We start from the raw sequence: 131167 nt of genomic DNA, 5'->3' as shown, positions 1-131167 counted from the left end.
AATGGGCCGCATATGGCCTGCGGACCGTAGTTTGCCCATGCCTGGGTTAACCAATCCACTATCCATGCCAATACACTTCTTCTGACTCCATGCATCCGTATCTAATTTATAAGTCTCTTGTGCAGCACCTTATTGAATGTCTTCTGGAAATTCAAGTATATGACATCCACCTGTTCCCCTCTATCCATTGCACTCATTATGTCCTCAAAGAACTCCAGTAAGTTTGTCAAAAAGGACCTGCCCTTTCTGAATCCATGCTGTGTCTAATAGAGCCACTCCTTTATAAATATTTCGCTGTTTTTCCTTAATGATAGCTTCAAGCATTTTCAAGAATTTTGTGTGCGTCACTGAAGGATACTAGTCTCGGATTCATTGAGGCCACTCCATATAATGGTAGAGATGGGCATAAGAGGTGGCAGTTCTTTTGAGCATGTTAGTAAACCAGTTGTAATTTTCTGGCAGCTTTCTTGTTAACTATTTTCCAGTGGCAGCTGACAAGTTGCTAGGTTTATTGAATTCTATTAACAATGAGATGTGCTTACATTGTCAGTTGGTGGTTCTGAACCATTAATCACTCAGCTACCTCTTTGGCATCATCATTTTTTCGTGCACTTTACTGTATGAGGTAAAATTATTGATGAAACAGCATATTAGACGTAGGTGGTGTGGAAAAGAGTTCTTACTAATCACTATCAAACTATTAGATGATCAAACTATCAACACCTGAGTTGAGAATTGATGAGTGAGGGAAATGTGTAATTTGTTTTTTAAAAAAATCCCATTCAAAAATATCACTGCTCAAGAAATCGATATTCAGCTACTGCATTGAATTACCAGAAAGCCATATGAGGCAATTAATTTGTGTTCAATTTCAATGATTTGGAGGTTGGATGTTGTTTTCTTTCTGTGAGCAAGCAGCACTTTTGGGTGATGGGAAAGAAAAATCTAGAAAATACATGCAGGATGCTAAAAGGAAATTGTACTTCCCATTTCCTACATTACAACTAGGACTTCAGAGACATTTTGTTGCCTATAGAATACTTTGGGACATGTGGAAATCCACAGCTTTATTAATATTTTGCCTACAAACTCAACTCCAGTTCAAACTTCAGCACACTTGCTTGGGAGTAGTACTCTGAAATAAAATGCTAGAACACATGCTCCAAATATTCCAGTGTCAGCTATTCCTTGCTCCTTCAGAGTGCATTTATAGATTGAGTGTTCCAGCTGTTTCTGGTGTGGCTGCTGGTGAAGTATTTGTGTGGTTAAGCTTCTGGCTGGCTAGCATAACTACGATAAACTTGCTTAAGTCCTGTGCTGCAGCAAGTAGGCAATATTGAAGCAATTAAAGTTCAGTGTAGTTTTTAATGATGGAGTATTTTAGAGATAATTGAATTAATATCCATACTGTTTGTCACCAAGTAAACCAGGATTCAATGATTTAGTTATAGAAAAGTGGAGTACAAAAACAGGCCCTTTGGCCCATCCACTCAATGCCTAACTATTTAAACTGCCTAGTCCCATTGACCTGCAACCAGACCATAGTCCTCCATGTGCCTGACCAAACTTTTCTTAAGCATTGAAATCGAGATCTCATGAAGCACTTGTGCTGTCAGCTCATTCCACACTCTCATGACTCCCGTCATGAAGATGTCTCCTGTCATGTTCCCCTTAAATATTTCATTCTTCACCCTTAACCCATGACCACTAGTTGTAATCCTACTCAACCTCAGTGGGGGAAAAAGCGTGCTTGCATTTACCTGATTCATACTGCTCATAATTTTGTATACCTCTATCAAATCATCCACCCCCACCCCCCGCAAATCTTCTATGTTCCAAGGAATAAAGTCCTAACCTATTCAATCTTTCCTTACAACACAGATCCTCCAGTCCTGACAACATCCTTGAAAATTTTCTCTTTCAACCTTAATTACATCTTTCCTGTAGTTAGGTGACCAAGACTGCACACAATACTCCAAATTAAGCCTTACCAATGCCTTGTATAACTTCAACATAACATCTTTTCTCTTGAGCTCAGTACTTTGATTTATGAAGGCCAATGTGCAAAAAGCTTTCTTTACGACCCTATCTACCTGTGCCCCCACTTTCAATGAATTATGAGCTTGTATTCCAGATCCCTTTGTTCTAGCACACTCCTTGGTGCCCTGCCGTTCACTGTGCAAGACATACCCTGGTTGGTCCTCCCAAAGAGTAACACCTCACACTTGTCTGCATTAAATTCCATCTGCCATTTTTCCAGCTGGTCCGGATCTCACTGCAAGTTCTGATAGTCTACCTCACTATACCCCCAATCTTGATGTCATCCACAAATTTGCTGATCCAGTTAACCACATTATCAACCAGACCATTGATGACAAATAACAACGGACCCAGTACTGATCCCTGCAGCACTCCACTAGTCACAGGCCTTCAGTCAGAGAGGCAACCATCTACTACCACACCCTGGCTTCTCCCACAAAGCCAATGTCTAATCCAATTTACTACCTCATCTTAAATGACTGAATCTTTTTGACCAACCTCCCATGTGGGGCCTTAGCAATGCCTTGCTAAAGTTCATGTAGACAACATCCACTGCCTTGCCTTCATAAACTGTCCTGGTAACTTCCTCAAAAAACTCTTTAAGGTTAGAAATGGCCTATCATGCAAAAGCCATAATCCCTAATAAGTCCCTGTCTCTCCAAATACTCATATCTGGTCCCTTTGAATACCTTCTAATAATTTTACTACTACTGATGTCAGGCTCATTGGCCTATAATTTCCTGATTTATTTTTAGATCCTTTCTTAAACAGAACACCATTAGCTATCCTGCAATCCTCTGGTACCTCACCTGCCACTAGGGATAATTTAAATATCTCTGCTAGGGCCCCGGCAACTTTTGCACTAGCCTCCCACAGGGTCCAAGGGAACACCTTTTTAGACCCTGTGGATTTATCCACCGTAACCTGTCTCAAGACAGCAAACACCATCTTCTCTATAATCTGTACGGGGTCCATGATTTTACTGTTGATTTACCTCACTTCTATAGATTCTGTGTCTATCTCCCAAGTAAATGCAGATGCAAAATAAAATCCACTTAAGATCTCCACACATAGAATCCCATTCTGATCTTCCAGAGGATCAATTGCTCTTTTTGCTCTTAATATACCTGTAGTATCCCTTAGGACCTTCCTTCACTTTGTTTGCTAGAGCAACCTTATGCCTTTTAGCCCTCCTGATTTCTTTCTCAAATGTTCTCCTGCCTTTCTTGTACTCCATTAGTACCTAATTTTGTTCTTACTAGCCTATATCTGCTATGCACCTCCTCCCCCTCTTTAACCAGGGCCTCGATATCTCTTGAAAACCAAGGTTCCCTAAACTTGTCATCTTTACCTTTCATTCTGACAGCCACATACAAGCTTTTGTCCTCTCAAAATTTCACTTTTGAAGGCCTCCCACTTAACAAATACACCTTTGCCAGAAAATAGCCAGTCCCAGTCCACACTTGCCAGATCCTTTCAGGTACCATCAAAATTGGCCTTTCTCCAGTTTAGAATCACAACCCTTGGACCAGACCTATCCTTTCCCATATTTACTTAAAACTAATAGCATTATGATCACTAGGTGCAGTGTTTCCCCACACAAACTTCTGTCACCTGCCCTGTCTCTTTCCCTAATAGGAGATGAAGTATCTCACGCTCCCTCATTGGGACTACTATGTACTGACTAAGGAAACTTCCCTGAACACATTTGACAAACTCTATCCCATCTAGTCCTTTTACAGTATGGGAGTCCCAGTCAATGTGTGAAAAGTTAAAATCATCCCAACTGTCTGCGACCTCGCCTCAAAAGTGTTCCTCTAAATTTCTCAGACGGTTGGGTGGTATATAATATAGTCCCTTTAATGTGTTCATACTTTTCTTATTCCTCAGTTCCACCCATAAAGCCTCGCTAGTCAAGATCTCCAGTTTGTCCTGATTGAGCACTGCTGTGACATTTTCCCTGAATGGTAATGTCTGCCCTCCCCCTTTAATCCCTCACTCTCAGTCATGTCTAAAGCAATGGAACCCCAGAATTTTGAGCCACCAGTCCTGCCTCTCCTGCAACCAAGTCTCACTAATAGTTATGTTACAGTACGTTTCTGGTAACAATAAATATAGAATTTAGTTGGGTTTTTATAAACAAAGTAACAATTTATTAAACTCTGCTGAATAAAAATGAAAAGTAAAACAAACAACTAACTTAACCGAAAGTTAACTGCTATACGGCAACAATGGAACAGTTCTTAAAGTGGTAAATGCGAAAGTCCAAGTGATTTATACAGTCAATTAGGAGAGACTTTCATGAAGTAACAAATTCCTCGACGATGTGATGTTACTGCTGATCTCAGCCGTAATATGCCTTGCCCAAAGGATTCATGACGAAGGAAATAAAAACCGCTTAAAGGAGCTGACCATTTTCTTGGCGAATAACACTGCACAACCCTTTCTACTCTTACAGGTAGGGGTTATCTCAAATGCAGGTTGCTATTTCCTGAATGAAGCTTTAATAAGGTCGATCCTGTAGTAAACTGCTGACGACACCAACTTTACTGGATCCTTTGGGTTCCCGTACTTTGGTAAAGTCTTCACTCGCCAATACTTAGACTTTAAAATTAAATCAAAGATACATCAAACTGGCAGCGATCAGCAAAACTGCTGGCACGACGATTCTGTATCTTACAGTAGAAAGTAAAATTCCACTTTAAAACGAAACTGCGTTATAAGACAAATACGCAGCATAACGGAGTAACTGATGAATTAAACGACGACTCAACTCAGAAACTCCTGTGTCACAGCAGGCTTTCCCGTTTTATACCCGTTGGAACATGTCACCATGTGACCTCACACTGGCGGGAAAATTACATCATGTGACCTCACACTGGCGGGAAATTACATCACCCCACCACAAAAGACCATTACATTATGCTCACCAGATACTAAATTACATCATAAGACAGTCACAAGATACCCACGGGGTATGTAACAGTTACAATAGCATAATTCCATGTGTTGATCCATGCCCTGAACTCATCTGCCTTTCCTACAGTACTGCTTACATTGAAATATATGCAGCTCAGTGCATCAGTCCCACCATGCCTAACCTTTCGATTCCTGACTTTGTCTGAGGTCTTAACAACATCTGTCTCCACAACCTCTCCACTAACTGTTCTGGTGCTGTGGTTCCCAACACCCTGCTACTCTAGTTTAAACCCCTCTATTCAGCTCTAGCAAACCTTCCCACTAGGTTATTAGTCCCTGTTCAGTTTAGGTGCAAACAGTCTCTTCTGTACAGGTCTCACCTTCCCTGGAAGAGAGCCCAGTGATCCAAAAATCTGACACCCTCCCTCCTACACCAACTCCTTAGCCACATGCTAAATTGTATGATCTTCCTATTTCTGGCCCTATTTGCACATGGCATGGGTAGCAGTCTTGATACCAGAACTCTGGAGGTGCTGTCTTTTAACTTGGCACCTAATTCCCTGAACTCACTTTGTAGAACCTCGTCACTCTTCCTGCCTATGTTATTAGTAATTACATGACCACGACGTCTGTCTGCTTAACATCCCACTACGTGGTGAAGACTCAATCTGAGACATTTTGGACCCTGGCTCCTGGGTAGCAACATACCATCCAGGAATCCTGTTCGCATCCACAGAACCTCCTTTCTGTTGCCCTAACTAACAAATCCCCTATCACCACAGCTCACCTCTTCTCCCCTTCCCTTCTGAGTCATAGAGCCAGACTCAGTGCCAGAGACCTGACCACTATGACTTTCGTCTGCTGGATCACACCACCTCCCCAACAGTATTCAAAGTGGTATGCCTGTTGTTGAGAGGATGGCCACAGGGATACTCTGCAATGGCTGTTTACCTTCTTGCAGGTGAAATCATCAGGGATACAGGAGGTCTCCCTACCATCCCATGATAGGAGCATTGAACTATGCTGCCTGGCATCCCTACTGCTATAACTGTGTATATGTAAAGAAGGAAACAATAAATAAACTGGAGAAAAAATTACCTACGGCTTTTTTGCATTCTCTCACTCAAGCCTCTCTTTGCTGAAGCATCAAAGATTTAAAGCTTCAAATCACCACTCTAACACTGTCCACTCCAACAATGGTCACTCTGCTTGCCCCTGCCTTATCTTCTGATAAATGTAAAAACAATATTCATGGTCTTCTGGGGTATGAGCTTTCCTTTAATAAAAAGTGATTATCCTTTAGCTTAAAAGTCACTATCTATTTTAATTGTGGATGTTGGGACGGAGAGTGCACAGTAAACACACTCCTTACACGCGCATCTATGCACCACACCCATCATTCTGCTGTTGTTGTGCTGAATGTACGCAATTCAATGTCTTTTCTCAGCATGTTGTACGAATGGGTCCTAAAGGGTTGGCTTTATGGTGCTTTTCCTGCCACACACAGTGGAATATTCCATTTCTTTAGTAATGGGGATGTGTATATGTTGTTTGTATATTGTACTTAATGTAGATACCTCTATTTATTTTGTAATGTGATTCTAACTATATTGTGGGGTACTTCATATTCTAATTCATGTGTAGTCCTAAGTTAACTTAGTGGATAATTAGGGATGGTATGTCCTGTGCTTAATAAACAGGGCTCATCACTTGGAATAGGAGGGGGAGAGAAAGATTGGGCTGCCAGGAGTTCACATTGGAAAAAAATAGCATGGAGCTATTTTAGTGTTTTCTGGTAGATAATGTTTTGTAAATATTGTAAATAAGCTTTCTTTTCACTGTTTCCGCTAATTTTTGTAAGTTTGATTTTTGACACACCTAATAAACACTCTTGCAAAGAAGTGCTAAGCAACTCCAGCCATTTTTTTCCTTCGGTCAAAACATATATATTTTGAGTTATAATCTTCCTTTTAATGGAACAAAAACTGAAAAGGTCAGAAATACAGCAGGTCAGGCAGCATTTTTGGAAGGAAAAATGTTTAATATTCTTCATCCAGATTACTGTCAGAACTGAGAAAGAGATTAAAAATAAACAAGGTAGTTTTCAGCAGGAGAGAAAGCAGGATAGGGATGAATAGAAGAAATATCACTGACAGGGTGAGTCCACCTGAGGGTAGTTACCTTTACACAAATTAGATATTAATTTTGTTCTGAGTATCCAAATAGTTCCTTCTTGATCTACATGGTCTTGACCCAGACGTTGATAGTGTTGACAAAGAAACAAGTGAGGTTGTTCTGTGGTCTGCATGCTTATTTAGAATATAAAACATAGAGCAATACAACACAGGAACAGGCCATTCGGCCCACAATGTTGTAGTGAACCAGCTAAAAAGCAAATCAAAAACATCCAAACACTAATCCCTCCTACCAACACCATGTCCAAAACCCTGCATTTTCCTCACATCTATATGCCTATCTATGTGCCTCTTAAAAGTCTCTAACGGATTTGCCTCTCTACTACCATACCAGGCAGCACATTCCAGGCATCCCACAATTCTCTGAGTTAAAAACTTACCCCTCACATCCCCCTTGAACCTACCCCCTGTCATCTTCAATGCATTTGGTATTAGACCTCTGGTATTAGACATTTCAACCCTGGGAAACTGATACTCACTGTCTATCTATGTCTCTCATAATCTTATAAACCTCTATCAAATCTCCCCTCAGCCTTCTCTGCTCCAAAGAAGACAACCCAAGTTTGTCCAGCCTCTCATGATGGCACATGCCCTCTAAACCAGGCAGCATCCTGGTAAACCTCTTCTGCAACCTCTCCAAAGCCTCAATATCCTCCCTATAGTGGAGCAACCAGAACTGTATGCAATACTCCAGATGTGGCCTAAACAGAGTTCTATAAAGTTGTAACATAACCTCCTGACTTTTGAAAATGCTTCGACTAATACAAAAAGCAGGCATTCCATAAGCCTTTTAAACCACCCTATCAACTTGTATCACCACTTTCATGGAGCTATGAACTTGGACCCAAGATCTCTCTGCTCAGCAACACTGTTTAAGGGTCTTGCCCTTAACAGTGTACTGTCTCCTTGCATTTGCCCTACCAAGGTGCCACACCTCACAATTATATGGGTTAAACTCCATCTGCTATTTTTCTTCCTGCAACTGATCTATATCGTGCTGTATTATTTGCCAGTCTTCTACACTATTCACAACTCCATCGATCTTATATAATCTACAAACATACTGATCCATCTATCTACATTTTCATCCAGGCCATTATATACATCACAAACAGCAGAGATCCCAGTACAGATCCCTATGGAACACCACTAATTGCAGACCTGCAGTTTGAAAAATCCTTTTGACCACTGCCTTCTGCCTTCTATGGGCAAACCAGTTCTGAATCCAAACACTTCCCCTCCGTGACCTCCAAGCACCCTAACATATTTATACACTCAGCACTGATCTCTTGGTCCTATATATCTTTTTCCTTGGTAAATACTGAAACAAAGTACTCATTAAGTACCTGACTCACATTCTCAGCATCCAAGAAAATATTCCATGTGCAGCATGTTAAAGCAAAATGCCAGTAAATGTAAATTATGTATGGTTGACATTTACGACCAATCCTGAGTTTTGTTACTGATAAAAATTGAGCAATTTCTTCAAGTGCAAGTTTAGTGTATTTTCTCTTTTTTTAAAAAAAAGAAAGATCAATTAATGTCAAGCTGATCCACTGAGGAAAAGAGCTATCAGTAGGAAATTATTGGGGTACAAGTTATCTTTGGACACTTACTCTAAACTTGCAACCACATGGCAGATATAGGTTGTACTCAAAGTTCAGCATGGCAACTGTATGACTGAACTATATGAGTTTTGTCTATGTCATGCATTAATTTGTCGTATGCTCAGCAAAAATGACTAAAGACAAATTTTGTTGCCTGGTAAATAAATTGCTTAGGACAGCATGGAGCTGAGTACACCAGTAATTGGAGATCAAGTAACTTGATTCTGTCAATTTCATTTTAATTTTATAATCTTTCAACATATTCAAAAATTTATAATATTAAAATACCAGCTTTGAGTTTGTGAAATAAATATTCTTTGCCAACTGCTATGAGGCAATTAAATTGCTAGCAAGTTTAAGTGTGAAAATCTACTATCTAAAAGCTTCACAACACAATATGGTTAAGCTGGAAGCAAGAACTTCTTGTACCAGTGGAATAAATGATCAAAATAGAACCAAGCTAAACCTTTACATTATTCAGACATAAGGAACTAACTCATATTTTCATTGAGTTCTCTGGTCTAAAATGCATAGTTTGGTTATTCAGGTTATTGAGACAGTGTTCCTTCAAACAAAACTGCTGTAACTTTAGGAGATAAATATCATCAGTATTGAGAGCACACGCATTGGCAGACCATCTACACTTTGGATTCCATAGTTTAGGGTATAGAGTTACAAAAAACATACAATGTAGGAATTGTAGGTGTATTTCTAACTATGTACTGTTTCCATTGTTCAGGGGCAGCACAGTCAACTGTGATTGAAATCCCACTGAACAAACTGTTCTAAAATTCTGTCACAACTCTGGTTTAAGAGGGAAAGTACCCTGTCAAATATAACAAAGTTAATATAGGTAACATCACAATCATGGGGGCCAAAAACAAAAGAATCAGTTTAGTTATGATAGGAGAACCACAAAAGGGAACTGATGAAAATCAAGAATCTTGCAAAAGGTTCCTAGACTAACTGGGTTTCAGATTTACCACTAAAGTGGTAAAGAGGTGAGGCATTAAGCTCACTGTTTCCATATATCAGCCTGTGGTTAATGAGCATTTCCCATTCTCAAAGTTGGCTTCAGTAAATACAATTTGGAATATACTATTCAACAATGATAGAATTTTAATGATTTTACTGGTATGAGGGTCCTTGCTGACAGGTGACCCAACCATGATGTGATGGTTGGATCTGGATCTGGGCTCCATTCTCCAGTTATATAAAGTATTAATCTATTTTTAATTTTTTTAAAAATGTCAAACCCTACTGCCAACATTTTTTTTACTACAGGCAAGTACTGGAGATGCATAGCTGGTGTGGGTGGCTTTCACCTACAGCCTTTGTGCACTTTCCCTACTTCAATTCCTGAACATTAACTGACAATGTGGGCAGGACTAATTCCCTGTGATGACAGTTAACCTCAGGAGACAAAGATGTCTCTAATTGGTTCTCAGCAGGATGGGTAGGTTGACAAACTGTCAAGTGTATTCTGATGCTGGGATAAAGTATAAAGTTTCTAAGAAGGATTATACATGACTATTGATGACTGGATCTGTGCAATTCCAAGCAAAATAGGCTCTGCTGGAGGGAAGAGCCTATTAAAGTTAGGACTCCAGATTAAGTACTGCCCCACACTATGATCCAATGCAAAAAATGACTGTAACTTCAATGACTGGAACTTCAGAAGTGTGTTATCAATGTACTTTAAAAATAGAAGATGTTAATTTTCCACACATTGACTGCAAGTACTTTGTAGCCCTAATTAACAGCTGCCTTGAAAGTCTTGTTTTGTGATTCATGCAATATAATTGCATACTTAGGAGTGTGCAATGAAGAGTTTGTTTCATGAGTTTTCTGCCAGTTACAATGATCTTTTTTGCTGATGGTTGATCACAAAAGATCCTAAAGTGAGAGTTGCATTAATATAGATCCATCTGGCCAACTTTCTCACTAATGGTAAACTGGAGAATAAACAATCAAAACTACTTTCAATAGTAATTTTATCCATGTTACAAAAAGCAAAATGCTGATTTGGTACCACCTTTGATTTGGTCAGTGGTGTTGTCAGCAAACTTAAATATGGCATTGGAGTTGTGCTAAACCACACAGTCATAAATGTAAATTGAGCAGAGCAGAGTGCTAAGCACACACCAATATGGTGCACGTGTGCTGATGGAGATTGAGGAGATGTTGTTACCAATCAGAACTGACTGGGGTCTGCAAGTGAGGAAATGGAGGATCCAATTCCACAGAAATTATTGAGGTCAAGGTTTAGAAGCTTATTGGTTTTGAGGAGATGATAATATTGAATGCTGAGCTGAACAAAATAAAGAGCATCCTGATGTATGCATCTTTGGTGTCCAGATGTTCCATGGTCAAGTGAAGAGCCAATGGGATGGCACTTGTTGCTCCAGTAGGCAAATTGGAACGGATCCAAGTCTCTTCTCAGGCAGCAGTTGATATGTTTCATCAGCAATCTCTCAAAGTACTTCCATCACTGTGGATGTAAGTGCGACTGGACGATAGTCGTTGAGGCACATAACCACCTTCTTATTAGGCACCGGTATTACTGAAGCCTGCTCGAAGCAGGTGGGTAACATCAGTCTGCCAAAGCGAGGGTTTAATGATCTCAGTGGACACTCCAGACAGTTGATTAGCTGAGGCCTTTAGTACTCGGCCAGATACCCCATCTGGGCTATATGTTCACCCTCCTGAAAGATATTCTCACGTTGCTCTCAAAGGTTGAAATCACAGGATCATTGGGGGCTGTGGGAGCATATAATGGTTCCTCCATGTTTTGATGGTCAAAGCAAGCATAGAAGGCACTGAGCTCAATTGGAAGCGAAGCCCTTTTTTGTCCATATTCACTGTCTGAAGATTTATAACAAGAAAGAATGGAGTATTTATGATACACACAGAGAATGCTGGAGGAAATCAGCAGGTCAGACGTCATCTATGGAAAGGAACAAAGAATCGATATTTTTGGTTGAGACCCTTCATCAGGACTGGAAAGGAAGGCGGAGCAGCCAAAAGGCTTCATTGAGACTGGAAAGTAAGGGGGCTTCTTACCCCTTCCTTTCCAGTCTTGATGAAGGGTCTTGGCCCCAAATGTTGATTGTTTATTCCATTCCACAGATGCTGCCTGACTTGCTGAGTTCCTCTAGCATTCTGTCTGTTACTCTGGATTTCCAGCATCTGCAGAATCTCTTGTGTTAGTATTTATAATACAATCGGAGTCTGTGCTTAGCAATTTGTAGAATGAAATGGAGAGATGTAGAGATAAATCACTTTGAAGTTCCAGCACAGCATAAAGAAATTAATAAGTTTCTCTGATAGAATAACATCAGACTATGAAACATTTAATTACCTCATCAAAAGGATGTGCATTCTTTTGCATGCACAGTCAGAGATTCCAACTATAATGAAACAACTTACAAGAAAATGAACAGTATGTTTGCCAAAGTTCTCTGTATACACTGTCCAATCAAAGCTTCTGAAGACAGAAGAAGAGGAAGCAGTGAGATTTATTATCTGGCAGAGTGCAATGACAAGAATGCAGAACACACAAAGCAGGTCTACTTACAATTTAAAGTGTAGCTACACTCAAAGATTTAAGGAGATAATGCGAAGTAGTGATGAAGACGTTGGCTGTAAACTTGACCAATCTAATCACTGCAACACAACTCACTGGTGTCTGAAGAACAGTCTACCATTTCCCAACGAACCCTGGAACAAAATAACAGCAGGCTGAGGACATAACACTAATTTTGAAGTCTGCTAAAATAAGAGCATAAAATGCTGAAAATACTGAATAGGTTAAGCAGCATCTCTGCAAGGAACAACAAAGTTAATGACCATAAGACATAGGAGCAGAATTAGACCAATCAGCCTATGGAATCTGCTCTGCCATCCCATCATGGCTGACTTATTATCCCTCACAACACCATTCTCTTGCCTTCTCCCCATAACCTTTGACACTTACTAATCAGGAACCTATCAACCTCTGTTTCAAAAATACCCAATGACTTGACCTCCACAGCCGTCTGTGGCAATGAATTCAACAGATTCACCACCCTCTGGCTGAAGAAATTCCTTATCTCTTTTCTAAAGGATCGTCCTTTTATTCTGAAGCTCTGCCCTCTGGTCCTAGACTCCCCTGCAATAGGAAATATCCTCTCCAAGTCCACTCTATGTAGGTCTATTCAATAGGTTTCATTGAGGTCCCTCCTCATTCTTCTAATCTTCAGTGAGCACAAGCCCAGAGCCATCAATCACTCTTCATACATTAACCCTTTCCTTCCTGGGATCATTCTTGTTAACATCCTCTGGACTTTCTCCAATGCCAACACCTCCTTTCTTAGGTGAGGGGTCCAAAACTGTTCACAATGACCTTTTGTTAGATGTCTGAACAGCAAGAAATCAAAAACGTTTTAAGTGAATGGACAGAGAAAGTAAAATGTATGTCCGAATCAGGGTAGAGAACAGAAGAGATTCAGCAAAAAGATTATTGTACTGATTGAGAGGTTAGTGAAAAGCTATTAAATGCAGTTAATCAGCAGATAGAAATTGGAAGAGATGAATCAAGTCTGAGGGAGAGAAAAATAACTGAAACACAAGACTATAGTTGCTGGAATTTTAAATTGAACATCCAGTAGACCAGACATCAATTACAGAGAGAGAAACCTAAATGACAGCATAGATTAGTGACCTTTCATAAGAACTATCTAGTTCTTTCACACACTGGAAAGGATGGTTGTTGGCAAAATATTTCATATAACATTGAGGGCTGCAACATGCCTAATCAGAAGGTGTGATGGTCCTGAAGTTGCATTGGAATGTTTTTGGATGTCAATGACCTTGTGCTCAGAGAAGGAACGGAATGGAAAATTAAACTAACTCACAAACAAGAGAAAATGTGCAGATGCTGGAAATCTGAGCAATGCACACAAATGCTGGAGGAACTCAGCAGGCCGGGCAGCATCTATGGAAAAGAATACAGTCAATGTTACGGGCTGAGACTCTTCGGCAGGACAGGAGAAAAAAAGTTGAGGAGTAGATTTAAAAGAAGGGGGAGGGGAGAGGAGCGAGAAACACAAGGTGATAGGTGAAACCGGAAAGGGGAGGGGTGAAGTATAGAGCTGGGAAGTTGATTGGTCAAAGAGATACAAGGCTGGAGAACTGAATTGAATTGACTTTATTTTTTGCATCCTTCACATACATGAGGAGTAAAAATCTTTATGTTACATCTCTATCTAAATGTGCAATGTACAATCATAGTAATTTATAATAAATAGAATAATCAATGTAACATAGAAATACACTCAAATCAGTGTGAGTTAATCAGTCTGGTGACCTGGTGGAAAAAGCTGTTCCAGAGCCAGTTGGTCCTGGCTTTTATGTTGCAGTACCATTTCCCGGATGGTAGCAGCTGGAACAGTTTGTGGTCGGGGTGACTCGGGTCCCCAATGATGCTTTGGGCCCTTTTTACACACCTGTCTCTGTAAATGTCCTGAATAGTGGGAAGTTCACATCTACAGATGCACTGGGCTGTCCGCATCACTTTCTGCAGAGTCCTGCGATTGAGGGAAGTACAGTTCCCATACCAGTCAGTGATGCAGCCAGTCAGGATGCTCTCAATTGTGCCCCTGTTCATGGGATTTGGGGGCCCATACCAAACTATCTAAGCCAACTGAGGTGAAAGAGGGGCTGTCGTGGCTTTTTAACCACACAGTTGGTGTGTACAGACCATGTGAGATCCTCAGTGATGTGAATGCCGAGGAGCTAAAAGGTGTTCACCCTCTTAACCCCAAATCCATTGATGTCAATAGGGGGTTAGCCCGTCTCCATTCCTCCTGTAATCCACAACCAGCTCCTTTGTTTTTGCGACATTGAGGGAGAGGTTGTTTTCTTGACACCACTGTCCGATAGGAGAGAACAGAAGGCCATGGAACTCTGGAAAAAGAAAATGGGGAGGAGCACCAGAGGGAGGCAATGAGCGGATAAGGAGATAAGGTGAGAAAGGGTAATGGGAATGGGGAATGGTGAAGGGTGGAGGGGGGTGGAGGCATTACCAGAAGTTCAAGAAATTGATGTTCAAGGAATCAGGTTGGAGGCTACCCAGACAGAATATAAGGTGTTGTTCCTCCAACCTGAGTGTGGCCTCATTGTGACGGTAGAGGAGGCCATGGACTGACATGTTGGAATGGGAATGGGAAGTGGAATTAAAATGGGTGGCCACTGGGAGATCCCGTTTCTTCTGGCAGACGGAGAAATGGTCTCCTAATCTACGTCAGGTCTCACTGATATACAGGAGGCCACACCAGGAGCACTGGACACAGTATATGACCCCAACAGTCTCACAGATGAAGTGTTGCCTCACCTGGAAGGACTGTTTGGGGCCCTGAATGGTAGTGAGGGGGGAGGTGTAGGGGCAGATGTAACACTTGTTCCACTTGCAAGGATAAGTGCCAGGAGGGAGATTGGTGGGGAGGGATGAATGGACAAGGGAGTCATGTAGGGAGCGATCCCTGTGGAAAGCAGAAAGTTGGGGGAAGGAAAGATGTGCATGGTGGTGTGATCTTGTTGGAGATGGGAGCTGGAAAGTAACTGGCAGCTAGAAACTTACTGTCTCCCTTGTGGACTGAATGGACAAGTTCTTTCAAACTGCCATCTCGTATTGTGGAGGCCACACATTGAGCATCAGATGCAGTGTACAAGTTGGTCTCTGCTTCACCTTGAAAGGTGTATTGAAGTCCCTGAAAAATGAGAAAGGAAGAGATAAAAAGATTATATCTCCTAGTATTCATGAATGAGTCTTTCAGATAACATACATAAAGTGCTGGAGGAACTCAGCAGGTCAGGCAGCATCAATGGCGGGCAGGGAATAAAGAGTTGACATTTTAGGCCCAGACCCTTCATCAGAACTGGAAAAGAATGGGGAAGAGGCATTTCCTAATGAATGGTCTCAGCCCAAAATATTGACTCTTTATTCCTTTCCATAGATGCTGCCTGATCTGCTGAGTTTCTCCAGCAATTTGTTTGAGTTATTCTGAACTTCCAACATCTGTAGAATCTCCTGTGTTTAGTCTTTCAGGTAGCTAGGTTTCCCAGTTTGTATCCTATTTTCCTTATTTTCTGTCTCTATGGATGCTGCTTAAGCAGGTGGGTATTTCCGCAATCCCTTTCATTTCAGATTACCAGCAACTGCAGTCTTTGAATCCCACCTTTTCTTTCTCTCTCTCTATCCTCATTCACTTCCAACTTCCAGCCCCAGCAACTCCCCTATTTAACCCCAGTCTAATCACAGGACAATTTACAATGATCAGTTAATCTACTAATCAACGTCTTTGGACTGTGAGTGGAGAATGCACAAACACCTTACAAAGCTTGCCAGAACTGAACTCTGAACTCCAACGCCCCGAAATGTAATAGCATTGCGCTAACTGCTACGCTACCGTGGCACCCCAGATAACCAGCTGTGATTAACAGGCCTTCAATACCTCATCAGCTGACACTATTATCTCTTTGGTCAGCCGATCACACACATTACTTTTAATTTCTCCACCCCTCCTGTGGAATTTAACACTTTTGATTTCTGATTTTCCTAATCCCAAAGATAGATCATTCACGACGGGATTAGATCTATTTCTCTCTCCACTGATACTACCAGTGCTACTGAGTATTTCCAGCACTTTCTATTTTTATTCCAAACTTCCAGCATCTGCAGTTTTATTTTTGTTTCTGAAGCTCCCTATGTGTTGCTTTGTAAGACATGCTTAATTCTCTACAGCACAGAGAGTGGGCTCCCATTTTGACCTTACTAAAGTCCATAGTATTACTCATCAAGCAGCAGTGCCTTAAAGAAAACAGAATTTTCAGTGAGAGAATAAGTTGTTATTCCTTTCGCCTTAATCTTTAGAGCTTGAGGCACAGCTCAAACACCATTTATAAATTCACCAATGACACTATTATGTTGATAGAATTTCAGATGGTGGCGAGAAACTGTACAGGTTGGTTGAGTGGTGTCACAACAACCTTGCACTCAATGTTAGTAAGAGCAAGAAATTGAAAAGAGGTACAAGAGCCTTAGGTCCTACACTACCAGGTTTAGGATCAATTATTACCTTTCAACTCCTGAACTAGTGTGGATAACTTCACTCAACATTGAACTGATTCCACAACCTATGGACTCACTTTCAAGGACTTTACAACTCATTTTCTGTTTTTTTTTATTTATTTATCTATTTATTTATTTATTTATCTATCTATCTATCTATCTATCTATCTATCTATCTATCTATCTATCTATCTATCTATCTATCTATCTATCTATCTATCTATCTATCTATCTATCTATCTATCTATCTATCTATCTATCTATTTATTTATTTATTTATTTATTAATTATTTTATTTGGGTTTTTTTTGCATTTACACAGTTTGTATTTTTTGCACATTGGTTGTTTGTCAGCCTGTGTGTAGTTTTTCATTGATTTTGTTGTATTTCTTTGTTCTATTGTAAATGCCTGTAAGAAAATGAGTCTCTTGGTTGTATATGGTGACATATATGTACTTTGATAATAAATTTACATTGAACTTTGAATTGATTGTGGACTTCAGGAGGGGGAAGTTGTGAGAACACACACCAGTCCTCATTGACTGGTCAACAGTGGAAAGGGTGAGCATCTTAGATTCCTAGTTGTCAGCATCTTGGGCTCTATCCTGGGCAATCATGAAAAAGGTGCGCCAGCATCTACTTCATTAGGAGCTTGAGAAGATTTGGTATTTCACCACAGATTCTAGTAAATGTCTACACTTGTACCATGAAGAGCATTCTAAGTGGTTGAACCACTTTCTGGTTTAGAGGGTTCAAAAAATGCTGCAGAGGGTTGTAGACTCAGCCAGCTCCATCACGGGCACTTGCCTCCCCACCAGTGAAGACGTCTTTAAAAAGCATTGCCTCAAGAAGGCAGCATCCATCACTGGGGACCATCACCATCCAGGATATGCCCTATTCTTATTACTATCATCAGGGAGGAGACACAGGAATTGAAGCCACATACTCAATGTTTTTTTTACTCAATCTTTTTCTGCTCTGCCATCAGATTTCTGAAAGGTCCATGAACCCACGAGCACTAGTTCTCAGTTTTGCTCTATTTTTGCACTATTTATTTTTTATGTATTTCTTTTTGCAACTTAGTAATTTTTGCACTGTGAAAACAATGTTTCACAACGTAAGTCAGTGATAATAAATGGACTCATGAGCACTATCTCACTATTTTGTTCTTTTCGCTCTATTTATTTATTTTCAATATATATTTCTTATTGTGGCCTATAGTTTTTTGTGTATTGTACTGTACTGCTGCTGCAGTCCTGCAATGAACAATCAAATCAAATCCCTGCAATTTACCACATCCATCTGTGAATGTTGAGTAACTGAAAAATATATATCCTTAACTCTCTCAAAATTGCTGCTTGTAATGATTCAAGATACTTCAGGCCATCCTGAGACAAAAGAAGTGAAAATGGACTCAGTGCCCACTTTATTAAGTACAAGAGTAGAACCCAGTGTGGTCTTCTATTGCTGTAGCCCATCCACTTCAAGGTTCAACATATTATGTGTTCAGGTGCTCTTCTGCACACCACTGTTTTAAAGCTTAGTTATTTGAGCCTTCCTCTCAGCTTGAACCAGTCTGGCCATTCTCTCATTAACAAGGTATTTTTGCCCACAGAACTACCACTCACTGGACTTTTTTGTTTTTCGCACCATTCTCTGTAAACTCTAGAGACTGTTGTGCATGAAAATCCCAAGGGAATCAGAAGTTTCTGAGATACTCAAACCACCATGTCTGGCACCAAATATCATTCCACAGTCAAAATCACATAGATCACATTTCCTCCCCATTATGACGTTTGGTCTGAACAACAACTGAACTTCTTGACCAAGTCTGCATACTCTTCTGCATTGAATTGTTGCCACGATTGGTTGATTAGATATTTGGATTAATGAGCAGAGACAGGTGTGCCTAATAAAGTGGCCACTTTTACACTTTATGTAAAGCATAAAGAAAAGGCAGTTTGAGTTCTAAAGCAGTGAAAGGGTATTATGTTAGCAATAAGCACAATGACTGTATATCTGTCCTGTTCGTTCATGGCTGTGCAATACCTACTCTGTTTAACATTAATAATAGTCAGAAAACCATTAATGCTCTTATAGGAACAACACACACAAAATAATGAAGGAACTCACCAGGTCAGGCAGCATCTATGAGCAGTCAACATTTTGGGCCAAGACCCTTCATCAGGACTAGAAAGGAGAGCAGGCAGAAGCCAGAATAATAAAGAAGGTGGGCGGTGGGTGGGGAGGGGAAGGAGTACAAGTTGGCAGGTATTAGGTGAGACCAGTAGAGGGAAAAGATGGGTGGGTTAAGGGAATAAAAGGGAATTAACTGAGAAGTTGGGAGGTGACGGGTCGATGAGGCAAAAGGGATGAAGGAGAAAGAATCTGATAGGAGAGGACATTGGATCATGGAATAAAGGAGCGGGGGAAGCTGAGGGAGCAGATGATTATTGGAAGTTAGAAAAATTGATGTTCATGCAATCAGGTTAGGCACTACCAAGATAGAACAACAGATATTGCTTCTCCAACCTGCTTTTAGCCTTGTCGTTAACAGTAAAGGAGACCCTGGACAGACATGTCTGTGTGGAATGGGAAGTGGATTTAAAATGGGAGGCTATCAGGAGATGGTTGTTGCGGCAGACGGAGAGCAGGTGCTTGAAGTAGTCCCCTAATCTGCATCAAGTCTCGCCGATATAGAAGATCCCGTACTGGGAGCACCAGATACAATAAATGACCTTTACGGACTTACAGATGAAATGCTGCCTCGTCTGCAAGAACCATTTAGTGCCTGAGTGTAAATATATTTTAATATTTGTTGTTTTAGAGTCTATGGGCTTTCTAGAAAGGTTTTTAAAATATTTCAAGTGAAAGGAAAAAAAAGACTACAGTAACTCATTTCCTACATAGATTTCGGCGATGGACAAAAATGTTTGGGGTAATCTTCCTGCAATTGAGGAAATACCAAGGAAAACCAGTTATGTTGATACTGCAGAAGAGATTATAAACTCCATTCCTATCCTTCCAGATTTGCACTGGAGCCTTCTTGTGAAAATATAAAGCTGTGGCAATTAGTGCAGTGAGAATGCACTTGTAATTTGAATTCAGGTTTATTATGGAATATATCTATTACATTTTTATTAGACTACTTCTGCATATCAATGATGAAAGCAGTGAGGCAAGAAAATGGCTGCAAATTGGTCCTGAACTTAATGAGTCCTGTAGCAGTGTCAGAAATCATGTGTGTGATGCTTTAAGAGGTTTCTTTGACCTTGAAGGATAACTATTGGATTATGAAAAATATTTGAGAGATTTCTCTGAACACATTAGCAGTGTGCTTGACAAGCTTTTTCTACTTGACGAGCAGTATTGCTTTTGCTAGCAACGTGTGATCTGATTTTCAGAAGAATGCAGTCATATATTCCTGTGTAATGCAGAGCCAGTGTATTCTGGATTGTTTTTGGATGTTACATTTATTAAGAGTTTATTCATGCTGCCAAATCACATGAAAATACAAGAATAGAAGCAGTCATAGCAATCCACACTCACTGCATGTATGGAGGAGCAAACAAAGAACAACACTGTCAGGTGAAAATTAAAAAAACACTGCAAATGCTGGAAATATGAAATAAAAATAGAAAAATACTGTAAACACTCAGCATCAGTGGAAAGAGAAACGGAGTTAAATTTTCGGTTCAAACCCTTCACAATTTATTGGCATGAATAGGGCAGATAGCTCCTCTGCTATTCACAGAAGTCGAGGGTATGGGCTGCTCAGCTCCTTGTATCGTTCATCATGATCGTGGCTGATCTATTATCTCAGTTCTGCTTTCCTGTCCAAATATCCAAGACTTCTGCTTTGATATTATGCAGTTGAATTTTGCATGTTCAGACGAGAAGGCAGATCGGATCTCAGCTTGATGATTCATGTAAAAAACTGGCACTGGGGTGCTGTTATGTGCAATTTGCTGTGGTGGAAAATTAAGTACAACGTTCTGATTCAGGGCCAAGAGCTGGGAAACAAGAGTCTAAACAATGTCATAGGATAGGAAGAAGAGCAAGGGCTTGAGAAGTTTGAAATTGGGATGGAAGTAAATAGGCATTTTTGAGAATAACTGATTATGTTATAGAGTAGACCGCTGACAGCAGAATTTCATGTAGTTATCACAAAGAATGATTTTATATACAAATCCCATTTCCAGAAAAGTTGGGATATTTTCCAAAATGCAATAAAAACAAAAATCTGTGATGTGTTAATTCACGTGAACCCTTATTTAACTGACAAAAGTACAAAGAAAAGACTTTCAATAGTTTTACTGACCAATTTAATTGTATTTTGTAAATATACACAAATTTAGAATTTGATGGCTGCACCACACTCAACAAAAGTTGGGACAGAGTTAAAATAAGATTGAAAAGTGCACAGAAAATTCAAGTAACACCAGTTTGGAAGACTCCACATTAAGCAGTCTAATTGGTAGCAGGTGAGGTATCATGACTGGGTATAAAAGTAGTGTCCATCAAAAGCTCAGTCTTTGCAAGCAAGGATGGGTCATGGCTCACCCCTTTGTGCCAAAATTCATGAGAAAATTGTTAGTCAGTTCAAAAGGAACATTTCCCAATGCAAGATTGCAGAGAATTTAGGTCTTTCAACATCTACAGTACATAATATTGTGAAAAGATTCAGAGAATTCAGAGACATCTCAGTGCGTAAAGGGCAAGGCCGGAAACCACTGTTGAATGCATGTGATCTTCGAGCCCTCAGGCAGCACTGCCTAAGAAACCGTCATGCTACTGTGACAATTATAGCCACCTGGGCTCGGGAGTACTTCGGAAAACCATTGTCACTTAACACAGTCCGTCGCTGCATCCAGAAATGCAACCTGAAACTGTATTACGCAAGGAGGAAGCCATGCATCAACTCTATGCAGAAACGCTGGTGAGTTCTCTGGGCCTGAGCTCATCTCAGATGAACCAAAAGACTGTGGAACTGTGTGCTGTGGTCAGATGAGTCCACATTTCAGCTAGTTTTTGGAAAAAAACAGGCGTCGAGTTCTCCGTGCCAAAGATGAAAACGACCATCCTGATTGTTATCAGCAAAAGGTGCAAAAGCCAGCATCTGTGATGGTTTGGGTTGCATCAGTGCCCACGGCATGGGTGAGTTGCATGTATGTGAAGGTACCATTAACTATGAGGCGTATATTAGTATCTTAGAGACATATGTTACCATCAAGGCGACGTCTCTTCCTGGGACGTCCATGCTTATTTCAGCAGGACAATGCCAGAACACATTCTGCACGAGCTACAACAGCGTGGCTTTGTAGACACCGAGTGCGTGTGCTTGACTGGCCTGCTGCCAGTCCAGATCTATCTTCTATTGAAAATGTATGGCGCATCACGAAGAGGAGAATCAGACAACGGAGACCACGGACTGTTAAGCAGCTGAAGTCTTATATCAAGCAAGAATGGACAAAATTTCCAATTGCAAATCTACTACAGTTAGTATCCTCAGTTCCAAAACGATTAAAAAGTGTTATTAAAAGGAAAGGTGATATAACACAATGGTAAACATGCCTCTGTCCCAACTTTTGTTGAGTGTGTTGCAGCCATCAAATTCTAAATTTGTGTATATTTACAAAATACAATTAAGTTGGTCAATAAAAGTAACTTTTGTTTTTGTTTTTGTACTTTTGTCAATTAAATAAGATCACGTGAATTAACATATCACAGATTTTTGTTTTTATTGCATTTTGGAAAATATCCCAACTTTTCTGGAAATGAGGTTTGTACATAGAATCACTGAAAATAGTTTTTTTCTGCAACAAAATAGGTATTTTAATGAACTATTATTCCAATATTTGGTAATGACTCAAGCAGACCAGCAAGATACCAGATTTAAACTTTGATCAGTTCTGAGATCACACCAATGCAACAACACTGCCATCAGTTGGCTCAATACCTCTGGCTCAGGTAATGGAAAAATCAAGTGTAGTCAATTTTCTTGAAAGCTATGCAGCAATCTTTGCTCAATGAACATGTACATTCCAGACAGCGACAGCTACAAAATGTACTTTGTGCGAACCTTCTGTCTCTTGGTTGAAAATATGAAATGATATGTTGAATGGGCAAGTCATCCCAAATGCAGCAGCAACTCAAGGAAGCCAATAAATGTACCATTGCCCTAGAGTGCACATAAACAAATTCAAGGTTGTTGCCTTGCTTCTATAAAAGCAGACTAATTAAAGCAGATGCCAGAGTAAAAATGAAAAATTCTCTTTCAGTCAGCTTGCTCTTTAACAGATGTAGTAACTGCTAAAATACTGACATTTACCTGACATTATAAAAAGTTTCTCTGGTATGCCCTCTTCACAAAAAGTAGGGCAAACCTAATACAGCTGGTCACTGTCCAGTTAAGTCAGCAGCAAAGCAACAAATGGTATTGCAACAGTGCTATGGCCCTGCACTTACTCATAAATGACCTGCTTACTAATGCCCCATTGTGCCAGGAGCAGTTGGCTCCAGACATCAATGAAGTCATGATCCATACTTTTACCAAAAAGTTAAATTACAGTGACGAGGTGAGAGTGGGTGCCCTCAACATTAAGACAGTTGACTAAGTTTTCTATTAAGGTGCTTCGGTCAATGGGCAATGGGCATCTAAAGAAAAATAGTCAATGGGCATCTAAAGAAGTTAATACCCTGCCCAAATGAAGATGGTTTTGAAAACTGATTGTACCAAGCCCAGAACATTATTGCTGGAATCCTTCAGGGCCCAACTGTCTTCAGTGAGGCACAGCATGTTGAGGGATTTCATAAACTCTTGAAGCTTGGGTAAAATGTCCACTTGGTGTTTATCAAAAACCCTCAGATTTATTCTTTACTTTGATGCAAAGCAAAAAATATGGGGATAGGCTCCCAAGCAGACTATGAGTTTCTACCATAGGAAGAAGCTGAGATATTGAAGGAAAAGCTAAATAAACATGAAGGAGAAAAGGAAAGTCAGATGCTTGAGTCAGATGGACTGAAATACAGAGAAACACATGAAGAGCATGAATAAACCATGCCAGCATATGCACACCCTAAAACTAACAGATTTGAGATGAAACCAAGAAAAACCCAATTTATATGGTTTAATATGAAAGCCACCTGGAATATTTACACCCTGAACCACCAATCATCACAAATCCTTCACTCTATCTAAAGAATGAACACACTATGCAGAGGATTTAGCAAATTGAGGCAAAAATAATAGCGGGAGGGAGAGAATGCTCAATTTTTAGTTTTAATTTTATCCAAATTAAATTTCCTACCCCTAAAATAAGAAAATTGTTCTGCTTCTTGTTCTTGACTAGTCTTTTAAGTATTATTGGGTTAATGCTCTTTTGACTTATGGTTGGCTTGATAAAAAGGAATCTTTTCAGTTGAAGTAGTTGAGCTAATTCCTCAGTTAGCCCTGTGACAACTGCCCTGAATTTGTTAATCCAAGGTATCAGCTTGGGCAGCATGTTCTTCATTTTGGCCATTTTCTCGCAAATGAAAATTTGGATCGTTTCTTGGATAATTAGAAAGCTTGCCCATTTTTATTGGTTCATATTGCATTTGAGTTAACTGTTTACGGATCTCCTGCAGTTCATTCAGTCTGTTCTTGTGTTTCTTTTCAGCTTCCTTCCTTCGCTGTTGAGATCGACAGACCATTTCTTTATGAAGCTCAGCAAAGAAATCTGTGAACCAAAAGAATGAATACAGTAAGCACAGCTAAAAGGATGTTACAAATATTTGTAGTCTTGATAAAGATTTTAAAACATTAGCTTTACTTGTTACATGTATATCGAAACACACAATGAAATGCATTATTTGCATCAACGACCAGCACAGTCAGAGGATGTGCTGGGGGCAGCCCACAAGTGTCGCTATGCTTCTGGTGCCAACATAGCATATTCACAACTTACTAACCCTAACCCATAAGATATTAGAGCAGAATTGGAGCATTTGGCCATTCAAGTCTGCTCCAACATTCCATCATGGCTCCATACTTAGTCCTCAACCCTATTCTCCTGCCTTCTCCTCATAACCTTTGACACCCTTACCTATCAAGAACCCATCAACCTCTGCTTTAAATATATCTAATGACTTGTCCTCCACAGCCATATGTGGCAATGAATTCCACATATTCACTACCCTCTGGCTGAAGGAATTCCTTCTCTTATCCGTTCTAAAGGGATGTCCCTTTATTCTGAGGCTGTGCCCTCTGGTCCTAGACTCCCCCCACTATAGGAAACATCCTCTCCACATCCACTCTATCCAAACCCATACACCTTTGGAATGTGGGAGGAAATCAGAGCATCCAGAGGAAACCGAGAGGGTCATGAGGAGAACATACAAATTACTTACAGACAGCGGCAGGAATTGAACCCTGATTGCTGATTGCTGGCACTGTAATAGCATTACACTAGCCACTACACTACCATGCCCCCTTAGTATGTAGGTAGCTACATAATCTAAAATAATTTATATGCCAAAGAACATACAAAAACAGACAAGTACTAAAAACAGGGGAATATTTCCAAATTATTATTAACTAAAGGGCAAACACAGCAAAAGAAATCTTCTCACAATCAGGCTCATAAGAAGTTATGGCACAGAAGCTCAGGCCATCACAACCACACCAGCTAAAGCTGGCTTGTAGGTGCATCCTACTTCCCATCTCATGATCCAGATTGGTTGTGGCACTTCAAATGCTCACCCAGCCACTTAAATACATTGAGAGGTACTGCCTCCACCATTCATCTAGGCAGCAAGTTCAGAACACTCACATCTTGAGTGTGAAATAATATTCTCTCCCAATTCCCCTCTAATCCCTCCACCTATTAACATTAATCTATGTTCCCTGATTACTGCCCTCTATGTTTAAGCAAACAGGTTATTGCTTACCCTCTCTAGGGCTCTCACAATTTCGTACAGTTCAATTAAATATCATTCAGCTTCCTCTGTTCCAAACAAAACAAAGCAGCCTGGACAAATACACATCATAACTTTGACTCTCCAGCTTTGACAACATCCTTGCGAATTTCCTCTGCACTCTCTCTAGTCGTTTCTTATTAGGTTCTTGATAGGTTTTTGATTAGTAAGGATGTCAAAGGTTACAGGGTGAAGACATGAAAATAGGGTTAAGACGTATAATAAATCAGCCATGATGGAATGGCAGAGCAGATTCCAAAAGGGCTAACACTGCACCTCTGTCTTATGGTCTTATTTCACATTCTTACTGTAGCATGGTGACCAGTACTGTACACATTAATCATTTAAACAGTTCCAGCATGCTCTCTCACCTCTTGAATTCTATGCTTCAAACATGAAAAAGCAAGAATCCCATAAACCTTGTGATATACCATTGTCTATTCTTGTGGCTGACTCTCTGATCTATTTACAATCAATTGTTAACACCTGGACTGCAATAGTGGATACTGTGTTTTTGATAGCTGCTTTTAGGACAGTATTTTAATACATGGGAATTGGTTCACAGAATCATACTGCATGAATCAGACTCTATACTAACTGCCTAGCATCCTCTTACACTAATCTTATTTTATCCTCCCATATTACTAGCAACTCCCAGATTGTACCACAGAATTGCATTATCTAAAAATAACACAATTACCTTGAGTTTAACCTTTTAGGCAAGATCAATTTTTTATTGTAGATTATCAAGACAATTTTCTGAAGTCTGAGATCTGTGCACACTTTGATAACTATGTAGGCAAATGAACAGGTGATAACAAATGAATCCATTCAGACTTCAAGTTCCCCATATAACAACTGATATAGCTTGCATCAATTCTGATACAAAACCATTATACTGAGACATTAACTCTTTTCCTCTTTACACATGCTGCCTGCCCTATTGGGTACTTCTAGTACTTTTTATTTTTATATTAGATTTTCAGCATCTTCTTGAATTTTGTTGCTGGTAACATCTGCAATGGTCTAATAATTCTAAACTACGGGTCATATTGTTTCACTTAATGTTGGAACCACAGCCAAGGTAAACTTCCTGCAAAAGAAAATGTGATGACAAAAAGCTGGGCATTTGTTATAAAATCTGCTTACAGTTTTGACTTGCCATGGTGATGCAGCTATTTCTATTTGCAGTCTCATCAAAGACCACAACAATAACATATTTAATAATGTTACTTGCAGTTTTCTTGCAAGTGGCATTAATGAGCTCTTAAGTGCAACAGTGACACACATTATATTACATTATAATAAAATTATAATGTTCAGAAGTCTGTTAGCCCTACTCATTAGTTTTAGTATTTATTCCTCATGTCAGTAGTAATCCTAAATCTATGTATCTGCTCAATTCCCATAATCTCTTTATTACCCTAATCATTATCTAAACCTATTTTTAACATAATAACAATCTCCGGTTCAATCAATGACTCAGACCTCTGTACAAAAATTTGCTTTTTCTCAGTCCTGAAATTTCTTCACAAATGTTATATATAATCTTTTCACAGATTCCTCACCCAATAGAAGCAAGTTATAGCTACCTAAATTAAACACCTCATTATATCACCGCTTACTATATTCATGAAAACGGCTCAATTGAACTAGGTATGAATTAATTTGAGTAGAATTTTCTGATTGGAAAGCAAAACTTAAAAACTTTTGCTTTCAGATTTAAACGATAAACACAATTTCAACAATCTTTTCCATATTCTTAAATAAATATGTTCTATAAATATTGAACAAGATTCAGTTCTTTAGTGTGCAGAGTACTATCCCCATTACTCTTAGTGGTGAAACGTGCTTTTTGTTCTTTATGGTGTTATATTTTCAATCGTAGTAATTGGATGCAGTCAAGCAGAGAACAATGAGAAAGAAGGGACATTGAGAGGAAGAATAACACTGGTAATGCTTTTTTTCATGACTTGTACAAGGTAAAATAAATAGAGGTGGAGGGAGTGTCTTGATATTCTGTCAGCTGAAATGCCACCATGAAACAAGACATGAAACTTGGGTAGGGGAACAAAGCAATAAAGATTAAAAGGTAGCAGCTTCAAAGTGGCCAGCTTCATTGCATGTTAAAATGCTTGAATTTTGGAATTATACAATAGGAAAGAATGAAGTTATGAAAGCAACTCAACTTGGCTCCAAAACTAATCACAGAAACAATCCAAAGCCAAAGTGGCAATATCTTCTAGTGGGAAAGGAAAAGATTGAAAGTGGAGAAATATCCAAGGGTTTCAGGTGCCTCCTGGTGGCTGATCATAAGGAATACTGGTCTGGGAGCTCGAAGAAAACAATGATAGATTAACAATGATCATTAATACTAATCCAATCTGAATACATCAGAGATAAAGGAGTGATTTAACCCAAAACCTCAAAAGCCAGAATGCTTAACCCCAAATATGTACCGTTTTATCAATGCATCTTACAACGTAGCAAAATGTCAGTGTCTGTATTGTTAGCCACGGTTGCACTTTGAATCACATCAAGCAATAATAAATGCATCCTGTTATTAAATTTATTTATTGGACCAAATGTTACATTTTAATGACAGCAGTAATATGAAGAGCAATTTTATCTGGATATCACACTCAGTACAGAGCTAAATGGACAATAAAATGAAAAGGATGGCAAATATCCAGATTAAGGAATACAGCAGAATGTTGCAGCTCAAACAAGAAGCTTTGATTCGGTTGGCAGGAAATAGTATGTTTTTTTCTCTGTCACAGCACAGAATTCAATAAATATTAGTGAGAAGTATATAAAGAGATCAATGGCTGCAGGTTAAAAAGAATGTTAGAATGACATTAAACCTAGGTGTTTTCATAACATGTCTACCCCATGTTCTGGATTTTAAATCTGAATAATTGTATTTTCAAAAAATATTATCCCGGATTGGTGAGCTTGAAAAATTTTATCTCTTTACACTTGGTGGGTTGTGATTTGTGGATGATGTCAGACACACAAGTCATTACTCCGCAACCATCTGTCATACAATTCATTATTGTGAATGAAGAGAACATCATACCAAGTCAAATTGTGTGCTAGCTGGGATCTACATAAGCTCCCCTCTAGCAGAAGGGGTTCAATGTTAGAATTACTCCAAAAGAATTGTGTCTTTGCAAACAAAAATAAACTAACACAAGAATGCAAGTAAACTAGAGAGGGTGCAGAAGTGGTTCACGAAGTTGTGGTTGGCACAGGATGGTTTGAGCTATGAGAAGAGACTGGATAGGCTTGGACTGTTTTCCCTGGAGTAAAAGAGACTGAGTGAATGAGAGTGAGAGTGGCCTTATAGGGGTTTATAAAATCACGAGAGGGCATAGATAAGCTGGATGATTATAGTCATTATTTCCAGGGCTGGAGTGTCTAAGATGAGAGGGGAAAGATTTAAAAGGGACGTGAGAGGCAAGTTTTTCCACACAGAGGTCATAAACACAAAAGATTCTACAAATGCTGCACATTCTGTTGAAGGGTCTTGACTGGAAATGTTGACAGTTTATTCCCCCTCCATAAATGATGCTTGACCTGCTGAGTTCCTTCAGCATTGTGTGTGTGTGTGTTTCACACAGAATAGAGTGGGTATGTGAAACAAACTGCCAAAGGAAGTGGTAGAGGTGGGTAAAATTATAGCATTTAAAAGACATTTCAAAAACAGGTTCACAGATAGGAAACCTTTAGAGCGATATGAGCCAAATGCTCGCAAATGGGACTAGCTCAGGAAGGCAACTTGTTCAGCATGGTTGAAAAGGCCTGCTTTCATGCAGCATAACTCTCTCTCTATAAAATTATTTCATGCAGTATAGCAGGAAAGCACATAAGTTTTGTTAGTAGACTAGCAATCCAGAGGCTTAGACGAACAATCTGGAGACACAAGTTCAAATTCCAGCATAGCACTGGCAAATTTATATACAGCTACTTAAACAAACCTGAAGAAAATCAGACATTCATTTTTGTTTTGGCTCTAAATGAGATTTAATAAAGTGGCTAACCTCAGGACATTTCAACAATACGAGAATTCCTAAACGTACTTTCTTTTGTACTAAGGAAAAAGGAAGGTAATTTCTTTATGCAGGATTAAGAGCTTACCCCTGCATTTCAAGCCCAACATTAGAATATCTTCTCTACATAACACTGAAATGCTGTAAATGTTGGAATTAGTCATGCTTGAATCATGCTCTACATAGTCTGTACCTTTTATTTTTTCTGGTGAAGTGAAGATGTTAGGTAATGAATCATTCTTCTCAACCTCAGTGTCATCCAGTTCATCAGAATCCTCCTCGTTTTCAGAACCATCTGAATCATGAATTTCTCCAGCTTCATTTGGATCTTTCTTTCTTTGGACAAGGATACCATCAAGTTGCTGCAGGACAGGAAGAGTCTGTATCACCTGCTCCCTGTAAAATATTGGAAATCACTGACAGAAGGCCCGATTATCAGTTTCCATCAACAAATACCGCATTACATTGTGGATAGAGCATGTACACCAACTGTTCCTTTACAGCACAGAGAGAGATGGGGGCAGGAAACTGACAGGATTGCTCATTTCAAAAAGAGACAAATGTTATTTTCTACTGAAGTCTGTGGAAAATTGGGAACGGTGTGAAATGGGTGCTCTGCCAAATGAGCTTTGTTAAAATTTGCAACAAGTCCAATGTTGAATTCCATTTGCAACTCTTCAGAAAGTGAAGCAGCCCAGACTGTAAGAAGACCTTGAAAACATTCAGGCATGGCTGGGTATGGGACAAATTACATTTGTACCACATAAGCACCATGGCATGATCATTCCCAACACAGGAATTTAACCACATTCCAAAGTATTCAATGATATCACTATTACTTAAGACCCCATCATCAATATCCTACAAGGCAATATTAAGCACAAACATAAAGGAATTAGTTTACAAATATGCAGGCTACAATGGACTGGGTATCCTGTAGTAGATCACCTTCTGACTCATTTCCACTAACCCCAAAAACATTCAAGAAACTCAGCACCACCTAGGATGAAGCAGCTCTCTTGTTAGCTATCCTATCTTAAAGACTTACTCCCTCTGCTACTGGTATGCATGGCTACAGTGTGTCCCATTAAAAAAAATACTGCAATTATTTACCCTAATCCATCTAACTGCACAATCCAATCTAACACCAAGAATGACAGGAGAACCTGGCGCGTGGAAATTACATTTCTTGTGGCTTCTTTTCTAAGGCACATACTGTGATGACATTAAAATATATCATTGTTTCTTCATCATCACTAAGTCTGAATACTGGATCCCAATACCCTCCAGTACTCTTGGAATACCTTAATTGGGTGTTGTTCAGCCATTCAACTAGGTGGCACAGATGGTATCTCACTGCATCAGAGATCTGAAAGGAACTGTCTGCACTGAGATTGCACATTTTCTACATCATTTCCTACTGTTGCTCTGGTTTTCCCCCATGGCCCAAAGGGTTGGTAGATTAATTGGCCACTATAAATTGCCCATTGTGTGTATGTGAGTGGTAGAATCCTGACTGGGAGTTACAGAAGAAAAAACAAAAAGGATTCATATAGAATTATAAACACAAAAGATTCTACAGATGCTGGAAATCCAGAGCAACACACACAAAATGCTAGAGGAACTCAGCAGGTCAGGCAGCATCTATGGAAAGGAATAAACAGTCAATGTTTTGGAAATAAAATTAGAATTAGTGCAAATGAGTGACTGATAGTACAGGTAGAGTAGACTAAAGTTCAACTGTACATTTAAATGAAAAACATTCCTCTGGGACCAAGGTGCAGAACACAGTACATATATCACATACATAAAATAATATTAACAGGTAAAAAGTATTCTATAGATGTACAAGTTGATATAAAGTGCATATACAACATCTAGCTAAATATACACCAGTATATTATGCCACTGGCGCTGTCATAAGCAATGTGTACTGGGTGGTAGCCGGGTGTTCAGCAGTCTCACAGCCTGGGGGAAGAAGCTGTTATCCAGCCAAACAGTCCTTGTTCTTATGCTGTGGTACCTCCTGCCTGGTGGTAGAAGGTCAAAGAGATTGTGAGATGGACGGGAGGGGTCCTTGACAATGTTGAGGGCTCTGCGAATGCAGCACGTCTGGTACATGTCCTGGATGGGGTGGGGGGGATGATTCTCTTAAAGACGCGATTCTGCGGTATACCTCTCTATGACCACTACTTCCAGGCAGTTGCAATAGGCAATAAATGCCTACAATGTGCATAATTTATTAATAAATTAAAAACTTCTTTTCTGTCTCAGGCAGAGTCAAGAGTATAGAAATACCCTGCTAATTCCATTTCCTTTTAAGAAGATCTGCAGAACAGATATCAACTATTCTGTTAGTCAACTTTGCATACTCCTTGCTGGCCCCCCAAAATCTGCAATATAAGCTCTTGAAACAGTATGCCAGAACTCATGACTCACCTATATTCTTCCTGTTTTGTGCAGTCATTGCCTGACATATTCAGAATGATGAGACGTTCTGGAAATTCACCTTAGTGTATAAAGACAAAAAATGTCAATGATGAGGTAACTACCTTGCACATTTAAAAGTGTTGCCAGAACAGCTGCAACAGATATCAAAATAAATAAATATTCCGATTTGCCCACTGACTTTACAGCCTTTCCTTCGTCATGAATCACGGTCACATACTTTTCTCACCCTGTCCATTAGAATTAGTAATTACATTTGACTGTTAGTGCAGCACAATGAAGAAATGGTGACATTGCAATGATAAAATACCAAACAATGGCATTTTGCTCATACACTCATTAACTTTTTTTTGATGAGTTGAACATAAGACTTAGGAGCAGAATTAGGCATACAGCTCATCAAGTCTGTTTCGCCATTCGATCATGGCTAATTTATTATCCCTCTCAACCCCATTCTCCTTCTCCCCATAACCTTTGACTTCCTAATCAATTTAATTAGTTTAATGCATTTTATGATGATATTGGGATTACATATTGATTGTTTTGAACTGATTATTTGAAATGTGTAAATATGGTATAATTAAGAGAATAGGTCTACATGGTCCATAGCAGTTAATCTCTTTTCAGGATTCATTAATCCTGAGAACAAACTTCTGAAATATATGGTGAGTAAGAAGTTTTTAAAAGGGAACTTGACAGGTCCTTGAGATATGAGGTGAAGGTGACTACCCGACATTAAAATTTCATTTGAACAAGTGTGGCATCAAATAGCCCTGATAAAACATATAACAATATGCAAACAAGGAAACTGCACTGCTGTGAGTCATACCTCAGACGAAAGCAGATCACTCTGGTAGCAGGAATCCAATCATCCAATCCCAGGACATCACAGACGTTTTTCCAGTTAGTGGCCCAAATTCAACCATCTTCAGCAGCATCATCAATGGCAATTATCAAGTCAGAATTGGGGATAATTTCTGATGGCTGCAGAGGTTCAATCCCATTTACAATTCCTCAGCAAATGTAGCAGTCATCTCTGCACGCAACAAGAGCTTAACTTGGGCTTGGGCTAATAAGAGTCAAGTGCTACACAATCCAAAAAAGGGCACAGTAATTACCATCCCAGCAGTGTTTAACCACCTACCATTAAGGATCAATGATCTTACCATCAACATCACAGTAGTCACAAAAACACTCTAGTAATGAAAGCTTGTCATAGGCTCCATATGCTGGGGTAAGTGACTCAGATTCTGACACCCCAAAGCCTTTCCACCATCTGGAGCAGTGCAAAAGAAAATCCTCACTGCCTGGGTGAGTGCAACTCCAATAATATATGCAGCACAAAGCAGCCTGCATGATTGGAAATCCATTTACCTCCTCAAAAATTACTCCCTTCACCACTGACACAGAACACTGCAGAGAGCCGTCTAGGCCACTCTAACAGGATCTCTCCGATATGTGATATGCACCACAAAGAAGAACAAGGGGTTTAGCAACATAGAAACACCACTATCTGCATGCTGCCATCTGGATTGCTCACAGTCCTGATTCAGAAATAGATCACCATTCCTTCAATATAGCTATACCTAAATCCTGCAACTATCTCTCAAATAGCTGTGAGAAGTATTGGAGCAACTCTTTCAGAGAGTTGGCATGTGCATAATGGCCTTGTATGAAACTTTAGCATTTTATAATTATGCGATTTATTTACTATGGGTGTACAAGATATAAATACTGTACTGAGAACATATTTCATCTCTTTCGAGCTCATTTATCTTCTCTGCACACAATTATGCCACTCTCAAAAAGCAAAGGATACAGGAAATTTACATTCCCATCAACCTTGACAATTGTTTGGTACTGAAATTCTATATTTATTCATGCATAAACAACTGTCAGAAACCTAGTACATAAAAGGCTTATTTTTAAATGACTACAAGTTGCACTGTGGCAGCAACTCACAGTTTAGAGGCTGAGAAAGGGTTAAATGTTCAAACGGTATATCTTCAAAACTAAATCTATTGACTAATGAAAGAAAGCTCTTTATAAAAATAGCGGTAATTGTGTAGGATGGACAAAGGTACAGAAATTTGCAAAAACTCAAGAACAATCTAGAACAGATGGATGTCAAAATAAAAATTGCAGAATTGTCTGGGTTGACAGCTAGAATGAACGTTATTGGTATTGGTTTATCACTGTCACATGCACCAAGATACAGTGTAAAGCTGTCTTGCATACTGTTCATACAGATCAAATCATTACACAGTACATTAAGCTACAATCAGGACAACTAAGAGGTGGTCATGAAAGGCAGAGGAACGATTACAGGATTCCTTTAAGTCAGTAGACTGGACCATGTTCGAGAGCTCATCTAGAGATCTGAATGAATACACCGTGGTTGTAACGGACTTATTAAAATAGCTGTGGAGTGTGTCCCCACAAGATCATTCGGAGTCTTCCCCAACCAGAAGACCTGGATGAACCATGAGATCCAAAATTTGCTGAGGGCCAGATCAGAGGCATTCAAGTCTGGAGGCCAAATAAGCTACAAGATATGCAGGTATGATCTCTGGAAAGCTATCTCATGGTTGAAGTGGAGATTTCAGACCAAACTTGAATCAATGAGGGATGCTTGACAGCTGTAACAGGGCTTGAATGCTAGCACCTCCTACAACGTTAAATCAAGCGACATCGGAGACAGCAGGACTCTGCTCCCAGATGAGCTCAATGCCTTCTATACTTACTTTGATCGTCAAAACATGAAGGAACCGTCACAAACCCCCACATCTCCCGATGATCCTGAAACTGATGTGTGGGCTGCCTTTGAGAGGGTGAATCCAAGGAAAGCATCCGGACTGGATGGGATACCTTGCCTTGCACTAAAGACCTGTGCTGACCAACTGGCTGGTGTGTTCACTAACATCTTCAGCCTCTAGCTTCGGCAGTGTGGTACCACCTGAATCAAGCAGGCTTCAATTATACCGGTGGCCAAGAAGTGAATGGTGACCTGACTATCATTCAGTAGCACTTACATCCACAGTGATGAAGTGCTTTGAGAGGCAGGTGATGAAACTTATCAGCTCCTGCCTGAGAGGCAACTGGATCCACTCCAATTTGCCTACTGGAGCAATAAGTCTGCAGTAGATGCCACTTCATTGGCTCTTCACTCATCCCTGGAACATCTGGACAACAAAGATGCATACATCAGGATGCTCTTTATCGATTACAGCTCAGCAATTAACACCATCATCCCTCAAAACTAATCAATAAGCTCCAAGACCTTGGCCTCAGTACCTCCTTCTGCAATTGGATTCTGGATTTCCTGACTGTAGACCACAGTCATTTTGGATTGGCAACATCATCTCGGACATGATCTCCATCAGCACAGGTGCACCACAGCCTCCTGCTCAACTCGCTTTTCACCTATAGCTGTGTGGCTAAGCACAGCTCCAATACTATATTCAAATTTGCTGATGACTCCACTGTTGTGGGCCGAATGAAAGGTGGCAATGAATCAGCATACAGGAGGGATATTGAAAATCTGGCTGAGTGGTGTTATATAACAACAACCTCTCACTCAATGTCAGTAAGATCAAGGAACTCATTGTAGACTTCAGTAGGCGGATACCAGAGGCCCATGAGCCAGTCCTCATTGGACGATTAGAGGTGAAGAGCGTTAGCAACTTTAAATTCCTGGGTGTTACTATTTCAGAGGATCTGTCCTGGACCCAGCATGAACATAAGTGCAATTGCGAAGAAAGCATGGCAGTGCCTCTACTTCCTTAGGAGTCTACGGAGATTCGGCATGACATCTAAAATTTTGACAAACTTTTATAGATGTGCAGTGGAGAGTATATTGATTAGCTGCATCACAGTCTGGTATGGAAACACCAATGCCTTTGAATGTAAAATCCTATAAAAGGTAGTGGATTCGGCCCAGTCCATCATGGGTAAACCACTCCCAACCATCAAGCACATCTACATGAAACACTGTCATAGGAAAGGAGCATCCATTATCAGAGATCCCCACCACTCAGGCCATGCTCTTTTCACATTGCTGCCATCAGGTAGAAGGTACAAGAGCCTCAGGACTTGCACCACCAGGTTCAAGAATAGTTACTAATCCACACTCATCAGGCTCTTGAACAAAGGGGATAACTACTCACTTGCCCATCCATTGAGATGTTCCCTAAACCAATGGTCTCACTTTAAGGATTCTTCATCTTGTTATCTCATGTTTTCATTGTTTATTGTTTTTTATTTATCTTTGCATTTGCACTCCAACTGATCTTCCATTGATCCTGTTATAGTTACTATTCTATAAATTTGCTGACTATGCCCGCAGATAAATGAATCTCAGGTTGTAAATGGCAACATATATGTACTTACTTGAATAAGGTAAAACAATAACAATGCAGAATAGGTGTAAAAACTACCGAAAGAGTGCAATACAGATAAATGATAAAGAGCAAGATCATAACGAGGTAATTATGAGGTCAAGCGTCTGTCTTATCATACAAGAGTCTGATAACAGTGGGATAGTAGCCATACTTGAACCTGGTGGGAGAGGGGAGAGTAGGGAATGTCCGGGGTACACTGGCTGCTTTAATGAGGCAGTGAGAAGTATTGACAGAGTCCACAAAGGGGAGGCTAGTTCCTGTGATGTGCTGAGTTGTGTCCACAACTCTCTGTAATTTCTTGAGGTCACGTACAGAACAGTTGCTATGCCAAGCCATTATGCACCCAGACAGAATGCTTTCTATGGTACATCAATAAAATTTGGTAAAAGTTGACAGGGACATGCTGATTTCTTTAGGCTTTTTCTGTTACATTTGTCAAATTATCATGTGGAAAACTTCTAATTGTATTTTATAGTCTATTGTGGGGTCTGAGCAACATGGGCAAGCTATACTGTCCTGAAGCTGAGTGGCAGTTAAATGTCAAGCACATTACAATAGAACAGGAGCACATTTAGGCCAGCCCAGGCCGGAATAGTTAAGTTTCCTCCATAAAGGTCATTAGTGAAGCAATTGGATGTTTACAACAGTCCAGTAGTTTTATGGTCACCATTAGTGGATCACAACTTCCTAATTCGTCACTTATGCTGAATTTCACACAGGAATTAAATTACTCCAGCCCTCTTATCCAATAATATAATCGCAATGTTACTGTAGCCATTACAGAATACTGCAATGTTTAAGTCGTTTTGAAAATATATCAATACGTCCTTGGGGTTTGAAAGTGAGCTTAATTGGATTAATTTGCATTTCAACATCACAATGATTTTTTTCATACCATGTGCCATGCATACAGACTAATAAATATATCCCAGTCCTCTGGTTTGCTCATTTGATATCACTTTTTGGATCTTCAGCATTAGCCATAGTCATAGAGCATTACAGCACAGAAATAGGCTTTTTGGCCCATCTAGTCTGTAGCCTGTGTCAAACTATTATTCTACCTAGTCCCATCACCCCACACATGGACTGCAGCCCTCCATATCCCTCCCATCCATGCACATATCCAAACTTCTTTTAGATGTTGAAATCAAACTCACATCCACCACTTCCAGCTCTTTCCACAAACCCCCACCTTTGCCCTATGTATACCCCTCATAATTTTGTATAATTTTCTATCAAATTTCCCCTTATTCTCCTACGCTCCAGGGAATAAAGTCCTAACCTATTCAGCCTTTCTCTTTAACTCAGGTGCTCAAGTCCCAGCAATATCCTTGTGCATTTTCTCTGCAAATTAGGCCTCACCAATGTCTTAAAGAACTTCAACATAACATCCCAACTCTTGTACTCAATACTTTGATTTATGAAGGCTAATGTGCCAAAGTTTTCTTTACGACCCTATCTACCCAAAACACCACTTTCAAGGAATTATGGATTTGTATTTTTTTCAAATATATAAAGGATATAAGAGGCTAGAGTAAATATTGGACCACTGGAAAATTACACTGGAGAGGTGGTAATGGGGGTCAAGGAAATGGTGGGCGAAATGAATAAGTATTTAAGTTTTCACTGAGGAAGACATTAGCAGTGAGTGCAGTTGCTATTATAAGGGAGACGGTGCTTGGGAAACTGAAAGGTCCGAAGGTAGACAAGTCACCTGGACCTGATAGACCACACCCCAGGGTTCTGAAAGAGGTAGCTGAAGAGTGAAAGAAGAAACTGTGGACCACAAGTTTCTGAATGGGCCATAAGTTTACTGTTTTAATGAAATATGACTAAAATATATAAATAAAAAAGAAATGAATATATGTAATTTCAATGAAATGAATGGGAACATGTGTTAGATGATGCAAAGGATAATTATTTTTCTGTTTTGTTGCACTTTGAGATAGTATTGCAGCATTTCCAAGTGATAAGCAGTTAAATTTATGCAATTTCCTTCACTGGCCACTCAAAGTAGAACTGCAAGATGCTGATCTGATTGCATATGTTGATTATTTGAAACAACTGCACACTGATGCGGAATTTCTGTTCAGAGACCTGTTGAAGATGGATATTCATGCAGATTGGGTGGTGGATCCATTTCGGGTGAATGTGAATGATGTTGACACCACATTGCAAGAATGTCTACTTGAGCTGCAGAGTGATAAACAGCTCAAGCAAAGTTCAAACACAGTCAGCAAAATGTCTGGAAAACTAGTGATATTCAGAATAAGTTTCCACAGCTCTGGGAGAAAGCAAAGTTGTTTTTTAATTTACCTAGTTACCTCTTACCTAGTTGAATGTGGTTTTAGTCAAGCTCTTCACATGCTATCAAAAGCTTGTAACCATTTTGATGTTGTGCAAAGAGATGATCTTTAACCAAATTGCAACCAGATATACAAAAACCTGCTAGATTGTATCAGTCACAAATAACTCACTAAGTTCCCAAAATAACAATATTAATCACTTTTTCATTGCTGGTTGGAAGAATATTATATAATATTATAAATAATGTATCCTATTCAGAGCTTTGAAATAGTTTTATTTTTCATATACACTTGTAATATTATATTTAACATATAATAATGCTTATAACTTGTTATATCATAAATATTGTCTGTGTATTAGAATTAGTACAGTTGACCAAAACAAAATTAGCATCTAACTGAGACTATGGTGGGGGGGGGGGGGGGGGGGAGGTACAGAGGTAAATGAAAGTCCCAAGTGGAACATGAGCAGAAAAAGGTTGGGAATCACTGCTCTACACACTATAAAGTGTTACAGTTGAAATCCCTCTGTTTGGATAGATTTATAATAATCATGAAAATGACTTAAAATATGATCTGAGAGAATGAAAAGATTTTATTTCATTGGAAAAATTTTTCATTAGAAATATTTTGCTTATTGTTTAACAAAATACTTTATGTTTTCAGTACGAACCATTCCCAAGCTAGTAGGTCACAGCTTGGTCAAAAATTCTCTACCCCACTTCGGAAATATGCCTTAACATTCAAACTTTGAAACAGCATTACTGACAGATTATGTTTGAAAGAGCCCAACACAGAAATGATAATTTGTGCTGAATCATTGCAAGTTCATGTTAAATTCTACCTATGATCTGAGATTCCTGCAGCCAATTTCATTAATCATACCCATAGCCATTAACGAGAGAACAATTTGCTGCCATTGACTTGATGTGGATCCAAATAGCTTCTAGAAATGAAATGACAGACTAATTGGTGCAGGCAATTAATGAATAATATCTACTTCAAGCTATGAAATGATGACTGAAGTAAACTAACCTGGATCCAGTTGTTCAATCTGATTATCTGAGAGGTCTAAGAATCCCAATTTCTGTAAGCATTTTAGGTTTTCCACTTTCTGGATTCTGTTGCCAGCCAGTGTCAAAAACCTGTACACCAAATTAAACAGCTTAATAACTCCCTCTTTTTTTTCAGATGCCCTTGCATTATACATGGGCTCCTTCTCAACATGGCCCTTGTACTAGGCATTAAGAATATTACACAGTACTCATTCAAAACCAGTAGGCATTTCTACTTCGGACAATTACAAAGTACAAACAACAGTCCTCAAATTTAGTAATTGTACGTCCACAAAGTGAATGATTGCACCTTCTCAGGAAAGACTACATGCAGAATAAACAGGAATCTTTACACTGAATGACTGGTGATCGTCTCAATCAGTAGACACATTCTCATTGGATGAGTGGAATCTCACTGAGCATTAGGGATATTCGTTCTGAATGAAAAGGAACCGTGTACAAGTATCACTAGGCTTTTTCTTCTCTGATAGTCTGTCAGATAACTTGCTTGCATTCTAATTCTGTGGATTCTGATGAGTGTGGGACTTGTAGGCTCCAGGGGCTATGGGTGCTGGACACATTCCTTCCATGTTTAATCAATATTGCTGGAATCTCTCCAATTCCTTGAGGTGTCTGTAAGAAATCTATATCTCTGATCCATAGCAGAGGGCAAGAAGTTCAACTCACAACCGATAACTGAACACCTCATATTTCACCTTGGTAGTCTCCAATCTGAAATACAATCAATATCGATTTCCCTAACTTCCCATAATCACTCCTCTCTCTTCCCCTCACCCCTCTATGTTTTCCATCATCACTCTGGTCTCCTTACCCCATCTCCTTCTCATCCACCACCCTCATGACCTGCCCATAACCTACACCTTCCTCTCTCTGGTTGCACACCCCTCTTTCTTCATTCCATGGTCTACTGTCTTGTCCTTTCAGATTCCATCTTCGTAAGCCCTCTGCCTTTTCCACCTCTTGCACATAATGCCCTCCCCTCCACCTTCTTACCTTCCCCCCTCTCCTGGATTCACCTATTATTCTGTATTACCCACTAGCTTGTGCTCCTTCTCCTTCCTCACTGAAGCACACAGTGCAAAGATAACCAAGCAGTAAGGTCCAAGTGAAAGGAAGGGGGTTGCAAATGTTGGAGGAAGGAAGTTAGAGGGCAAGTGGGCAATGGATAAGGGATTCAAAGACTAGAAAGCTGAAGGGTAAGAGGCACTAATGGAAAGGTGAAGAGTGACAGACATCAATGAGAGTGTAAATAGTGCCGCCTGAAGTGAGAAAAGGCAAGCTTGTCTGAACTAACGTGTCTTTTATGCATTACTACAAGTACAATACTTCACCAGTGACAAAATTCACATCACATTAAACTCACTTACCTTAAATTGTGAAACAATTCTAAATTTTCTATCTTCTTAATTTGATTCTGTGATTGGATTTGAAGAAATAGAAAGATTGAATGAATGACTGATGTAAACTTCCAGTTAAAGGCTCAACTGTTCACATGTCCTGAGGTGGAATGATTTCCGATATAAAGGTTTTGCTTGTCAAACCTTCTACAATCTAGTACACATGAGGAGTTAAGGATAAAATATTAACTTATTTTAAATTTAAGATTAAGACTGGCCTTTTATGTATTTTCAGTGCCATCTGTTTTAATTTCAACTTAAATATCTGGAATTTGAAGACAATTTGATTTAATTCTGAGTTAGGTGAATTAAAAAGGAAATATTAACACATACACAACAGCTCCACATACACAACACAAGAAATATTAACACATACACAACTCTTCAAGATTCTATTAAATTTGTCTTGTAAAAGTTCCCATTTTCTGTATGCCTATTTGATTGATCAAATAATATATAGAGAAACGAAGGTCAAAGAGTCCCATCTTCTGCAGGTGAAAACTTGGATATCATTGCTATTACTGTACTATGATCCCCTGTTAAAACCTATTAGGGTAACTGACTGCATCTCCATACATTAGTTTGCTTATTCAACATGAGAGGCTCAACATCCCTTATTAACATTCATTCTTAAAATGGTTTGCTACAACTAATATTTTATTTATTGTCTCTGCTTCTGATGCATGAGACCCAATCCCACAGGCAGTGTCCAATCTCTGATAACTGGGATATGGAGTTCAATGGTGCATAGAAAGAAGCCCATAATGCATTTACCAATAGTTTGGATGAGCTTTGCCACTCATGTACAAGCACAGTTAGAGCTGCAGGTGGACATTGTGGTTGAGTCTGGTCTTCTCCTCACTCTATCCATTGCACCATTTTCCAGCATCAGGGTGGCAAGTGGCAAAGTTCTCTCTTTCCCACAGTACTCAGGCAAAATATTTTTACCACTACCACTTTACTGGCTGAGATATCTATGCCATCTGGAGACAAATTTGGAAATTTACAATATGTAAGTCTTAATTTTACAACAACTGATTTACCCAAAGAACTATCAAAAGACAACACAGTTTCTCTTCAATCAATTCAGTGAAATCACCAGCGGGAGCAGGAATTACCTGCTGAAGGTAAAGACTGCAGATATTTTCCACACACTCAAAATTTCCTAGGGTGCTGATATTCTCTCGGTCTAATCGAATAGTCATTAGCTTTGCCAGAGCTTCTTTCCTGTATAGAGAATGTGGGCTCATTAACACCAAAAATTAGAGCAATGAAGAGACACCTCAGTATTACATGTTTGGAGATACATTTTGTTACAGTATCTTGAAATTAGGATGGCATTACGAACAACCACCAGATGGAGTACTTACATTTAACAAGTTATAATCCTGATTTTTAAAATTTATTTTATTTAGATACAGTACGGAACAGATCCTTCTGGTCCAACGAACCGCACTGCCCAGCAACCCACCTATTTAACCCTAGCTGAATCACAGGACAATTTACAATGACCAATTAACCTACTATCCAGTATGTCTTCGGACTGTGGGAGGAACTGGGAGCACTCGGAGGAAATGAACATGGTCACGGGGAGAACGTACAAACCCCTTACTGGCAGCACTGGAATTGAGCTCTGACGCCACAAACTGAAAAAGTGAAGGAAACAAATCCAAGGACTGAGAAGTAACTGAAAATGGGGGCTTGTAAGACTGACTTTGGTGTTGTAAAGACACTAAACACTGACTGGAAGACTTAAAAACAAGGGGAAGATAGAGCTTACAGCAATATTTTAGTTAAGATACAGTACTGTGCAGAAGTCTTAAACATAGTTTTAAAAAATTCTGTGAAGCGAAGATGCTTTCAAAAATAATGTAATGAAGTTTCTAAATATTAAACAATTTACTACAAAAAAGCAGTTAAACAGTAAAAAAAACTAAATCAAATCAATATTTGCTGCGAACATTCTTTGCCTTTAAAACTGCATCAATTCTCTTAAGTACACTGTTTTTATAATTTTTATAATTTTATAATTTTACAATTTTATAAGAAAATTGGCTGGTAGGCTGTTCCAAGCACCTTGGAGAACTTGCCACAGTTCTTCTGCAGACTTTGGCTGTCTCTCTAGGTAATCTCAGACAGCCTCGATGATATTGATATCAGGGCTCTGTGGAGGCCATACCATCTGTTGCTGCACTCTCTGTTCTTCATTTCACTGAAGATAGTTCTTTATGAACTTGGCCATATGTTTGGGGTCATTGTTCTGTTGCAGAATGGAGTTGGGGCCGATCAGACACCTCCGTGATGGTATTCCGTGATGGATGAAAAGCTGCTTGTACTTCTCAGCATTGAGGAATCCATTAACTCTGACCAGACCACCATCTCCATTTGCAGAAATGCAGCACCAAACCTGCAGGGAACTTCCGCCGTGCTTCACTGTTGGCTGCAGACACTCATTCATGTAGTAGCACTTCTATGGACAAACTGCCTCCTGTTCAAGCCAAAAATTTCAAATTTTGACTCACCAGTTCAGCACCCTAATCTGCCACTGTTCAGCACCCCAGTCGTTGTATTTTTGTGCGTGGGTGAGTCTCGTGGGTGAGTCTCTTGGCTTTGTTTCACTTCAGAAGAATGGCTTTTTGGCAACAACTCTTCAATGAAGACCACTTCTGACAAGTCATCTGTGGACTATAGAGGGGTGTACTTGGGCTACAGTAGTTTATGTGAGTTCAGAGCTATAGCAGTGCTGGATTTCTTCCGATTTAGAAGGGACATCAGTGTAATGTATCTCTCGCTCATCTGCACTTAGTTTTCATGCCTGACCACTGTGTTTCTGGTCCTTAATCTCGCCCTTTTCTTTGTGCTTCTTCAGAAGAGCCCGAACAGTACATCTTGAAACTCCTGTCTATTGCAAAATTTCTGTTTTGGAGAGACCTTGCTGATGCAGGATGAACACTGTTAGGAAAATTAATTTGCTAAGGAAATCAATTAAAGTTGATTATAAGTAAATAGACACGGACTTCAGAGTAAAGAGAGCTTTATTCACAATATCATGGGGGAGTGGAACAGCTAACAGTGGGTTTTGAATCCAAATAATAGTTCCTTTTATACATGTACAAATTGATTGCAAAAACAAAGGCTGTTCAATTAACCTTGTGAATTACAATAGATAAGCTAAGTTCAATATGCAGTTCTCTTGTGCTGAACTATATCCATAGCAACACCAAACATTAAAAATTCAGTCCTGTATACAACTTTGTAATAACAGTTTGTCTCATATCCTTGAGGCTAGTTCTTACAAGATAAGCAACTGCAGGTATTTATTCTATGAACTGTCTCTGCTAAAAGTCAAGGCCATATCTATAACAAATAAAGCTGCAAACTGGTTTCCATACTCAAAAGCTAACATTAACCCTTTGTTATCAAAATCTTTAACTCAAATATTTTCCTCCACACCACAACCACCTTGTGTCTTGTTGCTATGCTCATTCTTTCCATGGTGTAAGAATTGATGATTTGAAGGATAAACTGTCACATCTGCCACACCTTTACCTTTCAATCTGGTTGTCCTTCACAGTTACGAACCCCGTAACTGGGTCACTTACCAGCAAAGATAGAGAGGTCCGTTGAAGTCTGATGGTACTATTTTTAACAGTATTTATTAGTAAAAATACACAAAAATAATATCAATGCAAGCATACAGATAATATACGTCGTCAATACTAAATCTAAAAGTGCAGGTATAATAATATTAAATAAGAAATAAGCTCTATCGTTGTCTAGGGGATAATGTATTGTCCGATGGAAATCTAAAAGTCACTCAGTTCATTCAGGCTGCAGCCTTTTGTTGGAGAGAGAGAGATTTTTAGAAACTTGCTGGCTTTCCTTTTTTATATGATTTCGATCCGTCAGAAGTCCCGTTGGTGTGGCCGTTCACTTGTGGCCTCTCCTTTAGCTAAGCCGTTCTTCCGTGATGAGCCCGCCAACCCAAGCAAGGGAGGACGCACTCGGGCCCTCACCAGCGTTCGCTATAAAATGCTGTCACTGGCTTTCCAGCGTTTCTCCTGGTGCGTCTAAAGGGGTTGTTCCCCAGACCCTCTTTTATCCTTACTCACAGGGTCTCAGATGTCAGTCAGGTTGGGATGATGCAATCCCTCAACCAGCCCACTCTGGTCATCCCCTGAGGGCGTCAATGAATAGTACAGTACTCAATACACAATTCCATCTCCAAGAGACAATAGCCGTTATCAGGGGTTTTGTTTTTGCTGAGGCCAGGACACATTCCAAAACCTTGTGGATTCTCTCTCATTCCCTGGGTCCCAGACCCGAATTAATAGCGGTCTTGCGATTCTCAAAAAGGAGGGGGCTACTTTGTACCCTTTGGCCCCTCAGAGTTGTGGCACATTCGTAACATTCACCCACTTTGATTCCTTGTACACCCGTATGTTTCAGTTAATCAGCTTAGTTCATTCAACTCATTACGACATTGATCATTAGCATCCTGTTTGTTACCTTTGCTTAATCATGCACTAGGCTATATACCTACAAAGTCATCATGTTTTTATTTGAAAAGTGGTCTATTATGTTACTTTCTTTAAAATTACTAAAATTACTCTAACATTTAATTTTTAGAAAATAAACATTTGGAAATCTAAAATTTGCTCTTTTCTACTGACACACTAATACAGAAGACAAAAAACAAATATCTAAAACAAAATTTAGATAAAAAATCTAAACTGCCCAAGACTTTTGCACAGTACTATATATGCAGAACAATACATATTATACAAATTATAACACTGTTAACCCAAACTCATTATTTCTAAACTCATTCCTTGGTAATTTCTGTAATATGATATTGAACAGAATACATTTCAAAATAACAACATTAATACCTTATCTAAAATTACTTTTACATTAGTACATGTGGTTTACCCTCACATTTAGCTACTGAATTTATAAAAGTCCTCCCTCAACATCAGCAACACTCAAACACTTCAAAGCAAATGAAAAGCTTTTTAGGTAGTCATTGTTGCAATGTAGGCATCTGATTTTGCCTGTTCTTTCATGCGACACAGACATCACTGGCAAGGCCAGAATTCAATTCCCATACCAACTGGCCTTGTACCGACTGACTTGCTAAGCCAGTTAAGAAAAGCGGGTTTGGAGACACAGAAAAATAAGGCTGGCAACTTTCCTTCACTGAAGTCCATTATATCCAAATGGCTTTTAACAATACCTGCAGCTTCATTGTCATCATGTCCCATCACCATGAAGCAGGTCCAGAAGAAGTTTACGAGTATGATTCCAGGAATGAAAGGGCTAATGTATGAAGAGTGTTTGATGGCTTTGATGGCTCTGGGCCTGTACCCACTGGCGTTTAGAAGAGTGAGGGGTGATTTCATTGAAACATACCGGATATTGAAAGACCTAGGTCAATTGAAGTTGCTCCCTTAAGTGAGAGAGTCTAGGACCAGAGATCATAGCACCGATTAGAAGGATGTGCCTTTACAACAAATACGAGGAAGAATTTCTCGAGCTAGAGGGTAGAGAATCAGTGGAATTCATTGCCAAAGATGGCTGTGGAGGCCAAGTCATTGGCTATATTTAAGGCGAGGTTGATATGTTCTTGATTAGTAAGGATGTCAAAGGTTACAGGGAGAAGAAAGGAGAACGGGGTTGAGAGAGATAATAAATTAGCCATGATTGAATGAGTAAACTCAATGTGCCAAATGGTCTAATTCTGCTCCTATGTCTTATGATCACTTGTGATACCAGGTTAATTTCAAATTTATTAATTTAATTTAATTTAAATTTCCCAACTGCTGTTGCAGGAATTGATATTGTTCCTCTGTAGCATTAGTCCTACGCTCTAGATTATTAGTCCGCTACATAGCCACAATACCAGGGTGAATAGAAAGACCCCAAACAGATGAATAATTAACAGACAATCTTATTTTATTGATGCTGGTTGTGGCGTAAATATCTTACAGATTACTGCCATGAGATATTCTATATCTACAAGCAAGGTCAAACATGGCTTCATTTATATATCCCATCCCAAAGATATCTTCGTTGAGCATCCTCATTAATAGGCTGGACTGTCACCCCTGGAATGAGTGTGCAAGATGCTGTATATTGGATCCCTCTCTAGCAAACAGCAGAAAACAGTTCCCTGCTGCTAAGCCTTTCAGTGCCATCCAGTCTCCACCCACCAGAAAGCCCATGTAGCCCTTCCATTTTTCACTCATCCATGTCCATCTCTATCTTAAATGTCTCTATTGTACCTGCCTCTACCACCCCTCCTGGCAGTACATTCCATGCACCTACCACTCTGTGTAAAAAAAGCCAACTCTGACATCCCCCACCATACTTCCCTCCAATCATCTTAAAATTATGCCCCCCATATTATTATTTTGCTCTTGTGCCCCTGTGATCACTGCTAGGGTGTTGGCAGTCCTGGAGTACCTGATTCAAGTCACTATTCTTCGCGTGAGATTTAACTCACAATTTCACTACATAGGGCAACATAGCTGACAGATAGAAACTGCTTTGTAAAGTTCGTAGGACAGCAAGCAGGGAACCCCTGGATCAGTTTGTACCCTTTCTATTGAGGCTAAGGGTAGCAACTATACCAGTGTCCTGAACTCAAAGACAAATCAGCAAAACTTGGAGTTTTTGAAATCCATTGGTGGCATATCAAACAAAGCCAATTAACATCAAGTTATGATATAAACTATTTCTTCACATTATTACTATCACTGTGTCGGCATTCAGTTGTAAAGACAGAGCTCCGCTCATTATAAATTCCAACTACTGAGCTGTCACTCACATATCTTCCATTCTATGTTCCTCAGCATGCAGATTTCGCTCAGCAACCAGCGACATGGAAATCTGTACAAACTTCTCTGATTCAGATGAGTATTCTGAAATCAATAGGATCACATCGTTACTATAAGTTGGAAAGTAATAACTCGAGAAAGAATCTATCAGCTTTCAAATCAAGTTGACACATTCTTTCTTGAGGTACTAACTAAAGGCTTGTAAAAATCAAGAGGTTTACAGATTAATTGCCTCTACACATCTCTCTGTGCTTCATTAGATCTTTGGGAATAACCTAGCCAGAGGTGTCATTTAGTGTTTGATGTTGTAATGAATCCAAAAAAAGAGCCAGAAGATTTTTCCTAAACATGTTTTTCAGTCAAAACTGAAAATGAAAAGGCCTTCCCATTTAAATCCAAACTCAGAACCAGAAGTACATAATGGAAAAATGAAAAGTGAAGGAGAGCATGCCAGCAGCAAAACCAGATATATTCAGAGAGAAGGATCAACTTAGTGAAATTAGAAGACCATACTTGCATGCAAATAATATAAACAAAATGAGGTAACTGCCTATGGATCAGATCTTCTTCTTCTACCAAATTCCACCTCCCAGCTTCTGGCAGAATTCCCACTCTCCTCCACTGCCTTACCTAGATTCACCTATCACCAGCCAGTATTTGCTGCACCTATTCCCTCCACCATTTTGTACAAGGCTATCTTCCTTCTTTATTTCAGTTCAGATAAAAGGTCTCAACCTGAAACATAGACTATTTCCTTCCACAGATATTGCCTGGCTTTATGAGCTCTTCCAGCATGCCACCATTGAAGTTATCTTTAAAAGGCAATGCCTCCAGAGGTCAGCATCTATCATTAAGGACCCTCACCACATGGAACATGTCCTCTTTTCATTACCACCATTTGTGAGGAGGTACTGAGGAGGAATTTATTTAGTAGAGGGTAGTGAATCTGTGGAATTCATTGCCATAGATGGCTGTGTGGGCCAAGTCATTGTGTATACAGTATTTAAAGCAGAGGTTGATAGGTTCTTGATTAGTCAGGACGTCAAAGGTTACAAGGAGAGGGCAGGAGAATGGGATTGAGAGGGATAATAAATCAGCTACGATGGAATGGCATAGCAGACTTGATGGCATGAATGGTCTAAATCTGCTCCTATGTCTTATGAAGATCCACATCAATGTTTCAGGAACAGCTAAATCTCCTGTGCCATTAGATTTCTGAATGGTCCATGAAGCCATGAACACTACCTTCTTATTCCTCTTTTGCATTATTTATGTATTTATTTATTATTGCAACTTATGGTATTTTTATGTCTTTTACTGTACCGCTGCTGCAAAACAACAAACTTCCTTCTAATTCTGATTTTGTGTATTTAGTCAATTTTCATTCTGCAGTCCTACACATCCAGTCATGAATGATGGTAGACAATTAAACAACTCCATTTTAGCTGTCAGAAGCAAAACAACACTTACTATTGTTTTGTGGATTACCCAGTCCTGCTGAAGGGTTTTGGCCTGAAATGTCGACTGTACTCTTTTCCTAGGTGCTGCCTGGCCTGCTGAGTTCCTTCAGTATTTTGTGTGTGCTGCACATATTACTGTTTTCTTTTTTAAAGAAATGAACCACATTCAAGGCATACTTGGTAAAACTCCAATAATCCATCACACACTGACAAGTATTGTTTAAGATATAATAAATTTTCCAGTGAACCAATGAAAGTTTAAAGAGATCATGGGAACTGGGCCCACAATACGTGGGAAGGGAGCATGGCAAACATTATATGGTGAAGCAAATGCTGAACTGTTCAGATTACTGAATATTCAGGTAGTGGATTATCAGAGTTTTACTGAATTGAGTGAGCCTGCCCATTATTGAAGATGCAAACAAAAGTGAAGTTGAAATAAATGCTAAAATGCATTCATAGTTTATCAATGATGTCAGTTAAGGTAAGATTTATTTCTTGAGCCTCAAGAGTCTGATTCCCCAGTTTGGACATATCTAATTGTTAAACTCCTGCCAGACCTCCTCAACAAGTAGCCACTGCCTACTGCACCATGAATTTCAGGACAAGTCTATGAGATTGAGTGTATCTGACGGGCTGAGCAGCCTTTGTACAGTACATCTTTATGTACTATTCTTGTTCCTCTATTTATTCTTCCTCTTCGGCTTCTTAGTAACAAAGGGTCAAGTTTCCACAATGCTACACTTCCACATTACATTACCCAAACAGCCATTCTTAATGTGTCCGTCAACACTATTAATCCATCTTCCAGGTTGATCTGTCTTTGCTCAATCTCCAAACAGGTCCATTATTCATCTGGAATCAGCAGAAATCTAAATGTGTAATTCATCTGTAACCTAAATTGTGTTAGCATTCAACACACCTTACATCTGCCTCTAGATATCTTAAAACACTTTACATCTAATGATACATTTAATGAATTTGTTCAGAAAAGTATTACAAGAAATGTGGTGGCCTATTTTTGGGCATTAGTATCTAGCTGTTCAAACAGGAAATACTCCATTACAAGTCCTTGATTCATATATGAACACAATAATTAGAAGCAAGTATAGACCACTGGGCCCCTCAAGCCTGCGTTCATCTGGTTTTAGTATCAATCTCATTTTTCAGTCTACCTGCATAATTTTCAGTCCATCATCTAGCATCTATCTGACTGCCTTAGTGGTGTTTCACCCCACCCCCTCTGGTCTTCTCCTATCATTTCGCATTTCCCCCTACTTTCAAATCTCTTACTATCTTTCCTTTGGTTAGTCCTGAGGAAGGGTCTCGGCCCGAAACGTCGACAGTGCTTCTCCTTCTCGATGCTGCCTGGCCTGCTGTGTTCTACCAGCATTTTGTGTGTGTTGCTTGAATTTCCAGCATCTGTAGATTTCCTCGTGTTTGCTTAGTGGTATTTAAGAAGCTTTTAGATAGGCCCATGAATATGCAGAGTTAAAGGGATACAGTTTATGTGCAAGCAGAAGAGATTTAATTTAATTTAGCATCATGTTGTTGGAAGTTGGGAAGTGGAAGAGTTAGTGGGTTGGGAGTGGAGTGTTCGTGGGTGAGTGGGGAGGGAAGTTGGGGGTGGAGCGTTCGGAGGTTGAAGGCGACATGACTCCCTTTTGGTGTTTGGCTGTTACTTGTCGAATCTTGCTGCCAGTTTTGCGGTCGAGAGTGACGATGCAGGGCCCGTCCCGGAATCTACCACTCTATGCCCTACCTACCCGACCCCGGGCCGCTCTCCTCCGAACCTCCTGCCGGCCCCGGTCCGTTCTCCTGCTCCATGCCCCAGCTGCCTCGGCACGCTGTTACCATGCCAACCATCCCAACCATCCCGTTCTTGCCGCTAGCCTACGCCAACGAGTTCAGAGCATGTGCAAGAGATGCCACTGGCCGGCCGGTAAAATGTCGCCCCCTGATGGTCAGGATTTCTATTAGCAGATGCCAACTTCTCGAAGACCATGGACTTGTCCCATCGGCACTCTTTCTCACTCCAAAACATATTGCCTGCCTTGTGCAGTATTTCCAGCGCTTGCTCTTCTTTTATTAACTCGTTGACTACTAGAAGAGACGACTGAGAAGCGCCTAGGGCAGACAGCCGGGAGACCTTTGTAGTGAAGTACGACACTGCTAAAGGTAGTAACTGTTAGCTGCTCTATCAGGTATTCATAAAGGATTCCATTGTGCTACTTGAAGAAAATGGGGTAACTAGTCCCTAATCCTCACTCAACAGTATCAAGATTGGCACCTTGAAAGGTGTAAATTTCCAAATCCTTTTACAGCCAACGGCTCTGCATTTTTCCTATAGCAATGATTCTTAGCCCCAAAACACAAAATGCTTAAGGGGCTCAGCAGGTCAGGCAGCATCTCCGGAGAGGCGTAAAAGAGCTGACATTGCCAGCTAGGACCCTTCGTCAAGATTTCCAGCATCTGCAGAATCTCTTGTGTTTTTAATTCTCAACCCCAAACCTTTTCACCAGCTGTGAAGAAGCAATAGCAGAACTGACAGCTTTATACTACACTGGATTAGGTGGGAACACTGTTTCAGAGAAGGCTGAGGGACAATCTGGCAGACGTCTTCGAAGGTTTGAGAGGGCTATTCTAGGGCACATACAGAGGAACCATTTTCACACAGGACAGAGAATGGAGCAAGGGATCAAATATAATATGATTACGAATGAACCCAATATAGAACTTAGAGAGGTGGTAGAGGCAGATACAATAGAGACATTTAAGATACTCTCAGAGATGGACATGGATGAGTGAAAAATGGAAGGGCTACATGAACTTTCTGGTGGGTGGAGATTGGATGGCACTGAAAGGCTTAGCAGCAGGAAACTGTTTTCTGCTGTTTGCTCTGTAGTAATGTAAAAGTATGGAATTTGAAATCAGTTGGAATTAAATTTACAGGGAAGTTAAAGTCCAGGCAATTTGATGGGGTATGCTTTATTTGTGTATGTATGGATCAGTTCTATTCTACAATAGAAACTGCATTTAGTAAGTGAATTACAACCTTTCTATTTTAAGGTGAGGAGTAATGCCCACACTTAACATTTGCAAAATATTTTAACATACTATATTCAACCAGCTTAGGTATCATGAACATCAGTAATTCAAAGTGTTTTAATAGTCATTCATATCTTTATTTGTTAACAGTATCATAAATAATAGTTTCAGCAGGGTCATCTTATGCTGCTGTTCTTTCAACATTTTTCCAACAGAATTCTATCTCCAGCAGTGCACACAAGTTTACCAACTTTGGTGCAGTATTAAATCAACACCCATATCTTTTTGTTTCACATTGTGGAATGCATAAATGGAAGTGTTTTCACCTGACTTGCTCACAATATTGCACAACTACAGGACAATCTGAACATGTATCAATATCTCGTGTCTCCTTCAAAACTATTGGTTTAAACGTGACATTTCTGGGGATTTAATTTTTAGTGTGTGTTAGATTGCAACTGGAATTATATTAGTCCTGGTATCACCACATTACAACAGATACAGACTGTGCTGAAAATTTCAAATATAAAACACAAGTTAACACCTTCATTAAGGAAGGGATGTCGTCTAGCAGAAGTTGATTGGCTATGAAAGGGTTAATGCACGATGAGCATTTGATAGCACTGGGCCTGTACTCACCGGAGTTTAGAAGAATGGGGGGGGGGGGGGTGGGAATCTCATTGAAACCTACCAAGTATTGAAAGAGTCAATGTGGAGCAGATGTTTCCATTAAGACCAGAGGGCACAGAACAGAAGATTATTCTATAGAACAGGGATGAGGAGGAATTTCTTTAGCCAGAAGGAAGTAAATCTCTGGAATTAATTGCCACAGACAGCTGTGAAGACCAAATCATTGGGTATATTTAAAGCAGAAAGTGATAGGTTCTTGATTAGTGAGGATATCGGAGGTCACAGGGAGAAGGTAGGAGAATGGCATGGGGGGGGGGGAGGGAGAAATCAGCCATGATCACATGGTGAAGCATACTCAATGGGCCAAATAGCATAATTCTTCTCCTAGGTCTTTTGGCAGCAAAGATATACCAAGAAAATAAACCGAACTGAAATGTTTATAGCATAATTCAGTCACGCAGGGAGAGGGAAGTTTTAAGTTACTGATATGGGCTGCGGACATTTTCCTCAAGTACAAAACCTTATTGGGTGAGCAGCTGCTATAAATGACTGGGAAGATGAAAGACAACACTTTATTTCTGATGAAAGACAACATGATTTACTTCTAAAGAACATAAACACACTAAAGTTCTGTATGAATTATTTCAAGTACTGTTTCTGCAACACAGTTTTCAGTTTTAGGGGGAAAAGAAGTTAGTCTTCAAATTTTGATATCAGACACTTTCAATTATTAAGATAAATCAGTGGCTGGTCCAAAACTTCAAGTGTTCATGCCAGGTCATCAAGATGGGAAGGAAGTGAGATAACACTTGGAATATTTGACAAACTTTTTTCTCTCACTGCTGCAGCAGGGAAAATGTTCTAGAAAATCTCCCTGCCTGTTCACTACCCACCCCATCAACACCACATACTCACCTTAAAAAGAGGAGGAAATGCCTTTCCCCAATGCTCCCACCAAATTCTTGCTAAAAAAAATGCATCTCTGAAACTATGGAAATGTGACAAATCCATAGAGCTACTTTTTGGTGTTCTTTAATTACAAGGGGAGAAAATAAACAAGTAATCAAGAAATTCTATCCCACCGATCCCAGAGAGACAGCAAGACGCCAGTAAATGCATCTTTTAAAAATAACACAGGATTATGTGGCAGTTTAGTAAATTACACTATCCTTTTAATTAATTCGGAGATGTACACATTTTCCCCAAAGACACTGTATCCCTGGAAAGTTGGAGCTACAGAATTTTCCCTTACCTGCAAATGTTGAAACATTCTCAAAAAGTGAGACATCAAAAGGAATATATTGTAAGACAATAACCAGGTAAAACTAAAGGGGTAGGACCAGCCTTGCAAATTAAAACAAATAATTTAAGTTTCAGCCGATCTTGTTTATTAGTTCCAATCAAGTTAGTTAACAGTTGGACACTTCAGACAACTATGATGTAAATCCACCAGTCTGCTTCTAGGCAGTCTCTGAAGAGGAGGGACAATGGCACAGTTATCAGTACAACGGGTAGATCTATTGTGGGGGTGGGGGGTGGGGGGTGGGGGTGTGTGAGTGTCTGTGTGTGTGACAAAAACTCATGGCTCCAAGGAAGTCGCCCATTTCATTTGCTTCTGCAGGTCAACGGTCTGGCAGTTGGCAACATCTGAAAATCCATACGAAAAAAAATCATGAAGGAGCAAAACGCACAAAATGCTGGAGCAGTAGAATCAGCAACACAAGAAGATCTGCAGATGCTGGAAAGGCAACACCTCCAGCAACAAAATGCTGGAGGGACTCAGCAGGTCAGGCAGCATTCATGGAGAGGAAAAAAGTATCAACTCTTCTGGCCTAGACCCTTCGTCAGGACTGGAAAGGAAGGGGGAAGAAGCCAGAATTAGAAGGTGGAGGGAGGTGAAGGAGTACAAGCTGGAAGGTGACAGGTGAGACAGGGCAAGGGGGAAGGTGGGTGGGTGGGGAAGGGGGGGGGAATGAAGTGAGAAGTTGGGAGGTGATAGGTGGAAAGAGTAACCAGCTTAAAAAGGAATATGATAGGAGAAGAGAGCGGACAATGGGAGAAAGGGAAGGAGCATCTGGAAGAGGTCAACTGATTTCTTTTAAATCATTGAAAATTTTTGAACAAGTACAAATGATTTTATGCTTTGTTGCCTGCAATCTGACTGGATAGTTCTGAATACAATTTGATATGACAGCACAGCGGTTAATATCTTAACTTGATAGACTAATATTGCAAGATTTGGATTAGTAATCAAGTGATCCCAGGTCAGATTATATCAGGGTTACTGAGGGATTTAAATCTGTGCTAAATAAATCTGGACTAGACTGGGAACCAGAGAACTCCAGGACTATTTCTACAAACATATTGATGAAGGGAAAATCTGCTGTTCTTGCCTAGCTTAAACTCTACGTGTTTAATTCTTCATTGTCCTTGAAGTTATTGTTCAAATTGTAGATGATTAGGATCAAGCATTGTTAATAAGGCCAATTCCCTTCTTTCCAATCCTAAAGAAGGGTTTGGCCCTGAACCATCAACTGTTCATTCCTCTTCAAAGATGCTACCTGACCTGCTGAATTCCTCCAGCAGAGTGAGTGTGAGTGTGTGTGGCAGAATAATTCAGAATAATTCATACCACTTCCTACCCCACTCACCTCCTCCCTGCAATACAATCTGTCCTTCTGTGTGCCAAGCTTGGTGATTTCTTCGAGACATTTTCTTCACTGGAAACCCTTCTCCCTGCATTTCTAACCCCATTCTTTGTACATGAACAAAGTTCAAAGTCAATAAACATTATAACCATCACAGAAGCTGCTAGAGGAACTCAGCAGATCATACAGCATCTATGGAGGAGAATTAAACAGTCGATGTTTCAGGCCGAGACCCTTCATTGGGACTGTTTATTCCCCTCCATAGATGCTGCCTGACCTGCTGAGTTCCTCCAGCATCTTGAGTGTTGCTCTGGATTTCCAGCATCTGTAGAATCTTGTGTTTAGCTTTATAACTAAACATGAATCTGTTACAGAGACTCCTCCTTACCATACCTTTCTAAAATTTGGGTGCAAGTTAGGTACCTGCACAAATGCAAAATGCCTACATCATCTCAGTTTGTTAAATATGTTTGTAATCTTGTAGGAGCACACTTCCGCCTAAAGTGACTATGAATGAGTGTGACGAATCAAAATCCAGCTACTATTTCATACCTGATGTGTTTTTATTTCACATAAACTTCACCGGGATGAATCACCTCCCACAAAACATGACCATCCTCTTGCTGCTTTTGTCTGGGGATCTCTTGACGGTACAGGAAGATTCTAAAGCTCAGCAGGAGTTACACATCAGATGAATGACTTAAGTTTGAGTTTCATCTTTTAATTTAATCTCAGTGAGACCTCCTAGTTGCTGGTTTCTCTGAACAGCACTTCATGAAAATTTCAATTAAAATTTGTACCACGGCCCTGCAAAGGGCCTGTTTCTGGGCTGCAGTGTTCTATGACTCTATGGAATAGTCACTGGATTTTAGCGTGCTCCAACAAGATTGCAAAGATATTTAGCATAATTAGATTGGGTGCAATAGTAAATGGATTTTAACTTTAAACAGTGGTGGAGAAAATTGCAGGGTAGATATTTGTACTTCTATGCTACCAGCAAGGGTCACTGTTTGGGACAAGTTCAGCATGTCTGACATTTTGACACCAGCAGCACTGTCCTTCCTCTTTATCTGTCTAACCATGGCTTGGTCAGGGAACTCTCGGTTTGTCATAGTCTCTGCTAATTTATGAAAATTACAAGGACTCTTCAGACTTGGGTTGGAAATCAGAGTTATAATAGGCAGAAAAGTCTATCTACGCTGTTATCCATTGTACCAGATGGTGCACTACACATGATCATGTACACCTCTTGTTCCACCTGCACCTAGATAGAACTTGCAATCTTCCATCTGAAGAGGCTCAGATTCAGCAGACCACCAATATCTTCAAGTACATCTTCATCATGAACAGATGGGCCAAGAGGAGCAGGTTACCGCCCCCATCTCATCCTAGCGGCTACTTCTACAGGATCTCCTGAAGGACCATCCCTGTGCTGGACATGAAGTACATTTAAGGGATTAAACAAGCAGAGTATAAAATGTACCTATGGCAGGATGTGTGAAGTAACAGCTTTGAAGGTTTACTTATAAAACTTGATCTCTGTATCAACACAGTCAAAGAAGAGATCTTCCATTTCTTCTGGGTTGAAGGATGCTCCACTAACCAACATGTTCTTGATAGCCTGTAGTCCTTGCCTCTCAAGGTTCTGCATTGTCTCATGCAACTGTATACCCTGCTCCTGAAAGGGAAGAAGAATTGAAGAATTAATAAAGTCAATTGATACAGGAGTGTGCCAATCCAACACCAAAGTTCCAAGATGATGTGAAGTCATGGAACCTATAGAGATTGAAGAGGAGGAGGTGCTTGCTATCTTGAGGCAAATCAGAGTAGATAAATCCCCAGGACCTGACAGGGTATTCCCTCAGACCTTGAAGGAGACTAGTGTTGAAATTGCAGGGGCCCTGGCAGATATATTCAAAATATCAGTATCTACGTATGAGGTGATGGAGGATTGGAGGATAGCTCATGTTGTTCCGTTGTTTAAAAAAGGCTCTAAAGTAATCTGGGAAATTATAGGCTGGTAAGTTTGATGCCAGTTATTGGAAGGAGTACTAAGAGATAGGATCTACAAGTATTTGGATAGACAGGGACTTATTAGGGAGAGTCAACACGGCTTTGTGTGGTAGGTCATGTTTAACAAATCTATAAAGAGTTTTTTTGAGTATGTTACCAGGAAAGTGGATGAAGGGAAGGCAGTGTATGGTGTCTACATGGACTTCAGTAAGGCCTTTGACAAGGTTCTGCATGGGAGGTTAGTTAGGAAGATTCAGTTGCTAGATATACATGGAAAGGTAGTAAATTGGATTAGATATTGGCTCAATGGGAGAAGCCAGAGAGTGGTAGTGGAGGATTGCTTCTCTGAGTGGAGGTCTGTGACTAGTGGTGTGCCACAGGGATCAGTGCTGGGTCCATTGTTATTTGTCATCTACAAACGTTTGTATATCAATGATCCGGATGATAATGTGGTAAATTGGATCAGCAAATTTGATGATGATACAAAGATTGGAGGTGTAGTGGACAGTGAGGAAGGTTTTCAAAGCTTGCAGAAGGATCTGGACCAGCTGGAAAAATGGCAGATGGAGTTTAATTCAGACAAATGTGAGGTATTGCACTTTGGAAGGACAAACCAAGGTAGAACATACAAGGTAAATGGTAGGACACTGAGGAGTGCAGTAGAACAGAGGGATCTGGGAATACAGATACAAAATTCCCTAAAAGTGGCGTCACAGGTAGATAGGCTAGTAAAGAAAGCTTTTGGCATATTGGCCTTTATAAATCAAAGTATTGAGTGTAAGAGTTGGAATGTTATGATGAGGTTGTATATGGCATTAGTGAGGCCGAATTTGGAGTATTGTGTGCAGTTTTGGTCACTGAATTACAGGAAGGATATTAATAAGGTTGAAAGAGTGCAAAGAAAGTTTACAAGGATGTTGCCGGGACTTGAGAAATTGAGTTACAGAGAAAGGTTGAATAGGTTAGGACTTTATTCCCTGGAGCGTAGAAGAATGAGGGGAGATTTGATAGAGGTATATAAAATTATGATGGGTATAGATAGAGTGAATGCAAGCAGGCTTTTTCCACTGAGGCTAGGGGAGAAAAAAAACCAGAGGACATGGGTTAAGGGTGAAAGGGGAAAAGTTTAAAGGGAACATTAGGGGAAGCTTCTTCACACAGAGAGTGGTGGGAGTGTGGAATGAGCTGCCAGATGAAGTGGTAAGTGCGGGTTCACTTTTAACATTTAAGAAAAACTTGGACAAGTACATGGATGAGAGGTGTATGGAGGGATATGGTCCAGGTGCAGAGTGGGACTAGACAGAAAAATGGTTTGGCACAGCCAAGAAGGGCCAAAAGGCCTGTTCTATGCTGTAATGTTGTATGGTTCTATGATCAGAGTTTTGCTATAGTTCTTCCCCCAAATTAAAAGCAACAGTACCTGTCCACTCTCCATTGTAGCTTTGGCTTGCTGATGTGCCTTATACAATTCATGCCTGCGATCTGGCTTGCTCTGGAACCGCGGCTTCCTCCGGACAGGATCCTCCTCACCATAAGATGGAGAAATCACCATAGAAACCGGTGTTACATCATCAATAAAGATAAAGGGTTTGAAGACAGATCTATTAATAAAAGAGTTGCAAAACACTAAAGGGAAAAAGGTCACAGATAGAAGAATTAAATAATCAAAATATTGTAACCATCCTTCTACATGTGAATAATGGTGTGTAAAATGTTTCTTAATATCATTTCTAACCCCTCCAGCATAGACATTAAAGGTAATCAGGTCAGTTCTAATGTAATTAATCTGTTATACAAATTGCAAAATGAATTCAATTTTACATTTTCTCATTTAGTCTTATTAATTTTTTTTGAAGTTTTCACTTTAAGGCAATGCTGATAAGAGGTATAACTTTACAAAGGTGGACGTCAATCAGATACCAGGATAAAGTGGCAGAATCTTTCAACACTACACTTTAATGCACTGAGTGCATTTACCAATGGTGGGTTATTGACCTTGAAGGATCAGGGGTCGCTGTAAAGAAGTGCACACAAGGCAAGGCATCATCTTGAGGCAGGATGGACACCATACTGCCAGTGGTACAGAAAGCCTCAGAGTCCATGCAGATTCCACTCTCCTTATTGCGCAAGATGTCCATGATAGTCTCTGCTTTAATGCTACCTACAGTGACACGATAAAAAAAGAATTTTTAGTTTCCTGAAGACAAGCAGCTCGTTGCATTGTATCTGGGTCTGTTGTACATTAATTGATGGAATTTAGTGGTCAATAACTCCAATGTCATTAATATCAAGCTCTCGACCACTGGCACATTTTGGCTGCAATGTATCCTAGCTCTGAAATGGTTGCAGAGAAACACAGAGAGACTTCTTTAACTTCACCTCCCAGCCTCGCGGGCAACACAAGAATCTGGAGGAGCTCGAGCAGTACTATAGGGGAAAGGAATTATCAATGTTCTGACTCATTCTGATGCAGGGCTTTTGACCCAAAATGCCAACAGTTCTTTTCTTCCCATAGTTGCTGTCCGGTCCACTGAGTTCCTCCAGCAGATTGTTTATTGATCCACACAACAAACGCAGGGGAGCGAGCACCTTCACTTCAACCCATGTACTGTGACAACTGGGAAAGGTATCACTATCTTTTATTATTGCTGGTCAATGTCCAGGAAAGCCCTCCCTAATCTCGCTCTGGGAGTTCATCCACTGTGTGGACTGTAGTGGTTCAAAGAGATAGCTCACTATGATCTTCTCAAAGAAGAAGAATAGCCCTTAACTCGGCAGTGGAGTTATCGGGGCACTGTCATGAGGGTGTTTCAGTAGCAAGCTATTCTTGTTTTTACGAGGCCGAGTTGCTAGCTCGACGCTCAACCCGACTTGGATTCGAACTCGGGAACCTTCGCTCTGGAGTTCGGCACTGATATTATTGCGCCACCAAGCCGGACATATGACCTTCTCAAGGCTGGTAAATACTGTCTGCATTGGCAAGACTAATTCGTGCAAACTTGACTTCCAGAATGGTAGATAAAGAAGATAAACATTGATCATTTCATCCCTTCCATTTCCTATGATGGACCAGAAAATAAACCAAAGATTTGACTCATGTTTCAGCAGGTACAAAAAAGCAGATTATAGAAATTCAATCTGATTTTTAACCCTCCATTTCCACCCGTAAGAGGATGGATAGTTATGATGAAGAAATGTGGCTAAACATCAAAAAATCTAATATTCTGAGTAAATCCTACATGTTAAAGATACATTTGAAAATTATTTATATTCTATAACCTAACTCCAATGGCTGCCATTCCCCCCCACCAACTTCTTCCTTATTCTGTGCAGAGTCTGAGATGTGGTACACCAGCAACTATACTTCATTAGGAATTTGAGGAGTAAGACCAAGGAATTAAGAATAAGCCTTGGGTCCACACGACCAGGTTCAGGAACAGTTATTACCCTTCAACCAACAGGCTCCTGAACCAGCGTGGATAACTTCACTCACCACTACTCTGGACTGACTCCACAACTTATAGACTTACTTTCAAGGAGTTTACAACTCATGATCTCAACATTATTTATTTATTACTATTTGTGGGTTTTTTTGTATTTGCAGTTTGTCTTTTGCACACTGGTTGCTTGTCAATGTGTAGTTGTTCATTTATTCTATAGTATTATGAATGCCTGATAGAAAATGAATTTCAGGGTAGTATATGCTGGTGTGTTTAGTATTTCAGTAACATCTGAGTAATATTGTAAATATATTGTTTGATTAAGCATTGTTTGTTTACATAATTCATTATGGGTTACATGCAAAAATTACATGAATGGCATACATCATTATGCCATCATGCCGTGTGTGTGCAGCTCACTAAAGAAAAAGACTAAACACACACATCCTGGCTCCTGTGATTTTCCTACTGATTAGTTTCTGGTGTTAAAAAGCATAATAGTGACAATGAGAATAGTGGTGTTAAGGTGGCACTAAACGGCGACTCCTTTGCTTGCATCTTCTGAAACAGCTCTATTTCCATCTTTAATATCTTTATTTTTCCCTATCAGTGTTCTTTTGAAGACCCTGACCTGGAGTTACATGCTGACTTTGTTCATTGTGGGAATGGGACCCACTCTCACGGTTTCACGACTGGCCGTTATCCAGCATGCCAAGGGTGTGGCCTAAGAGCCCGGCTTGCCTTTGGAGGCCTAGGATCTCGGGGGTCTGGAGATGGGTGGATCGAAGGTCAGTGTTCCAACAGACCGGTGTCGTGGGAGCTGGAAGATTTCTGGCTGTGTGCCCGGAGACCTGAGATCTTTGGGCACAGAGCTCGGAAAAAGCAACACAATGAACTTTTAACGTTGTAAACCAGTGAGCTGTTTGTTATGTCTCCACTCTCGCTGTGAAACGGAGACATCTCTTTTTCCCTTATTAGCGAGACAGAGAGAACCTGCGGTATGTTGAATACCGGGTGAACACGTAGTCTTTGGAGTACTGCAAGCCTGTCTGTGCTGTTGCTTTTGCTGCACGCTTGACTGCATGGTGGTGGGTGCCGATACTATTTTTTTTGCCGGTGGGGAGGGGGGGGGGGGATCGTTGCTTGCTGCCGCTTACCTGCGGGAGGAAGGGGAGCTGGGGGGGTGGGTCTAACATTTAACTGTCAATCATTCTTTGGGGGCACTTCTTTGTTTTCGTGGATGGCTGTGAAGAAAAAGCGTTTAAGGATGTATATTAAATATATTTCTCTGACATTAAATGTACCTTTGAAACCTTTGAGGAAATTTTAGAATGAACTTGAGATGACTACCTACCTGTTGAAGCACAGCATGTTTTTTTTTCCCGTCAGAAGGGGAGAGAGACATTAGAGTTTAAAAAATAAGTGCAGCACGTGTTTCTTTGGAAGGAGAGAGGGACAGTGAAATTAATAAAAAAAGCAGAAAACAGACAAAATTAACCAGCAAGATGCATGGCCAGGGGTTCACAAACAATGAGTACCAGATGATAATAATAAATTTAAAAAAGCAGAAATGGCTGATTACATCAGAAAGATAGATGCATTTGATTGCACAATATAACTGGATGATGTATACTGAACGAATTAAGCAGTATTTTCAAGCAAAAGGAATAGCCTCTAAGAAATGAGTGCATTGGGTGGAAAAGCATACAGCTTGCTTAGGAGTTTAACTGCTACAACTAAATCAGCTGAAATGAGCTTTGCTGATACCATGACCGTAATACAGGTACATTTAGAACCAAAACCATTGCTGATTGCAGAACACATTAGGTTTCATAAGCGGAATCAAAAGGGAGTCCATTTCAGCTTACATTGCTGAATTGAAGAAATTGTCTGAGCATTGTCAGTTCAGTCATGGGCTTAATGATGCACTAAGAGATCATTTAGTTTGTGGAATCTTACAAGAAAGCATTCAAAATCAGCTCTAACTGAAGCTCAACTTACATTAAAAAGAGGTGCTGAAATCACTATATCAATGGAAACAGCAGCCAGAGACACAAATGAGTCACTGTCAGGAATGAAAGTGAGCGTGAACAAAATTGCAACATCTAAACAGAAACCTGCCTGGCTGAACAAATTCTGCTGCCGTTGTGGCAGGGGATCATATTCACCAGAACTATGCAGGTTTATGGGTGAAACTTGCAGAAAATCCAACAAAGTAGTCGGGCAGACAAAATATATAGACTGCACAGGGAAAAGATAAAGATAAAAAGTCAAGTTGTAGTTTCAAAAAGAACACTAATCTGCATGTTGTTGATGAAAATCTGATAATGATGGGAATGACACAGGACTGGGTAGCCTTGAGTTTTATAATGTGAAAACTAACAATAGAAAAGCAATATGGCTTACATCAAAAATGAACAGCAAATTAATTAAAATGGAATTAGACACAGGCACAGCTGTTTCAGTTGTTCCACAAAATTAGTTTAAGCAGCATTTCAAAGATACCAAACTGAAGCTGAGTGATATCCAGCTAAGAACTTATACTGGGGAATAGATAACTCCTGTGGGAATGACATTTGTAACAATGAAATGGAACATCCAACAAACCACATTGGGCTTATATGCGATAAAAACAGTGGGACCAGCATTGTGGGATCGTGGCTGAGATAACTACAACTTGATCAAAGATCCATTCATCATTCGCATGCCACACTCCCTGCAATAGGGTCAACTGAAAGTGGATTAAGAAAGGTACTGGATGATCCCACAGCAGTGTTCAGGGATGGCATTGGAAAACTCAAAAACATATCAAGGGTAAATTAGTGTTAAATAAAAATGCCACCCCCAAGTTTTACAAAGTCTGTCCAGTTCTTTATACCATCGGTGATACAGTAGCCAGTGAGCTAGATCACAGGGAGGCTGAAGGAATTCTTTTCAAGGCTGAGTGGAGCCCATGGGCAACGCCAGTGGTCCCAGTAGGTAAGAAGAATGGGTCTGTCAGGATCTGTGGTGACTTTAAGGTCACCATCAACCCAGTACTGAAAGTAGATCGATAGCCTCTGCCAAGGATAGTGGATATATTTGCAAACCTTTCTGGAGGAAAACACTTCTGCAAAGTAGATCTAGCTGAGGTCTCCCTACAGATGGAAATGGAAGCAGAGTCCAAAGTGTTTCTCACCATAAACACAACAAATGGCTTTATCGCTATAATAGGCTTATTTTTAGAGTAGCATCTGCACCTGCACTCTGGCAGAAAGCTACGGACCAGGTGCTACAAGGCTGTTCAGGTACTTGAGGATGACAAGGAACATCTCCAAAATCTCAAGATGGTGTTAAAACAATAAGATTATGGCTCAGAGCATGACACGACTAGTGTAAATTATTTAAACCAAGCATCACTTACTGTGGTCACACCACTGACGCACAAAGATTACACAAGCATGCTGAGAAAATTCAAGCAATGGCGGGTGACCCAAGGTTGTGGTCCTTTTTAAGATTTATCAATTAGTATAACAGGTTTCTGCTAAACCCGTTGAACTCATTACTGCAGATCGGGAAGAAAAGGAAGAACAAAGGAGTGTGAAGTGGCTTTCAGAATGGTAAAGTTAAAGTCAGACACCGTACTCACATATGATGATCTACCTCATCCAGTGAAGCTTGTCTGTGATGCCACACCTTATGGTAGAGGTGCAGTCATGGTTTGAGTGATGGAAGTGAATGCCTGATAGCTTTGCATCACACTCCCTTACCGCTAAAGAGAAAAATTATGCACAGTTTGATAGAGGTCTTGAGTCTGGTTTGGGGTTTAAAATGTTTCAACCATGACTTGCATGGGAAGTAATGGGAATTACTGATCATCAGAGACTAGAGTCCATTTTCAATTCACAGCAGCAGCACAAATGCAGAGGTGGTCTCTGTTTCTTGGAGGACACAATTACAAGATCGAATTCAAGAGAACAACTAATCATGGATTGTCCCGTTTACCCTTGGAAAAGGAAATACCTGAACAATTTACAAAAGAGACACTCTTCTTGACATATTCTCCCTAATGCAAATCAATAGTCTCCCTGTTACGGCAGAGATGATCCAAAGGGAAACTAGAAAAGATCCCACATTGTCTCAGGTCCACATGGCCACCCAAAGTGGCTGGAATGTGCAGCAGAAATTCCAGTTCCACAATTTTTAACAGCACGGAAATGAACTTGCCCTTGACAGGGGTTGCCTTATGTGGGGCTTGAGAGTTGTTGTATCATCCAAGCTGAGAGCTAAAGTGTCGGAAGAGATACATGCCGGTCATATAGGTCTGGTCAAAATGAAAGTGTTGGCGTGAAGCTCTGTCTGATGATCTGGGGTAGATCAGCAGATCAAGCAGCTTGCCGTGCACTCTTCAGCATGCCAAGAACAGCGCTCTCCATCTCTCTCCATCTCTGGGAATGGTCTGCATTGCCCTGGCAGAGGATTCATGTGGATTTTTCCAGACCATTCATGAGCACAAGTGTTTTGGTAGTCTGGATGCAGCTACAAAATGGCCAGAAGTTTTCCCAATAGACTCCACTACAGCCTTGCACACTGTTGATGTGCCAAGAAGACTTTTCTCAAAGTCTGGTGTTATAGAACATTTAGTCAGTGACAATGGCTCACCTTTTTTTTTTTGAACAATTTCAGTCTTTCCTGAAAATGAATGGAATAAGACATATTACATCTGCACCAATGGCTTGGTGGAAAGGTTTGTTTAGAGTCTAAAGAATGCACTGCAAGCAATCAAGAGAAAATCTGCAGATGCTGGAAATCTGAGCAACACACACAAAATACTGGAGGAACTCAGCAAGCCAGGCAGCATCTATGGAATAAAAGTACAGTTGACATTTTCGGCTGAAACCCTTCAGCAGTACTCAAGTCTCAGTGTCCTGCTGAAGGATTTCGGCCCAAAATGTTGACTATACATTTTTCCATAGATGCTGCCTGGCCTGCTGAGTTCCTCCAGTATTTTGTGTGTGTAACTCATCATCAATGCTGTTCCTGGGTCATCCCTTGCACTCACACTTGGATCTCCTCAAACCCAATCTCAGAAAGTTAGTTTTGAACCATAACCACTTTTGTAGAGCAGTTTAGCCAGAACAAAAAAACACAAAATGCTGGAAATTCTCAGCAGGTCAGGCTGCACCTGTGGAAAAAGGAGTCAATGTTTCAGCTAAGGCAGACACAGTTTGTCAAGAGCAGGTCCACTACCTCTGTTTCTCTTCTAACAGATACAGCCTGAATATTTCCAGCATTTTTTGTGCTTTTTCTTTTGTTTAGTTAGAATTCTATTTTCCTCATAGATGATAAGAGACATTGCAGAAATTCTGGTAAGATGGTGGTGTGCTTTGTTGCAGCGGTGTCTCCGAGTCCAACAAACGATGCAAATGTGCGCCTTAAATGTTTTTCTTGTGATTAAAGGCCCTGATGCCACAACGTCACCTGTTATAGCCACCCATGCAAGGAGGCACCAGAGGCAATGTGGGACAGAATAGAGATGCGATGAGCATGCTGGAAATATTATCCATGCTGGGTTGGGATCTGGCCCCTCCCGTCAGTACTACTCTCCAGTGTCACTTTTGTCTGTTGAACCAGCATGAAATGAGGAACTGCTGTGTACTTATTTTTGCAGAAACATGGCTTCAGGCCAACACCCTATGCACCATCTATGCCACTCAAGTGCTTATGATAATATTATTTTTTGTGACTGTATGTACTGTTTTGCACCTTAGCCCTGGAAGGAACACTGTTTCATTCAACTGTTTGGTTGAATGACAATTAAAATTAGAATTGAACTTGATTCCATGTTGCTGTGTACAAAACTTGGAGCCCCAATAAATGTGTTTCCAAATGATCAAAGCTCTAATTTGAGCTCACTTTCCTGATATTCTAACATGCAATAGCCAACTGTTTCTTGGCTTCTTATTCACCTTCTTGCTTACGAAGCAGCTCCTGGCCTCCAGAGTAACGACCCTTTGCAGCCTCCATTCTCACTGGTGGGTTCGTTGGAGAGAAAACCTGTGAGAAGTTGAAGTCTCCCTCACCGTCCCACCATCTTTGACTCTGGGCATAATTCCGAAGGTCAGGGTGCTCCTCGTTGATCTCTGTGGTGATGGTCAGCTGATTTGAGATATTTTTGGCACCTTCTGTTAAATATAAAAAGCATAGGAGCTTAAAGGAACTGGGTACTCTCTTGTGGGTGTATACAGACTGTAATTCTGAATTAACTTTGACTCAAATCTTTCTTCAGTCATACTGTGAATATTACTGCAGGTGTCAACAACACTCTGATTAAAACAATCAAATGGTTAATTCTTCAGCAGTGACCTTTTTAAAGAGAGCATTTCATTTAATCCAAGGCAGCATAGCTTATCGGATGAAAATCAAAACAAAATGCCAGTGTTAGAAACCTGAAATAGAAACACAAAATGCAGGAGATGCTCAGGTCAGGCAGGATCTGTGGAAACAGAATAAAAGGGGTTCAGTGAAATGTTGAGCGTTTCTCTTTCCACAGATGCTGCCTCAGCTGGCACATGTATCTGGCATTGTTTTAACTGACATGCGTACATACTCATCGAGGCATGAACAGCTAGAGGACAGGTTGAGAAGCTAGGAGTTTTCTTTTTGGAGAGGAGGAGGATAAAAGATAACTTGATGGAGATCCAAATCACAAACATGAGAAAATCTGCAGAAGCTGGAAATCCAGAGCAACACACAAAATGCTGGAGGAATCCAGCAGGTCAGGTAGCGTCTATGGAAAAGAGTAAACAGTTGATGTTTCAGGCTGAGACCTTTCTTCAAGATTGAGAAAGAAGGGGGTTGGGGGGAAGAAAGATGCCAGAATGAAAAGATGAGGGGAGAGGAGAGAGGTGGGCTGGAAGGTGATAGGTGAAGCCAGGTGAGTGGGAAAGGTCAAGCTCTGGAGAAGGAGGGATCTGATATGAGAGGAGAGTGGACAGAAGGAGAAAGGGGAGGAGGAAACCCAGGAGGAAATAATAGGCAGATGAGAGGAGTGAAAAGTCAGAGTGGGGAATGGGGGGGGGGGGGGGTGTGGGAGAATTTGTTCTCTGGAAGGAGAGATCAATATTAATGCCATCAGGTTGAAGGGTATTCTGTCTGGGTATAAGGTATTGCTCCTCCACCCTGAGGGTTGCTTCCTCTTGGCACAAGAGGAGACCATGGATCGACAAGTCAGAACAGGAATGGGAATCGGAATTAAAACGTTTGGCCACCAGGAAGTTCTGCTTCTGGTGGATAGTGCGGAGGTGCTCAACGACATAGTCCCCCAATTTATGATGGGTCTCACCTATGTAGAGGAGGTTGCATTGGGAGCACCGAACACAATAGATAACCCCAGCAAATTTGCAGGTGAAGTGTTGCCTCACCTGGGAAGACTGTTTGGTTCCCTGAATGGAGATGAGGGAGGAGGTGAATGGGCAGGTGTAGCACTTAGGCTGCTTGCCAGGGATAAGTGCCGGGAGGGAGATTAGTGAGGAGGGGTGAATGGACAAGGGAATCGCAGAGGGAGCGATCTCTGTGGAAATTGAGGGGGGTGGTTGGGGAAGGTTAAGAAATATGCTTAGTGGTAGGATCCCTTTGCAGATCACAGAAGATGTGGAGAATGATGTGCTGGATGCAGAGGCTGATGGGGAGGCAGGTGAAGACAAGAGGGTCTCTATCACTATTACAGCAGTGGAAAGATGGAGTGAGTGCAGACGTACTGGAAATGGAGGAAATGCAGGTGAGGGCAGTATCAATAGGAGAGGGAGGGAAACCCTGTTCTTTCAAGGAGGAGGACATCCCTGATATCCTGGAATCAAAAGCCACATCCTGAGAACAGATGCGGTGGAGGCAAAGAAACTGAGAAAAGGGAATAGTATCTTTACAGGAGATAGAGTGGGAAGAGTTAGTATAGTTGAGATAACCATGGGAATCAATAGGTTTATAAAAGATGTTGGTTGAGAGTTTGTCTCCAGAGATGGAGGGAGAGATCAAGAAAGGGGGGGGGGGGGGTGTCAGAGATGGAGAATGTAGAGTGTATAAGATAAGAGGCACAGATCAAATGGATAGCTAGAAACTATTTCCCAGGGCAGAAATGCGAATACTTTTAGGTGTTTGGAGGAGAATATGTTGGGGGGGGGGGGTGGAAAGAGGTGTCGGAGGTTGATTTTTTTTTACACGCACGCAGTGTTTGGTGCATGGAATGCACTGATAGGTGTGCTAATGTCAATTTGACTGAAACTCAAGGTCAATTAATACAAAGATCAGTTACAGAGCAGGGCACTTAAGGCATTTACGAGAACTCTTATGAGGACTAGTTGGTTTAATCACAGACTAGAAATCAACTTTCCTGCAGTTAGAGCATAATTTCCCAATTTCAGAGAATGAAAAATATAGACTGAATCCATGTGTCTATGTATAGCATCACTACTCAATGTTTCATTTTAGATGGCGCACAAGTAATAAGAAAAGATGAATAATCCCACTGGAAGATCACAATTATAAAAGTGTATATCCAGGCAAGTGATTTCACTGGAGGAGAGCTGGTATCAGAAATAAATCTCCTGACAACTGGAAGTTCGGCAGGTTATGGTCAGCAATGAGTACCTTGTTTCTGCAAACCCAACTCCATAGTTTCTGGCTTTGACACCAAGATACTAAATTTACCACACTGTGATCAAACAGCACCAATGTGCTCCTAACATTGCAGTTTTGAATGACTAAGAAACAATTTGAAGGTATTTCCAAATCCTAAAGGCTTAGAACAAATTCAAAAGGGATTTGATTTAACTAACAGTATGAAGCTAAATCATTAAATCACACTCCTTTCCCAGTTTACTCTCAGATTGTCAAAGATCACTTGGTGGGTCAGGTATTTGAAGGAACAATGGACTGTAGGATATTGCAGACATAAGAGATTTTGCAGATGCTGGAAATCCAGAGCAACACATGCAAAATGCTGGATGAACTCTGCAAGTCAGGCAGCATCTTTGTAGAGGAATAAACAGTAAATGTTTTGAGTGAGACCTTTCATCCAGACTGGAAAGGAAGAGGGAAGAAGCCAGAAGTTTGTTTATTCCTCTCCATTGATGCTGCATGACCTGCTGAGTTCCTCCACCATCTTGTGTGTGTTGTGCAGCATATTACGGATTGTTTTACATTCTAACATGAGGACTAGATGAAAAATATATTGCATTAAAGATGGAAGGGAGGGCAAGTGACTTAGTCTTATGTAACCAATGCAAGGAAAAGAATTTATTTTCATTTCATTAATTTAGTTATTTTAATCAGGCCATCTGACACAAGTATTTGGGCAAATTTATACTTGAAGTCATCACTGATCCAGTATTGGCAATCCTGTATTACACTTGTTTTTTTTAAAACTAAGTAGCTAGAAGAAAGGCTTACATATCCCATTACTAGTAGTGCAGCCAGTAGATATGCTGCCTCATAGCAACAAATAACGATATCCAGTGCAGTCTGTGAGTAGTTTGTACATTCTCCTTGTGTCTGTGTGGGTTTCTGCCTCAATTTCTGCCCAATCCAAAGATGTGGTTTTGGCAGGTTAATTAGCCACCTAACATTGCCTCTAGAATCTGGGGGAAGGGGGAAGAGGTAGTTAAAGAAAATATGGGGAGAACAAAATGGGATTAATTGGTGGTTGGCACAGGATTGTTGGGTCAAAGGTGCATTTCTGAGCTCTGTGTAATTTAAGTCTCAGAAATGTATTATTGAACACAACAGATATTGCAGATGCTGGAAATCTAGAGCAACACACATGAAATGCTGATGGAACTCAGCAGGTCAGGCAACATCTATGGAAGTCTAGATGAAGAACCTCAGCCTGAAACATTAGCTCATTATTCCTTTCCATGGATGCTGCCTGACCTGCTGAGTTCCTCTTGCATTTTGTGTGTGTTACTCAGAAATGAATTACATATTTGGTTGTGAAATATATTGGAGTTTTGCTTTGGTGCAATGACTAGAAGTCACCATAACGTGACAACTGTGGACTACAGCACTCAATTGACAAAGAACTGAACACTCTCAAATTGTTTTTCAATTCTTTCAGCACGGTTAACCTGTAATTTGTTGAGCAGCCCAGTATCTCCCAGAGGTCTCCAGCACCCAGGCCTCTCTCCGGTCCACAAGTAGAAACGTATTATAGTAACTGAATGCTTCCAGGGACTCCTTGCAGTTCCCTCCCTGACCGTGTCGTTCCACCAGGGAGGTGATAACATGCAGAGCTTCTTTAGCTGTGGTACTTCTCTCCAGTCCAAGCCTGACACAAGAATGGAAAAAAGGAATTAAAAAGAGGAAGAGGGTACAATATGTGGTATTCGCAAACACGTCTGTCTGCTCAACATTTCTATGGGGGAGAACCCTGTATGTCAAACTCATTATGAAGTCTCACATAAACAATAATTGTACACTCAGTGGCCACTTTATAGGGTACATCTGTACACCAGGTCATTCATGCAAATATCTAATCAGCCAATCGTGGGGCAGCAACTCAACGCATGCTGACATGGTCAAGAAGTTCAGTTGTTGTTCAGACCAAACACCAGAATGGGGAAGAAATGTGATCCGAGTGACTTTGACTGTGGAATGATTGTTGGTGCCAGGCAAGGTGGGTTTGAGCATCTCAGAAACTGTTGATCTCCTGGGATTTTCACGCACTAGATTTTACAGAGAATGGTGTGAAAAACAATTAACATCCAGTAAGCAGCAGTTCTGTGGGTGAAAACGCCTTGTGAATGACAGGTTGGAGGAGAATGGTCAGACTGGCTCAAGCTGAAGGCAACAGCAACCCAAATAATCACACGTTACAACAGCGGTGTGTAGAAGAGCATCTCTGAATGCACATCAAACCTTGAACAGCAGCTGAGGACCAAAAACATACACTCAGTGACCATTTTATAGGCATAAAAGGTACGTAATAAAGTGGCCACTGAGTGTATTTACTTATCAGAGTTCAGCACTGGTGGCCCCGGGTTTCTGCTTTTCTCCCTGCAACCGATTCCAAACTTAGCACACTTCTTCCCCCACATCTCTTTCTCTCCTCCATCCACCTCCAGCTATCATCCACTTGATACTGTCTCAGAGCCCCACCTCCCCTCCATCTCCACAACCTAATGTAACTTGCCTGATTTCATTTACCCCTCCTTAGACCAGCAATCACCTTAGGCTTCTGTCGCAGCACTCCACTTCTCCTCCTCATACTGGCCTTCTATCCTCGCCATTCTCAGTTCTGAGGCAGGGTTTCGACCTGTATGTTGACAGTTCCTTTCCCCACAGATGCTGCTTGACCTGCTAACATCCTCCTGCAGATCTGTTACATGAACATTAATGTGTTGCAATCCAGATGATTTAACTACGAGTTTTTTGTAATTGAGATAAAAATTTGTTCAACACTTATCAAGTGGATAACACTTGATTACAAATGAAATGACTGTCAGTAATAAAGGATATAGTGTTTTCCTGGCGTATATGATGAATAAGCTCATCTCGGGCTTCCAGCCGGGTACAATTATCGACTTTGACCAACATTTCAATGACAAACTCTGCCATCTTCTTCAGGGATGATGCCTGGGCGTGTCTAATGCAGTGGTATTTATACCCGTCGTCTGTCCCTCCTGATTGGATGAGGACTGACCAATCAGGTTTCCACTCCCCCACCTTGTTTACTATCAAATTCCAGTTCTTACCTAGAGTGAGACTTCGCCTTTGTTAAAATTATTTTCCTCTAGTTTTATTTCAATGGCTTCCTTCACTAGGCGGTCCCAAAAGCCATTGGCGTGGCCATTGCGAATGCTGTGTTCTACTACCACCGATTTCTCAGGGTAACCCAAACAGATACACCTCCTGTGCTCCTTTATGTGGGTTTCCACCATGTGTCCTGTCTGGCCGATATACGCTGCCCCACGTTCACAGGGAATCCTGGAAACACCAACCAACCTGAGTCCAGGTCATCTTTGACCCAAGTAAACTGTGATTTGAGCTTCCTTACAGGTTTATGGATGGTATTAATCTGGTATTTCTTCAGGATCTTGGCAATCCTTCCAGAAACCAAGGAAATACAAGGAAGACAGGTGGTAGTGACGGGTTTCTTCTTGTTCTTTGACGGCACAAAACCATGATGCCACGCCAATGGCCTTTGGGACCGCCTAGTGAAGGAAGCCATTGAAATAAAACTAGAGGAAAAGAATTTTAACAAAGACGAATGTATCGCTCTAAGTAAGAACTGGAATTTGACTGCAAACAAAGTGGGACAGCAGAAGCTTGATTGGATGAGGACTAGTTAATCAGGAGGGACAGATAACAGGGGTATAAATACCATTGGACTAAATATACCCAGGCATCATCCCTGATGAAGATGGCAGAGTTTGTCATTGAAACGTTGGTTAAAAATCAATACCTGTACCTGGCTGGAAGCCCAAGAAGAGTTTATTTGATTGTCAGTAATGTTGGCAAATCAATGTTTTAACAACTTATTATAGAGACTTGTTTTTAAGTATATTTTTCCACAAGCTCGAAGCATGTTCTTCCATCTATTTTAATACAAGTATTAACTAATTTCAAAATTTTAAATAAGAGACAGTGGAATTTTTGCATCAACTGATGACAATGTAACATTTAGAAGTTCAAATACTATTATAGTGAGCTGTGAAATTAAATATAATAAAACTGGTCATTCATGGTTAGAAACAAAAAAGAAAGGCATTGAACTCAAATCAAATCAACTACTTTGGTAATGTTCTTCAAAAAGATAACTTGTTATCGCAATTCTACCTTGTTTTCTGGCCGACAAGCATTGTGGACGTAAACAACAAATTTCACAACATATGCCAATGATATTAAACCTGATTCTGTTCGTGAGAGGTCGTTCATTGGTGCAGCAGCATGTGACAGGGATGCAGATTCACTGGTTCAGTAAGTGGAACGGAAGACATTGATTGCTAAATGGTTATTTACAAGACACACAGTGAAACGCTCAACCAAGCATCCAAGTCAAACAAGTACACAGATAAATCCCCTAAATTACAAGATTATGACACTGAACATTCAATAACCCTTCAACCTATATCCTGTTACAGATACTTATCCAAACTGAGTGCCCGAAGAGGCAGGACAAAACAGACACTGAACATACACACAGTGACAAACATGTAACTAAAGTGAGTGCACGGGCCTTCACTACAGCACAACCCCTACTGTCTACCATTCCCATGACACCTGTCATCTACCTAGTCCACAGCGACCCGATGTGGGAGAAAAGAAAGAGGCCACATCCCAGATTTAAACCTTACTGGCACTGTGATGTTATCAGCTGAACAGAAGCTCGTGGTTGCAATGCTCCTTGTATGGGCCAGTCCCTGCCTCCCATGGCAGAGTGGCTTTTGAAGAGCAGGCAAGTCAAGACACTTACTCCAACACAGCACAAGGTTTTAAAAAAAAAAGCTTGGGGCCTTTCAGAACTTTTTGACGGGCTGCAATCATTGCAAGAGGTTGTTCATTGGTGAGGCCAAGCGAGTTTAAAAAGCACTCAGGGCCTTTCAGAACTTCTCAATCAGCTGCAATCATGATGATATTTCAGACACTCAGCAAGGGCCAATAAAAAGAAGTGACATATAAGTGGAGTGGCCAGTGTTAGAGTGGTCGGGCATGGGCGAGAACAGGCGCAGGCTAGAACTTAAGTTTGAGAAATCAGAGTTATAACAAGTGTAGGCAGGAAAGTAGTTCAGGCAGTGGAATGCTCCTCCTGCGAGATGTGGGATTTCAGGGTACCCAACGGATAACTGTATGTGGAGGGAAGTGCACCCAACTTCATCTCCTAACTGACAAGGTCAGGGAACTGGAACTGGAGCTGGATGTACTTGGGTCCATCCGGGAAGCTGAAAACCTCATAGATGAGTCTTTTACTGAGGTGCTCACATGCAGCACAAAGGACCCTCACCGTTCAGTACATAAATGAAAGAAAAATGGAGGGCTACGTGGGAGGGAAGTGTTAGATTGACCTTAGAGTAGGTTGGCAACATTGTGGGCCGAAGGGCCTGTACTGTGCCGTAAAGCTCTATGTGGAGAGCATTCTAACTGCTTGCATCACCGTCTGCTATGGAGGGGGCACTGCCCAAGATTGGGATAAAGCTACAGAGAATTGTAATTAGCCAGCTCCATCATGGGCTCTAGCCTTGCCAGCATTGAGGACACCTTCAAATGACAATGCCTTAAAAAGGTGGCACCCATCACTTAGGACATGCCCGCTTCCCTTTGTTTTTTTTTGTTCTCTTTTTGCACTACTTAAGTAATATACTTCTTTTTATATATACAGTGGATTCCTGTTAATTGGGCCATTGGTTAATCGGGCAGCTGCTTATTTGAAATAACTCTTAAAGGAAAAATTAATCAAGAAAATAGCCCAGGATTCCCTTTATTTATGTATTTAGAATATTATGCAGCTTAATTGGGACTGGAGACTGTTGACAAACAGTTTCTAACTAGCGTCAGTTGTGTGCACTTGTATGGCTGTTAGACACTACACTGTGCTTAGAGCAAACAGTTTTTAAAAAGCGTTAGTTGCGTGTGTTTGTGTTCAAAAAGCAGTGATTTTTGCCATTGGTAGTTGGTGAGAAATAAGCAGTAGGACAATTCAGAATTGTTTTGCTCACTGTAGTTTTGGGCTCGAAGATGCAAGTAACGGCCAGGGTTGTAAATAGTCAAATTTAAAGTCAACCAAAAGAACATGGTAGTATATACTGGTTGAATTCCTCCGTTGATAGCTATCGAGAACACAGTTTTATAGTACTGTAGTAGCACTGGTAGTGTTCCAATTTGTCCTGTATTTCATTTCAATATATATGTTACTTAGTTAAACAATTTGTCTTTTTTATACCTTTTTAACTATTTCCATGAATCTTTGGCTAGTTGGGACAGCCCCTTAATTAAACAAAAAGTACTGGTCCCAATGTGTCCCAATTAAACAAAATCCACTATTTAATTACTTATTATAATTTATAGCTTTTTAAATAATCTATTGCGATGTACTGCTGCCACAAAACAACAAATTTCATGGCATATGCCAGTGATATTAAACCCGATTCTGATTCTATCTGCAACATGCCCACTTCCTGTTACTGGCAGGTTTTAGCCTCTGCCATTAGATTTCTGAAAGGTCCATTAACCTTATTTTATTATTCCTATATTTTTGTACTGTTTATTTTATAATTTATGGTAATTTTATGTCTTTGCACTTCACTGCTACAACAAAACAAATTCACGACATACAAGTCAATCGTAATAAGCCTGATTCTGATGGTTGCATACAAATCCAAATTTGGAAATATGAGCATGACCAAGCCCTGAACTTGCCAATCACAGGTGGCAGCTGCCTCTGAATGACAAATTGATGCTCGCCTTGCCAGCAAAGCTCAGATCCTGAATTTTTAAAACGGATACAAATTACAAAAACAATTAAAATCAGTGGGATTATTTTCTTAATGCAAAACTAACAGGATTATATTTCATATTTAAAACCAAGCATGGTAGTGCAGTGGTCAGTGCAATGCTTTACAACACCAGTGATCAGGGTTCAATTCCCGCCGCTGTCTGTAAGGAATTTGTACATTCTCCCTGTGACCATGTGGGTTTCCTCTGGTGCTCCGGTTTCTTCTCAAATTTCAAAGATATACAGGTTAGGGTCAATAAGTTGTGGACATGCTACGTTGCCACCAGAAACATGGTGACACTTGCGGGCTGCCTCCAGCACAGCTTGGACTATGTTGGTCATTGACACAAACGAGGTATTTCACTGTACGTTTCCATGTACGGTGTCCCCCGTTTTTCGAACGTTTGCTTTACAACACCTCGCTGTTACAAAAGACCTACCTGTTTTCGCTAACAGGTGTTTTCACTGTTACAAAAAAAAAGCAGTGCGCGAAAAAGGCAGCGTGCAAAAAAAGACAGTGTGCGCCGAGCAGCCAAGCTCCTCCCCCAGAACTGCATTCTAGCCAGCATTGCTTAAACACGTGCCTGTGAGCATTAGTGATGAGTTCTAAGGTATCAGAAAAGCCTAAAAGAGCGTGTAAGAGTGTTACATTTAGCGTAAAACTAGACATAATAAAGCGTTTCGATCGTGGTGAGCGAAGTAAGGATATAGAGAGTTTGGCTAAGGGTTTGTGGAAGTTGACGAAGGTAATGTTGAAGAAGTTTTGGCATCCCATGACCAAAGATAAGAGGTGAAGAGCTGATGAAGAGGAAAGGATAACAATTGAAACCGAACGCAGTAGTGAACAGCCTGAAAATTAAGTCGTCCAGGAACTGAACGTGAAGCAACTGCGTGAGATTTCTGCTGCGATTGACAATGCTGCAATGATTGCAGAAAAGCATGACTTTAATTTTGTAAGGGTACGTAGGTTTAGGGCATATTTGCAGGATGGTTTGAGTGCTTACAAAGAACCGTATGATAGAAAAATGTGTGAGGCTAAGCAGTCAAGCATACTGTCGTTTTTCAAGCCTTCCACAGCAGACGATTAACCTTGACCTTCGACATTGAGGCAGGCAGACAGACATAGATGACCTGCCTGCCCTGATGGAAACAGACGACGATGAGATGACACCCCAATCTCCTCTACCTCCCATCACCCCAACCTCCAACGACTCAGCCTAACACACCATCATCAGTGTGCTCGCTGTCTTCCCGATTCCGGTAGGTGAAACTACACAGGACGTACATTATTTCTACTTTATATAGGCTGTGTATTTTTGTGTGTTATTCGGTATGATTGGGCAGCTTCATAGCTTAAAGGTTACTGCACCGTGTGTTTCTGCCGAGAGCGCTTGCACCATGTGCTTCCGCAAAGAGCGCTTGCGCTGTGTGTTTCTGCCGAGAGCGCTTGCGCTGTGTGTTTCTGCCGAGAGCGCTTGCACCATGTGCTTCCGCAAAGAGCGCTTGCGCTGTGTGTTTCTGCCGAGAGCGCTTGCGCTGTGTGTTTCTGCCGAGAGCGCTTGCACCATGTGCTTCCGCAAAGAGCGCTTGCGCTGTGTGTTTCTGCCGAGAGCGCTTGCGCTGTGTGTTTCTGCCGAGAGCGCTTGCGCTGTGTGTTTCTGCCGAGAGCGCTTGCGCCATGTGCTTCCGCAAAGAGCGCTTGCGCCGTGTGCTTCCGCAAAGAGCGCTTGCGCTGTGTGTTTCTGCCGAGAGCGCTTGTATAAGATTTTTGCTGCAGTGGACAGTGCTGCAATAATTGTAGAAAAGTATTCCTGCATTATATAGGCTGTATAGTTATCATATCATTCCTGCTTTTACTATATGTTACTGTTATTTTAGGTTTTGTGTGTTATTTGGCATGATTTTGTAGGTTATTATTTGGATCTGCGAACGCTCACAAATTTTTCCCATATCAATAAATAGTAATTGCTTGTTCACTTTATGACATTCCGGCTTACGAACCATTTCATAGGAACGCTCTACCTTCGAATAGCGGGGGAAACTTGTACAGGTGGCCCGTTTTTTGAATGATCGCTTTACAACAACTTGCTGTTACGAAAGGCCTACATTAGTTGGTGTTTTCACCGTTACGAAAAAAGGCAGCATGCGCGCCGAGCAGCCAAGCTCCTCCCCCAGAACTGCATTCTAGCCGGCATGGCTTAAACACGTGCCGATTTATTTTGTGCATCCGTTAGCAAGATGAGTTCTAAGGTATCGGAAAAGCTTAAAAGAGCTCGTAAGGGTGTTACACTTTGCGTAAAACTAGACATAATAAAGCGTTTTGATCATGGTGAACGAAGTAAGGACATTGTCTGCGCGTTGAACTTGCCCACGTCCACCATTCGCACTACAGTATTTACACGCAGAGAAAGAATCTTGAAAGCTGCCGATGTTACTGTTGGTTCTGCTCGTAGCAAAGTGGTCTCTCTTAGTTGGCATCCAATAATGGATAAAGTGGAAAGTCTATTGCTTGAGTGGATTGGTGGGTGTACAAAGCGTGGTGTTCCTTTAAGTTATCTTGTACTTAAGGAGAAATCAGTCAGTCTATTTAATAAGCTGAAACAGAAAGCACTGGACGATGGTGATGAAAGTGTTGCAAAAGTGGAATTTAAAGGTAGTCATGGGTGGTTTGATCGGTTTCTGAGGTGAGGGCAGCTTCATAGTTTTACGTTTACTGGAGAGAATGCTTCAGCTGATACTGAAGCTGCCGAAAAGTTCCCAGCAATCTCAGCCTAACACACCATCATCAGTGTGCTCGCTGTCTTCCCGATTTCGGTAAGTGAAACTACACTGTACGTACATTATTTCTACTTTATATAGGCTGTGTATTTTTACGTGTTATTTGGTATGATTTGGCAGCTTCATAGCTTAAAGGTTACTGGAGAGGCTGCTTCTGGTGAGACTGCTTCCGGTACGTAGTGAGATTAAATGCTACGCTAGACAGTGCTACAATGATTGCAGAAAAGTATTTCTACTTTATATAGGTGGTGTAGTTATCGTATCATTCCTGCTTTTACTATATGTTACTGTTATTTTAATATTTATGTGTTATTTGGCATGATTTTGTAGGTTATTTTTTGGGTCTGTGAACGCTCACAAATTTTTCCCATATTTTTCCCATATTCCCATTTGGTAATTGCTTCTTCACTTTACGACATTCCGGCTTACGAACTGTTCCATAGGAACGCTCTACCTTCGGATAGCGGGAGAAACCTGTACATGCAACAAGTTAAAGCTAATCTTTAAATAATAAATAAAACACAAGCTTCTACCTAACAAGATCCATTCCAAGCAGTGCCTCCTCCTCTCTGATGGGCTCTTTGGTCCACACAGCCTCGTTGCCAATGCAGACGCCATGCTCATTGGCACCCATTTCAGCTCCCCACAACCAGGCCGGGCGACTAAGAATCACTGCATGTGTCTTCTCCACCTGCTCAATTTCAATGTATGTGCACTGTTCAATAAAACACAACATAGAATTAAGTATGGGTCCTTCTTTGATTCCATAAAATGGGCATAGAGAGAAGTAATGCACTATTTGTAACATGGTGATCTCTATTAAAGTGGAATCTTTCAGAAGTTTCAGTCTGATTGTGTTGTTTAAGGTGACTAAATAATGTAATGTGGGTGCAAAGAGAGAAACAACGGAGGAATCCAGCACAAAGAGCCAGTGACAATTTTCACCATCGAGAAAATCTTTGAACAACTATCCCTCAAAATGACAGCATCATTAAGGACCCCCACCACCCAGGACAGGCAGTCTTCCCATTGTTACCATCAGGGAGGAGGTACAGGAGCCGGAAGACACACACTCAATGTTTTAGGAACAGCTTCTTCCCCTCTGCCATAAGATTTTATGCTTTGTCCATTGGCACAACCTCACTATTTTGCTTTTTATGCACTACTTATTTTTTCATACATTTCTTATTATAACATAGTAATTATGTTTTGCACTGTACTGCTCCTGCAAAACAACTAATTTCATGACATTTGTCAGTGACAGTAAACCTGATTCAAGGATTCCTTAAAATCAGCCTCTTTTATTCATTACATTAGGAATCAGATCTTCACATGTAGCAGTGGAAATCTAGAATACCCACCCACAAACAATTTCTATTGAGGCTGAGAGCAAATTAAATATTTTACAACTTGTAGGTAGTTAAGAGTTTTAAAAATTCTGGCACCAAGGCAATGGAGTTAAGGTACAGGGCAATCATTACTTAGCTAAATGGAGGACTAAGGAGCTGTATAGCTCATGTACGATTTTAAGGAACTCAGGAAAGGAGTAGCATCATAACTGCATTTTAACGGGAACATGTTGGAAAAGTATTACGTAGAACAGGGAACATTAGTGCTATACAGTACAGGCCCTTCGGCTCACAATCTTCTACTGTACTATTAACCTATTTTAAGATCAATCTAATTCTTCACTCCTACATAACCCTCCATTTTTGTGTTGCGCCTAAGAGTTTCTTAAGTGCCCACGATGTATCTGCCTCTACCACCGTCCCTGGCAACACTAATATTAGGGTGCTGAATTTTTGACAGACAGACGTACTTTATTGATCCTGAGGGAAATTGGGTAAGGCAATTGGAGAAAAGTATAGGTGGGATGTCAGAGGTAAGTGTCTTTTTTTAACTACAGGGAGTTGTAGTGCATGCCAGGTGTAGCTGAAGAGGCAGATTCATTAGGGATATTTAAGAAACTCTTAGATAGGTACATGAAAGATAGAAAAATGGAGAGCTACTAAGAGGGAAGGGTTAGGTTGATCTTATAAAAGGTCAGTACATCATCATGGGCCAAAGGGCCTGTACTGTGTTTAATGTTCTACGTTCAAAAAATAATCAGAAAGGTATTCGGTGCAATGACCTGCAAATTCTACTTCCACCCCCACGACCCATCTCAGTGCAAGACTGCTTGTCTTTGATGTTGAAACTAGGCTTGAAAGAAGATGACCCGTCCCTTTTCTAACGCTATTATATTTTATGATACTACGATAGGAGCTGGAACTAATTAGTGTACAGAAAATCTGCACTAGTGGAACAAAACAAATAATAAACAATTCTAACAATTTTCAAGTTTATCATCATTCAACCATATAGATGTATACTGCTAAACAAAGCAACATTCCTCTGGACCAAGGTGGATAGCGCAGCATACAGAACTCACACACAGCATAAAGTAATATTACCACCAATAACTTATCAAGTAATACGGTGCACTTATAGCACGTTAAAAAGTAAACAGTATAATGCCACCAGTACTTCGAACGTGGTGAGACCTGGATGGTTGTAGTAGTCTCACAGCCTGAGGGAAGAAGCTGATTCCCATTTTAACAGTTCCTGTCCTAATGCCAAGGTACCTCCTGCCTGATGGTCGGGGATCAAAGAGATTGTTGAATGGATGGGAGGGATCATTGACAATACTGAGCCCCTGCATATGAAGCACTCCTGATAAATGTCTCTGATGGGTAGAAGAGAGACCTGATGATCCCCTCAGCAGTTCTCACAATCCTTTGTAGGGACTTGTGCTCAGATGCTTTGCAATTCCTGTACCAGGCGGTGATGCAGCTGGTGGACACTCTCAACAGTGTTCCTGTGAAATTTGAGTAGAATGGATTGGGGGGGGAGGGTTGTGGAGGAGTCACTTGCCTCAATCTCCTTAGGATGCAGAGACACTGCTTTGTGTTCTTGACTAAAGAAGTGGTGTTGAGGGACCAGGTGAGATCACCTTGTTCCAAAAATATGTTTCCCAAAAAGTAATTTATAATGTGTATACGGTATGCTGTTCAGTCCTGATGCGTACACAACCAATTTATATTGTTGCCCACTCCTGCACATTTTCCTCAAGGTCCTTCCAAAAACTAAGATTAGATTACATGGGACATGTATGAACAAAGCCCCATTTGATTCTCAATCAGAAGACTGGAGGTATAACAGTGCTTGGTTGGCTCAGTTCTTCAGCCCAGGATAATGCTGTTTACGTGTCTAAGAAAAGCCTTCCACTTCAATTTTATCACTAAGATTCTGAGAGACTTGGCAGAGAAGATTCCCAAAGCACTCTTTCCTTTGGCTTGCAAATCTATAACTAGGATAGTCTTTGCACAAATGTCTGGCCCTTTGTGAATGAGATATTTCTTCACAAAGAGGGTCACAAATGTGACCCTTCAGAACCTCCTTGGATATCTGCACGGCTGAGATTATTGACCAGTAGGAGAAATTAAGTTCAGGATTTGAGATACAAGATCATTACCTTATTGAATTGCAGAGGGAGACATGTAGCTCACTCCAATTTTTTATACTCATCTGGGCTAGGATTAGGGCTAGTAGGTTGTGGGCTGGAAGTGTGGCGACACTCGTGGGCTGCCCCCAGCACAATCCTCGGGGCGTGTTGGTTGTTGAGCAAAAGACACATTTCAGTATATGTTTCAACAGACAAGTGACAAATAAAGCTCATTTTTAATACTCCTGAAACATTAATCCTACTTCCCCCTCTCCACATGAAACCCAGTTTAGAAATAAAAATGGATCATTCTTTAATTTTGTGAAAGAGGCAAAGGAAGAAATGCAGTACCAATTTCTTCAATAAATGTTATCTACCCTGCTAACGATCACTAAAAGTTTTAGTTCATAATCAATAGGCTATCACTAGACTCCTCATGTGCCTGGAACTAGCGCATCTGATGCTACGCCCATCTCTTACCTCTACCTTGGAGCCTTCTGCATGCTCAGCTGCAGGAAAGTAGACTACTTCCTGGACTTCCTCCCGTGGTCTGTCCGAATTTTTTCCAAAAATCACTTCCCTCCTTTCAGTGGCCGGTGGGAGAGCAACAAAGCAGTCACAGGAAGAGGGAAGACACAGAGTGCTGGCTGCCATTCTATATGAGAGGGAGAGATGACACCAAAGTCTGGATTGGATTGATTACACCAAGCCTTAAACTTTCCCCAAGCCAAAAATCATTCCTTTGTCACAAACACAAAAGATTCTGCAGATGCTGGAAATCCAGAGAACATGATATTCTTTCATTGTCTCCAGTTTAAAACTCTGGAATCACCCTTAACAATGACACACAAGCATCTTCTCAAGAGAAAGTAAAGTTGGGCATTGTCAATCCTATAACAGCATCAACACCAAGATTAAAATTCATTCAAAAAGAAAGTTATCATACCAATTTAGTTAGAAATTTTACTCTAGAATGAAAGGTTCTCTCTCATAGGAATCTAACTGCTGAAAATGACACAGCTTAGCACATCATGGAAACCAGCCTCTCCTCCGTGAACTCTCTACACTTCACGCTGCCTCAGTAAAGCAGCCAGAATAATCAAAGCCCCACCCACCCCAACATTCTCCCTTCTCCTCTTTTCCGTTGGCAGATGATACAAAAGCCTGAAAGCATGTACCCCCAGGCTCAAGGATAGCTTCCATCTTCCTATTAAAATAAGATTATTGAAATTGTCTCCTTGTACAATAAGATGGACTCCTGACCTTACAATCTACCTTATTATAGTCTTGCACCTTATTATCTGCCTGCACTACACTTTCCTTGTAAACGTAACACTTTATTCTGCATCACACACACACAAAACACTGGAGGAACTCAGCATTATCTATGGAGAAGAGTAAACAGTCAATATTTTGGGCTGATACCCTTCAGCAGGACTTCGCAGCCCAAAATGTTGACAGTTTACTCATTTTCCATAGATGCTGCCTGACCTGCTGCAGCAATTTGCGTGCGTTGCTTTGGATTTCCAGCATCTGTAGACTTTGCGTCTTTATTCTGCATTCTGTTACTGTTTTCTCTTGTACTCCCTCAGTGGACTGTTGTAATGAAAAGGTCTGTAAGGTTGGCAAGTAAAGTTTTTCATTGCACCTTGCTAAACATGACAATAAGTCAATTTACACGGCCACAGTACAAATACATTCAGTCCAAAGCTTATTATGCGCTCTCACTGTTAGCCATGGCAGCTACCATCAGCCAGAGCTCTTGTTTGTAAGGAAGAACCGTTACAGATCATCAGGTCCAGGAATAGTTATTACCCTACTGCGGTGATACCTCGTGCAATGATGTGCCAGTTCCTGATTGGAGAGCACTAAGCATGTGGGATTTGCCAGAATGTGGCAGGGTTAAGATGTTTTGTTTATTTCCGTAAATAAAAGTTCTCTAATTCTTCCAGAATATGATTCTTTATTGTTAGCCTGTGGTATGTTTAAATAGAAGTAACATAACACCTACAACCATCAGGCCCCCGGACCAGCGTGGACAACTTCTCACCTCAACTGTGAACTGATTCCACAATCTATGGGCTCACTTTCAAGAGCTCTACAACTCATGTTCTCAGTATTATTTATTTATTATTAATGATAATATCAGTTTTATAACAGAGAATTATCAGGTTTTTTTTGTATTTTTTCACATTGCCTTCCACATTGGATGTTTGTCAGTCTTCGTGTAGTTTTCATTGATTCTATCATGTCTTTGTTCTATTGTGAATGTCTGCAAGAAAATGAATCTCAGAGTTGTATATAGTGACTTGAATGTACTTTGATAATAAATTTACTAATCAAAATGTGATGATTGACACCAAATATGTTGTACAAGTAAGCAGGGTAGGCATAATAAGCTGTAGCTTCAGCCTACACCCTTTCGGTCTGTTTTAAAGAATATCTTTTTGTTTGTTGTAATTTTGTCCTATGAAATCATTGTTGTAAATCATGCTTTTTGTTATGTTTGTACTGACTGAAATAAATTAATTTCATTCATTCAAAATAGAATCATCTGTCTTGCTCCTGGTCCCTATCTCACCCGTGTGAATATTTCCAGTGAAAGTGATACCTCCCACAGCTGCACATCTCACTAAACATCCAGCCTCAAGCAAGGAAGATGGGCTTTAGGGCAGTTTGATGATGCAACATAGAACAGGCAAAACATTATTACAACTCACACCATGTCAGCACACATTTGAAAACTATTTTTAATAAAGAGTGCATAATAAATACAAAAAATGTAGTTTCTACAAACAAATGAGCTCTGGGAACCTGGCAGACCCCACCTACTTTATGCACATTGCGTTATTATAATACCTTATTGGACCTCAGGGGTTTAAAACCAATTAAGAACTACTGTCGCTGTTGTGGGAAATACAGCTGTCAATTAGCCCACGGCAGAACGCCACACTCAGGAACATGAATTAACCGGTTAAAAGCTGATGAGGCATAAATATTTGGAAGGAAACTACAATGAGTTTCCTGGATCTCGTACGAATAGAGAACCTATCCTCCTGAATGGAAATTGTATTTAACGCGTGCCCTTAAGGCAGCACCTCCCACAACGCAGTCCCACATTGGAAAGGTCAACCGGGCCACATCTCAGATTTCTGGAGTGGATCTGAATCTACGGCCTTCCAAAGAAGGAGACAAGGAGGGATACCAAGGCTGGCCAGCAGAAAAGGTATCTCTATGCCGATCATGAGCGGAAGTGTGACTGCGTCAATCCTTGATGACCACAATAACAGCTCAACTGTTCACTGGGCCCAAATCTGACTCTCTGCTTTTGGCCTAAATCCTCTTACTGGGGAGAATAACACAATTACACCAGCATAACTCCATTTCACCATGGAACACACCGAAAGCGACAAAGCAGCAGCCGGGCCCTGTAAATCCCATGCACCTTGCTAATCACAATGCAACACGCCCCTCATTAACTTCCTCAGCAGTACAGCACCGTCACTGTGTTTGCTTTAGCTGTTAGCGAAGGAAGGCTGGGTTAGAAAATTCAACGGGTAACTCCAGATTACGTCCTTACCTCGTTCATAAGTCTCAGCAGCACTCAGACTGAGCTCGGACGAATTTCTCTCTCTCTCTCTCGCCTTCTCGGTCAGCTGACAGTTGCTGTGTCGGTAGGGTTAACCATTCAGAACCTGTGCTGTGGTCTCGGAAATGAAACGCTCTTCCATTAGCAATTGTACTCCCTCCCTCCGGTGGAACAGTAACTCGTACGTAAAGACGTTCCGGGTTTATTTTAATCTCTTCATCCCCTGGGCTCCACGAAATGACACGGATAATGAACTCTCAGAATCTTTCAAATTCCATTTTAGTGGGGATCAGAGATGAAAATGTACTGTACCTTAGCATTAAAAGGAGACACCACTCGCGTTAGTCTTAATATTGATTAGAGTAAAAAAGTTCACAGTGCATTTATTATTCAAGTACGTTTATGTCACCATATACTACCCTGAGATTCATTTTCTTGCGGGCATTCGCAGTAGAACAAATGAATACAATGGAATCGATGAAAAACTACACATAAATCACCAATATGCAAAAGAAGATGAACTGTGCAAATACAAAATAAAACAAATAATGATGACAATAAATAAGTAGAACTGAGAACAAGAATCGTCAAGTCCTTGAAAGTGAGTCCACAGGCTGTGTTCAGTGATCAGTTCCATGGTGAATCACAGCAAACATAATCTATTTTCGTACAGAGTAACATGGAACCTGAAGAAGGGTCTCAGCCTAAAGCATTGACTACTTATTCTTTTCCATAGATGCTGCCTGGCCTGCTGAGTTGCTCCAGCATTTTCTGTGTGGTGCTCTGGATTTCCAGCATCTCTTATGTTGATGATTTCCATGCAAGAATAATTAGAATAAAATTCACTACCACCTTCAGGTTGACAGTGTTGTTAAGAAGGTGTATGGTGTGATGGCCTTCATCAACCGTGGGATTGAGTTTAAGAGAGGTAATGTTACAGCTATATAGGACCCTGGTCAGACCCCACTTGGAGTACTGTGTTCAGTTCTGGTCACCTCACTACAGGAAGGATGAGGATACTATAGAAAGGGTGCAGAGGAGATTTACCAGGATGTTGCCTAGATTGGAGAGCATGTCTTATGAGAATAGGTTGAGTGAACTCGGCCTTTTCTCCTTGGAGCGACGCAGGATGAGAGGTGACCTGATAGAGGTGTATAAGATGATGAGGGGCATTGATCGTGTGGATAGTCAGAGGCTTTTTCCCAGGGCTGAAATGGCTAAAATGAGGGAGCATAGTTTTAAGGTGTTTGGATGTAGGTACGGGGGAGATGTCAGGGGTAAGTTTTTCACACAGAGAGTGGTGGGTGTGTGGAATGCACTGCCAGCGACGGTGGTGGAGGCGGATACGATAGGGTCTTTAAAGAGACTCTCAGATAGGCACATGGAGCTTAGAAAAATAGAGGACTTTGCGGTAGGGAAATTCCAGGCAATTTCTAGAGTACGTTACATGGTCGGCACAACATTGTGGGCAGAAAGGCCTGTAATGTGCTGTAGACTTCTGTGTTCTGTGTTCTACGTTCAGTGAGTTTGCAGAACCCTTGGCCAACAATGCAAATGAATATTGTGATTAAACCCTCAAACCCAGCGTGAATCTCATAGACAATGGGCAGCATTAATTCCTTGACACATGCGCGTTCCTGAGACTTTGATTATTTGTAGCTGGCACCTCAAAGTTCTGAAGAGTCAGCACAGTCTCGGCAAACATCCTTCAAATCAATCAGCATGATTAGCACACTGCAGTCGGCATCCTCTCCCAGACTCTGATCACTGGGCAGGCTGACGCAGGCTTCCAAAGGAAGTCCACTCTGAGCTCAACCACAGCAGTACAGCACCATTGATTCAAGGATGCTGTTTAAGCCATCTACTGGCCCCTAAAGTGCTGACATTTAACTTTATTTGTTATTTGTACATCAAAACATGCAGTGAAGTGCATTGTTTGTGTCAAATCAAATTAGTGAGAATTGTGGTGGGCAGCCTGCCAGTATCACCATGCTTCCAGCACCAACATAACATGCCCACAAGTCACTGACCCAAACTGTACATCTTCGGAATGTGGTTTTCATTGATTACGTTTTATTTCTTTGTTCTAACGTGAATGCCTACAAGAAAATGAGTCTGATGTACTTTGATAATAAATTTGCTTTGAACTTTGAAAGCAGTTCTACTCTGAGCTCAATCACAGCAAATACAGAGCAATTGATTCAAGGATGCTGTTAAAGTCACCAATGACCAGGTGTAGCAACCCCAGTAGCCCCAGGAACATGGCTACTCAAAATGGAGGAGTAGCTTTTGAGATGGCATTGACATGCTGGGAGTACACAGCAGCCCAGTGTAAAGGGTTGAGCTGCCTCCCTAACTACTAACTGTGATAGAGTCTACAGGTACCACCTTGCCCTCATCAGCCATCTCAGAACACTCAGAATTGGAATGGAAGCAAGCCACCCTTGCTGCCAAGAGATTTCCTTACAAAAAGGGAATTAGGACAACGCACCATAATTTCCTAAACACAAGACATTTTGCAAATGCTGGAAATCTTGAGCAACATACACAAAAATGCTGGAGGAACTCAGCAAATAAGGCAGCATCGATGGAGGGAACAAACAGTCGATGTTTCAGGCCGAGAGCCTTCATCAGGACTCGACTGGATGGCGGCAGAAGCCAGAATAAGAAGGTGGGGAGGGAGAAAGGGGTACAAGCTGGTAGGTGATAGGTGAAGCCAGGTGAAGGAGAAGGTGGGTTGGGGAAGGGGTTGAAGTAAGAAGCTGGGAGGTGATATGTAGAAGAAGCAAAGAACTAAAGAAGAATCTAATAGGAAAGGACAATGGACCATGAAAAAAGGGAAGAACAGAAAGAACCAGAAGAAGGTGATGGGCAGCTGAAGAGAAGAGAAGGGGTGAGACAGTAACAAGAATAAGGAATGGTAAAATAGAGAAGGAGGGGAGAAATTATCCAAAGTTAGAGAAATCGATGTTAATGCCATGAGGTTGAAGGTTACCTAGACTGAATATAAGGTGTTGTTCCTCCAAACTGAGTTTGACCTCACTGTGGCAGAAGAGGAGGCCATGGACAGACACGTCAAAATGGGAATGGGAAATCAAATTGAAATGGGTTGCCACCAGGAGATCCTCCATTTTGCGATGGATGAAGCAAAGGTGCTTGACAAAGCGGTCACCCAATCTATGTCAGCTCTCACCATAATTTCAGCACTTTTTGAGTCAAAGTGACTAACACTGTAGGATTTGGAGGAAGAAAAGACTGCAGTTGGTGGAAATCCAGATCAAAACCAAAAATACCGGGTGTATGGTCAATTAAAGAGGAAATGGACTGTTTTGGATAGCATTGAGAACCTTTAGTCCCTGCGTCAGGAGCACTGTGTAGATAGCAAAAGGAGGACACTGCTTTAAAACCTTCTTATCTGTCTCCCTGTTAGGCATCTCCTGCTCCATATATTAAAGAGGCTCACCTGTCACCTCAGAACTCAGAGAGCCAGTGGACGTATACTATTTTTGAATAAGGAGTTAATTCTGGGCCAATATTTAGCAACCTTTCATCTTACCAAAGCAGATTATTTGGTCTTACCTAGGGATTATCTTCCTTCTTCCTTTCCAGACCTGCTGAGATCCTCCAGCATTTTGTGTCTTTTTTCGCTCATACTGTTTGTATGAGTTTGCCATCTGTAAATTAATTGCCTCATTTCTACATTACAATTACTGCTGGAATATAATCAAAGATAATAAAGGAACACAAATTAAATGTGGAAGCTTTAGAGACGGTGTGGAGGAGATTTACCAGGATGTTATATGGATTAGAGAACATGTCTTATGAGGATAGGATGAGCGAGTCTAGAGTGAATTGGGATGAAAGGTGACGATAGAGGTGTACAAGATGATAAGAGGCATGGATCAAGTGGACAGCCAGAGACTTTTTCCCAGGGAGGAAATGGCTGATGTGAAGGGGGCATAATTTTAAAGTGACTGGAGGGAAGTATAGAGGGATGAGAAAATCAAGTTTTTTGCACAGAGATTGGTGTGTGCATGAAACACACTGCCAAGGGTAGTGATAGAGGTAGATACATTAGGCGCATTTAAGAAACTATTTAAAAAATATTCCCACTTCTCTGCAATGCACAATAAAGCCCTTTGTCCCAATTGTCTGTCTCAATATCAAATTGAAATGATCAGAATCAGGTTTAATATTACTGTGTTACATACTCGTGGGTATCTTGTACTTGTCACATGACAGTGGTGTTGAAGCTATACTGGACTTAAGGTAGTGGTCTTGTGATGGTAGAGTGACATCATTTTCCCGCCAGTAGAGGTCATGTGACAGGTTTTTTAACAGGGTATAAAAGAAGGACCCCTCCCTGTGAGGAGGGGCAGTTCGTGGCTGGATTTGCCATTTTGACTCCCTGCCACTGCGTGGTCCAATATTATGATGCAGTTTGGTTGAAAGGTGGAGTTTTATTTAATGCCTAAAGTTTAAAAGGTCATTGCTGGCAGTTTCTTTATAATACTGCCAGTTAAAAATTGCTGGAGAGTGAAGATCAGAGTTTGGGAGCTAAAAGATCGAGGAAAGTCGATTTCGACGGTGAAACAGGTTTGACCTTGTTTGATCCTCATTCGGAAGGAATTCGTTGGCTGTGCCCGTGGTAACCCCTGCAAATAATAGCAGAAAGGGTTGGGTACAGTTTTGTCAAGGAAAGGTCAGTGCCTTTAAGCCGTTTCATATTCATCTTCATAAATTCTCCGGGAAAAGTATAGTTCGACTGGGAACCGCAACAAAGCAACGTGAAAGAGAATTTAAATCATCTAAAAAGTCTCTCCTTTAATGGACTGTAAGCATTTTGAACTTTTGCAGTACTACTTTGAAGAACTGTTTTTGCAACATCGCTTTAAGAATTGTTTTCGCTTTATTCCTTTAAGAACTGTTTAAGCTTTATCGCTTTAAGAACTGTTCATGCTGCCACACAGCAGTTGATTTCCAGTTGCGTTAGTCGTTTGTTTACTTCTTGGGGGTTTGTTTTTCAGTGTTTAATAAATGTTTTATTTGTTATAAAAAACCCTGCCTCACTTATATATTTATTGTTGCTGAATCCGTAACAACTGACATATGTTGTGAAATTTGTTGTTTTGCGGCAGCAGTTCAGTGCAATGATTAAAAATACCATTAATTACTATAAGAAATGTGCGTGTGTATATATATATATATAAAATTAATTTAAATAAGTAGTGCAAATGTTACTTGTAATGTTTTGCTAAACTTTCTCCATGTTGCTTGTAGGAATGCCTGCAATCTTAATTGCCAACACTTGGAAACCCCACACGTAATCATAGAGGCTCGGCAACTCTGTCAGTAACTGATTGCGGATCAGGTAAACTCATGCGACCACTGGGAACTTCCGTAATTGTTCCAAAGTTTCAAGTGACAATTAAGAAAAGATTATCAGACAAAATATAAGTATTCATGTCTGAGATGATTGCTATCATTTTAGCCTTGGAATGGGTCGAAAAAGTACGACCTGATTTTGTACTTCTGTGCTCCGAATCATTCTGCCTTGATATCTGTTAAAACTGGTATTTCAAATTGTAGGCCAGACATTCTTCTTGAGATTGACAACATCTGTTGAGGCTGCAGGGTCTAGGCCTGTGTATCCGTCTCTCATGGGTCCCTTTCCATGTTGGGGTTGAAGGAAACAAGTTGACAGGCATTCTTGCCAATTTAAAATTAAGGATATTAATATAATATAATAAGTGGTTGAGAAAACCACAATTAAAAAGTCTATTCAATCACTGTGGCAACAAAGTTGGGATAAGGAAAAAGGATGGCATTTATATAAAGTTCATCGAATGGTGGGAGCTCAACTGGAGATGGGTATAAAAAGAGAGAAGAAGTTATAATTATTGGACAAACTAGGCTGAATAATTCCTTGATGATACAGGCATCTGTAGAGAGGGCACTTGTTAAGAAATGGTGCAGCATGCATCGTTTGAATCCAGGTCCTATGAGGTGCAAAAGAAAATCAGATCTTTGGGACAGACACAGTTTAACATGGAAAGTTTATTAGGGTATCACTGCCATTGTAATGTATATACGTGCCTATTTGACTTTCTGAAAAGCATTAGACTTTTTGATAATACTTGAGTTGTTTTGGGGAGGGGGGGGGGTGGAGTTAGTAGGTATACTTCCTTGTCTCTTTGCTCCATACACCAACTCAGTAGAAGGCGGTAATGCAGCTTGCCAGTTGCCATTAAAAGTTACTGAAGAACTTGCGTAATTTCAGGTTTTGCATTTATCCATTCGACCATTAGGAGGAGCTGTTCCTCTGAGATTTCAGGAATTTTAAAAGGGCTTTAAGTATCTGGAAACAGAATTTACTTTATTGTCTGTCAGATGAGACTGTAACTATAACTGTAACTGAATAGTGGCATTGTTGGATAAAGAACAAAAATAGCAAAGACAAATGCACAAAGAAGGAAAATTTGAAGAAAGGTGAAATTCTAGAGCAAAACACCATTGAAAAGGAAATATTGGAAGCCTTAGTGGGTTTAAAGTTACTGTAAATTGCTGGGGCCTGATAAGATGAATCCAAGGTTGTTGCAGGAGGCAAGAGAGAAAATTGTTAAGGTTCTGATAAAAATCCATATGACTGGGAGAGAGCACACGTTGTACCTTTATGTCAGACGGACAGTGGAGATAGCTAAATAATTATAGGCCAGTGAGTCTAACATCCATAGTAGGGTAATATTGAGGGACAGGATTAGTCAGATTGACTTTGTTGAGGAGAGATCCTGTCTGACCAATATAATTGAGTGTGAGTATCTGAGTGTGTCAGTGAGGGTAGTGCAATGATGATGTCATCCTGGATTTAAGCCAGATCTTTGATAAGGTCTTGCATGGGCGACTCGTCCAAAAACAGAGCCCACAGGATCTAGAGCGAGTTAGTAAACTGAATGCAAAGCCAGCATAGTGATTGGAAGTGGAGAGCAATGGTCAGGGGCTGGTTTTCTGATTGGAAGCCTTTGACCACTGGTATACTACAGGGAACCATCCGGGAACCCTTGCTATTTGCTTTATACATGAACAGTATGGATATGAATATATGATTAATAAGTTTGCAAATGATAGGAAAAAATGGTGGTGGTTGAGAGTCCAAAGAGGGCAGTTGAAGAGTTGGTAAGATGGTAAAGTCAAAGTCAAAGAAAATTTATTATCAAAGTAAATATACAGTATGCCACCATATACAACACTGAGATTCATTTTCTTGCAGTGGAATTTATGAATAATTATTAATAAACAAAGGCTGACAAACAAACAATGTGCAAAAGATGACCAATTTTGCAAATTAAAAAATTTAATACTGAGGAGATGAGCTGCAGAGTCATTGAAAGTGAGCCTGTAGGTTGTGGTATCAGTTCAGAGTTGAGGTGAGTGAGGTTATCCACGCTGGTTCAGGAGCCTATGGTTCCTGAATCTGGTGGTGTGGGACCTAAGGCCCCTGTACCTCCTGCCCAGTGGTAGCAGTGAGAAGAGAGCATGGCCTGCATGGTGGGGTCCTTGAGGATGGATGCTGCTTTCTTTTGGAAGCACTCCTTGTAAATGTGCTCAATGGTGGGGTTAATGGATTTTAATCCTGAAAACTCGAAACAATACATTTTTGAAGCACTAATATGGACAGGAGATACACAATGAATGGTGGGACCCTAGGACCTGCTGAAGGGAGAGTACGTTAGTGTACACATCTAAAGTTTCATTGAAAATAACAACACAGGTGGATAAGGTAGCCAAGAAAGCATACAGGATACTTGTTTTCAATTGTCAAAAAAGAAAATATAAGAGTGCGGAGGTTATGGTGCAATTGTATAAACTGTTAATTAGGCCACAGATGGTTAGATGCTGGCTGGTGGCGCAGTTGCATCAGCGCTGGACTTTGGAGTGAGAGGTCACGGGTTCAGATCTGGCCGGCTCCCTTGCACGCTCTCCATCCGTGCCTGGGTTGAATGTCGAACTAGCAACTCGACCTCGTAAAAAAGAATCCTGGAGAGGGATGGGCTCCGCCAGGTTTCAGATGCCCAAGACACGCCGTATGATGAGCAATTACCAAAAAGATTGGTGTCATTACGGCGCCCCGATGACTCCACCAGGAGTTAAGGGTGCACGCACACAGGTCAGACGTGACAGCAGGAGAGATTCACCAGGGTGTTTTAGTTAGAAGAAGAGACTGAAGGGTCTTTGGTGGTTTCCATTGGAATGGAGGAGGGGTGTATGGGTGAGAGTGGGGGCAAACCCGAACGAAGCTATGAGGGTAGTTTATAGTTATTAGAGGGCATTGGTTTCAGGTAAAGGGTAAAAGATTTAGAGGGGAGATGAGGAAGGATTTTTTAACCTAGAGATTGGCTGGAACCTGGACTGCCTGTCTGAGGGTATGGTGGAGGCAGGTACTCTTTGATTTTCTTGCTGAGCATTTGAATCACACACAAAATGCTGGAGGAACTCAACAAGCCAGGCGGCATCTATGGAGGGGGAATATGAACAGTTGCCATTTCAAGGTTTGAGGTGTTGTGCATTCAGGGATGCTCTTCTGCACACCTCTGTTGCAACACGTGGTTATTTGAGTTACTGTCGCCTTCCTGTCAGCTTGAACCAGACTGGCCATTCTCCCCGACCTCTCTCATTAACAAGGCATTTTCACCCACAGAACTGCCCCTCACTGGATTTTTTTTTTGTTGTTTTTCCCAGGAGATCAGTGATTTGAAATATACAAACTACCCCATCTGGCACCAACTATCATTCCATGGTCAGTCACTTAGGTCACATTTCTTCCCCATTCTGATTCTTGGTCTGAACAATAACTGAACCTCTTGACCATGTTTGCATGCTTTTATGCATTGAATTGCTGCCACATGATTGGCTGATTAGAGATTTACATAAATGAGGAGGTGTGCAGGTGTACCTAATAAAGTGGCCATTGAGTGTATGTCACCATATGCTACCTTGTGATTCTTTTTTTGCATGCATTTACAGGAAAATAAAGAAAAGCAACAGAGTTTATGAATAACTCTACATAGCAAAGACAAACAACCAATGTGAAAGAGAAGACAGATTGTGCAAATAATTAAAATATAGTGAGAAGATGAGTTGTAGAGTTATTGGCTATGTCGGAGGCCAGAATCTCAGGCAATGAATTCCACCTTCCCCACCATGCTGTACCAATGTTCTCCAAATTGGATCCACATAGACTTCAGTCATACCGTTTGGATGAGTGGATGCAAAGAGATCCACTTTTAGTTCAAAGGAAGAAGGAATTTTGTCCAGTCTTAAGTGTTTTGATAATATTTGGCCTGGAGTCAATGGCAACATTTTTTCTATTGTGTTGGAGGTTGTGGGTTCAATGCTCACTCAGGAGACTCTTGAACTCAATCTTTCTCAACCAAGCGCAGTTCTGAATCAGAATCCAAATCAGGTTTATTATCACTGACATACTGTATGTCACACAATTTGTTGTTTTGTGGCAGCAGCTCCATGCAATACATTAAATATACTATAAATTACAGTATATATATATATATATATATATATATATACACACACACTATAAATTATATATATCCTGTATATACTGTATACTGTATATAATAAATAGGTAGTGCAAAAATAGTGAGGAAAAATAGAGTAGAATAGTCCTGATGAAGGTTTGAAGGGTCTCGGTCTGAAACGTCAACTCTTTATTCCTCTCCACCGATGCTGCCTTACCTCCTGAGTTCCTCCAGCAGACTGTGTGTTTTACTAGAAATAGTGAAGTGGTTTTCATGGGTTCACGGACTATAAACAAATCTGATGACAGAGGAAGGAGCTTTTCTTAAAACATTGAGTGAGCGTCTTCTGGCTCCTGATAGATCCTGATGGTAGTAATGAGAAGAGACCATGTCCTAAAGGATGAGGGCCCTTAATGATGGATACTGTCTTTCAGAGGGAATCATTTTTGAAGGTGCCCTTGATGGTGAGGAGGCAAGGGCCCATGATGGAGCTTCCTGAGTTTACAACCATCTGCAGCTTTTTTTGATCTTGTGCATTCTCCCCTCCATATCAGTACCACAGTATGTAGGTAGAAATCTGCTAATGTCTTTGCTGACATAGCACATTTCCTCAAACTCCTACTGAGGAAATGCTGTACCAATGGAGGAGTAGTTTTTCAGAATATACTGTACATTAAATAAAGACCTTGGTCACTTCCAAGCAGATGTAGAAATTCTGTTCTCCTATTCAAAGGAAAGCAAATGGAGGTGTCCTGATATTTATCCCTCATTATTTCAAAAAGTTATCTGCTACAGTACTGTGCAAAAGTCTTAGGGACATATATATATATATATAGCCAGGGTGCCTAAGACTTTTGCATAGTACTGTATTTGTCAATGTGGAGCAGAGAGTGAGTTTGTAAATCTGGTGAGAGCAAAGGATGTTGGGAATGGTGGGGGTGGGGCGCTGTGGGAAAAGTGTGGGACAGGTGGCAGAGAAGGAGTGTCATGGACAGGGTGTGATGTGGGTGCAGACACGCCCAGCCCAGGCAAGCTCATTTGATTCCAAACATTTAGTTTATTGGTCATTACAGAATGTCTCCATGGTGTATCCGCTCCCTCCCTTCTCCCTTCCCCTTTTTCCAGCCATGATTTCCCTCTCCCTGCCCCCTTCCCACTCTCAGTCCATAATAGAGACCCATATCAGAATCAGGTTTATCATCACTCACGTATGTCATGAAATTTGTTTTGTTTTTTGCAGCAGTGCAGTGCAATATATAAAATTGCAAAGTACTGTACAAAAGCGGTAGGCACCCAAGCTATACTGTATATATGTGCCAAAGACTTTTGCACACTATTGTATGTATTTCATTGCTCTTGTGGTTCTCAAGAAAGCTACAGGATTAACAGTTTGCCCTTGTGTGCTGTCTTCGATATTGAAAACTATCCTAAGGAACTGCTGGATAGGGCTGTAGAATTGTTATTTTTATTTTAGCTTAACTTCGTTATGGCTGTTTGTATTTTTATATAATCACCTATTATATAATACAACCATTCAGTGAGTTTTTCAGTGGCTACAGTTTCCTCTGTATTTTTCTGGAAATTTCTTAGTTTTAGTGGCAGGTATCATATTATTTGAATCTGGCTAGTTGATTGGTTAATGCTATCAATGGAATTTAATATTAACAGTGGTCTGGTATAGGAAGGCCAGACCACATTTCTTTTCCTTAGGCTCTCTTCCCCTGCTCTGCAATCCTTCATTCTCTCTCCTCACACTCCTTTGTCTTCTTTGTTCTTGCAACACTCAATAAAACGATCGTAAGCCTCATTCTTAACTTCCGAAGAATCCTTTGGATCGCAAAAGCTTCAGGATCCAACAAAACTTTGGAACACCACATTGTAGACTCAAGACTCAGAGAAGGAGATGCCAGAAAGGCGGTCAAGGAAAGTGGTTTCTGACAGGGTTTGAAGGGCGGAGAGCTTGCTGGATGCAAGGAACAAGTTCCAGACCATGGTGCCTAGTTGACTGAAGGCATAACCACCAAAGCATCCTACAGACAAACACAGGAAGAGATTAGCAAAACAGATTTACTGGCGGCAGTGTTCCTATAGGAATGATTAGCATCCTTCCCATTTGACTGAGGGTGCTGTGTATTTTGTTTTTAAGAAAACACAGATGGTAGACAGTGGAAAGCTATAATTTAATCTCTGGGTTGAGGCAACATTCATAATTCACTTAAAAGCTGCTATCGTGGTTTCTGATGCCACCAAAGTAAATTATAGCCTTTCCACTCATGTCTAACTCTCCATAATTCTATATTTAACCCTCTGAAAATGATATGATACAGAAAGTATTCATTGCTTTCTGGTACTGTCCATAAACAAAACCAAATGGAGTCTTTTTATGTCTGGATTAACTGTAAATGGAATAATATATTCAGTGAGTGCTTCGATTGGTGACTGGGAACCCTCAGATTCTTGACTTACTAAAGGGAACTACATGAGACGCCTTTTTAATGATGGCTTCTCTCTGACCAAAAGAGCAATGGAATTTTGGATTTATGGAACTCCTTTAAACAAGTGAACATTGCAACATACTTCTTAGAAGCATAATCCACCAAAAATTGACATAGTGGCAAAGGAAGATTCATAAGGATAAATGACCAAAGGTTTGCTTAGAGGACCATAAGGTAGAGTGATCTTGAGATGCCTGAGTTTGGGTCCTAGGCAGCTAAAAATCAGAGGGAGGGCGATGAACTGCAACAATGGGGAATGCGAGCTGGAGGTGATGTAGGAGGCGAGGAGTGACAAGATAATGGAAGGAGTTGGAGGACTGTCCAAGTGTGGGTGGGTGGCAGGGAGGAAAAGGGCTTGTCTTGTTGCTTGTTGTGTTCTGTTTTGTACTGCTGAGCATTGTGGGCATGCTCTGTTGGTGTTAGAATGTGTTGGTTGTTAATGCAAGTGACACGTTTCACTGTGTTTTTCAATGTGCATGTGATAAATAAACCTGAATCTGAATTTTCTTGGCAGCCTGTAAGGAGATGAACCTCAAGGTTGTATAACGTATACGTACTTGGATAATAAGTGTACTTTGAACTTTGAACATGGAGATAGCACTGAGTCATTTAGGCCCAGGTGGTGTAAGTGAGCACGGTGGTGCTGAAAACGTGGAGTCAGATAACTTACTGGGAGCATTTGGATGGGCTGAAGTTTACTCAGAGAAAACAGTGTAGGAAATTCCTTTGTGAAGGAAAGTGAAGCAAAACAAATCAAACCTACTGAATTACTAACCATCAAATGGGCTACTCATAGGAATTCATTTAAAATCTGAAGAGGTGACATAGGGTGCAATATATATAGCTAGGGTGCCTGAAACTTTTGCACAGTACTGTATTTATCAATGGAGTGGAGACTGAGTTTGTAAATCTGGCGGGAGCAAAAGATGTTGAGAATGGCACGGGTGGACAGCGCCATGGGAGGGGAGTGAGACAGGTGTCAGAGAAGGAATGCCAGGGGTGGGGTGGCACCAGTGCAGATACACCCAGCTCTGGGACAACAGGTAAGGTCATTTGATTTGAAATAATTGGTTTATCGATCATTACAGAATGTCTCTCTGGTGCTTCCCACTCCCTCCCCTCTCCCTTCCCCTTTTCCCAACCATGATTCCCTCTCTCCCTCTCTCAGTCCACAATAGAGACCCATATCAGAATCAGGTTTATCATTACTCAACTATGTTTTAAAGTTTGAATTTTTGTGGCGGCAGTACAGTGCAATACATAAGACAAACACATTACTGTACAAAAGTCTTAGACACCCTAGTTTTATATAAGTGCTTAAGACTTTTACACAGTACTGTATATCCATAATCCTGATGAAGTTTCTTGGCCTGAAATGTTAATTCTTTATCCCTCTCCATAGATGCTGCCTGACCTGCTGAGTTCCTCCAGGTTGGGTGGGGTGTGTGTGTGTGTGTGTGTGTGTGTGTGTGTGTGTGTGTGTGTGTGTGTGTGTGTGTGTGTGTGTGTGTGTGTGTGTGTGTGTGTGTGTGTGTGTGTTGTTCTATATATCCTTACAGCTGGAGAAACAGTCATACTTCAATGTGAATGTTAGCAATCTGTTCAGCAACATCAGATCAAATGCTCTGAATTTCTGACCATCAAACAGGTTACTAATAGGAAGTGATTTAAAATCTGAAAAGGTAGCAAAATTTGCAAGCTGACAATCAGAGACGAGGTGGAATAATGATTGTAAGTGCAAACGTTGTATTCAATGTTTATCTGTGCATGATGTTTTAGTCCAAAATAGCCACAGTTTATTCCTGTCCATTGATGTGCCGGACCCAAGGAGTCCCTCCAATATTTTGTGTGTGTTGCTCTACATATCCTTACAGCTAGTGAAACAGTCACAGTTTGGTGTTAAAGTTAGCGATCTATTTGGCAATGTAGGTTAAGACTACGTGAATGGTGCTGATGCCACCAGAAGCGGGTGTCTTAGAGCAGAATGTCAATCTATGAGTGAAAGTCTGATCTGACTGGCATTGTCACAGTTTGCATTTTTGTGCTGCAACTATGAGAGAGAAGGCAAAATGTCAGGGTGACTTTGATAAAGTCATGCCATATTACACTTCCATTTGAGATATTTGTATCAGACTGGAGAGGTTGGCTCGAAACTAATCTAATTGATCCATTCTTCTGATCTGGCCATCACTGTCTGAGCTAACATTTATTGCTTATTGCCAATTGCCCCTGAACTAAACATGCCATTTTAGAGTGCAGGGAAGAGCCAATCACTTTGCTGGTGTTACATACTGGCCAAATCAGGTAGGGATGACAGGTTACCTTCCCAAGAGAAGCAGATAGTTTTAAAACAATTCAGCAGTTTTATGTTCATCATTACTGACAGTTGCTCATTAATTTATTGAACTGAAATTCCCAACTGCTTTGATGGGATTCCAAGTTCAACAGTTCAAAGTAAATTTATTATCAAAGTCACTATATACTAATTTGAGATTAATTTTTCTTGCAGAAGGCAAAGAAATAGAATAGAATCAATGAAAAGCTACACTCAAACAGAGACTGACAAACAACCAATGTGCAAAAGAAGACAAAATGTGCAAGTAAATAGATAGATCGATAAGATAAGATAAATAACACTGAGAACATGAGTTGTAGAACCTTTGAAAGTGAGTCCATTGGTTGTAGAATCAGTTTACAGCTGAGATGAAAAGTTATCCACTCTGGTCAGGGAGCCTGATGGTAATAACTGGAGTTTAGGGTGAGTTGCTTAGGTCTCTGGTACTACCCAGAACTCACTCTTTCTGCCGTAGCCTCACTAACAGGATTACCAAAAATACCTCAAGCATGGCAATGTGACTATTACTGCATCTGTGTGAAGTTCCCCTGAAGTCCGTTTAAAATGGACTAAATTGTCCTTGATTCAGTCAACACCCTGCACTCATCCCATGGCCAGACAATGGTGGCTTTGTGAGTTGGGTGGGGCACAAGGTTTAATGACCCCAGTCCAACCACCTTGCTGGCTTTTTGAAGGCTCGTTGTTGTAAATGGCGTACTTACAGTTGAAAGAGATTTCATCAACTGAAAAATTAAGTAGATTTAACAATTAAAATAATAAATTTAATTAAAATGTGTTAATAAAAGTAAGTAAAATATTAAGATTAAGTTAAGAATTTTATATGTTGGAAGCTTGTATGTGCTGTATGTGCCTTGTGCTGTATATCACTGTACTGCGTTTTGCACCTTGGCCCCAGAGTAATGCTGTTTCATTTGGTTATATTCATTGGCATTCATGTATAGTTGAAAGACAATTAAGCTTAAACTTGAATAAACTGGAACAAAAAAAGTGGTAAAGAAAGTCCCAAACAAGAGAAAATCTGCAGATGCTGGAAATCCAAGCAACGCACACAAAATGTTGGAGAAACTCAGCAGGCCAGGCAGCAGCTATGGGAAAGAGTAAACAGTTGATGAGACCCTTCATCAGGAAGTGTATGGAATACTTGCTTTCATTGGGAAGAGTGTTGAGTATAAGAATCAGGAAGTCACATTTCAGCTATATAAAACTCTAGTCAGATCACACTTGGAGTGTTCTGTGCAGTTCTGTCATCCCATTATAGGGAGGATGAGGAGACTGTGGAAAGGGTGCACAAGAGGGTGCAGGATGCTGCCTGGATTAGAGGTTATGAGCTATAAGAGAAGATTGGACCAATTTGGGTTGTCCTCCCTAGAATGCCAGAGGCTGACGGGAAGACATGATGGAGGTTTTAAAATTATTTGAGGCGTTAGACAATCCAGGTCTTTTCCCCAGGGTAGAAATGTCAAATACCAGAGAGCATGGTTGGGGTGGGAGAACTTTAAAGGCGATGTCAGGGGCAGGTTTTTTAGACAGCGAGTTGTAGGTACCTGGAATGGAACATAGAACATTACAGCACAGTAGAGGGCTTTTGGCCCACAATGTTGTGCAAACCCTTTTAACCTACTCTAAGATCATTCTAACCCTTCCCTCCTACATAAAACCCTCCATTTTCCTGTTATCCATGCACCATTTCCTGTTTTGGACAGCTTCACTACCAGCCCTTTACTGTAGCGGATAGTAGTGGAAGCAGGCAGTTTGGTGCAGTTTAAGAGATGTTTAGGTAGAATATGAAGGAAATGGAGGGATATGGATATACACAGGAAGAGAGCTATTAGTATAAATTGGAATCAGAATTGGCACAACATTGTGGGCTGAATGGCCTGTCCTCATAATTTGAAGTATCATCTATATCGCACCCCCCCCCCATTCCCTTCCTTATTCATGTGCCTATCTAAAAGGCCTCTATGTTTAATGCTGAGGCTTTATAAGGCATTGGTCAGACCACACGTGGAGTATTGTGAGCCGTTTTGGGCCCCTTATTTAAGAAATGATGTGCTGGGACTGGAGAGGGTCCAGAGGAGGTTCACAAGGATGATTCTGGGAATGAAAGGGTTAACATGTGAGGAGTGTTTGGTGGCCCTGGAGTTTAGTAGAATGAGGGGGGTTCTCATTGAAACCTATTAAATATTGAAAGGCCTAGACGAAGTGGACGTGGAGAGGATGCTTCCTATGGTATAGAAGTCTAGGACCAGAGGGCACAGCCTGAGAATAACAGGGCATCCCTTTAGAACAGAGATGAGGAAGAATTTCTTTAGCCAGAGGGTGGTGAATTCCTGGAGTTCATTGCCACAGATGGCTGAGGGGGTCAATGCATTGGATATATTTAAAGTGGAGGTTCATAGGTGCTTGTTTAGTAAGGGCATCAAAGGTTACAGGGAGAAAGCAGGAGAAGGGGATTAAGAGGGATGATAAATCAGCCATGATGGAATGGTGAAGCAGACTCAATGGGCTGAATGGCCTAATTCTGCTCCTAGGTCTTGTGGTCTTAAGAGTCATATGGTTTGCCTACTGCACATGCCCATTTTGGTTTGTTATCCCATTCAAGTGAGTGAGCAGCACTGGATATGACAACCATGGCTTGTAAGTAAGGTAGATAGATATTTATGAAATGCATTTAGGCCCTTAGCTCTATACATGTAGGTTTCACCCTGGACCAGCTGCTGGGTCCACTGCTGGAGCAGGATCCAAAGGTCCAGTATCTGACCAACAGTTCACCCCGACATCTGCATTGAAATGTGCAGGCACAGAACTCATCATCGAGATGACCTGCACACAACAGTGGCTGATTAAACACACCATTAATTCAACCGACTTGGAATTGTGGGCAAAGCTGTGAAATATTGTCATTGCTGTTACTAAGATTGCACAGAACTATTGAATCCAACAGGTATAAAACGGTCCATCCTTATACAAACACCAGCTCTTTTGTTACAACGCTGCAATGTTTAGTATTGTTGCTAAGAGACTTCCTGCAAATTGTAATTCAGTTGGTGACCTTCGTCTCAATGGATCTTACAGCTGCAGTGTTATAATGAAAACGTGGTGCTGCACAAAATCCAAAGACAGATCTAGCTATTCTCTCATTGAGCAGCGAACCTTCCTTTCACCCAGTTTTGACTTCAAACACCCCCCAGGTCAAGCATCCTTCCTCCCCACTGTCATTCTCAACAGTGTTTAACTCATTCCAATTTGGAGATTTTGTGAACAAGGTTGATATTTGGTGTGTAATTTTGTATTGCAACACATCACAGATAAAACTGCTCTTTTTCATTGTGAAATTGGCTTCTTAGAACCAGCAGAGAGAACAGAATCAGAATCAGGTTTATTATCACCAGCATGTGACGTCAAATTTGTTAATTTAGCAGCAGCAGTTCAATGCAATACATAATCTAGCAGAGAGAAAAAAATAAATAAAACAAAATATAATAATAATAAATAAGTAAATCAATTATGGTATACTGTGCATATATTGAATAGATTTTTAAAATCTTGCAAAAAGTGGAAGGTCATGTTTGACAAACCTTATTGAATTTTTTGAAGAAGTTACGAGGAATGTTGACCAGGGTAAGGCAGTGGATGTAATCTATATGGACTTCAGCAAAGCCTTTGACAAAGTTCCACATGGAAGGTTAGTTAAGAAGGTTCAGTCGTTAGGTATTAATGCTGGAGTAATAAAATGGATTCAACAGTGGCTAGATGGGAGATGCCAGAGAGTAGTGGTGGTTAATTGTTTATCGGGATGGAGGCCAGTGACTAGCGGGGTGCCTCAGGGATCTGTTTTGGGCCCAATGTTGTTTGTAATATACTTAAATGATCTGGATGATGGGGTGGTAAATTGGATTAGTAAGTATGCCGATGATACTAAGGTAGGAGGTGTTGTGGATAATAAGGTGGATTTTCAAAGTTTGCAGGGAGATTTATGCCGGTTAGAAGAATGGGCTGAACGTTGGCAGATGGAGTTTAATGCTGAGAAGTGTGAGGTTCTACATTTTGGCAGGAATAATCCAAATAGAACATACAGGGTAAATGGTAGGGCATTGAGGAATGCAGAGGAACAGAGAGATCTAGGAATAACTGTGCATAGTTCCCTGAAAGTGGAGTCTCATGTAGATAGGGTGGTGAAGAGGGCTTTTGGAACGCTGGCCTTTATAAATCAAAGCATTGAGTACAGAAGTTGGGATGTAATGCTAAAGTTGTGCAAGGCATTGGTAAGGCCAAATTTGGAATATTGTGTGCAGTTCTGGTCACCAAATTATAGGAAAGATATCAATAAATTAGAGAGAGTGCAGAGACGATTTACTAGGATGTTACCTGGGTTTCAGCAATTAAGTTACAGAGAAAGGTTGAACAAGTTAAGTCTCTATTCATTGGAGCGTAGAAGGTTGAGGGGGGATTTGATCGAGGTATTTAAAATTTTGAGAGGGATAGATAGAGTTGACGTGAACAGGCTGTTTCCATTGAGAGTAGGGGAGATTCAAACTAGAGGACATGATTTGAGAGTTAGGGGGCAGAAGTTTAAGGGAAACACGAGGGGGTATTTCTTTACTCAGAGAGTGATAGCTGTGTGGAATGAGCTTCCTGTAGAAGTAGTAGAGGCCAGTTCAGTTGTGTCATTTAAGGTAAAATTGGATAGGTATATGGACAGGAAAGGAGTGGAGGGTTATGGGCTGAGTGCGGGTAGGTGGGACTAGGTGAGATTAAGGGTTCGGCACGGACTAGGAGGGCCAAGATGGCCTGTTTCCGTACTGTGATTGTTATATGGTTATAACAGAAATACTGTATATTTGAAAAAGTGAGGTAGTGTCCAAAGATTAAATGTCCATTTAGGAATCGGATGGCAGAGGGGAAGAAGCTGTTTCTGAATCATTGAGTATGTGCCTTCAGGCTTCTGTACCTCCTACCTGATGGTAACAGTGAGAAAAGGGCATGTCCTGAGTGCTGGAGGTACTTAATAATGGACGCTGCCTTTCTGAGACACCGCTCCCTGAAGATGTCCTGAATACTTTGTAGGCGAGTGCCCAAGATGGAGCTGACTAGATTTACATCCTTCTTCAGCTTCTTTCGGTCCTGTGTAATAGCCCCTCCATACCAGACAGCGATGCAGTGTGTCAGAATGCTCTCCACGGTACATCTATAGAAGTTTTTGAGTGTATTTGTTTGCACGCCAAATCTCTTCAAGATCATTCATTACTTTAGTCAGGGGTGATTTTGAATCCAAGTTCTAATGGATTTAGGGAATGTGCAATAACACCACTGGGAATGCTAACATTGAATAATGAAAGTCTCATCGCTCAGCATTGTTTTCTCTCCCCACTTGTGGAATGTATGCCACATTATAAAATCTGTCCTCCTGAGAAATCACACCAGAGGCCAACGAAACATTTGGAAACAAAATTTTATTTCTTTTTATAAGGACAATGTTAATTAAATAAAAGGCACAGCATTACTATCTTATTGTGTATGTATTTCACAGCATAAACTCGTGGAGAGCAGAAATTTTTCTTGAGAGATGGTTCATTAGGGGAGGACTTCGATTCAGTTCCCGATATTTGTTGCATTGCGGCCAGTGGACCTGAATATCAGGTGCCGTGCATAAAGAAAGATTGATTCCATGCCATCTGTGTAAAGTCGCCTCCCAAGCTGAATTTCTGCCCTCCAGGTTCTGTAAGGACATATGGTCATAGGAGTTCAATGGAATGTTTTACTTTAACAAATGTTTCAGTATTTGAACTACAGAGCAGAATTCTAGTATATCACACTCTTTAGACAAGCTTTTTACAACCATAAAACATAGGAGCAGAACCAGGCCATTCTGCCCATCTAGTCTATTCGGCCGTTTCATCATGGTTGATTTATTACCCTTCTCATCCCCATTTTCCTGTCTCTCCCCGGAACCTTTGATGCATGACTGATCAAGAACCTATCAGCCTAGGGATGAGTTTTGGGGGATGAGTATATGATGCAATACAAGTAAAGTAATGTCAAAACATGGAATTTCATTTCTGAATGGTTGAGCACCATTGGAACTGTGTAAGTTCTGCTTTGTTCCACCATTATTACATTGAGCAACATTTATGATATGGATAATTATATTCAGCAACAAGAGTTGGTTTGAGGGGATCGAGTTACCTAATATTACACTGATCAACCAGGTTTTGAGAGGAACCACAAACAGGACAGAGGAAAAAAGGGCCGCCCTGACATTGTTGGGTGAAGGGAGGGGTTGGGGTAGAGAATAGAGTGAAAACTCACGCAAAGTTTAAACATATCTTCAGCCAGAAGACTGAATGGACTAGTCCCATGCTTAACGTTCTACCATGCTCCAAATTTAGTTGAACTGAAACAAATTTATTCTATCTCATGAACATTTAACACAGCTCCTGGGTTGTGATGTGTAAGAAAGGGTTTATGGTTACATGTAAGCATATAAAGTGGGAACACACTGGAACTCCAGCACTTCCATTCAGAGAAAGGTGGGCAAATGTTTCCTATCTGGCTGAGAGCGAAGATTTCAGTGTTAACCTTTGCTTCCCTTTATGGAAACCAATGAAGCTGTTGGTATTCCAGATTTTTTTTTGGAATTCCTCGTTTTTAATACTTTGTTTTTGTTTAACATCTTACAGTAAAGTATAATAGTGCACTCTTGACCTCAGAATCTATCTCATTATGACTTTGCACCTTATTGTTCACTTACACTGCACTTTCTCTTCCACTGTAACACTTTATACTGCATTCTATTATTGTTTTTCCCTGAACTATCTCAATGCACTGTTATAATGAAATGATCTATATGGATGGCATACAAAAACATGTTTTTCATTGTAGCTCAATACACAAGACAACAATAAACCCATTTAATTTACCAATTAAGAGTATAGTAGGTTGGCAGGAAATCCCTATCTATCATTGGTGTGGTAGTATATTTGCAACCAATGGCGATCAGGGAAGGTTCATAAATGCAATGCCCACTTCACAGGAAAGATTATTTTTAAAACATTAGGACACACTTCAGAAGACAGGAGCATCTGATAGTCTGGATCTTCAGAGCTATGGGTATGACTAAGGAGGTGAAGGTTTAAGTTTAGGGTGCTGGAACAAGAAAAACAAGGACAGCGTCTTCATCAAGAGGTCTTTTAAGGGGCCAATGTCTAAAGCTGTGAGGTGTCTACTAGAGCTATGGCTACTAGAAGGAGTAGCTTAGCTTTTCTCCATAGGATTACTGGTTAATATTGTTTATTTGTTATTGCAGTTGCAACTAGTGGCTCACCACCAGATTACCTTGTAGTTGGCAACAACCAATATCCCACAGCAAACACCAGCAGAAATGGTTTCAATCGCTCTCAAGAGAAGGAATCCGAGAATGACAAAACAAGTTTAAAAGTTGATTTATTCTAAACATTTACATTAAAAAAGATAAGTATCCATTTTAATGTAATTATATCTTTTATTAAATATTTCAGTGTCTATCCCAGTGGTCCAATATCTTCAAATGGATATTGATTGACTTCCTGGCACCAATCCAATACCATGTGCAATTGTTCACATTTTCTGGAGGGCAAGTTTTGTCATTTCATTCCCACGCGTCCAATTTCCATGGGAAGCAAACTATTAAAATTACATTAATGTCCACAGGATAAAACAGAAGAATAGACATCTGAAAATGCATGTAAGAAGGTACAGTATTTTAAAAAAACATGACAAAACTACTCACAACCATAACCTACCAGAAGTAGTGATTTCTTTTACCAAAAAATTATTTAAGTTTGATTTTTTTTGAAGTCTCCCTTGTTCTATGCCACATCACTCTGGTGTGTCGAAAGGCAACAAGCAAACCCATTCTCATCTATTAATGCTTTGACACATTTTCACACTGTATGCATGATGCTGACTCTAAAAAGCTATTGGGACTATTGCGGTATATTTTGCAACTTGCACCCTAGGAGATCGTAGACACTCTATCTTACAACTAAATTCATTAGTGTTTTATTTATTGCCGTCAAACTCTTGCCCGGATAATGAAAAGTGAATCAATTTTCTTTGATATATAGATATAAAAATACCAAGGGTGTGAAGTAAACTCTTCTTTGGAAATATTCAAGATGGTTGATCAATCTCTTTGCTGTACCTCCAGGCTGAGCACCAATTCTTTGGAATGTTGTATTGGTTATGACATGAAAATCTCCTCCATTCAAAACCCACATAAAACTCATTAAGAGGGCTAGAGCATTTGACAAAGATAGTTGCACTTCGATAATGCCTGAATAAAACAACACATCTTGTAATGCTCAAGGTGGTGAATTGTTCTGAAGCGCAGACATTATTAAAATTTAAGAAAACAAAGAAATGTACATTTGTTAATTTACAAAGAAGATGCTGCAATAGGTATGGTATGTTTCTGTGAACAATGTCTTTTTAGGTCACATAAGCAGGTTGCAGCACAGGTATGACAACTCCTCCAATGCAGCATGTCCCAGTCCCTTATGCAGTTTGTCCCAGAGATCATGATTTGTAAAATCAACCTACTTTTGTAAATAAATCCTTTTGTCATAATCACACTTGATCTCCAATCTGTGCGAAACAGTGTATCTTTGTTTAATTTGGCATTTTAAGGTTTGAGAGAAAACATCCCTAACCCCAAAGACTCGAAGGAGGAAACATCCTTCATGAAATGAAAGTAATTGGCCAACTCTTTTCCTAATAGGGGACATTAAAGTAATTAAGAGAGTAGATTGTCAGCAAGTCAGGCAGCATCTATGGAGGAAAATAAACAGTTGACATTTCGGGCCGATATCCTTCATTAAGACTCATCAGTCCTAATGAAGGGTCTCGGCTCAAAACATCAACTGTTGATATTCCTCTCCATTGATGCTACCTGACCTACTGATATCCTTCAGTATTTTGTGTGTTTTGCTCAGGATTTCCAGCATCTGCAGAATCTTTTGTGTCTCAGGGAACAGATTTTTCAGAAGGATCCCAGCATAGAAATTTATTAGGAGAAAGTTTAGGTCCTGCAATAATTTTCATTGCGGCAAAGAAGCGTAAGGAGATTTAACACTGTATTCTTTTTCTTTACAAGTACAATTCTTTCCTTTGGAGTCGATAAGAAGAGTAATTGGAGGTCATTAATGGATAGGCACTGAGTTAAAGCAGGCAATACGTGAATGAGAAGCACAAAGGACTGCAGATTCTGAAACCTGGAGCAACAAGTTAATGAGAGAGCTTGCTAGCAGGTTCTTTCTACATCAGGTTGTTTGGTCATGTAATAGATTGTCTCAGGGAATGGTTGGGACAGAGACTATAATCTCTCAGGGCAAAATTAGAATATGGTTGAAATTAGGAAAGACACCACATGGCGATGAAGAGACATGGTTATATTATGTGTCAAGGAATTAAGGTATTATTCAATTGGAGTCTGTCATGGGAAAAGATGACCAGGTGGATGGAGGAAAAGATTCAAGAATGTGCTCAAAGCCTTTCCATTGAATCATTTCCATTGATTCCTGGGAATCTCTGGTCCATAGCTGCTCAAGGTGGAGAAGGGGCAATGTAAACACAAGAGATTATGCAGATGCTGGAAATCTTGAGCAACATGCACAAAATGCTGGGGGAACTCAACAGTTCAGGCAGCATCTAGGGAGGGGAACAAACAGTTGGCATTTCAGGCTGAGGCCCTTCATGCAGACCTAATGAAGTGTCTTGGCATGAAACATCAACTGTATATTCCCCTCCATAGATGCTGAAGGAGCATTGTAATGTTACTGAAATCCAAGGCAAGACACACAAAATGCTGGAGGAACTCAGTAGGTTAGGCAGCATCTATGGAAGGGAGTAAACAGTTGGCATTTTGGGCTGAGACCTTTCTTCAGGAATGAGAAGGATACCAGAATAAAAGCAGGGTGAAGGGGAAGGAGGCTAGCGGGAAGGTGATAGGTGGAAGCAGGTGGGTGGGAAAGGTCAAGGGCTGGTGAAGAAAGAATCTGATAGGAGAATAGAGTGGACAATAGGAGAAAGGGAACAAGGAGGGGATGCAGGGTAAGTAATAGGCAGGTGAGAAGAAGTGAGAGGTCAGAGTGGGGAATAGAGGAAGGGAGAGAGAAATGTGTTCACCCAAAGAATAAATCAATACTCATGCCATCAGGTTGGAGGGTACCCAGATGGAATATAAGGTGTTGCACCCTGAGTGTAGCCTCTTCTTGGCATAGGAGGAGGCCATGGATCGACAGGTTGGAATGAGAATGGGAATTGGAATTAAAATGTTTGGCCACCGGGTATTCCCACTTACGGTAGATGGTGTGGAGGTGCTCGATACACATGGTAAGATCAGAAGGCCACCTTGCATGCTATCCACCCATCTTCCCCTATCACCTTCCACCTGCCCCGTGTCAGCATTGGCTTCATTACCATGTCTGGGATCTACAGAACTGGAACACAAGCCCACAAATGATGGAAAGTTAATGATGAAAGTAACTGAAAGGCAAGGAGACAGTATGAGAGAATCTACAGTGAACAGGAAGTGAGAAAAGAGGCAGTATCAGTCAGGGACAACTTACTCATGGGTGAGGGAGCGTGGCTGAAGTCCAAAGGAAGGGCATGCTGCTGGAGTTTCAGCAAAGAAACATGTAGCTGGATAAATTAAATTTTAAAATGAGAAGTATTTGAACAACTAGCTATACTGAAAGTCGGTAAATCATCTGGTCTAGATGGGATGCATCCAAGGTTGCTGAGAGAAGGAAGTGACAAAATAATGAAGCTACCGGCCACGATGTTCAAAATATATGTAGGTGTGGATCTAGTACCTGACGACTGGGTAATTATTGAAAACCTGATGGAAGGGGATTCTTAGCAACTATCGTCCAGTCAGCTTAACCTATGATGGGAAAACTTTTAGCAGCAATAATCAGGGACAGAATTAGCAGTTACTTGGAATGGGGAAAACCCATAAGACTGTATGACACAGGAGCAGAATGAAGCCATTCAGCCCATCAAGTTTGCTCCACCATTTCATCATGGCTAATTTATTATCCCTCTCAACCCCATTCACCTACCTTCTCCCCATAACCTTTGACACCCTGATTAATCAAGAATCTATCAACCTCCACTTTAAATATACCCAGTCACTTGCCCTGCACAGCAGTCTGTGTAAAAGAATTCCATACATTCACCAACTGTTGGCTAAAGAAATTTTCCCTCATCTCTGTTCTAAATGTACATCCCTCAATTCTGAGGCTGTGCTCTCTGGTCCTAGACACGCCCTCTCCGCATTCACTCTATCCAGACCTTTCAATATCCAATAGGTTTCAATGAGATAACCCCTCACTCTTCTAAGCTCCAACAAGTACAGGCCAGAGCCATCAAACACTCCTCAAATGTTAACCCTTTCATTTGTGGGATAATTCTTGTGAACCTCCTCTGGACACATCCTTTCTTAGATATGGGCCCTGCTCACAATAGTTCGAACAGCCTGAAAAATGCCTTGCTTTTGTATTCTAGTCCACTTGAAATGCATGCTAACATTGCATTTGCCTTCCTTACCACTGACTCAATCTACAAGTTAGCCTTTAGGGAATCCTGTGTGAGACTCCCAAGTCCATTGGCATCTCTGATTTTTTTGAATTTTTCTCCCCATTTAGAAACTAGTCTATGCCTTTATTCCTTCTGCCAAAGTGCATGACCATACACTTCCCTACGTTCCCTATGTTCCATCAGCCACTTCTTTGCCCAATTGCCCAGTCTCTCTAATTCCTTCTGCAGACACCCTGCTTCCTCAGCACTACCTGCTTCTCTGTCTATGTTCATATCATCTCCAATTCCATCCATTCCTTTGTCCAAATTATTGACATACAACGTGAAAAGAAGTTGTCCCAACATTGACCCCTGAGGCACATCACTAGTCCCCGGCAGCCAACCAGAAAAGGCCTCCTTTATTCCCACTCTTTGTCTCCTGCCAGTCAGCCAATCTTCCATTCTGGTACCTTTCCCATAATATCATAGACTCTTATTTTGTTAAGCAGCCTCATGTGTGGCACAATGTCAAAGGCTTTGTGAAAATCCAAGTCCACAACATCCACCAATTCTCCTTTATCTATCCTGCCTGTTATTTCCTCAAAGAATTCCAACAGATTTGTCAAGCAACCTTTGGAAAACCATGCTGACTTTGGCCTATTTTATCATGAGCCTCTAAGTACTCCGAAGCCTCATCCTTAATAATAGATTCTATTGTCTTTCCAACCACTGAAGTCAGGCTAACTGGTCTATAATTTCGTTTCTTCTGCCTCCCTCCCTTCTTGAAGAGTGGAGAGACATTTGCAATTTTCCAGTCCTCCAGAACGATTCCAGAATTTAGTGATTCTTGAAAAATCATTAGTAATCCACGATCTCTTCAGCCACCTCTTTCAGAACCCTGGGGTGTAGTCCATCTGGTTCAGGTGACTTATCTACCTTCAGACATTTCAGTTTCCCAAGAACCTTCTCCATTGTAATAGCAACGGCTGTCACTTCGGTCTCCTGACACCTTTGCATATCTGGCATTTTGCTGGCATCTTTCATAGTGAAGACCAACGTAAAACACTCATTAATTTCCTCTACAAATTTTTGTTCCACATTACTACCTCTTCAGTGTCAATTTCCAGTGGTCCGATATCCACTCTTGTCTCTCTTTTACTCCCAATGTATCTGAAAAATCTTATTATCTTTTCTTTTATATTATTGGCTAGTGTACCTTCATATTTAATCTTTTTTCTCTTCATGGCTTTTTTAGGTGCCTTCTGTTGGTTTTTAAAAGCTTCCCAATCCTCTATCCTCCTGTTAATCTCTGCTATATTATATGCCCCCTCTTTGGCTTTTATGCTGTCATTGACTTCCCTTGTAAGCCACAGTTGCCTCATCCTCCCTTTAGAATACTTCTTCATCTTTGCGTTGCATCTTTCCAGTGCCTTCCAAATTTCCCCCAGAAACTCCAGCCATTGCTGTTCTGCCATCCTCCCTTCTAGTGTCTCCTTCCAATCAACTTTTGCCAGCTCCTCTCATGCCTCTGTAATTCCCTTTACTTCAATGTAATGCTGCTACATTCAATTTTAGCTTCTCCTTCGCAAACTGCAGGGTGAATTCTTTCACATTATGATCACTGCCTCTTAAGTGTACCTTTACTTCAAGCTTCCTAATTAAATCTGGGTCATTACATAATAGCCAGTCCAGAATTGCTTTTCCCCTCATGTTCTCAACCAAACAAGCTGCTCTAAAATGCTATCTCACGGGCATTCTACAAATCCCCTGTCTTGGGATCGAGCACCAACCCGGTTTTCCCAATGTACCTGTATATTGAAAATGCCCATGATTATCGCAACACTGCTCTTTTTGTGTCTTTTCATGGGAGACAGTATGGATTTATTAAAGGCAAATTATGTTGCAATAACTGATGAGATTACAGTTTCAGCAAGGGAACTGGAGCTGATGCAGTGTATATGGAGATTCAGAGGACAATTTATGAAGTTCAAGGTAATCTCAGCTAAAGTGCATGGAATAATGAGCAATAAAAAGGAGATGAAGATTAGCTTTATTTGCCACATGTACGTCAAAACATACAGTGCAACATGTTGTTCTGCATCAATGACCAATGCAGTCCGAGGCTTGTGCTAGGAGCAACCTGCAAGTAATGTCACACTTCTGCCGCCAACATAGCTTGCCCACAACTCAGTAAGCCTAACCTGTATGCTTTTGGAATGTGGGAGGAAACTGAAGCACTCGCAGGAAACCCACACAGTTACGTGAAGACCGTACAAACTCCTTACAGGCAGCAGCGGGAATTAAACCCCGATCGGTGTTTGCAGGCACTGTAAAGCAATTGCGCTAACCGCTAAGTTACCATGCTGAGAGAAAGTCATCTAAGTTACAGGTAAAGGAGAGTAGTAGTGGATGATTGATTGTTCTATTGATAAGAGAAGTTTACAGTGGAGCATCCCAGGGACTGATACCAGGAATGTTGAATTCTTTAATACATATTACACTCGGAGGTATAGGGCGCAATTTCCAAATTTGTAAATGACACAAAAGTTAGAAATATGGTGAAATACCAGGGCAGCAGTGGACTTGGCTGGCAGAATGGGCATGAGGAATTTAACACAGAAAAATGTGGCATTATATCTTGGTAGGAAGAAGAGAGAGAACATTAAATGAGAGTGCACAGTTCTAGAAGGAACAGAGTGACCTGGTGGTACATGGATAGGTTGAGCACAATCGAGACAAAATCCTAACAGTGACATGCAGAAACAAGGGCAAACCAACCATGATGAGACTTTGTAAAATGCACACTGATATTCCCCCATCTGGAATATTGTATCCAGATCTAGGCACTACACTTAAGGAAATGAGTAAAAGCCACAGGGATGGTGCAGAAGAGATTTGCTTATTTAGAGATACAGCACAGTAACATGGCCCAATGAGCCTGCACTGCCCAATTACACCATGTGGCCAATTAACCTACTAACCCGTACAACTCCGGGATGTTGGAGGACACTGAAGCACCCCGATGAAACTCTTGTCAACATGGGGAGGACGTACAAACTCCTTACAGGCAGCAGCACGAATTGAACCTGGATTGTTGGCACTGTAAAGTGTTACACTAACTGCTAAGGTACCATTCCACCCCAGGTACTAGCATGGTTCTTGAAATGTAAACGGTTCTTCTTTGAACATGAGAGAATCTGACCGAGGTACCGATATAACAAAGGTCCTAGTCAGAGCAGCTGACCACTCCCATTGACAGAATTATTAAGAAGCATAGTCCTAATGAAGGGTCTCAGCTCAAACCATTGACTCTTTGTTCCCTTCCGTAGATGCTGCCCGGCCTGCTGTGCTCCTTCAGTGTTTTGTGTGTGCTGCTCTGGATTTCCAGCATCTGCAGAATATCTTGTGTTAATGGTGTGCAATACAGTAAAGCTACCTTGTGATCCATGTGTCAGAATCAGAATCTTGTGTGTTTATAGCCTGAAGGTGACTGGTAAGAAAACGAAAGCAACATGAGAAAATATTTTTTGGACAAGGAGAGGTAAAATGTGAAGGGCACTGTGATAGCAGATTCAATTACGAATGGGAATAAGTACTTGAAAGGAGAAGTAAATGGCATGAAGGGGAGGGGAGCAGTGGGGTGGGCAGCAGGACCAGCTGGAATTCACAGGCACGTTTTCCATGTCATAACTTCTCAGTTTCGTAAATAAAATAAAACAGATTTCCACCATGCCTTTTAGTGCTGCTTTAATAATGCAAAGATTATTGGAGAAGGGTAACATTTTCTGGGAATGTTGAACTTCCTTCAGAGTCTATACCATAACATACAGCGCTTAGCAAGTGCAACTATTTCACAAACTAACAATACCTAAATTTGACAATGAAGACATGTTTGCAAGGTCTCAGTTTTGCTGTACATCAGTAACTGGGAGTCCATCGCTGACCCCCTTCCCCTCACAGTCTCTCTGCAGGCTTCCCGGAGACTGGGGAGGCCCAGGCAGTGAGATACACTTGCTGCCCTCTCTGCCACTCTCTTTGGTGCCCGCCTGGCTGGCCTCGCCATGTGTCTTCATGTGCTTGGTTAGGTGGTCGGTCCTCATGAAGACCCGGTTGCAGATGGGGCAGAGGAATCTCTTGGAGCCCGTGTGGGTCTGCAGGTGACGCTGGAGCTCGTCAGAGCGGGTGAAGCGTTTGCCACAGAAGAGCCAGTTGCAGACGAAAGGCCGGTCTCCACTGTGCCACCTTAGGTGAGCCTTGAGGTGAGAGGTCTTTACATATGCCTTCCCACAGCCGGGGATGTGGCAATTATGCAGCATTTTCTTCTTGTTGCTTCCCTCCACCGATGCCCCTTGTCTCTCAGCCTCGAGGCAATTGGGACAACGGCAGTTCCCCTGCGCCGAGCTTCGAGACAATGACCGTCGGGTGCCCTTTGGTCGAGAGGCTCCATCCAGCGTCTGGTTCAAGACCAGGGGCTCCTGGACAGGCTCAGTTTGCTTATATCCGTCCTGGTTGATCATAACCTGGTTGGGCTGCAAGAGGTGAGTTGGAGGGCCGCAGATCTGGTGCTCAGACCCATAGTTGCCCAGAGGTGGCTGAAACCCAGCTGGATGAGTCGAGTTCTGTAGACCTGCTGTCGCATTTTGCAGGTCCATCCAACTCGAGCCAGCGTGTAGGTCCCACCAGGTGGCCGAGAGACCCCCATCTTCAGAGGGACCCCCTTGATGAGAGGGTCTAAACCAGGAGTCGTGATAGTGTGCCATGTCAACACGTGGGTGCAAGGGGTTTGAAAAGTATTCAACCGTTGACTGGAGGTTGGGCTTAAACTGACCACAATCCTGAGTCTTTAAGCTTGGGCTGTTGAGTAAGGCATACTTGTTATTCAAAGAAAAATTGGGAGCTGTGTTTGAGGGGCTGAAGGCACTGCTTCCGGACGTGGCGATGCCTAGATTCTTGGGAAGGGCTGCCGATTTCCACGAGTTGAAGCCGGAGGTTAGAGGCGAGGCCGGTTGTTCCCCGATGCTACTCCATGTGGCCGTTTGCATTGCCAAGACGATCTCCACCTGGAGCCGAGGCCGACTGCAAAAGATAGGAGATGTTAGCGGGAGATAAAGGATGATTCTTTCTGAGCCAGCGAGGGGGGGAAAAAAATCAAGTCAAGCTTGTCATTAGATTTGTCAAATTTATAATAGCGCGCCATTTAATCAGTGCATTTGCAAGCTTGCCACAGGAAGAATGTGGCTGTTTCACAACCCTTTGCAGCTGTGTGCCTTCGACTGGATAACTAACATACCGAACTGCGAGAAGCATTCATATTTAATAGAGAAGGTCATGAAGGGCATGGAAACAGACCCCTTAGCCCGCTGAGTCAAAGCCAAATAGTCAAAGTCAAGTTTGCTGTCATATGCACAGGTGCGATGAAAACTTACTTGCTGCAGCAGCACATGAAGGTAGAGTCAAATACACAAGAGAAATATAAATTAACATAAAGTTTACAAAATCATACAAGAAAGAATGGAAAATCAAACAATTTCAAAGTATACAATTTCATACAAGGAAGAATGGAATTAAAACAAAAAAAAGGAAATTTAGTCCATTGTACTGCAAACTGGCCCAAGTGGTCTTAATGTTGAGGTAGTGATTAGGGTTTTGCTGGTGAGTTCAGGAACAGTATGTTGAATGGAAGTAGGTGCTCTTGAATCTGATGGTGTGGGATGCTAGGTTTCTGAACCTTCGGCCTGATGGTGATTGCAAGAAGATGGCATGGACTGGATGGTGGGGTCTTTAATGACAGGCATTGCCTTCTTAAGGCATCAACTCAAGTAGATACTTTCAATGGTGGGAGGGATGTGCCCATGTTGCATTGGGCTGAGTCCACCACTCTCTGTAGCTTCTTGTGGACCTGCATATTTGAATTGGTGTACCAGACCATGATGCAACCAGTCAGCATAGCCTTCATCTCTCACCCTCTGTAATCCTACAATGATCCCACAACATTTGCCCCACATCATCAACTCTCTCCAGATTCCATCATCACATACACTCGGAGCAATTAGACTATCAGTCAATATTTCTTAGGAATCTGAGAAGAAACTGGAAAACCCAGATGAAAATAATCATTGCTAAGAATCCAGCCTGTGTAAGGTCAAAGTTATATTTGATGTTTTCACTAAATGTCAGAGTTTTTGACAAAACAGTATATATTTCCATTCCTAAATGCTTTTGAAGTGGGTCGCTGGGCCACTTCACAAGGGATTTGAATATTAACAACTTAGCAATGGGCCAAAAGTCACTATTAGACAGGATAAGGATGATAATTGGTGCATCTTTTTGCATTGGTGCAGTTATTGGTTTATTATTGTCACATGCACCATGCATAGTGAGGTTTTGTTTGCATGCCATCCAGACAGATCATACCATACATACGTAAGTACATTGAGATAATTAAAGGCAGACTATAGAATATAGTGGAGACACAAGAGTCTGCAGGTCCTGGACCTCTGGACCAACACACAAACCTGCAGGACAAACACAATGGTTCAGGCAGCATCTGCGAATGGAAATAGACTTGAAGAATGGCAGGTAGACAGTATAACAAAGGATAGAAAATCAACTTTATTCAAGCTACCAAATGTTGAAAGGACTAGATAGCGTGGATGGGGAGAGGATGCTTCCTATGGTGGCGGTATCCAGAACTAGAGGGCACAGCCTCAAAATTGAGGGGCAACTTTTTAGAGCAGAGGTAAGGATTTCTTTTAGCCAGAGAGTAGAGAATCTGTGGAATGTTCTGCCACAGACTGCTGTGGAGGCCAAACTCGTAGGTATATTTAAGGCGGAAGTTGATAGTTTCCTGATCGGTCAGGACATTAAAAGATATGGCGAGAAGGCAGGTGTATGGGGTTGAGTGAGATCTGGGATTAGCCATGATGGAATGGCAAAGCAGACTCGATGGGCTGAATGGCCTAATTCTGCTCCTATGTCATATGGTCTTGTGCTCTTATTTGTCTTATACATTTACATGTATTAGGAATTTGCTATGATGTGTTGGTCAGTGTGTGATATGCAACTGAAAACAACATTCAATAATTATAAGAATAAAGAATTATATAAAATAAAGTTAAAGGTTAAAGTATGGATATGAAATAAAATGTACATAAATAGACTGACACTGTAGACAATACTATAAAGTGGTTTAACGTGTCTACAGTTTAGCGCCGTGATAAGAGAGGGTGTGGGGGTGGGGGGCCAATCAGATTAACTGCTTGGGGGAAGAAACTTTTAAGATGGTGTGGTGTTATTGTTTTAATAGTCCCATAGCGTTTTCTAGAAGTAAGGCTTGGGAAAAGGCATCTTATGAGGTTGGTTGTGTCAGTAATTTTTTTTTGGGATTCACATATGAGTACTGCCTCACCTGAAAAGACTGTTTCGGGCACTGAATGGTGGTGAGAGAGAATGTGTAGGGATGGGTGTAACAAGATGAAATCATATGTGAAGGACTGGTTATTCCCCCCCCCCCCCCGCCCACCCTGTCTTTACAGTTCTGATGAAGGGTTTCAAACCAAATATCCCTTCATTGAGACTGCCTGGCCCTCTGGGTTCCTTCCATTCCTTTTTGTGTTGATGCAGAATATATTGTTGCCGATACAGAGAAAGTCCTTGCATTGCAATTTCATGGTTACTATTGTTAGTGCCTGCTTTTTAATTCAAATATATTTCCCATTGCTCTGTTGGCATTTGAACTTGTCATCCTGGGATTATCAGTCCAAACATTTGGATTGTTGGCTCAGTTGGATAACCATTGCAGATCCATATCAATGGCTGCCTGATCCTACCAATTAAAGTCACGCGATTCAATAGAAGATTTGAAGGAATCTTAGGTTTCCCAGCAAAGTATTTAGGAGTTGTATTAAATCAAGGTTATTTTTTTTAAAGTCAGTGCTCAAATTTGAGCTTCGCTTTGCAGTTTTACAGCGACCAATTGCACTACCAACCACTACGTCTTTGGGATGTGGGAGGGGAACTGGAGGACCTAAGGAAACTGCCATGGTGCGAACGTGCAACTTGCAGACTCCACAAAGACCATTACACCTAAACTTAGCTCATTGTTCACTCATCCACCCCACTGATTGACTGTACCAAGGGTGTCCACTCATTATCAGAAAAGAATGAACTATCGAAACTGGAGAAATTTGGCAAATAGGAGGGAAACAATTGCTAGTTGTCATACACAAATAAAAACACAATATGTTGGAAACAGTTGGCAGGTCAGAGGTCATGCAGCATCTGCGGAAAGAGGAACAGACTTATCTCAGATTTGCATCATTTACAAATTTATTTGCTAGTAATTGTACAGCCTATTTCAAAATGGATCAGTAAACAATTCACCCCACGGATTTCAACTGAGTCTGTTTTCTCGCCCGCAAATCAGGAGCTAAATTTTGTAGAGTATTCCAGACTCCTGAATGTTTTTCTGAGAGTCTGAAATCCTGATGTTTGAGTCCTGATGAAAGTTCTCCACCTGAAATGTCGGCTCTTTATTCCTCTCCATAGATGCTGCCTGACCTGCTGAGTTCCTCCAGCATTTTGTGTGTGTTACTCTGGATTTCCAGCATCTGCAGAATCTCTTTTGTTTGCCTAGTTCTCCATAAGTATTTGGTTGATCTTAAAGATTTAAAGATTCACTTTATTTGTTTGAATAACACATAGAAAATGCTGGAGGAACGGAGCAGGCCAGTCAGCATTTATGGAGAGGAATAAACAGTCGATGTTTGGGGCCGAGACCCAGCATTGGGACTCATTCTGAAACATTCCTCTCCATGGATGCTGCCTGACCTGCTGAGTTCCAACAGCATTTTGTGTGTGTTACTCTGGATTTCCAGCATCTGCAGAATCTCTTGTGTTTATTATATATTTTGCTATTTCTTTGAGTGGATCATTCTTATACTTCCTTGCAGCATAAAGGGAGGGCATTTCAATGCATTAGACTATGTCAACTCTATGAGAACAGCCCCATTCCTCACTGAGCGATCCTTCCCCCCATTTCTCCACTTAAATTTTGCATGTTTACAGCGGCCAATTGTCCAACCTGCACATCTTGGGTTGTGGAAAACTAAGCACCTGGGGAAATCGCAGACAACACAAGGGCTCTTATTAGTTTTTGGGAGAATGATTAGTCGATTGCCTTCGATAACAGAGTTCCCAAAGTTTTAATTCTTGCTCATCACGTCAGCAAAATAACTCTTAGTTCAAGTTGCTTCTTCAGACTTATGAGTCAAAGTTCAACGTTCAAAGTAAATTTATTCTTAAAGTACCTAAATGTCACCATATACTACCCTGAGATTCATTTTCTTGTGACCATTCATAGTAAAACAAAGAAATAGAATAGAATCAATGAAAACTTACACACAACGATCGACAAACAGCAGAGAAGACAATCTGTGCAAACACACAAACAGAACAGAGGACACGAGTTGTAGAATCCTTAAAAGTATGTCCGTAGATTGTGGAATCAGCTAGGTGTTGAGGTGAGTGAAGTCATCCACGCTGGTGAAGCCTGATGGTTGAGGGGTAATGACTGTTCCTGAACCTGCAGGTGTGGAACCTCAGGCTCCTGTACCTCCTCCTTCCTGATGGCAGCAGCACGAGAGAGCATGCCCTGGATGATGGCGGATGCTGCTTTCTACTGGCAGCGCTTCTTGTACATTTCTTCAACTATGAGTCGTCAAAATATTACCAGATCTCCAGCGTCTAATCTCCCCTGAAATTTTTCCTTCGTCTTTGTCAAGACTTCTAAGCCGTCGGGTCACCCGCCTTTTGCACCTACCCCAGCTTATCCCCACCAGATGTCCCATTCATCGCGTCCCACCTTCATCAGATCTCGCTGCACCAGTTCCCACTGCAGACCAATCATTCCTACATACTAGAAAAAGTTCATTACCCTTTGCGACCTCTTCAAGGTCTGCAAACCGAACTCCATAAAACTGCTAGAACATCAATGTGCCTGACGCCCAGCTTTGGCGAAAGTTTGCGGGCAGCTGTTACTGGAAGGATAGATATTCGTGTACCATTTGTAGTCGCTCAAGCGGTCTAAACTCTTCATGAAATGAATGAAAGAAAACAGTTCCGTTGCCCGGTCCTTTTTTCCGGAGGAACTGGGAAGAATATTAGGCGGCAGGGTGGCGTAGCGATAAGAGCCGCTTCCTCTCCAGCGCCGGAGTTCAATCCTGACCTCGGGTGCTCTCTGCGCACGTTTACTTCTACATTCTCCCCGTGACCGTGTAGGTCTCCCCCTTCCCTCCCCGGTGTTCCCGTTTCCTCCAAACCTCAGAGATGCGCAGTCTTTTGATGGGTTGGTTGGTCATTGCACCTTGCCAGTAATGTATAGGCAGCAGTAACACACACAAAATGCTGGAGGGTTTCGGCCCGAAACGTCGACTGTACTCTGCCTGGCTTGCTGAATTAATCCAGCATTTTGTGTGCGTGGTTCGGATTTCCAGCGTCTTCAGATCTTCCCTTGTTTGAGGCAGTGGTAACATCTGGGGAGAGTTTTATAGGAATGTTGCGCGAATAAAAAGAAATTAGAATGGTGTCCGGTGGTTGATAATTTATTTACGGATACATCGCGTGTTCGGCGTGGACTCCATGTACTGAAAGGACTGTGACTCTCGGAACAGTATAGAACCAGCCATTCGGCTTCCGATGTTGCGCCGAATTAGCTTATTACTCCCATTCTCGGCACATTCATGAGCCCATATAAGAGTCTCTTAAACGACTCTATCGTCCGTTACCTCCGGAGGCACCCGGCACTCTGTTAAAAAATTGCCCCACACACATCCTTTGAACTTACCCCCTCTCACATTAAATATCTTTTATTAGACATTAGAGCCTGGGGAAGAGATGCCGTCTATCATAATTTTATAAACTTCCCCTCTGCCTCCGCCGCTACAAAGAAAACGTCCCAAGCCAGCCCACCAACTCTGTATTTGCACATGCCGTCTAATGCAAGCATTCATCCTGGTAACTCTCTTCTGCATGCTTTCCAAAACCTCCACATCCTTCGTATAATCATAGAAAACCTACAGGCCCTTCGGCCCACAATGCTGTGCCGGACATGTACTTACTTTAGAAATTACCTAGGGTTATCCATAGCCCTCTATTTTTCGAAGCTCCATGTACCTGTCCAGGAGCATCTTAAAAGACCCTATTGTACCCGTCTCCACCACCGTCGCCGACAGCCCATTCCACACACTCACCACTCTCTGCGTGAAAAACTTACCCCTGACATCTCCTCTGCACCTACTTCCAAGCATCTTAAAACTGTGCCCTCCCGTGTTAGTCATTTCAGCCCTGGGGAAAATGTGGGGACCAGAACTGAATGCAATAGTCCGGATGCGGAATAACGCTAGATTTATAAAGCTGCAATATACTGTAGTTCTTTTACAGCTTTTCCACAGATCTCTGCGCGCCCAACGACAATATATGTAAACTGCGCTTACGGTATCGGAAGAAATTCACATGATCTATCCTCCAGCTCACGTTACTGATGTTTTTTTTAGCTGTTTCTTATTGATGTATAATTTGGTCAAAGCTGTTTATTAGTGCTATGGCATTTTGATGGACGTGGGAATCAACTAACGTGTTTTCACCGTGTGTGACAATGAAGGCTGTAATACGGAGGTTTTATAAGGCATTTGTAAGACAGCATTTGGAGTGCTATGAACAATTTTGGGCCCTTTATCGAAGAAAAGATGTGCTGGTATTGGAGCCTCCACAGGAGGTTCACGATAATGATCCCAGCAATTACAGAGTTTACGTGTAAGGAGCGTTTGATGGCTCTGGGTCCATACTCGCTGGAGTTTCGAAGAATGGGATGGGAGGGGGTGTACTGAACCTATCGAATATTGAGAAGCCTAGAAAGAGTGGACGTAGAGAGGATGTTTCCTATAGTGGGGTGGAGTCTAGGGTAGAGGGCACAGCCTCAGAATAGAAGGATGCCCCTTTAGAACAGGGATGAGGAGGTACTTCTTTAGCCAGAGGGTGGTGAATCTGTGGATTCATTCCCACAGATGCCACAGTTAGACTAAGTCATTGTGTATATTTAAAGCAAGGTTGACAGGTCCCTGATCGGTAAGGGTGTCATATGTTACGGGGGATGGGGTCGAGAGGTATAATAAATCAATCATGATGAAATGGTGGAGCAGACTCTATTGGGCCGAATGGTCTAATTCAGCTCCTATCTTTTATGGTCGTATGGTCTGAGGCTGACATTAATTTTACCAAGGCCGGCGTCCTAAAATTCAAAGAACGGTTTGGTTGCTAGCGGTCACCATGCGTTACAGGCAACAATAAAGAAAACTACTTCAAATTGTCAACTTGTCCCCAATATTATCAATGTGCTTTTGACACTTAAGTAGTACTAACATTGTTATTTTGTCGTCAGGAAAATATACAATGCTGGGATGTTTCATTATTACACGCTGGCATTTTGAACAATTTAAGTTCGTTTTTTGTCTCTTGAAAATCTATAAATATTGTTACTAGCCCTTCAAAATCTTTAATCCTGAGGCCGGTATTATACTTAGGAAGCTTTTTGCGTATTTTCCTCATATAGGAATCTTTTTTAAAAAATCTTTTTATTGATTTTAAACAAACATAAATGAAACATGAATACAGAGAGTTTGAAAGTACATAATTAATAGGTTATATATAGGAATATATATATAGGTTATATATAGGAATGTAGTTGCAGATTTTTGCATTTATTTTACTTTAAACGCGACTAGAAAGAGAAAAGAAATTGTTGAAAATGAAACATTCGATTAAAGAGAAATGATTATGATTAACGTTCTCAAACTCTTGAGACGCGTTTGGACGAATGAAGCGGACACTGATTGTGGGTTGTTTGCTTCAGAAATAGAATTTAATGTTAGCGCAAAAAATACTAGACTTTGCGTCTGGTCGTAGGTATTCATTTATGGCCACAGACTTTACAAACTGCGCTGAACCTGTTTGTTTTTCAGCTTCCCGAGACACTCTGAGCTTTCGCTGTGAATGACCACCCCGAAAGAGGGTTCATTCAAAAACGAATGAATTTGATTTCCAAATTCTTTGCCACACTCTCGAAGTTAGAATTCGGATCATTCCGTGAGAAGGCCACCATTCATTTCAGGAGGGTCGAAGAGATTAGAGCCCTGCCGATTGGCCAACCGTGACAGGATTTTAACAAGTCCTCGCCTGCAGCGTTAACAAACTCAACAATATACATTTCAAAATTCGTCCAAGGTACATTTTCTCTGTTAATCGTTTTGAGGAACAACTTCAAATTATCAACCAATCATAGAGTTATATAAAGTCACAGAACACTGCAGCAAATAACAGGCCCTTCGGCCCATCTACTCCGTGCCTAGTCTCATCGACCTGCACCCGGACCAAAGCCCTACTGCACCACCCTGCATCGTTTTATTCTTTTTCTAATCCCGTAATATACTAAAGAAAATGAATATAATGTACATAGTGGCTGATACTAACAAACCATGAGATTTACAGACTCGTGGGCTGTATCGCCTAATTGTTATTTCCTGTTAGTCTCGTTTCAGGATCGTGGGTGTCCATAGCCCTATAGAAACCCGTATAACAAAAAAAATCACAAAATGAATTTTCCTTTTTCGCTAATTTCAATACGGGGTTTCATTCTGGCTCAGGACGCCACCCTATCTGGAAACCGGAGTTATTTTCTTATCATGGGTACCCGTGACAGAAAACGGGTACTCATGCCGCTTGTGATTTTTCCCCCTCTCGCATGTGTTTTACTTCGGGGAGATAAGTACTTTGAGATTCTTACTTTCAGAATTGGGTTTAATATCAGTGGCATATGTCGTGAAATTCGTTGTTTTGCGGCAGCGGTACATTGCAATATATGATAATAAAAGCTATAAATCACAGTAAGAAATATATTTAAAATACATTAAACAAGTGCAAAAAGAGAGCAAAGTATTGAGGAAGTACTCATGGGTTGGTTCATTGGCCGTTCAGAAATCTGATGGCGGAGGAGAAGAAGCTGTTCCTAAAACGTTGAGTGCGTGTGAAGGCTTCGCAAGAGCTATAAGAATATAAAAGTAATCCAAACTGCTGGTAGATCTCAGCTGATCAAAAGACATCTGTGAAGGGAAATATGCATGTCAAGCTGAAAGGACTGGACTTCAAATGTCGATTGTCCATTTCCTTCCAGATTTCAGCAGCTGCGGTCGTGTTTCCAACAATAAAAATGTTCAGATTATTGAATTACTAGATAATATTTGCATGTCAATAAATTAGCTTATCATAACAATAAAGGAAAGATTGGTTGAATCACACACACAGACACTCTTGATTCTGTATTAGAAAGACAAGAGATTCTACAGATGCTGGAAATCCAGAGTAACACACACAAAATGCTGGAGGAACTCAGCAGGTCAGGCACCATCTATGGAAATGAATGATGAAGGTCTCGACCCGAAACGTCGACTGTTTATTCATTTCCATAGATGCTGCCTGACCTGCTGAGTTCCTCCAGCATTTTGTGTCCGATTCTTATTAGCATCCGTTTGCTGCGCGCCACAAAGTCAAGTTAGTCCCGGTTACATAATGAGCTGGCTGATAGCACTACATTTCAAAACGTTCATATAAAACCTGAAACCACCTGTTGAAGCTCTCACTCCTGATTTGTCCACCATTTCCCGTTTTAGGTTTAATTGTTTACGACATTGCATCAGCAGCTTAACTCGGTTTATAAAATCACGCATGGACATAGATATGGTGAATATTTGCGGCCTTTCTCCCGGGGTAGGGGAGTCCAAAACTAGAAAGCCTAGGTTTAAAGTGACGGGGGACAGAAGTTAAAAGGGACCCGAGGGGCAACTCTTCCTGTTAGTGGTTGGTAGGTGTCTGCCGGAGGAAGTCAGATAGGAACGGTTTGGAGGGACATAGGGCAAACTCAAGCAATGGAACTAGCTCGGGTAGACAAGCTGGTCGACGTGGATGAGTTAAACCGCAGAGGCATGTTTCCATGCTGAATGTGACTCTCAACTTTCAAAGCCTTGCGTCTGTGACTGGTCAGCGCATTGGATTGTTCCCGAGGTAATGGTGGACTACAGAAACGTTAAAATTGTGTATAGAGATAAGGTGGAAACCTCCACTAACTCACAGACTTTATCAGGGAGTCCCGATGAAGGGTTTCGGCCCGAAAAGTCGATTGTTTGTTACTCCTCTCCATAGATGCTGCCTGACCTGCTGAGATACTCCAGCATTTTGTACGCATTTCCCTGCACTGACTGCGGCGCTATTGGAACGCGAGGCTTGGGTGTTAAAAACACTTCTCTCTTCAAACCTTCGCCTGCCGGTCCCACAGACCAGACGACCGGCCTGCCTGCAAGGAATCCGGGAGGGGATCTATCAGCTAGCGCTACTATATCCCAACGCCCTCCCATGAGCGAGGAAAGAGGTGCAGAAATCACTATGTTCTCGCTGACGGAGTCCCAGTCCCCGCCGAGAACACTGGATAAAGTGATCACCTACCTGCACTGTCGCCGGCGAAGTAAATTTCCGATTTCCTTCTCTCCGTGAACGCACGGTGATGCACACCAGCCGCGCGGAGTGTTCGGCTGACCAGAGCAAACCCTTCTCCTGAGGCTCAGGGGCTTTTTCGAGACGTCGAATTTCCGCTAGGTCATGGATCGTATTTACCCTGGGGCCGGGCAAGCAACGGGTTACCTGGACGCTTGCACTTGGACGCAAGCGATTCCGAACTGCTCCTTCTTCTTCTGCGCTGGCTGCGATGGACGAGTTGCTCTTTTTTACTGCGGATCGGGCGCTGGCCCCTCCCAACCAATGACTCGACACCAAAGTGCAACCTCGGGAAAAAAAAACAACCGCAGCCAAACAAGATCTCCAACCAACACCCCTGAAGCTTCTATCAGCCGGGAGGTGGAGGTGTGTTTAACATCCATTTTAATATTCATAATATAACCATACAACCGCGAAAGCCAGCCTCTTAACAGAACATTTTATTGATCCAGTCCAGATGAAAGCACTAGTTAACGATCTTGATCTCCTAATCTACCTGACCATTGTCTACCTGCACAGCACTTTCTCTGTACCTGTTGTACTATAGTCGTTTTCTCTCTTTACTGTCTCGATGCACTTTTGATCTATCCAGACTGCATGCAACCAAAAGATTTTTTTCACTGTATTTTGGTACAAACGACGGTAATAAACCCAATATTACCCGAAATATAGACTGTCCATTCCCCCTCCCCAGATGCTGCCCGACCGGTTGATTTCCTCCGGCAGATTGTTACTGGTGTCTGTATCAAACCATCAATACACCTTGTGTTCTGTGCACTACATCTTTTTAACAATCTTATACACTTGCTAACGGAATTGATGTCCGTTAGCTTCTGCTACGAGTTAAGATTATTTCACAATTAACGTCAGCAGATGTTGTCCAAAATTATTTACTAACTATGAAGAAGCTTGCATCAATTTGGGAGACCACCCTATAGGAGGCACAGGTATCGCGCTCTCTGTATAGTGATTCATCTTTGACATCGGGTTCATTCCACACACCACCAAACTAGATCGAGGATTCGTGAACTATGGCGGAACTTTGAGTGTGCGTGGACCAATTTACGCCGTCTTCCGAGACGCTCGCAACACATTGGAGATGGGGCTGAGTCGGGTGATTGGGAGAAGACAATTTTCCAGATCACAATGGAACTTACGAGAAGAAATTCAGACCACAAACGAAATTTCGTTAATTTTGGGGGTTGGGGAGAATTGGCTTCACAACTGAATTGTAGTTTAAGGTAATTCATTCGATTTCTGAACATATTAGGCGTTTGCTGAAATATTCTGGATATTCTAAAATATCCACAACTTGAAATCGTACTTCAGGTAAACTTTTAAATTCTCGCAATCGAAATAGCTCGCAGTCTTTTACTGGGAGTGAACTGAAACTGACCCGATCTTCCTTAACCCGACGTGTTGGCTCTTGTATCCTTTGAACTTGCCACATCGCGCAAAGAAATGATGGATTCGCGGTCAACGGTGTACAAAGTGCATCCAAGTACCCTCGGCACCATTCATCTAAGTCAATTACCTATTTGAGATTGCTACTTCTGATCCATTTATAATAAAGAGGTGTTTATGTCCCCGTTGTATAGTGCGAAGTACCCACGTACAAGTTGTAACTCCGCCATGGACGGTCCCTATCCTGGCTGCAAAAGGAGGAGGGTTGGACCTGGACTAGCAACCCCATCCCATAAAAACCCAGAGCTACAGAAACACCAACAGAAGCTCCAAACATCGGAGAGGAAGGATCTTTGAATATGGGCTAAATTTGGAGACAACTTGAAAGATTGGCCCAGGAAGGAGGACTCTGGCCGTCTGGCGGGCTGATGTCGGCGGGCTAAGCCCCAGTAGGCGAGAAGAAGAAAACGTACAAGGTGTATTCATTCATCGCTCTGAGTGTTGAGACCACTTGTAACAATTTGCAGACAAAAACAAGGAAAGGGGTAGGCGGGACATTGGATAGCCGATCCAAAATTGGCCAAAACGTTTGTCATTAATTGACCGACGGATAGGATAATAGGAGTTTTGGACACATTGACTGAAATAGTTGAGAGAGAAAACCTCATGGGGTTTACGGTAAAATCCATGGGCGGCACATTAGTATAGTGACCCCGGTTCAGTCCTGGTTACGTGCTGTCGGTGTGGAGTTCGCGCATTTTCCCTGTGACTACGTGGATTCCTCCCACACCCCGGCTCTTGGGTTAATTGTCCGCTGTAAAAGGTCCTTAGTGTGTATAAGAGAGGTAAAATCTGACGAATGTGGGGAGAATAAAATGGAATTATCGTAAATTGGTGTTGTTGTCGGCATGAACTTGATGGGCCGAAGGATCCACTTCTGTGCTGTATCACTCTAAAACTGCTTGGGCGACCACTTGACTTTGCAGGTTTCCAGTCTGAAAGCTGGCAACTGCGATTAGTTGCAATAGGTATTTTTTCTTTTGACGACATGATTACGAGGGGCCAAAATGTCTCTTCCGCTGCAATGATATATGTTTTAAATGACTGGCGGGCGGGAAATTCAGGGAAGGAATTGTAGAGAATAAAGGATAGGTTTTCTTCTACCGGACTCGGTGGGGTTAGGTAGGGGAAAGTCGGAGACTATGATCCGAGAGATGTGCGGACGCCACAGGGATTTTAACCCGAGTGTGGTGGGGGGGAGTTGGGGGAATGGGGTTGGCGAGGAAAATCAGTGGACGGGACTAAAACGGGAGAAAATAACTGA

General features: G+C 41.1%; 3 protein-coding genes across 4 annotated transcripts; all 3 read right to left on the bottom strand.

The window, feature by feature from the left end:
* Positions 1-18634: 18634 nt before the first annotated feature.
* Positions 18635-51669, bottom strand: LOC132384830 (leucine-rich repeat-containing protein 46-like). 2 transcript variants are annotated; one of them, XM_059956393.1, is made up of 8 exons: positions 51100-51669; positions 48337-48430; positions 42626-42734; positions 41478-41524; positions 40070-40179; positions 32320-32389; positions 30074-30276; positions 18635-24591 (listed from the first exon to the last, which is right to left on the bottom strand). In XM_059956393.1, exons 1-8 carry the CDS (start codon positions 51197-51199, stop codon positions 24347-24349), a joined length of 978 nt encoding a protein of 325 aa, XP_059812376.1. In that variant the 5' UTR covers positions 51200-51669; the 3' UTR covers positions 18635-24346. The 2 variants fall into 2 exon arrangements, with proteins under 2 accessions (XP_059812376.1, XP_059812377.1); XM_059956394.1 differs by having other exon boundaries at positions 51573-51669.
* Positions 51670-51676: 7 nt separating this feature from the next.
* Positions 51677-87046, bottom strand: LOC132384828 (secernin-2-like). The gene is made up of 9 exons (XM_059956391.1): positions 86891-87046; positions 83791-83965; positions 80360-80541; positions 71686-71885; positions 67534-67749; positions 60141-60306; positions 59566-59746; positions 57616-57810; positions 51677-55131 (listed from the first exon to the last, which is right to left on the bottom strand). The coding sequence occupies exons 2-8, from the start codon at positions 83962-83964 to the stop codon at positions 57652-57654; spliced, it is 1278 nt and encodes a 425-aa protein (XP_059812374.1). The 5' UTR covers position 83965; positions 86891-87046; the 3' UTR covers positions 51677-55131; positions 57616-57651.
* A 29698-nt stretch (positions 87047-116744) lies between these two features.
* LOC132384829 (transcription factor Sp6-like) lies at positions 116745-128618 on the bottom strand. The gene is made up of 2 exons (XM_059956392.1): positions 128392-128618; positions 116745-117918 (listed from the first exon to the last, which is right to left on the bottom strand). The coding sequence occupies exon 2, from the start codon at positions 117882-117884 to the stop codon at positions 116745-116747; it is 1140 nt and encodes a 379-aa protein (XP_059812375.1). The 5' UTR covers positions 117885-117918; positions 128392-128618.
* Positions 128619-131167: the final 2549 nt, after the last annotated feature.

The sequence above is a fragment of the Hypanus sabinus genome, chromosome X1 (assembly GCF_030144855.1).
Source record: "Hypanus sabinus isolate sHypSab1 chromosome X1, sHypSab1.hap1, whole genome shotgun sequence".
NCBI classification, from domain to species: domain Eukaryota; kingdom Metazoa; phylum Chordata; class Chondrichthyes; order Myliobatiformes; family Dasyatidae; genus Hypanus; species Hypanus sabinus.
This window is presented reverse-complemented; position numbering and strand designations above follow the sequence as displayed.

Coding starts and splice junctions, on each gene's coding strand:
- LOC132384830 (XM_059956393.1), bottom strand. CDS start 51,199: ATGCTGGTAGAACACAGCAGGCCAGGCAGCATCGAGAAGGAGAAGCAC. Junction 48,431..51,099: donor GACTAACCAAAGGAAAGATA/GTAAGAGATTTG, acceptor TATTGATTTCAG/AATACTCATCTGAATCAGAG. Junction 40,180..41,477: donor GAATTGTTTCACAATTTAAG/GTAAGTGAGTTT, acceptor TTTGGTGTACAG/GTTTTTGACACTGGCTGGCA.
- LOC132384828 (XM_059956391.1), bottom strand. CDS start 83,964: ATGGCAGCCAGCACTCTGTGTCTTCCCTCTTCCTGTGACTGCTTTGTT. Junction 67,750..71,685: donor GGCTGCTCAACAAATTACAG/GTTAACCGTGCT, acceptor TATATTTAACAG/AAGGTGCCAAAAATATCTCA. Junction 57,811..59,565: donor CTACAATGGAGAGTGGACAG/GTACTGTTGCTT, acceptor CTTCCCTTTCAG/GAGCAGGGTATACAGTTGCA.
- LOC132384829 (XM_059956392.1), bottom strand. CDS start 117,884: ATGCAAACGGCCACATGGAGTAGCATCGGGGAACAACCGGCCTCGCCT.